Below are 144179 nucleotides of genomic sequence, written 5' to 3' on the forward strand. Positions count from 1 at the left end.
AAAAGCTTCACATCACAAAAATTTCTGGTGCATTCATTTATTTACCACTTCTGGATACATATACTAACATTGAAACCAGATATAATACATGGCCGTGGGCAAAAGATTACTACAGAGGGGAAAAGCTGACGAAACGAAACCTCTTCTATTTTCTAATATAAATATGGAATTTTTTCGTTGCCATTTTATTTGCAAAAGTAAGTCGTCTTCCAAAGTTGGAACTTGGAACTAGCAATTTCATAATACAGCAATAATAATCATGTAAAAAAGTTGCTGACAGTAATAATATTTTAATGAATGTCCCATTTTGTTACATGTATCGTAAAAATGTGACGGCAACGAAGCTAAATTAACTTTCTTTTCTTGCCACGTTCCTACATGAACACTAGATTTTTGTGGAGGGAAAGGAAAAGGAAAAACAAGGAGAGATTAATGATAGAAAAGGAAAGCAAAGTAAAGAACTTATTACAAAATTTGTTTAGATAGGAAGGAAGAAATTCAAAGAATTTACCGGAATGGCCATGACACCATTGTTTTGATGCAAAATAAAAAAAAAAACCATTTATTCGGCTATAAAGGTAGTTGCTGACTTTTTGCATCCGCTATTCCACTTCATATATATATATATATATATATATGTCTCTTGGGAGCCAAAGCTCTGCTCCTCCCCTACCGACCAACCAGCTGGAACCCTCCTAGGAACAGTACTGTCTGCTTTTCTCTTCACTGTTGATCACTAAGCACCATTCAATGCGCACAATTGATCAGATGTGAACTATCAAATACAAACTGAATGGTTGTAAATAAGCTGAGCATTTTACCTGTTCTTGGTTCAGAATTATGTTGTCGGATGACTAAAATTTAAAAAATTGTCATTTAAAGCAGTCACTAAATTTGTATTACCATAATTTATAGTGCAGCAACAATTTATAATGGTTTTAATGGTAATTTATGGACTTTTTAGCATTGGATTTTTAGACGACAACTATTTAGCACCGGAAGCAGTGGCTTTTCCAACATTATCTCTTTCAGTGCATCTACATCGAAGCAGTTTATTTAGCCCATTATTGAGTGAGTGGCAGGGAAACATGGAAGCCGGCCTCCCATATGCAAGGACAAATGCACTGTTTAATGACCACCAAAGAAATTTGAAACCATGGGTTCCATCGTCTCCACATCCTCTTATCTGTGGCAAACTGTTTAATGTAAAATCCATTCAGTTCTCTTTGTCCAAGGTGGTAAGCATTATGACCACCAAAGAAATTTGAAACCATGGGTTCCATCGTCTCCACATCCTCTTATCTGTGGCAAACTGTTTAATGTAAAATCCATTCAGTTCTCTTTGTCCAAGGTGGTAAGCTCGACACTGTTTGCTTAGACCAAATGTTCAGGAAATGAAAAACTGGATACTGTAATTGAAAATTTTGGCTGTCATGAATTTTAATGTTTGGGTGAAAATTTTTAAAATGAAAACTATGTAAAAAAAAAGGAGAAAGACAGAAAAAGAAAGGCGTGTAAAGTTTTTTCAGAAATTGGACAAAAAGATGGATTTGAAAAAGCTAAAAACCGAAGGGGAGGGTGCTAGGATCTCATTTTGCTCTCTAATGTGTCTTGCTCTAGTCTCTCTCTTCGTTTTAGCTCTTTGTCTGGGATCCCAACTATGTCACATGGGTTGTGATATGGCCAAATACCTTTATCGGACTGTGACAACACAGGTAAGTGTGTAAGGTTGGGTATGACTGCATTTTAAAATATAAACCACCGAACCGGTACCGCACCAATACTCCCACCCATGTGACATAAGCCGCCAATATGACTCTATCCACTTGTGGAAGATGACAACCAATTGACCAAAGAACACGTGGAATCCAAACTCCTTAGGATCATTCAAACAGATGAAAAACAAAACCGGACTTTTGAGAAGTTAGAAGTTAAAAACTAGAATTTTTAGTGACTCTGCAACTAACGGCACCAGTCATCGAGGTACTACCCCCAGGGGCAGAGATAGGTGGGGTTTTCATCATACTCTTTGAAACCTTAATTTAATGTTGAAATTTGGGTGAACTTGGGTATATAGGGAAGCTCTACTAAATCCAGGTCACTGCTCTGTAGTCAATTGAAAATTTGTTAATCATATATTTATATTTAGTGTCTTATAACAAAAAAAAAAAATCTGTCTCAGACCTAATCTCTCCCTCTTTTTCTATGAATCTGAAACCCTGAAAATCCCTTGCTCAAGGGTTTGTAAACTAAAATCTTCAACCGAGCGTTTCAGTTAAAGAATTTTGTTGTTTTTAAGTTATTTCTAAAATGAGATTCTTCATCCTCCCCACATTCTGCTTCTTGCCTCCACTACCATCTTCTCCATAGCAGCCTACTGCCTCGACAGCCATCTTCCTCCATAGCAGCAGTAGAAGCATCTGAAACACCAAAATGATCTAAACAAGTCGAGCTCAAACACCGACAAGGTTGATAGAGTTGAACTCAAGCTAATATTGTAAAACTTGACTTGAACCAAGTTGATCAGAATAAGAGTCGAGCCAAGTTCGAATTGGCTGAACCTAGGCTCCAGTCAGCTCGTGTACAGTCTTACATGAGAATCGTGATATTCATCTCCATGGCCTTCAAAACCATTTTCTTAGGAAAAATATGACCCTCTCATATGATCCTGGTGGTTGCCTATATTCTGTTGTTCGAAGTGAAAAGCTTGCTTGGGGTTAGGCCCCCTACCTTTATTCTAACAAAGTGGATATATACAAGGGAAGGCCAAAACAGACCTTAACACTAGACAAAAACAAAGGATTGGCCCAACCCTTCACCAAAAAAATTTAAAATGATACATAGCATACTAGCTATGCCTATATAGTGTGTCCAGCAAAGTATTCATAAGTATTATGAGCATGCTCCATGATCAACTGACCTAACTGTAGCTTCTCCTTGTTTCACAAAAATCCTATTCTGGAACTTACCAAGGAACCCAGTCCAGCCTGCATTTGTCTTTCTTCCTTCAAGTGCCTGTCTAGCTTTCTTCATTCAATCTTTAGTTGGGGAGACTATAAAGTAGTCTCTACCATATTCTTATGAAATCTAAAGTTGTGTTCTAAAACATCTATTTCTCCCTCATGGATCCTACCCCTATCCTTAATAATCACAACACAGCCCATAAGACCATTATCTGCATATTTTCGGTCCGAGTCTGTTATGAGCGCTCACAATATTAATTAATATACCACTTCTATTCGAAGCAATAGTGTCAACATTGTAGAGCCCAATTTCCAGCCAAATTCTCAATTTTAGTTCTGCCTCAAGCGACCATTTAATAGAGGAAAAGCTATTTATGCAATTCCTCCAAACTTCTCTTTTGAACCTACTGATCTCGAGTTGGATACTGTCATCAAAACGTGTTTTTGAGGTGCCACAAATTCCAGTAGACAATTAAGAATGTCATCCTCCAGCACCGGCGCCTCCACTTACCCAAAATTCCAACTTGTAGCCATCTTTTGAATTCACCTGCATTCTCTCCTTGAGGAAACTTCACTGTACCGAACTTTGCAGCAACATATCTCCAAACGTCCTTGACTCTTTTACATTGAATTAAGACATGATCATTTGTCTCCTTAGCACAAAGGCACAGGGAACAACGATTGGCAAGTTGGATGTCAGCCTTTTGGAGTAGATCTAGTGTGGGTAACCTGCCTTCACAAGCTATGTAAGTATGCCAGCAACTCTTAGCTAGGGCAGAGCTATTCCAAATCTTTTTGCACCACCATTCTTTAACACCTTGCGTCCAACACTTCTTCGTAATGTCACCAGCTCTGAAATTCTCCTTACCATCATCACTCCAAACTAAGCTGACCTCAGCATCGCTAAGCCCTATGTTATCCTTATAAACACCAAGACGTGTAGCAATATCCAGAGTCAGACTATCATGACTCACACTAATAAACTCCCAGACACTGATATTGGGCTCCATCCAGTGCAACCCAAACCCACTTCCATCAGCTCTAGTGAGGAGTACTTGCCTCACCTAGCGATCAGTCCAAAAGCTGATGCATTCTCTATTCCCAAGTCTCCACTCAACTTTGTCTTGAATCCAGCTTCACCCCCATCGCAGTCCTTTCCAACCCCAGCTCTGGTTAGTAGCTCTTTTGAAGGTCCAAAGACTGTGATATTTCAAATACCTCTCTTTAAAAAGGTAGGCCCAAGGGTCCCCACTGATCAAAAGCTGGCAGCATCGACTGGCTAGCATCGCTCTATTCACATCCTCCAGTCTTCTAATACCAACTCCTCCCTCCTTAACAGGCAGGCACATCTGATCCCAGCTAACAAGATGCATGTGTCTAGCGCCTTCTTCGTCATTCCACAAAAATTTGATACATGTTTGCTGTATTTTTTTTAAAACAACTTCAGGCAATCTAAAAACTATCATCCAATAGTAAGGCAAAGTCATCAAAACATACCTGATGAGAGAAAGCTGACCCACATAAGACAATAACCGAGCCTTCCAACCAGCCAACCTCTTCTCCACCTTAGTGAGGAGTGGCAGGCAAAGTGCTTCTGTAAGTCTACCCAAAAACAAAGAGAGCCCAAGGTACTCCGAAGGGAGGTCCCATTGGTCCATTGTAAGATCCGTTGAATTTCACTACTCTGACAGTCCACCACCATGGTTTTAGCAAAAATCTCAGGCTTTTGCTTGATCACCTTCATTCCAGCAAGACGTTCAAAATCCTCCAAAACAACTTTGGTAGTAGTAATGGTTTCCTTAGTGGCCTTAACCAACATATTCAAAATCCTCCAAAAAAACTTTGATAGTGGTAATGGTTTCCTTAGTGGCCTTAACCAACATAACCACATCATCTGCAAACATCATAGCACAACCCTTCAGCCTCACACAACGGATTTTGAGAAGAAGAATGTTTTGGCTAATCGTTTCCTTGGTTCTATTAAACATCTCCATGACAATGAAGAAGAGGTAGGGGGTAAAGGATCACCTTGTCTCAGCCCGCGCCTCCCATGGAATTTCTCACACATCCTTCCGTTCACTAAGACTCTATAGGACACCGAGGTAATGCATTGCATGATAATAGCAATCCATCTAGGATGGAAGCCCAAAAACTTCATACTATTTTTTAATAAATTCCATGAAACTCTATCATAAGCTTTCATTAGGTCCAGCTTTAAACAACAGCCTCCTTTATCCCAAAAGTCTTTATAGTTAATGGTCTCATTCACCCACAATATGTTATCATGGATGTGTCTCCCTTTCAAAAAGACTACTTGGTTAACGTTGATAATACGTTCAAGGATGGTCTGCATTCTATTGACAATAACCTTTGTGATGATTTTGTATATAGTGTTACAAAGAGAGATGCGTCTGTAATCATCTACTTTCTTAGAGTTATTTTTTTTAGGAATGAGACAAATCATAGTCCCATTGATGTTCTTCGCTATTTTTCCAGAAGAGAAGAAATCTTTCACCGCCTTCACCACATCAATGCTAATCATCGCCCAACACTTCTGAAAGAAGTAGTTAGGGAAACCATTAGGACCAGCAGCACTATCCTTATCTAAACTCTACATTGTTGCATACACGTCCTCCTCCAAGATAGGCTTTAAGAGCTGATCATTTTCAGAATCTATTATCTTAGGTATGCTGTCAATACCTGCAAACAACATTCCTTTTGCTTCGTCCATAGCTAATACCTTGTGAAAATAATCAGTGCACACTTCAAGAATCTGCCCACTCTATACATATTCAGTGCCATCACATTCCAGACTTTTGATCTTCCATTTAGCTTGCCTGGATTTAGCCATCGCATGAAAAAAGGAGGTGTTTTTATCTCCCTCTGCAAGCCAATGAATACATGATCTTTGCTTCCACATTACCTCCTCCATGAGAAGAGCCTGAGTTAGTTGCTTCCTCACCCTGTGTTCCTCATCAATTGCACCCTCAATACCTTGTGCACCCCTCTAGCCTGCTTTGAAGGATGGCGATGTTATCATTAAGATTACCAAAAGAATGCGTGTTCCAATCTAAGAGAGCCATTCGCAAGCGATTAAGCTTAACTAGGAGACGCATCATTGAGCACCCCCGGACCTCCCCTCTTCAAGATTCTTGCATCACTTCCGTTACTTTCATATCCAACAACCAAGGATTGAAGAGCCTAAACGGCTTCTGGCCTCATGAATCATCAATTGTGTCCTTGGTCTGATACAAAAGCACACTATGATCAGAAGTGGTGGAAGTCTGAACCTTAAGTTTGCCATCTCCACCAAAAGCATTTTGCTACTCATTGTTAACCATGCACCAATCCAATTTACAATGCATTGAGTCATGCCCTTGTCTATGATTCGACCACGTAAACCTCTTATTACTGTCTTCAACCTCCTTTAAGCATAAACAAAATGGCTGAAGGATATGCAGGAAGTAGCTAAAGGTACAGAACCCGACTTGTGACGACTATTCAACATGACATTAAAATCGCCAATTAACATAACCGATCATTCAACTCTCGCAACAAGGGCCTCAAGTTTATACAGGCTTTGCAGCCTTTGCCCAAACCTAGGTGGCAGGTACACACCAAACGCTACAAAGACTTTGTCATCATCTAACCTACGAAAAGAGACACCAACCCAATTATGATCAACCACCAAAGAAGTAGCTTCCAGCTCCTCCTCTTTCCATACACATAAGACTCTAACAACACCATCAGTACCCTCAGCATTAGATACAAAACTATTGTTAAAGTATCTTTCTATAATAACCTTCATCCTATGTCTGGAAATCATCGTATCAAGAACAAACCCAATGGAAGGGTTAAACTTATTGAAAATCAAACTCAATTCTTGCTGCACCGGCCTCTTAGCAAGGTCTCTAATATTCCAACTGAATACTTTCATGAATAAAAGTACAGGGCAAGGCCTCTATATTCTGTTGTTTACAACTTGAAATTGAAGAAGGTTTTACAAACTCTCTTTTTTCTCTCCTTCTAACAAAAGAATAGCCTGTCAGATCACAGCCTGGTATAACTCGAAATAAAGAAATGAATCAAACCTTCCCATAGCCCAACTATAGCTGAAGTAGGAATATCAAAAAAATCTTTTTTTTTTTGTAAAAAAAAGGAAGAAATCTCAGTTCAGATCTCTGGATACAAATAGTTTATCTGATAATATAATGAATTAATCGCATGACACTCAAGGGAATTTTAAACCACAAAGTGCAATCTAATATGATGAATCTGAATAACATAAATATTGACTACCCAAACTTAACAACTTAAGTTGACATACGTACAGCATGAATACTCATAATAGCTCTCACAAGTCTCAATCTGCTTATGGCACAACACATACACATTCAGCTAAGCACTTGCACTAGTGTTTGATGAAACATGCAAACATTGTTGTGCATATGCACATACACACACCTTGATAATGGAAGCAAAACTATTGACACCACAACAAAGAATCATGTCTTTTTCGCTTTTGGGTAGCATCTTCTTACTTAGAGATGCAACATTGAAGTGATGAGAACATCCTGGACGAAATCTATTTAAAGGCTTACAATGAGTGCAGCTTGAGGAGTAACTTGGTTCAACTAAGCAACCAAAGAAGCCATTCAAGACAACCAACACCACGAATAAATAATTCACCCAGCTGTAATGCCATCAATATTTGGCATACTCATCCGTATGCAATCATCAAATAATGATTCTGAGATTGTTTTACTCCTGCCAACCAAAATTGCATGAGAATTTGAGATAGCTTGAACAAAGTCTATGTACAGAACAATTTGAACAAAGTTGAGAGATTATTAGTTGCTTGTATCAAAATGCATGGTTCAAAACAACAACATTTTGATAGAGAGAGTGCAGCTTGAGGAGTAACTTGGTTCAACTAAGCAACCGAAGCCATTCAGGACAACCAAAGCTTCAAGAATAGACAATTTCATCTCATTCATCCAGCTGTAATGCCATTCAGGCATACAGTTCATTCGTATGTCATCATCAAATAATGATTCTGAGATTGTTTTACTCCTGACAAAAGTTGCATGATAATCTGAGACAGCTTCAAACAAAGTCATTTGTACAGAACAGTTTGAATAAAATTGAGAGTACTGTTAGTTGCTTTTGTCAAAATGGTTCAAAAAGTTTTTAGACTGTGCGTTTTGAGAGCTCCTGATGTAGAACGAAGGAATGTTTGTTCCGATAGTTTCTTCTTGACAACCATATTCACAAAGAAACTTCAACAGTCAAACCTGCATGTCAAAATCGATGGTTCAAAAAGTTTTTAGAGAGGGCGCTTTTAGAGATGACAAATCGCATGGGACGATGGAAAGCTCCTGATATAGGACGAAGGAATGTTCCTTCCGATAGTTTCTTCGTCGCAACCATCTTCACAAAAAAAATAGAACAGTCAAACCTGTTTGGCATGGTTTCACTGTGTGGAGCCTAGCAGAGGGAGACAGCAGTGACTTACGAGAGCTTTTAGACTCCGCTTACTGTTGAAAATGGGTGGATCTATGAGGGCAGCGGTTGAAACAAATGCCCACACTTAGGTCCATTGTCATCCCAAAACAATCTGGATAGTTTATCAACGGTGTGCGTGAGAGGCATCTGTGCTTATGTATTCTGTGCTTATGTATCCAGTAGAAGCAATGTATCTTCCCTAGTCCACTTGAAGTCGGTCCCTATTTTTTTAAGAACAAAGTTATGCGAAACTAGGTAACATTTCATTGATACGAAGGGTCCACTTTAAAAATGCACTTGTTGAGCCCCATACTGGAGAAAATTGTTCATATGAGTGAGCGTAAAATCCTGGAATTAGGTGCCCAACGGCAGTTCGAGTATTTTTGCGTATGTGTATGATTGCACCTTATATACATAAAAAGCACACAAAAAAGAAGGCAGGAATCGAGTCTCATCTAAATCCTTCTTGATATCTTGTTGGCTCGATGTAAGCAGATCAATATGAGATGGATTCATTGCTTCCCTTCAGTTAAAAATCGTCACTGGTACCACCATAATTCGATTGGCGGAAATGATATTCAGGAAATTGTTGAAAGGAAGCCGCCTTCGAAACATGGATTATCAAAAATATTCGAGTCCATTGGGCAACGCCCTTTTGGAAAGGTACTCGAATTAGAAGGGTAGTCGCCTCTTCTTCTTCTGGATATACGTCTTCAACAATGTCTTTTGGAAGGGCTCGACTGAGAGCGACATGCGGGAAGAGTTTTCCATACAGAGGAGATGCGAAAGAATGGGTAGGAGTCTGTAAAGGGGAAATATACCAATTCGTGCATCTTTTCTTTCCAAGGAAAATTTCTCGGCGTCTTCCGTTTTCAGTGGGGTCGTCCAGAAAGGCATATATTCGTTTCTTTCTTGCCAACATCTTGTTTCTCCTGTTGCTTTCTTTCGCTGCCTTCCAAATTATTTGCTGCTCTCTCTTTTTGATCGTATGCCTGACCAACAGGCCCACGGTAACTGAGATACCTCTGACTCCTTTCCTTATTCCTTGTTCACATACCAGTCCAAAACATGTTGGTCATTGTCAATTCTGTCTCTTGTCTCCCTTTTAAGCCCACCGAAACTCTTCCATTGGTCTTATTTTGCAATCTGCATCCGTTCCTCGTCGTTTCACCAACGTGAAAACAATGGCAACTTCAACCTTCGAGTATACACCAACATGGGTGGTGGCTGTCGCTTGCTTGGTCATCATTGTCTTATCTTCAATTATGGAGCGAGGCATCCATTACTTGGGGAAGGTAGCTTCCTTCCTTTATGTTCCTCATATTGGGTGGTTTTGGTGGTCACGCGTTTATCTTTTCATGTTTCATGGAGGGCCACTGTATTTTGGTTTTGGACACTATGTTGAATTCACGTTCTTTGTTTTATTCTTTATTCTTAATTTGTTTAGTCATTGAAGAAACAGAAACAGAATGCACTATTTGAGGCCCTTCAGAAGCTTCCGTGCAAGCTGAAATACACAAGCGAAGCTAGCCACGACCACATCAAGAAAATGAAACCTTAAGTTGTAATATCAAAAAAAAAAAAAAAAAAAAACTTACCTACCTGCCGCCAGCTGCTGCCAGACACCACTGGACGTCATCGTGGGTTGCCGGACGTCGTCTCGCTGCTGGCCATAGTTGTGGTAAAGCTCTGTAGAAGAAAACGCCAGTGAGGCTGAGACGTAGACTTCAGTTTTATATAAAATCGAACATTTTTTTTTTTTTTGTTCGGATTGGGTTTGACCCAAACCTGATCCAACCCGTACCCAACCGTTTGCCCTACCCGGGTGCAACGGTGTACCGGAGCAGGTACGTGGGTTGAATACACGTACCCGTGTGTCACGTACGTATAGGGTCTTCATGACTCCAGCTTTTTTAGCCATTTTGAGTCCATGTACAAGGTTAGATTTATCAAAAGGAAGGTTTGGAAGTACTAGAGAAAAGCTCTAGTTCTTTCGGAGCCACACTAACAGTCTCTTCAACAGATTCAACTTCTCGAACCACAGAATTTTATTCATGACAAGAAGCATCAATTGCCTGCTCACCGTCGTTGAATTCTTCTCCTGGTGCATTAGAAGAATCTAATGCATGCTGAACTTGAATCTCAATGATCACTGCAGAAGAAGCATAATAAATACAGAACTGGGTAACAAGAAACCATGCTACAAAAGATCCATGCAAGAGGTACCTTTTTCTGGTGTTAAGGGAGCTTCAGGAGAAGCTTCACTAACACCATTAGGGTGAGCTGGACTATCTGTTTCATCCAATAGTCTGAACACATCCTTCAGAACATAGTAACCCTTCTCTTGCGGGGCTAAGAAAAATGACTGAGTGAATTTCCTACTTGATTTTCATTGTCCTAAAAGGGATCCAGTCACTAAAACAACTATGCCACCATTGAAAGAATTCTGTTAATCAACAGTCTTAATTTCTGACTTCAAGTTATGGTAATCTTATGACATTATCTTCTCGTTGATATCAAGAACCAAAAATAGCAATATCAAAAGTGGTATACAATAATCTTTTAATCATCTAGGTTCCTGTATCCAGATGCCACGATTCATGATAAATTCTTATTTCCAAGATGGTGCAATCCAGCCATATATAAACATGAATGAACATGAACTAAGGAGGAAAAGAAAACAAAAAATCAAAAGATATTCAAATACGAGAGACCAGGTTATAAGAGTAATTTCAACAAGGTAACCCAAAAGATAACCTGAACCGCATTATAATATGTTCAAAACCGGCATGCAAAGTATATAGATATTGGTGTAGGACATTTACTTAAATCTAAATCCAAGTCAAATTATTTAAAATTGAATATGAATATGGACCCCATCAAATAACACTTATGAAATTCTAACAGGTCCAATTTCTTGGTGGATGTCAACCTTTTTATATCCCATTTTTTTTAAGCAGTACAGTCATATATCCAATCCAAATCTAATATGTTGAATCTTTAGAAGGAAAAGATCCAAATAATATTCTAATTAAATAATAATAATAATAATAATTTTTTGAACTATGTGTTCTTGTAAAATTCAGAAACATTCGAAACCCACGTCTACAGAAGCATTATATATATATAGGGTAGAGCAAGATAAGGAGGAGCATGATGATGGGTCCAATGTTAAGCTTGGGCATCGGTCGACCCAGCCCGATAAGGAGTCGGCTCGGGTTGGCCCGAGACCCAAAACCTGGGCCCAGCCCGACCTCAGCCAGATTATTAAATTGTCAAATTTTTTAAAAAATCTAAAATCAAAACAAAAATCTCAAAGTTTAATGTACGATCTTCATCAAGGAAGGTGTGTTGAGAAAAAAACATTTAAACTTGGTGGCAAATATATGTAGTTTTCTTTGAGAGATATTGCTTTTATATTGGGTATAAGAGTCGTGGATGCTGGAGGCACAAGTCTTGCGCAGAAAAGCAAAAAATATGACATTCTTGGGGATCATTAAACAGCTTGATGTTGAAGGTGCAGTCAGGAAATACCATGGTAATGGTCATTTAGAGGAACACACTAGGTTAGCTTTAGTTTATATTAGGATGGCATTGTTGGGTTGGGTCCAGCCTCAAGTGAGGACCCGACCCGACCAATCACTTAAGTGACGGGCTGAGGAAAAGGGGAGGGCACCCGATGGTGCCCCCAATCACCCTCACGTCCCTCTCTCTTGTGGGTTTTCTTTTGGGGAAAAGAAAAGAGGGCTTCCCTCTTGTGGCCGCTCACAGCAAGAGAAGATGAAGGCAAGGAAGAGAAGAAGGAGAAATCGCTGCAAGCTTGCGTGGGTTGATCGGCACACTAAGAAGAGAGAGGAAAGACAAAGAAGAGAGAGGAAATGAAGGAAGTCTTCATTGGGAGATCTCTTTCTTATTTCTTTGGGGCTCTTTATTTCATTCATACAAAAGAGTGTTATTGTTCTCTTGAGTTCACTATTTTTCTTAAAACAGTAAGGATATTATTGCTGGTGTATTTGGCTCCCTTTCTTGATGTATAGAAAGTCTCTCTTGCCCGTAGTTTTATCCCATTATTTGGGGGTTTTCCACGTAAATTAGTGCCTCTTGTTTCCTGCATTATTTAGCATATATTTTGATATATGTTGCTGCAACATTGGTGTTGGAAACTCGATCTTATGCTCGCAGTCTTATGATTTTGATTTTGAGCAGTTTTGCACATCTCCGACTGTCAAACTAGTTGGTTTGGGCTGTTTTATTGTTGTTGAAAACTGCCATTAGCTGCGTAATTATTGGACAAATATATTGTTGAAGTTTGGGAGTGTTTGTGTTAGCTTTGAGAGTTGTTTTTGGCTGGTTATTGTCTTCTTAAACATTCTTTTGAGGGAATACATCTATAACAAAGTGGTATCAGAGCCATGTTGGTTGTGTTCATTCTTATTGAAGGTTGGAGTCGACCTCCACTATGATGGTCTCTCTAAATGGAACAATTGGACTATATGAAAAGCAAAAATGAAGGATTTGTTGTACTGTAAAGATTTATATGCACCTATTGAGAACAACAGGCCAGCGACAAATGAAAAATGAAAATTATTAGGTAGGAAAACCATTGGCACCATCAGACAATGGTTAGATGATTGTGTGTTTCATTTGGTATCCACAAAGACGAGTGCGAAGTCGTTATGGCAGAAATTGAATGATCTTTACGAGAGGAAACCAGCTGGAAACAAGACTTTATTGATTAGGAAATTGGTAAATCTGAAACTTAGAGAGGAAAAACATGTGTCAGAACATTTGAATGAAGTGTAGAGCATAATCCATCAATTGTCAGCCATGAAAATATATTGGATAATGAGTTACAAATACTCTTATTGCTTAGTTCTCTTCCGACATTTAGGAGACTTTAGTTGTTTCTTTGAGCAACTCTGCTCCAAATTGTGTGCTAACGATGAAGCATGTAACCAGCATCATTCTAAATAAAGAGACAAGGAGAAAGTCTCTTGGCACTACTAACTCACAAGTGCTAGTGATGGGAGACAGGGACAAACAAAAGAATCGTAACAAATGGCATGACAGGTCAAAATCTAGGTCCAAATCAAGACCCAAGATGACAGGTAAATGCTTTTACTGTGGTATTCTAGGTCACAAAAATATTGATTACAAGAAATGAAAAGAAGAAAAGGAACAAAAAAAGAAGAGTCAAGAGAATGTGAAGCCAAAATAGTACATTGCAGTTGCTTCAGATAATGAGGTAGTATTATTTTTATTTGAAGAAAATGATTGTCTTACAGTTCAGAATGGTGATTCTACATGGATTTTAGATACTGGAGCATCATATCATGTCACACCATGTAGAGGGTTGTTCTTATTCTATAGAGCATGTGATCTTGGAGTAGTTCACATGGACAATAGTGACACTTCGAACATTGTTAGGATAGGAGATGTTTGTATTGAGACGAACACAGGATGCAAGTTGACTTTGAGAGATGTAAGATATGTTCCAGATCTTATAATGAATCTGATTTCTGCAATAAAACTAAGTAAAGATGAATATTGTACTTCATTTAGTGAGACTGGTTGGAAAATGATAAAGGGGATACTAGTTTTGGCTAGAGGAAGCAGATTTGGCTCTTTGTATGGGATGAAAACTCGAATCAGTAGTGTGGAGATAAATGCAGTTACTGGTGGTACTTCGTCAAATTTGTGACATAAGAGGTTAGGTCACATGAATCAAAGTGGAATTGATTTGCTCACCAAGAAGAATTTGTTACCAAAGGCAAATGGTGCACAGTTATTTCTTTGTGATCATTGCTTGGTTGGTAAGTTGCACAAAATTTCTTTTCAGAAAAAATGGTCTTGAAAAACTAAAGATGTATTAGATTTAGTTTATTCAAAAATGTGTGCGGACCCATAAATGTAACATCTAAAGGTGGAGCATCATATTTTGTTACATTTATTGATGATGCATTTAGGAAGGTGTGGGCCTTTACAATGAAAAGCAAAAGTGAAGTAAGTAGTATCTTTATGACATTTCATGTAGTGGTTGAGCGTACGACTGGTAAGAAGATGAAGAAACTGCGTACAAGTAATAGTGGTGAGTACGTAGCTTCTTCTTTACGAGATTATTGTCTAAAACATGGTATTAAACATAAAAAGACAGTTTCATATACTCAACAACATAATGGAATTGCAGAAATGATGAATAGAACTATAATTGAGAGAGTCAGAAGTTTGTTATCTAGCTCTACGTTACCTAAGTATGTTTGGGCAGAGGCAATGCATACTATAGTTTATTTGATAAATAGATCTCATTTAATGCCTTTAGATGGAGATATTCCACAGAGAGTTTGCTCAGATGAAGAGGTTAAGTATGACCACCTTAGAGTTTTTGGTTGCAAAGCATTCATGCATGTACCTAAAGAACATAGAACCAAACTAGATGATAAAACTATTCCTCTAATATTTCTTGGTTATGTGTTCATGAGCCAATCTGTGCAGGACCTGAAGAATTTTTATCTGAGCATGGTGAAACTGATGAAAATGTAGAGAAAGAAGAAATAGAGACAGATGAGCAGTATAAAGATGAAAGCCCTATGGAGACTCAAATTGATCATGAGCATGAGTTGGACGGAGAGCTTCCTTCTCATTCAAAACAAATTGAGGAGCAATTGGGAAGAGGTAAAAGAACACGTATGCCATCTACTAGATATTCTACTGATGAATATATTATGTTTATAGATAGTAGAGAGCTAGAATTCTATGCAGAGGTGTTAGATGATGCGCATAAAGATGAATGAATTAAAGCTATGGAAGAAGAGATGAATTCTTTGTATAAGAATCACACTTTTGATTTGGTAGAGCTACCAAAAGGTAAGAAACTGTAGCAGAATAAGTGGGTATACAAACTTAAAAATGAAGATCAAGACAAGTTAAGATACAAAGCTTGATTAGTAGTGAAATGTTTCAAGCAAGAAAGAGGTATTCACTTTCATGAAATTTTTTCTTCTATTGTTAAAATGTCATCTATTAGGGTAATACTTGGTTTGGTGGCATATCTAGACTTGGAGTTGGAGCAGTTAGATATAAAAATTACTTTTTTTCATGGAGATCTAAAGGAAGGAATCTATATGACACAGCCAGCAGGTTTTGTGGTTGACAGGAAGACACATGGTATGTAAGTTAAAGAAGAGCTTGTATAAACTTAAACAAGCACCTAGACAGTGGTACAAGAAATTTGATGCTTTTATGATAAATCAAAAGTATTAAAGGTCGCTTGTAGATCATTGTGTTTATATCAGAGAGTTCTCATCAGGTATCTTCAGTATTTTGTTGTTATATGTAGATGACCTGCTTATTGTTAGATGAGATTGTCAATTGATTAATCAATTGAAGAAGGACACCAGCAAATTCTTTGATATGAAAGACTTGGGGCTAGCACAACAGTTGTTAGGCATGAGGATTGTTCGTGATAGAAAGACCAAGAAGTTGTGATTATCACAAGAGAAATACATTGAGAAGGTGCTTAGTAAGTTCAATATAAAAGATGTCAAAACAGTAAGTACACCTTTAACAGTACATTTTAAATTGAGAAATGAGCAATGTCAATCCTCAATAGGTTAGAAAGAAAGAATGGAGAAGGTACCATATGCCTCCGCAGTAGGAGTCTCATGTATGCTATGGTTTGCACATGCCCAGACTTGGCTTATGCAGTTGGTGAAGTTAGCAGGTTCTTGTCAAATCCAGACCAGAAGCATTGGGCAGCAGTGAAGTAGATCATAAGGTATCTTAAAAATACTTCCAATTATTGTTTATGTTTTTGTGAATCTAACCAAGAGATGCAAGGTTTTGTTGATGCAGACATGGCAGGTTACTTGAACTCTATGAAGTCTCTTTCTGGTTATGTCTTTACTTTTGTAGTGGGTTGTATCATAGCAGAATAGGTTGCAGAAGTGTGTTACTCTTTCCACAACAGAGGCGGAATATATTGCAGCAACTGAAGCTTGTAAAGAGTTGTTGTGGATGAAGAGTCTTCTTCATGATATAGGTCTTAGTCAGAAGACGTATGTGTTGCATTGTGATAGCCAAAGTGTTATACATTTGGCAAAGAATTTAGCGTTTCACTCAAGAACCAAGCACATTGATGTCAGATATCATTGGATTTATGATGCACTTGAGCAAAAACTAATTCAGTTAGAGAAGATATATACAGAGAAGAATCCTACAGATATGATGATGAAGTCTCTACCTAAAGAGAAGCATGACAAATATAGAGACCTAGCTGGGATGACTGCCTTTAAGGCAATGTAATAATTTTTGTTCATTTTGTAAGTATGATCCCTCTCTTGAGGCTGGAGGGAGAGTTTGTTGGGTCGAATCCAGACTCAAGTGAGGACCCGACCCGACCCATCACTTAAATGACGGGCAGAGGAAAAGGGGAGGGCACCCGATGGTGCCCCCAATCACCCTCACGTCCCTCTCTCTCGTGAGTTTTTTTTTTTGGAAAAGAAAAGAGGGCTTCCCTCTTGTGGCTGCTCACAGCAAGAGAAGAAGGAGAAGAGGAAGGTAAGGAAGAGAAGAAGGAGAAATCGCAGCAAGGTTGCGTGGGTTGATCGGCACGCCAAGAAGAGAGAGGAAAGACAAAGAAGAAAGAGGAAATGAAGGGAGTCTTCATTGGGTGATCTCTTTCTTGTTTCTTTGGGGCTCTTTCTTTCATTTGTATAAGAGAGTGTTATTATTTTCCTGAGTTCACTATTTTTATTAAAACAGTAGGGATATTGCTAGTGGTGTATTTGGCTCCCTTTCTTGATATATAAAAAGTTCCTCTTGCCTGTGGTTTTTTACCTCATTATTGGAGATTTTTCCACGTAAATTGGTGTCTCTTGTTTTCTGCATTATTTAGCATATATTTTGATATTTATTGCTGCAACATTGGTGTTAGAAACTTGATCTTATGCTCGCAGCCCTGTGATTTCGATTTTCAGCAGTTTTGTGCTTGTCCGACTATGAAACTAGTTGGTTTAAGCTGTTTTATTGTTGTTGAAAGCTGCCATTAGCTGCGTAATTATTGGACACATATATTGTTGAAGTTTGGGATAGTTTGTGTTAGCTTTGAGAGTTGTTTTTAGCTGGTTATTGTCTTTTTAAACATTCTTTTTGGGGAATACATCTATAACAGGCATTGTCATTCCCTAATGGCAGCATAAGTATAAAATCAAGTTATGTATGAAAAATTGTGCATGAAAAATTGGTTGAGTCACTTTGCCAAGCTTCTGTGCAACTGAAAAGGGACTGTAGAGTTGAGGAGTCCTTTGGAGTACTTTGTGGAAGGAGTTCAAGTGGAACTGACCGACAAAAATCGGTCATTTTTCAAGGGTGTATGGTTGCAATCCAGGTATGTTACTTTGAACCAGACCACCATTTTTTATAGGACTGTTTAGTGCATTGTTCTAGGGTTTCTCAATATTAGTAATTAGTGATGCATCCTTCCAGATCTGGGCCTTTGAACACATTCTATCACTACAGCCTCAATCATCACTTACAAGCTTCCCTCGCATCCTGAGATATAGTAGGGTAGCCCATTCTTATAAAAATAAAGATGGTGGTGCTCTCACATTGAAGACCTTGGAATTGGATGATGTAAGTAAATTATGAGGATCAGACATACATGAAACTTGTAAAACACTTACATTGTCTAGATGTGCATTAAGACATTATGTGATCACCAGAGAAATCTTTTGTCAATTTTATTCTACTTGCTATTTGGTAAGTTATAAAGGTTCTGCATCCAACCCCCATTGAGTTGAACAAGCCTGTAATTAGGGAGGTCCTTGACATGAAAAATGGATCTAGTTCAGTATCTTGTCTGGTAACGTCTTCTTACTAGTCTGTTTCTATGCCTATATCGATTGCTTGAAAATAATTTTTTTTCTGGGTGATTTTGTCTCTCTTCAATGTTTATTTGAATTATTTTAAAGAAACATCGTTGAGGAAAATCGATGCTCTGTCCTTGTTTGGTTTAATCTTTGCACTTACAGCTAAGTTGTGCTTTTATATGCTTAGGGTAGCTTAAGCTGTTTGATTTTATATATTACTGCATGTCGTGTTACAAAGAAGGGGAAGGGTATTTTGGCTCTAGCTTTTTTATATATAAGCAGCGCCTAGGTGCGTCTAAGTGGGCCTAGGCAAAAAGGCCAACAATTTTTATTTCAATTTTTTTCTTTAGTTATATTAATATGTCAAAATTTTTAATGTCTTCACTTCCATGGCTGCCTCTTCTTCTTCCTAGGTGTTCCATCCCTATTCCTTCTTATTGCTTTCGTCCCCGTTCTCTCTCTCGACCTCTCTCCCAATCTATGTTCATGATAGGTTTCACTCATTGTCACAAAAAACGGGGACGGGTATTAAACGGCGAGGAAAAAAAACAGGTATAATACGGCAAAGTTTTATATATCGAGAATAAAACGAGAAAAGTTCAGCAAATTTTTAAAAAAAAATTAAACATTTAATACATCTTAAAAATTATAAAAATAGTAATTAATAAAAAAGGGAAAAAAATGGGAAAATAACGGCAAAAAACGGGAAAATAACGTATAATACGGGTATTAAATGGGTATTATACGCGTTTTTTGTTTTTTGACGTTTTTTTAAAAAAAAACGGGAATAGTACAGGTATTATACGGCAAAACTGTTTTTGGTATTAAATACGCGTTTTTTTTTAAAAAACGGCGTTTTTTGTGACAATGGTCTGAACGTCTAAACAACTTAGAACCATAACCGAGGAGTACAATTACACTTACACGAGAGTATTTAAACCAGGGGAGAGTGTTACCTACAAAAAATACATCATAACAGCCTTTGGCCTTCCCCCTTCCCTGTTGTGAAAAAACATCAATTTAACAGGGAGGCAGGAGGTATCTGTTCCTTTACATGAACGGAGTCCTACCCAGTAAGGAAGCGACCAAGATGAGTAACATGAACCTATCACCATATGCTTATCTTCTATTTTTCACAGAGAAAAGATGGCAGAGGATAAACATTTGGCAAGATAAAATTGTTATATAAAGTGATGTGTAAGCAACCTAGTCAGTCTGCATTAAAAGGGGGATTTGAAATGAAAAAAGAACTTATCTATGAAGATCAGCTCATAGAATTTATTGAAGGTGATGTCTTCATGTATCACAGTTCCAACCATTATTTGCAAGTAATCTTTGAAGAAAATGGCAGAGATTAGCATGTGCACATTAGCAGCAACAAAACAAAAGGAAGGAACTTATCACCTAGTTTTGCTCATCATCCAAAAGTCTTAAAGGGATATCTTGTGCCAATAACTAAAACAGTTTCATGTACAGAGAGAGGTTGTAGAATACTTCAATAAAAAGGAGACTTGTTAATATAAACAGTTGCTACATAAAGCCACCATAACCGAGCCATTTGATGCCAAAAGAGTTCCTTTAAACCCTTCCTCTGCCTGCTCAAATTCCATCTTGCTTCCCGAAAGTTCATCTGCATTCAAATTACCAACATAAAGGTCGAACAAGCAGCAAGATATGCTATAAAAGTGGCAGCGGGAAAGTAAACAACCTGCAATATCACTGCAATGCAAAGCAACGTAAAACAGTCCATTAATGGAATTTTGTGAATTAATTATGCTAGCACAGGAATAAAGAACTAGTTCCGGTTTTCAGTCCTATTAAGATTGTCAAAGAACATCCAGCTAGAAGAAGTATTAATACTAGTACCTCCCTGTCTGTGTGTGCAAAACACTTTATTGTATTAATACTATGAAAAAAGAGCCTTCCTCATGCCTTCAATTAAGAAAAGGCCATAAATAAATTAAAGTATCTTATAATGCAAAAGCAACTTGACAGAAGTTAAAACACCTTAACACGAAGGAAAATTTATGTTGCCTTCTCTCCATTTGATTTAGGCCATTAGGTTGCCTACAAAAGCCAAATATCTCACCATTCCGGCTAAATTATCTCCGAAATTCAAATAATTGTTTGCCATTTATTTGAAATTTAACAGGAAAAAAAAGATATTTAAAATGCAAAGAGTGAACTAATATCTTGGTTGTGTCGCACAAATACTTCATTTGGGCACTGCAACCCCATCATGGTCATGTCACATAGGGGTCAAATGCAAGTGAGTGTGTGTATATATATATATATATAATTTTTTAGAAACAATAAAATTAACAACTAAGAAGCTATGATTTTATCCATGATTAAAATATTCAGTGACAACAAAAAGGCAGAGTGGCAGTAAACCTTCAAGAAATACTGGGTAAAGAATAGTGATGCTGGCACCTAAGAAGTCTTAATCGAAATGGAGAAAATAAAGAGGAAGAAAAAGAAAAACAAGGGTCAAAGTGGAGCTTTTAAGCAAACACCAGCTCAATATTTTAGAAGATATAACAGACAAGGAAAATAAATTTTGGGTTAAGAGTTTGAGTATTTCTTGTTTGGACTGTTTAGGTGTCATCCTATGTGTTTAGGCTGCCGCTAAGTGCTTAGACATATATGCCTTTAACTGAAAAGTTATGTCACATAGGTGTGGTGTGTGGGTTTATATACTATGCCGATTCTGCAATGTTTGAAAAACTTTAGGTGCCGGTGCAGCAAGGTATATATATATATATATAGTTATTTATTTATTTTTAATAGTTTTATCTATCTATATTTACTTTTTAACCATTTTATATTAGAGCTAGTTTAGTTACGTGCACATCTAACACCCCACACCAGAGACATGTGTTATGTCGGAGCTGCACCAGCACCCACCCATGTTGTGTGGATACGGGTGCAGCAGCTGTTTAGGCACACCTGTGTCACGTAACTGAAAAGACCCCGAACACAACAAACGGTTCATAAACATCACCAAGCTAGTGTTGCACATTTAACACACTTTAGGAACATTCATATATTACCTTTTGTGATCTTGATTGTTTATTTTCTACCAGTTAGTAATTTTCTTCCAAGGTATTGTTGTCAACTACATTATTATTGTTGTTTTCTATATAAAATTTTCAATTGCAATGATTTTACAACTCTCGTCCAAGAGTTAGAACTTGAGATTGCAATAAATAAATAAATAAATAACATATATATTATAGAATCTTTTTACACAATCTGATAGAATATATAGGTTCTGCATTAGTTTTCGTTAAAAATCATGTTTAATACATATTTTTAAGAAATAAAATCAGGATATCTAGTTTCAATGCATTGTGAGGCACTGATTTATACGCAATTAATTTTCCTTTCTTCACCAAAACTTAGTATGTATTAAATAAAATAAGCAAATCTAATCTATCAATTTATTTTGATTCATTCATATGATCAAGTAGTGGCTTCATGGTGGGGAATACTGGTAATATATATATATATATATATATATATATATATATATATATATATATATATATATGCCAAAAAATCATGCGATATTTTTTATACCACAATACTAACGACGAAATGATAAAAACGAAAAAAAAACCTGAAAAAACTGCCCTTTTGAAAAAAACGTGAAGAGATATTTTATTTTGTTTTTACCGCATTTTTTACCTGTCCTTTTCCTTTTTTTTCTCTCTCTTTTTTAAGGTTAATGAAATCAGGAATTATCCTTTCAACCGAATTATTCATTTCATTATTAGCATCACTAAGCCATTCTTTATTGCATTCTTATTAATTTCTCATTTGTTTGGTTTTTACCGAAATTATTGTTTTTTTTTTTTGTGCCCCAAAAGTTTAATGAGATTTTCCCGAAATTTCCCAAGCAAAACGACATTGCCGAGAAATACAAGATCATTCATGATGGTCGTCTAATCTATTATGATGGACGGTTATATTAATATGTCAAAATTTTTTTTATTAACTATTACTAATATTTGAAATGTGGAGAGTAGTAATATAACAAGCATAATCAACTTAAACAATCAAAATTAATTGTTTAAGTAGGCTTTAAGAAGGACTATAAATCCTCGAGAATGCTTTAATCAACTTAAATTAATCTCCGTAAGAAGGAATATAAATCCTCAAGAACGGTTTAATCCATCTGAACACAAACAATTCATAGTATGATAAAAAAGAGTAACAGTACATAATAGTATACATACATGTACATAACAGTAACAATACATATAAGTACATAAACCATACTAAGACATACAAACATGCTAATAGTATATGCATGTAACATTGATGCAATACTAAATAACAGGTATAGCAGGCTGTACATAACAGTATCTATATATATTAGGCATTACAATACATATAACGGGAATACCAAGTTAGGCGCTCCCTAAAAGGAAGGAAGGATGTGGCTGGGCAGAAAAAGGAAGGTGGGGCGACATTCTTGGAGGGGAAGGTGCAGTCAAATGGAAGGTGGCGGTTACCAAAGAGGCCGGACGTGGCTGCGCAGAAGAAGGAAGCTGGGGCGACAAGAAATTCCTGGAGTACTTACTTAGCGCCCCAAAAGGTGACCTCCTCCCTCCCGCCGGGAAGTTAAAAAGAAAGCAAGGTGGCCCCGACTTAGGAGGGGGCAGTGCGTCGGAGATTGTGGCAATATTCTCGAAGGGGATAACGTCCCAGCATCCAGCATCTAGCCACCAGCCCTACACCCGTCGCTCACCCCACCTCGCTCCGGTTCACGCAGCAGCGCTGAGGGGAGAAGCAGCCGGCACCAGCCGAGTAGAGAAACTTGCTGCAAAAGCGGAGCGTCCAACCGGCAATGAGGTACCCTCCTCTTCTCTCTCTCTCTCTCTCTCTCATCCGCCGGTGGGATGGCTACCGGCAGTCACCTATCTTTCCGTTTCTTCCTGCCCTTCGCGCCCCCTTCTGTTGGGCTGTATGTGGAGAATGGAGAACTTTTCAGTTGTGAGCTGCTGCCTCCAGCAGTGGCGAGGCTAGGTTAGGGATGGATATAAATGAATACAAATCCGCAGAGCTCGAGTAGTTGGGTTTTTCAATGGACAGATCTTGATGTTGGTCTGTCCTTTTTCTCTGTCTCCATCCGTACCAAGCTGACTTAACTTGCTTGTGCCTTTCATGATCGTAATTCTCTCTGTCAATGTATATGTTGTTGGCTTGAGGGGTTTCAATGGCAAGCATTTGGAGACAACTTTTTTGGTCTTTTTCACTTTCCTTCATTTTCTCGTTTAATTTGCCAGTTTTCTGTGCCGATGAAAGAAAGATTCGAAGAGTTTTCGTTTATTTTTTTGAATGTTCTATATAGTAGTTCCTCGTTTCTTTATCTTTCATTCTTTCACCTATTTTCCTCTTTAAAATAGTGGATTTAAGAAAAAAGAATAACAGTTTCGTCGAGAAAAAAAAAAAAGAAAGAGAAAACAACTGCAACAGTGAGAAGTTTAGGAAACCAATATGATTAGTTGAACTGACTATTACATTTATTAACTGAACGTACGAGGAATCTTAGTGACACATTTGAACTGTAGGAGACGGAATTCTAAGTTGATTGAAGAGCACACTTTAAGGGTTGGAAAATGCATAGTAACTGAAGGCAACTCTTCTTCGTCGTGTCACTTTGCTGAAATGTTGGTGAAATTAAACTGATTATGCTACAAAATACTTCTATTCTTTTATCTTTTGAACTTTAAACCCATGCTTATTCTGGTGTGTGAGCATGGCTAAGTGAAACGTGAGTAGGTTGTTGTGTTCACAATTTTTAGAACCTTGCTCACAATTTTCTTTTGTAAATGCTCGTAGTTGCATTAAAAATCATCTGTATTAGGATTATACCAGAACGGAAGAAAATGTCACACCCCTCTCTTAGCGTGTGCGGTGATTATCTATTTATATTGAAGTGTGTGACTACACGTTACAAGTTACCGTTGCATACTAGAGACATTATAGCAGTGAAGGTACACTTGCCATATAAAAAATAAAAGCAATAAATCAAATATTTTTAGGTAACTGCAGAGGAAGGATCCCTGTGATTGCGCATGGTGCAGGCTGATGCTTAGGGAGCCAGGAAAACGGGGGAAGGGAGAGTGATGCTTAGGGAGGAGAATGTAATGCTTCGAGAGGCAGCCATGAAAACACGGGAAGTGAGCGTGATGGTTATGGAGGAAAACATGAAGCTTCGGAAGGAGAACATGGAGGCTGCTGCTCTGCGGGACGAAAACGTAAGGCTTCGGGACGCAAACGCCGATCTCAGCCGGAGGGTCAGCATGTTCAGTCAAGGCGAACGAGTTTTTATTTTCATTGAAGGCTTACAGTGAAACCATGTGTGCAAGTATATCCAAAAGGAATACTATAAAAACAGCGACCACAAAGCTGGTTAATCATGTTGCAATTCTTCCAAAAACTTCACAACAAAAAGATACAATCCTGTAGTCAGAACCATTTGTATAGTCGGATTTATGAAAGCAACTTGAGTGAGAAAGAAAGAAAGAAAGGGAAAGAGATAAAAGGATTTAGGCTCATGGTCCTAACTGGGGGCCCGAAAGCTCGCTCAATGCCCACCTTTAAGTAATCTCCGCTAAGCTTGGGCAATCGGTTGGGTCGTCGGTGGGTACTTGGTATTTGGTTAGAGGCTGAAAAAAAAAGGCATGGGGCTACCAAATCAATTATAGGGTTGGCTTCAGTAGTGAGGCAGGCTGATAATTTTTTTAAGTGTTTGATTGGGCCCCGATCCGAACTCAAATTTTGAGTGTCGGGCTGACCTGAGTCCGACTTTTAATCGGATTGAAGGCTTAATTCCACAATCCATTTACTTGATTGACCGGTGCCAAACCTTTATATACTATTCTTGAAATTCAATTTATGTATTACATTTTCTCATGTTTTATTTTATTTTTTAATCTCTAAACATGTAAAAAATGTCCACATGCTTCAATTTGTTTGAAACAAATTTCAGATGTACCTTTTGATATTTTAAATATTTTACGATAAATGATACACTAGTTTAAAATAAGCAATAAAGGGAGCATAAAAAATAAAAACATATGTTTAAATTGAATTTTGCCAGCTGATAAATTTATGATATATTAATTTTAATTTCCTACCCATAGCGAGCGTCTCTTCCGCATGAGAGGACCTTTCCGCCTTCTTCCCAAATATTCCGAACTGTCCATCTTCAGAAACCCTAACAAAGTCTCGCTGTATCACAGTGCCGTGCACTTCTTTTCTCTGGTTCGGGAACTCTTTTTGCCCCTTTTTCATATTTGCCTCTTCTTCTTCCTACGTGTTTCCATCCCTATTCCTTCTCCATGCTTTCGTCCCCGTTCTCCCTCTCTCTCTCTCTCGACCTCTCTCCCTATCTGTGTTCATGATAGGTTTCACTTCGCGTCCAATTTTTGTTTGTTTGCAGACTGATTTTTTGCTGCGCTGACCATCAAGCAAGATGGGCTCTCGTTTCTGGACACAGGTGAGTTTCTTTTCTCAAAGCCTTCTGGTTTACCAGGTCTTGACGTTTCAGTTTCATAGATGATTACAATTTTTGTAATGATTTCTAAGCAGGAGCTGCGGCCGGAGCATCAAAGGAACAAGCCCGAGGTATGGATTAAGAAAACATTCTTGTTACTACTTACTAGGCCAACTGAATCAAACCAATGTAGCAGAAAAATCAGTGATCTCAACCTTCTTTTCAAAATGAAATTAGTGATATCTTCAAGGAATTGATTCATGTCTTTTGCATTTGGGCAGGTCAGCAGACCTAGGGTGAGCGATCAAGGATTAAGCACACCTCGGGAAGTGGCGCCAAGCGAAGAGGAAAAGAAGATAATGCCTCACACGGAGGAATTTGAGGCGATGGTGGACGCTGTTATCAATCACAATGCTGATGTGGCCAGCAACAAGCGGAGACTACCCATCTTTGTGGCTCTAACTGATCCCACTCAAAGGGAGTTTTGGCTTAAAGGAGCATCCGAGCCTTCTCGGGAGCATTAGCTTGATCAACATTGCCTTACCATTCTTTCTAAGTATATGTGTTCGCTTGCATGATACAAAGAATTTTCCATTGTGAGAAGTTGTGATGCGTTTGGAGGATGACTACTTAAGACATACGTTAAAACTTTTACCTGGCAAAATCTTATCGATTCTCTTATTCGGTGGCACCTCTCATAATATATATATATATATATATATATATATATATATATATATAATTTTTAGGAAGGATTTCTTGCATATTTAATTTAGAAGTTGCTCTAGCCAAACAATGTGTTTTTAATCCAACAAACACAGGGTACTACTTATCAATAACACAGAACACAGAAAATGCCAGAGTTTGGAGTCATTGGATACAATCCAAGAAACAATGTGTTTCTAATATCACAAGTGATTCTTTCAAAGCAACATCAGAAAAATGTGTTTCGCTTTTTCTATTCCATAGAAGCCGGGAGAGGTCTTTACATCCCAGCACTCCACTTTGTGCTTCACTGGGATTTCGCTAAACTTTTAAATAATGTATCGTCTATTATGTATAGAGAACTACTACCAGTCCTAAGAAACCAAGAAATGAAAGTGTAGATTATGTAATGCAAGCTGCACGTATAGCCATTGAGTTGGTAACTGTTTTTTAACATAAAAGTTGCTGTCCAGACAGAAAACTAGAATTTTTCTTTGCGGTTTGTCCACATTTTAGTACCAGGTAACACAACAGAGCTGTACACTTCCATTACAAAATCAAGTGGAGAGGTGGGCAGCGCCGACTGTGCTACTTTATAAAGTAAAATCTTAAGAAAATTCAGGACAATCTCGTGAAATAATAAATTATTAATAATTAAATAAATTTCACTAATTGATATGTTGATTAAAAACAAAGACGTAAAGAAAGGGAAGTAAAGAACCTATTACAAAATTAGTTTAGATAGGAAGGAAGAAAAAGGAAAGCAATTCAAAGAATTTGCACGAATGGCCATGACGCCATTGTTTTGACGCAAAAAAAAAGAAGAAAAAATCCATTTATTCGGCTATAAAGGTAGTTGGCTGATTTTTTGCATCCACTATATATATATAGCAGATGCCAACAAGATGGTTTGAGCAATAGAGGTTGTTTGAATAACACGGCTTCAAAAATCAAATTTTATAACAAGCAATATTGCAAAAATACTAGCTAATGCATCGATAAACATGTGAATTAAAATATTGTCGGGAAGAATTTTTCAATAATCGAAGAAAAGCGAAAAGATCACTATAGAAGAGTTACAAATGTTCGACAGTCCTGCAAGTTTAAAATCATTTTTTATTGGGCTTTAGTAGCAAAAGTGAAAGAAGACTGTTCTTAAACCAAGGAATCTAGGGCTCGTGTCCCTGCTGGGGCTCCCTCAACTTGGTTGTGGGGGATTGTAAATTGTAATTATGCAGGAATATTAATGTTTTAGGGAGACGCCTTTTCATACATGCAACACTATGAAAAAGACTTCAGTAATATTTTCTTCATTTTGAATTAAATTCTTAATTGTTCCTGTATTTTATCTGTCTTGAATACACCCTTAAGTGACAAAGGTAGAAATTTGATCTAACAGAGTTTGCTGTTAAGTAAAAGAAAAGGGTTTTAGCCTTTAAGTGACCGATAATTAAAGTAAAAAAATTTTAATATTATATATCAAATACAGATGTAGTCATAGGACCGAACTTCACATAATCTAATAGTCTTGAAATTTTATTATATATGTTTTTAGTATTTTCTTACTTTTTAACTTTTTTATGCTAAAAATATATGACGTTCAATTTTTTCAAAAAATTATACAAAAAAGTATTTTCTTTATCACGAGTATAACAAATACAAAGAATGAAGAAATAAAACAAAAAAAAATGTATATCAATAATTCTACCATCTTGCCATAAAATTCCTGCTCCTAACAATTCTTCATTACGAAATTGGCTATGCGACCCAATTGGCCAACCATCACAGGGCTTTAGATTTCTGGAAGGTGGATGAAACAGAGTGTGGATCCAGATTGCAAATCTGGATATGAAATCGATCTGAAATAAATCAAAAAACCCCTTTTCCGTAAATAAAGTGAAATATTGAAAATAACTTCTATTTGATCTTGAGGTGCCAACGTAAACATGTATATAATCCCATTTGCTCCTTCATCCTGCAAGTGCCTCCATGAATATGATACCACCAGTAAGTCATGACAGGATGTCGTGGTCAATTCAAACATGAGAGACACATTGTTTCAAGAACAATTTTGATGCAGGAAACAATTTCGCCCATCAAAAATATCCTTGCAGGAAAAAATTTTGCCCATCAAAAATATCCTTACAGGAAAAAATTTTGAATTGGCAACAAATAAAAATCGAAAAATCAATTTGGCGAGGGAAAAAATCTTATAAATAAATTAAATTTATCCAACTTTATTACGGCGGCGGATGCCAGAAAGCACAGGCATGGTTAATTTAGGAAGAGGGTAGACGTCGTTGTTGTCGGCGATACTTTCGATCGAAAAGAAGCAAAACTGAAGCTGAAACAAAGCGAGGACCCACTAGTATAAAGCCCCGAAAAAGATAACACTGGACCAGAAGAGGTATGGGCAAATTTGTCTTTTCCAGTAAAAGGCCACAGCACGCTAACACATCTAATTCGGGCACAGTGACTTAGACCATAGAAAAGGTCATTTCTGCCCCTGTATGAAATTGTTTTGACGTAGAAGAGGCGGAGCTTCGTTTTCCAAAAATGAAGACAATGAACCATCCTGTTTCCGTACAAAAGCAAACATAAATTTTCTATTTTTTATATATAAATTAAACTAAAAATTTATAAAGAATTTATTGAATTTTTTAAAATATGAAGAGGGCCCATGACCCCTGCTAGCTCCACCCTCCCAAGAACTTCCAATAGAATAGCTATTCGTTTACCTGCATCGACAAAATCAATGAAATTATGGCTTTGATTTTTTTATTTAAACTGATTTGGATCAGCAAATGAATCTTCATGAACTCATAGACAGGGCGAAGCTTGTTCGGAATAATTTCTTCCAAATATGTTGCTGTCTACTTTCTGGTCATGCATGATCATCCTGGAAATTCATTTGAATCTGATTATTCTCCTTTTTGGCCCTTTAATGTCAGCTATGGAATTAATTGTTCTTTAATATAAAAATATATATAAACTCATCCTGCTTAAATTTGATTGATTTCAGATCTTAGAAGGTACAACGCTATGTATTAATAATAAATATCTATGAAGTTTGTGCGCACTACTAAGAGGTGTACAGTTTAATGATCTATGAAATTACTAACTAATATTTATGACCAGTCTGTTTCCGAAATTTCAAGACTGTTTCTCATGAAGTCACAAGGGCCCATAAAACTCAAAATCTTATTTTGCATTATATAACAATAACTGTTCTGCGGCGTCCGACTCGGATGATAATTCTTCTTATTAGCGATGTACTCTTGCCCTGTACATCTGGACGTAATTTTTTTCATTAAAATAATACACCATTTGAACTTATTTTTATTCACGGCAGATGTGGTAAGCCAAATTAATATTAGGGATGTACAATGAGTGGACTCGAACTCACTTGTGTAAGTTCAACTCGAGTTTGAGGCTGAGTTAAAACTCGACGTATATACGAGTTACACGAGCTCGACTTATTTAAACTGGAATCAACTTGTTGCTTCCCTTGGTTGTTAATCTTCAGGGGCATGTCAATAATTTTATTTTTTTGTGAATTTTAACATCCCTTTAGTGGTTGTTGCTTTCATTTAAAGAACAAAAAAATATATGATTAAACAATTTGGGCTCTCTCTCTCTCTCTCTCTCTATCTATCTATCTCTATCTATCTTATATATATACTAGTTGAAACTTTGTCATTTTAAATTACTTAAAAGTATGCTGGTACCTCCCTAGCCTTTCAGGCATTCATCAGTACCTAACGTTGTCTTTGAAGAGTTTAGTTTAGCCAAATCCAGAGAATAATGCGTCAAATGATTATTTAAACTAATTATTTCATAGAAATTGACTCCCGCTCTCACAAGCAAACATTCACAGAAAACAAACGAAACATGCCGCCAAAATTATGTGCATCCCAAGTATGTCTCTTAGTGTTTGAGTTTCTTTTACTTTCATAAATGTAAAAAAATATAATATATGAAAATTATATATGACGCCTAAATATTATATTTTGTGAGCCGAGAAAGTTAAGATTCTTATTTAATTTCAAAAACCTTATAGAATACCGCTTACGTACGTATCTGATTTTCATGTTCTTTTACATCAGCTTTGATATTGTGAATCCATTTATTTTTTACTGTTACATTTGTGGCTTTTAGTTAATGTTCCAGAACTAGAAGGCACAAGAGAGATGTGTTTCTTTTTTATTAGGTTTTCTTTTCTTTTTTCTAGCATCCATGCAATAAGTGAATGATCTAAGCACCTAATGACACTCATAGGCTCGTACTTCCCGTGACAAAAGTGTTTAGTTTTTCTAATTCAGCCAAAATCGGTATTTTCTTTTTCTGATGTTACTTTACGTCTTTAACAATGCCAGGGTATATGAATTCTTCTAAGTTTATAATATGATTAAACAACATATCTTAGATTCGATGGAGCTTTCAGAGTTTTGACTTCCGATGTTCGATCAAGTGAAAACAAGCATTCCTAAATACAAACATATGAATGGACAAGTGTTTGTGTGAGCATGAATGTAACGTGATTGATAGGCCAAACAATTAATTCATGCATATGAGACGGATTCACATGCCTTAGAACATATACTTTGGCATGAATATATCTTAACGTCAATAAATATATATAGAGTTTGAATAAGTTTTAACAAAGAATGATATTTGATTTTGACCACAAAGTATTGGTGCTATATAATTTTTGATATTTTTCACTTGCCTAAAAACATATAATTACCATCAAAACTATGTTTCATTTTATCAAGTTAAATTGGTGTTGTGTTACCATGGATCTCAGATCTACGATGATCTCAGATAACTGAGTATCTAAGATCGTCCACCTAACATCCGATTTATGAGATCCGTGGTGGTCAAGTCCTACTCCTCTCCACCCCCCCTCCCATCTCAACTTCGATCTCAGATCCATGCTTTTTACATTAAAGTGTGCACTTGAAATCCACATTAGAAGTAGATGCTGAAATATAGCAGTGCTACGAATTGCAGGTATCATGGATTTGAGATTCTTTCAAATCTGACAACCATGAGGAATCAAATGCAAAATGATCATGCCACGGAATCGTCGTAGGCATAAGAAATGCACGAAACACCCCCCTAGTAAATGAAAAAAAGTGCTGACTGGGCCTGATTAAGGCCGACCCAATTAAGCCACATATCTGTTAAATAGTGGATCCAAAATTGAACATCATTCCATTCCCTACTCTTTGTTTCCACTCGTCAAATTGATCCTTCCATTCTTGCAACCATCGGACCCGATTCGAGTCTATTCATTTTAGAAGTCACTACGAGAATCGTGCTTCGGTCATTCAAAGACCTTTTCCGTCAAATCTGGGTTGGAAAACTTGTGAAGTAAAAGTTGAACGCAGGGATTTGGGCAGTCTTGGCACGGAGTCCTCGACATCTTGATCTTTGGCATTTCATGGTGATGAATGTTCATTCGCTCGACTTCCGTGTGGTCATCCTGGCTTTGATGGGGAACGAGCAGCCAATTTAGCACGTCAGACGTTCCGAGGACCCCACCCTCATTCAAGCTAGACATCTTGCTTTTTGGCATTTCGTGCTAATGAAGGTTCACTCGCTCAACTTCTGCGTGGTCATCCTGGCTTTGATGGGGAGTGCGCAGCCAATTTGGCATGTCAGACGTTCTGAGGACCTCACCCTCATTCCAGCTAGACATCTTCATTTTTTGCATTTCGTGCTGACGAAGGTTCACTTGCTCAACGTCTGCGTGGTCATTATGGCTTTGATGGGGAGTGTGCAACCAATTTGGCATGTTGGACACTCCAAGGGCCCCACCCTCATTCTAACGAGACATCTTGATTGTTGGCATTTCATGCTCACGAATGTTCATTAGTTCGACTTCTGCATGGTCATTATAGTTTTGATGGGGAGCACACAGCAAATTTGGCACGGCGGACGCTCAAGGGGCTCCACCCTCATTCCAACCTGCTGCTGCATGTCCCAATTCATATAGACACTGAGATCGTCATTTAAGATTTGTCAGGCGCTCATGCACCAGCCTCTTCTCACAAGTATTTCTCTCCCCACCCTCATTCCAGCGAGAGATCTTGATCTTTAGCATTTCGTACTAACGAAGGTTAACTCGCTCGACTTCTGCATTGTCATTATGGCTTTCATGGGGAGCACGCAGCCAATTTGCACGTCGGATGCTCCGAGGGCCCCACCCTAATTCCAGCGAGACATCCAGATCTTTGGCATTTCGTGCTGACGAAAGTTCACTCGCTCTACTTCTACGGGGTCATTATAGTTTGATGGGGAGCGCACAGCCAATTTGGCATGTTGGACGTTATGAGGGCCCCACCCTCATTCCAACAAGACATCTTGATCTTTGGCATTTCGTGCTGATGAAGGTTCACTCGCTCGACTTCTACGTGATCATTATGACTTTGATGGGGAGCGCATAGCAAATTTGGCACGTCGGACGCTACGAGTGCCCCACCCTCATTCCAACTCGTTGCAACACATCCCGCTTCATATAAACACAGCGATCGTCATTTCAAATTTGTCTATCACTCATGCACCAGCCTCTTCTTACAAGTATCTCTCTCCCCACCCTCATTCCAATGAGAAATCTTGATCTTGGGCATTTCGTGCTGACAAAGGTTCACTTGCTCAACTTCTACGTGGTCATTGTGGCTTTCATGGGAGCGTGCAGCCAATTTGCACGTCGGATGCTCTGAGGGCCCCACCTAATTCCAACGAGACATCTAGATCTTTGGCATTTCGTGCTGACAAAAGTTCCCTCACTCCAATTCTATGTGGTCATTATAGTTTGATGGGGAGCGCACAGCTAATTTGGCACGTCAGACATTCCAAGGGTCCCACTCTCATTCGAGCGAGACATCTTGATCTTTGGCATTTTGTGCTGATGAAGGTTCACTTGCTTGACTTCTACGTGGTCATTATGGCTTTGATGGGGAGCACAGAACAAATTTTGCACGTCGGACGCTCTGAGGGCCCCACCCTCATTCCAGCGAGACATCTTGATTGTTGGCATTTCGTGCTGATGAAGGTTCACTCGCTCGACTTCTGTGTGATCATTATGGCTTTGACAAGGTGCGCACAGGCAATTTGGCATGTCAAACGCTCTTAGGACCCCACCCTCATTCCAGCGAGACCTCTTGATCTTAGTCATTATGTGCTGATGAAGGCTCACCCACTCCACTTCTATGTGGCCATTATAGCTTTCATGGGGAGCGCGCAGCCAATTTGGTACGTTGGACACTCTGAGGGCTCCACCCTAATTCCAATGAGACATCTTGATTTTTGCAATTTCGAGCTGACGAAAGTTCACTCTCTCGATCTCTATGAGGTCATCATGGCCTTGATGGGGGAGCATAAAGCCAACTTGGCACGTCGGATGCTCCGGGGGCCCTACCCTCATTCCAGTGAGACATCTTGATAATTGGCTTTCATGCCAACGAAGCTTTACTCGCTCAACTTCTGCATGGTCATTATGGCTTTGATGGGGAGCACGTAGCCAATTTGCCATGTCACACGCTCTAAGGGCCCCGCCCCCATTCCAGCAAGACATCTTGATCGTTGGCATTTCGCACTGACGAAGGTTCACTTGCTCGACTCATGCATTATCATTATAGCTTTGACAAGGTGCACACAGCCAATTTGGCACATCGAACGCTCCTAGGACCCCACCCTTATTCCAGCGAGACATCTTGATCTTTGTCATTTCGTGCTGACAAAGGCTCACTCACACGACTTTTTCATGGCCATTATGGCTTTGATGGGGGGGCCTGCAGCCAATTTGGCATATCTGATGCTCTTGGGGCTCCACCCTCATTTCAGCGAGACATCATGATTGTTGGCATTTCATGCTGACGAAGGTTAACTCACTCAACTTTTGTGTGGTCATCATGGCTTGTATGGGGAGGTGCAAGCAATTTGGCACGTCGGGTGCTCGAAGGGCCCCACCCTCATTCCAACTTGTTGTAGCACGTCCCGCTTTATATAAACACAGAGATCGCCATTTCATATTTGTCTCGCGTTTAGGCACCTACCTCTTCTTACAAGTATCTCTCTCCCCACCTTCATTCCAGTGAGACATATTGATCTATGGCATTTCATGCTGACGAAGGTTCACTCGCTCAACTTTTGCGTGTTCATTATGGCTTACATGGGGAGCATGCAGCCAATTTGGCACGTCAGACGCATTGAGGGCCCCACCGTCATTCCAGCAAGACATGTTGATCTTTGGCATTTCATGCGGATGAATGTTTACTCGCTCGACTTCTACATGGTCATTATGGCTTTATTGGGGAACGCACAACTAATTTGGCACATCAAACACTCAGAGGGCACCACCCTCATTCCTGCGAGACATCTTGATCATGGATTTTTGTGCTGACGAAGGTTCACTCGCTCGACTTCTACGTAGTCATTATGGTTTTGATGGGGAGCAAATAGCCAATTTGGCATGTCAGATGCTCCATGGGCCCCACTCTCATTCCAGTGAGACATCTTGATCTTTGGCATTTCGTGCTAACGAATGTTCACTCACTCGACTTCTGCGTGATCTTTACAGCTTTGACGAGGAGCACAAAGCCAATTTGGCACGTCGGATACTAAGAGGGTCCCACCCTCATTCCGGTGAGACATCTTGATTTTAGACAATTTGTGCTGGTAAATGTACACTCGCATGACTTATGCGTGGTTATCATGGCTTTGATGGGAAGTGGCCCAGGGGCGGAGGAAGGGGGGCCGCCTAGGCCATGGCCCCACCCCGGCCAATGAAAAAAAAATACATTGAAAAAAATAAAATTTTTAATTGCGCTATGTACTTTTTGGATTTGATTTAACTTTGGCCCTGCCCGGATCGAGAGGTTGAACTGTCGGCCTGCCCCTGAAGAAAATTTTGGCTCTGCCCCTGGGGAGCGCACAACCAAATTGGCACGTCGGATGCTCCGAGGGCCCCATGCTCATTCCAGTGAGACATCTTGATCTTCGGCTTTTCATGCTGACGAAGATTCACTCGTTCGACTTCTGCGGTCATTATGGCTTTGATGGGGATCGCGCAGCCAATTTTGCACGTTGGACGCTCTGAGGGCCCCACCGTCATTCCAGCAAGATATTTTGATCTTTGGCATTTCATGCTGAGAAAGGTTCACTCGCTTAAATTTTACATGGTCATTATGGCTTTGACGGAGAGCACACAGCCAATTTGGAACGTTGGATGCTTCGAGGGTCATTCCAACGAGGCATCTTGATCATTATATTTCATGCTGACAAAGGTCTACTCGCTCGATTTCTGTGTGGTCATTTAGCACATTGGATGCTCTAAGGGCCCCACCCTCATTCTTACGAGACATCATGATCTTTGGCATTTTGTGCTGACGAAGATTCACTCGCTCGACTTCTACGTGGTCATTATGGCTTTGATGGGGAGCGTGCATCCAATTTGGCACGTCGGACACTACGATACCCCACCCTCAATCCAGTGAGACATCTTAATCTTTGGCATCTTGTGCAGATAAAAGCTCACTCGCTGGACTTCTACATGGTCATTATGCCTTTGATGGGAAGCACGCAGCCAATTTGGTACGTCGGACGCTCTGAGGGCCCCGCCCTCATTCCAACGAAACATCTTGATCTTTGGCATTTCGTGGTGACGAAGGTTCACTCACTCGACTTCTGCGTGGTCATTATGGCTTTGATGGGGAGTGCGCTGTAAATTTGACATGTCAGATGTTTCGAGGGCTCCACCCTCATTCCAGAGGGACATCTTGATCTTCGGCATTTCATGCTGACGATGATTCACTCATTCGACTTATGTGTGGTCATTATGGCTTTGATGGGCATCGCGTAGCCAATTTGGCATGTTGGATGCTTCGAAGGCCCCATCATCATTCCAGCGAGACATCTTGATCTTAGACATTTCATGTTGACGAAGGTTCACTCGCTCGGCTTCTACGTGGTAATTATGGTTTTGATCGAGAGCACACAACTAGTTTGGCACATTGGACGCTTCGAGGGTCATTCCAACGAGACATTTTGATCTTTGTGTTTCGTTCTAACGACGGTTTACTCGCTCGATTTCTGCATGGTCATTTGGCACATCGGACGCTCCAAGGGCCCCATCCTCATTGCAGCAAGACATATTGATCTTTGGCATTTCGTGCCGACGAAGATTCAATCGCTCAACTTATGTGTCGTCATTATGGCTTTGATGGGGGAGTGTGTAGCCAATTTGGCACGTCGGACGCTACGAGGGCCCCACCTTCAATGCAGCATGACATCTTGACCTTTGGTATTTGGTGCTGACAAAGGTTCACTCACTCGACTTCTACATGGTTATTATGGCTTTGATGGGGAGCGCACAACCAATTTGGCATGTATAACGCTCTGAGGGACCCACCCTCGTTCCAGCGAGACATCCTGTTTGTATGCATTTCGTGTTGATGAAGGTTCACTCACTCGACTTCTGCATGATCATTATGGCTTTGACGAGGTGCGCAGAGCCAATTTGAAACCTCGAACGCTCCGAGGACCCCACCCTCATTCCAACGAGACATCTTGATCTTTGTCATTTCATGCTGACGAAATCTTACTCACTCGACTTTTGCATGGTCGTTATGGCTTTGATGGGGACCCTGCAGCCAATTTGGCATGTCCGATGCACTTGGGCTCCACCCTCATTCCAGCGAGACATCTTGATCATTGGCATTTCATGCTGATGAAGGTCCGCTTCTTTGACTTCTGCATGGTCATTATGACATTTTATGGGTATGTGAAGCCAATTTGGCAGGTGAGGCGCTCAAAGGGCACCACCCTCATTCCAACTCATTGCAGCATGTCCCGCTTCATATAAACACAGAGATCATCATTTCATTTTTGTCTCTCGCTCAGGTACCTTCCTCTTCTTACAAGTATATTTCTCCCCACCCTCATTCCAGCGAGACATATTGATCTATGGCATTTTGTGTTGATGAAGGTTCACTCGCACTACTTTTACGTGGCCATTATGGCTTCGATGAGGAGCGTACAGCCAATTTGGCACGTCAGACGCTTCGAGGGCCCTACCCTCATTCCAGCAAGACATCTTGATCTTTGGCATTTTGTGATGATGAAGGTTCACTCGCTTGACTTCTACATGGTCATTATGGTTTTATTGGGGAGCGCACAACTAATTTGGCACGTCAGAAGCTCTGAGGCCGCCACCCTCATTCCTGTGAGACATCTTGAACTTTGGCTTTTCGTGCTGACGAAGGTTCACACGCTCGACTTCTACGTGGTCATTATGGCTTTGATGGGGAGCAAGCAGCCAATTTGGCATGTCAGATGCTCCAAGGGACTCACCCTCATTCCGGCAAGACATCTTGATCTTTGGCATTTCGTGCTAACGAATGTTCACTCACTCGACTTCTACATGATCTTTATAGTTTTGATGAGGAGCATAAAGCCAATTTGGCACGTCGAACACTCTGAGGGTCCCACCCTCATTCTGGCGAGACATCTTGATCATTAGCATTTCATGTTGACGAGCGAGACATCTTGATTTTAGTCATTTTATGCTGGTAAATGTTCACTCACATGACTTATGTGTGGTTATCATGGCTTTCATGGGGAGCGCACAACCATTTTTGCACGCTGGCCGCTCTGAGGGCCCCACCATGATTCCAGCATGATATTTTGATCTTTGGCATTTCATGCTGATGAAGGTTCACTCGCTCAACTTCTACGTGGTCCTTATGGCTTTGATGGAGAGCACGCAGCCAGTTTGGCACGTCGGACGCTCTGAGGGCCATTCCAACGAGGCATCTAGATCTTTGTATTTCGTGGTGACGAAGGTCTACTTGCTCGATTTCTATGTGGTCATTTAGCACATTGGAAGCTCTGATGGACCCACCCTCATTCCTATGAGACATCATGATCTTTTGGCATTTCATGCTGATGAAGATTCACTCACTCGACTTCTACGTGGTCATTACGGATTTGATGGAAGCGTGCATCCTATTTGGCACGTAGAATGCTACAAGGGCCTCACCCTCAATCCAGTGAGACATATTAATCTTTGGCACTTCGTACTGATAAAGGTTCACTCGCTCGACTTCTACATGGTCATTATGGCTTTGATGGGAAGCACGAAGCCAATTTGGCACGTCGGACGCTCCAAGGGCCTCGCCCCCTCTTTCCAACGAAACATCTTGATCTTTAGCATTTCGTGGTGATGAAGGTTCACTCACTCGACTTCTGCGTTTTAAACCAAAGTCGCATGCTCCAACGAGTCGACAACCGATTAAAATAAAATCAGATTTTGAGCGAGTTCGGAGCCGCTCAAAATGGAGTAGACCGCCCTTTTTTTTAAAACAAAGAACTTTTCTTTTACATATTTTAAATAAAAAATGAACGTTCAAACAATATTTTCATTTTATATATATTTTATTAGATTTTATTAAATTTTATTTGATTAAAAAAAAGGAGGAAGTATTCCGCGCTGCACGACACATAGTCGTGCGACGCGCAGTTGCACGATCGCGCTTCACACAGCGCGTGCACGATCACGTTATAGGATCACGCAACGCGGTCATGCGGTCGTTCAAGACGACCACTTTACGCAGTTGCCTGCGGCGGCCGTTGCAATGCACGGCAGCACGTTGCGCGCAGCACACCTTTTACCTGGGCGTTGCTGCGCCTGGCGCGCAATGGCGTCCGGGCAGAAGCCTATAGCAAAGCAGACCCCCCCCCCCCCTCCTTTTCTTGCAAAAAACCGCCCCCTAAGGGGCGGTTTTGGCTTTCTAGGATGGGCATTTGTCTTGCCCACACCCCAAAAGGGTGTTTACAGGGCTAATGGCCAATCCCACTTAGTCAAAACCTATTTTCTTTTAAAAAAATAAAAATAATTCAAAATTACGTGAAATTCGGATGAAAATATTGTGAAATTCAAAAAAATTCAAATTTTGAGTTTTGGTTCCAAAACTCTCTATAAAAATGTCTATAATCCTCCCTCTTGAGTATGAGCTAACCTTTAGAGAAACTCTAGTGGATTCTCACTTGAAAACTTAAAGTTTTTCTTGAGCTCTCTTTTTTTCATTTCCCTCTCCTTCTTTCATTTGCATTCTTCTTCTTCTTCTCTGATTTGGAGTAAGCTACAACTCTTCAAGGAAGCACCAAAGATTTCTTGGAGGTCTCCTCTTCATCATCTTGGAGATTCATTCAAGGTGAGTCTAAGATCATTTCAAGCATGGTTGTTCATTTTCCTTAAGTTATTCCTCATTAGAGGTATGTATTCATCATCCCTCTCATTTCTCTCTTATTTGTTTTCCTTTGTTCATCACTTCCATATGGCCATATGAGATAGCTCTCACTCTCTATTTTAGAGTCCAGAAGCTATGCTCGAGTGCTCTGGGGGTATGAAAAGATGAGATGATCTTTCATTTCATTATTGAATCATGTTCTTTCTTTTATTGAATGTAGCATTGTTTTGGTTTTTCTTATTTCTTCTCTTCCTCATTTTCCTATGGCCATATGAGATAGCTCTCATTCTCTATTTTAAAGTCAATAGGCTATGCTCGAGTGCACCGAGAGTTTGAGATGAGATGTTATTTTATTTTATAATTGCATCATGTTCTATCTTTTCTTGAATGTAGTCTTGTTGTGATGTTTTTCTTTCATCTCATTTTAATCTCCCTATGGTCATATGAGATAGCTCTCAATCTCTATTTTAGAATCAAGAAGCTATGCTCGAGTGCACCAGGAGCATGAGAAGATGAGATGATATTTCACTTTATGATTGAATCATGCTCTCTCTCTCCTTCCTTGAATATTGTTTTTTTTAGGATATTATCCATGCATAGTTATTCGATTTTTCCTATCTATATATGAATGCACGGTGAAAATGAGAGTGTGGTTTGGGACTCTTTATTTTTATGCTAGTTTTTTAGGTTGGGGCTTGTCTAACCCGGAAAAAACCCTCAGGAATATATAAATGTTAACATGCATTTGCATGTCATTTTGCGTTAATTTCTTTTTAAACATTTCTTTAAGAACCCTAATAAGCATCTTATCGTATGGTTTGCTCTTCTTCCATACCCAATGATGGAAGAAGCATATTCCCTTGTAACAAACTAAGTAACTATGTTTTATGTTCATATACAAAAATATTTGTAATCATGTTTTCCAAAATATTTTTGAAAGAACCCTTTCTATTGTGGCTTTGGAGACCTAGCTTAGGCTCTTGCATGAGTCCAAGCTTCAATCCGGCCTACATCAAACTTGAAGTCGGTTATTTTTTTATTTCTTGATTTCTAATCTCATGAGAACATACATGTATATACATGTTATATACATATATATGCACATGATTATTCCATTTATCATTCTCTCTTTATATTTACATACTCTATTTTACAAATTTTCGTATCAATATGAAAGCATATATATATGAATGTCATACTTTCTCTCTCTAGAATCTTCTATTTCTCTTTTCAAATCAAATGTCTACATCTACAAATTTCTTATATATATATATATATTTATATATATATATATATATATATATATATATATATATGTATATATATATATATATATCCATTTCTCTTCTTTTAAAATCTCTCTTTCTATTCAAATCAATGTCATTTTTACAAACTTTCATATATGTGTATATGTGATGGTATATACACAAGTATGTGCATCTCCTTCTATCTCCCTTTCTTTCTCTCTTTCTTTTAAAAGATTCATTTTTCCCCTCCACTTAAATTAAGACCTCATTATCAAAAGCTTATATTATTACATATACACATATAAAGAATATGTATCTTCTCATCTTTCAAAAGTCTTTTATCTAATGATCGTTGACATCTCTCTCTCTCTCTCTCTCTCTCTCTCTCTCTCTCTCTCTTTCTTTTTATGAGAGCATTTCATCTTTTCCATTCTTTTAAACATTTTTCTCATAATCTTTTATTTACCGACTTCTTCATGACCAAAACTCAAGTAATGACCCAATATTTGATTCATGTTTGATGGTCTACAACCCCAATCCAATTTCAAAAACTTTTCCTTCTTGGTAAGAATATTTTTGTTAACTATAAAACAAAAATGTTAGATGTATGTTATGGTCGGAATGTCTTAGATGAATGTTGTAGTATGAATATTTTATTTTCTTTCAATCATGTAGGATAAATGCATTCATGTATTCACAATCACTTAATATCACATATAATCACAAGCACCTCTCCAAAAGAATTTAAGCAAGATGAAATGGAGTTCTAACTAAGTAGTAACTGAATTAGAGTAAAATCTCAAACCTACTTAAAATCTTAAGAGAATACTAAAGAGAATTCAAAATGATTTCTCAAGCTTTTCGAATGATCTTTACAAAAATTTCTCAATTCTAATTTTCCCTAAAACATTTCACATTCACAAATGATTCTTCAAAAACTTTTTCAAAAGTTTGAAACATCAAAACTTTCAATATTTACTTATACCACATATAGAATAAAAAAGATTTTTAAGTTAAAATGAAATGCATCAATAATAGACATAGCCTTTGAATTGATGACCCTTTGTAAAGGCACCGAGAACGGTTAATTCTCGTACCGACGGGTGAGTCCATTTTTCTCTAATTTTCAAAACAAAACTATTTTTTTGGAGCACTCCAAAAATTTTGGGGATGCGAACAGTCATCATTATGGCTTTGATGGGGAGCATGCAGCCAATTTGGCACATCGGATGCTACGAGGGCCTCACCCTCATTCCAGCAAGACATCTCGATCTTTGGCATTTCGTGGTGACAAAGGTTCACTCACTCGACTTCTACGTAGTCATTAAAGCTTTGATGGGAGTGCACAACCAATTTGCCACATCGGACGCACCATGGGCCCCACCCTCATTCCAGCAAGACATCTTGTTCGTTGGCATTTCGTTTTGATGAAGGTTCACTCGCTCGACTTTTGCGTGATCATTATGGCTTTGACGAGGTGAGCACAGCCAATTTGGCATGTCTAGCGCTCCGAGGACCCCACCCTCATTCCAGCGAGACATCTTGATCTTTTTCATTTCGTGTTGACGAAGGCTCACTTACTCGACTTTTGCATGGTCATTATGGCTTTGATTGGAAGCGTGCAGCCAATTTGGCTTGTTGGATGCTCTTGGGGCTCCACCCTCATTCCAGCGAGACATCTTGATTGTTGGCATTTCACGCTGATGAAGGTTAACTTGCTCAACTTCTGCATGGTCATTATTGCTTTTATGGGGAGGCGCAGCCAATTTGGCAAGTCTGGAACTCGAATGGCCCCACCCTCATTCCAACTCGCTGCAGCACGTCCCACTTCATATAAACACAGAGATCGTCATTTTATATCTGTCTCGCACTAAGGCACCTACCTCTTCTTACAAGTATCTCTCTCCCCACCCTCATTCTAGCAAGACATATTGATCAACGGAATTTCATGTTGACGAAGGTTAACTCGCTCAACTTTTGGTTGTTCATTATGGCTTAGATGGGGAGCGTGAAGCCAATTTCGCACGTCGAACACGTCGAGAGCCCCACCCTCATTCCAACAAGACATCTTCATCTTTGGCATTTCGTGCAGACGAATGTTTACTCGCTCGACTTCTACGTGGTCATTATGGATTTATTGGGGAGCGTGCAGCTAATTTGGAACATCAAACACTTTGAGGGCACCACCCTCATTCCTGTAAGACATCTTGATCTTTGGCTTTTCGTGTTGATGAAGGTTTACTCGCTCGAATTCTACGTGGTCATTATGGCTTTGATGGAGAGCGAGCAGCCGATTTGGCACATCTGATGCTCCGAGGGCCCCACCCTCATTCCAGCGAGACATCTTGATCTTTGGCATTTCGTGCTGACGAATGTTCACTCACTCGACTTCTGTGTGATCATTACAGGTTTGAAGAGGAGCACAAAGCCAATTTGGCACGTCGGACACTCTGAGGGTTCCACCCTCATTCCGGGGAGACATCTTGATCTTTGGCATCTTGTGCTGACGAGCAAGACATCTTGATTTTAGTCATTGTGTGCTCGTAAATGTTCACTCGGATCACTTATGTGTGGTTATCATGGCTTTGTTGAGGAGCGCACAACCAATTTGGCACGTCGGACGCTCCAAGAGCCCCACCCTCATTCTAGTGAGATATCGTGATCTACGGCTTTTTATGCTGATGAACATTCACTCGTTTGACTTCTGCGGTTATTATAGCTTTGAAGGGGATCGTGCAACCAATTTGGCACGTCAGACGCTCTGAGGGCCCCACCGTCATTCTAGTAAGATATTTTGATCTTTGGCATTTCATGCTGATGAAGGTTCACTCGCTCAATTTCTACATGGTCATTATGTCTTTGATGGAGAGCACACAGCCAATTTGGCACGTCGGATGCTCCGAGGGTCATTCCAACGAGGCATCTTGCTCTTTGTATTTTGTGCTGACAAAGGTCTACTGGGTCGATTTCTGTGTGGTCATCTAGCACATTGGACTCTCTGAGGGCCCCACCCACATTCTTGCGAGACATCATGATCTTTGGCAGTTCGTGCTGACGAAGATTCATTTGCTTGACTTCTACGTGGTCATTATGGCTTTGATGGGGAGTGCACAGCGAATTTGGCACGTAGGACGTTTCGAGGGCCTCACCCTCATTCCAGCAGGACAGCTTGATCTTCGGCATTTCATGTTGATGATGATTCAATTGTTCGACTTCTGCGTGGTCATTATGGCTTTGATGGGAATCCCACTGCGAATTTGGCACGTCGGACGCTTCGAGGGCCCCATCATCATTCCAGTGAGGCATCTTGATCTTTGGCATTTCACGCTGAGGAAGGTTCACTCGCTCGGTTTTTATGTGGTCATTAGGGCTTTGATGGAGACCACACAACCAATTTGGCACATCGGACGCTCCGAGGGTCATTCCAACGAGACATCTTGATCTTTGTGTTTCGTTCTAATTATGGTTTACTCGCTCGATTTCTGCATGGAAAATTTGGCACATCGGATGCTCCAAGGGCCCTGCCCTCATTGCAGCGAGACAATTGATCTTTGGCATTTCGTGCTGACGAAGATTTAATCGCTCGACTTATGCGTCGTCATTATTGCTTTGATGGGGAGTGTGCAGCCAATTTGGCACGTCGAATGCTACAAGGGGCCCACCCTCAATCCAGCAAGACATCTTGATCTTTGGCTTTTTGTGCTACAAAGGTTCACTCGCTCAACTTCTATGTCGTCATTATGGCTTTGATGGGGAGCGCACAACCAATTTGGCAGTCGGACGCTCCGAGGGCCCCCCCTCATTCCAACAAAACATCTTGATCTTTGGCATTTCATGCTGACGAAAGTTCACTCACTCGACTTCTGCATGATCAATATGGCTTTAATGGGGAACGCACAGCCAATTTGGCACGTGAGAAGCTCCAAGGGCTCCACCCTCATTCCTGCGAGACATCTTGAATTTTGGCTCTTCGTGCTGACAAAGGTTCACTCGCTCGACTTCTGCATGGTCATTATGACTTTGATGGTGAGCACGTAGTCAATTTGGCACGTCGGACCCTCCGAGGTCCCTACCCTCATTCCAACTCGCTGCAGCGTGTCCCGTTTCATATAAACACTAAGATCGTCATTTCATATTTGTTTGATGCTCATGCACGTGCCTTTTCTTACAAGTATCTCTCTCCCCATCCTCATTCTAACGAGACGTCTTGATCATTGGCACTTCATGCTGAAGAAGGTTCACTTGCTCGACTTCTGCATGTTTATTGTGGCTTTGATAGGGAGTGCACAGCCAATTTGGTATGTTGGTCACTATGAGAGCCTCATCCTCACTCCAGCGATACATGTTGATGATTGGCATTTCGTGCAGACGAAGGTTGACTCACTCGATTTTTCTATAACAAATTGCTCTTCCTTACTTATACCTCATTTGCACTCTAATCAAGCAAATCTCCCTAAATGCATGAGATGTGGAGCCTCCGGTTTATCTTATTTGCCAATACAAGGCACTATAAGATCTTTATCGTCTTAGTGACTGCAAAAGTAGATTTGATGTAAAATCTACAGCAGGATATATCCAGTTCTTCCACGTCCATAATTTCTGCCTAAAGACGGAGACAAAGGACTAAGTCAAGGCACAAAATACAATTGTTTGGAAAACAATCAACGGTTTAATTCAGGTGGCATCAGCTTTTGTGTAATCCAAAGCAGGCCGACTCTTCCATCTCAAGATTTACGAATACAACTTATTAGTCAACCAAGAAGTGGAAAGATTCAAAACTACCAAATTGCGTGCTTGAAAATTTCTCAAAGTAAAACGAAAGAGTTTAACGATGAATAAAACATCAAAGTTTCCTGACGCTTGGCTGACAAAATTTTAAAAATTATTAAATACATGACTGCCAATCAATTATTCAAATTTTTTTAGAAAAAAAAGTTAGCATTTACCATCTAAGATTCTAAATTAACATGATAACTACCTAGGATTAATACAACATAGTTTAGATGTTAATGAAAATTTGACTCGCATATAATTAAACGTATATTGATATTATTGGACACAGTCAAAAAGGCAAATTGTTATTACATAAATATAAACTTTGTTTATTCGGAGAGACTTTAATCATTTTCTAGTATTAAGTAACTTAAAGTTAGGGAAAAATTAAGTTTAGGCAATAAGATTACTTTTTTATTAATAATTCAAAAACATTAGGTGCATTTATAAAGGTGACTTGTAAAATCAAGGTGCCTCCTTATTTATTGCCAAATCTTGACGTAGGTATTTGTTTTCTCTTTAATCAAATAGAAATTGTGGAAAAGTACTCCTTTAGCTTGTGAATGAGGCCACTTGGTAGGCATATGCCTCACGGGCCAGCTCAACCGTGTTCATCAGCTGAAACCCTTCCACTAAAACGATACGCATCGTATCAATCACAAACCGAAATGGTTCTTGTTAAGAGACATGGAGTGGGAAAGAAGCAAAAAGAATAAGAGATACTCAATATTACGTGGTTCGGCTTTACTGCCTGCATCCATGAGGAAAGAGGGACAAGCTTCATTTTACTTCTCTACTTTGTGTTACATGTTGTTGAATCACATTCACGTCTTTATAAAGACAGGGGAAGGACAGGGGATAAGGATAGATGTGAGCTATCAAGAGATTCTTGAGATGGCATCTCATCCTAACAAGATAATCAATATGAGATGGCATCTTTATTGAAAGAAACTCGTGATGACGTTGATCTCTCCAATTTTCTTTTAACTGTAAAAGATTTACGGAGGGTTTCCCCTCTTTCCATAACAATCTCCCCCTCAAGTTGGTGCATAGATATCTATATGGCCCAACTTTTGAATTATAGTTTGTTGTTTTCCCTTTGCCAAACTTTTGGTAAATATGTCGGCCAATTGCTTGTCGCCTTTGACATGAAGTGTTTGAATGGTGTTATCTTGGATCTTCTCCCTTATGAAATGGCAATCGACTTCTATATGCTTGGTACGTTCGTGAAACACCGCATTAGCTCCAATGTAGATAGCGGCCATGTTGTCGCACATCAAGTTCATGGGTCCATTAGTTTCAATATTCAAATCCTTTAGTAAGGCTTTAATCCATATCAGTTCACATGTGCATGCTGCCATGGCTCTGTATTCGGCTTTTGTGCTAGACCTGGCAACTATGGATTGTTTTTTACTCTTCCATGTGACGAGATTACCTCCAACGAGGATGCAATATCCAGAAGTTGATCTCCTATCATTTGGGTCGCCTGCCCAATCACCAACACAATATCCAGACATCTAATGTCTGACATCGCTTCATTAAAACTCCTTTCCCGGGAGTGCCTTTAAGATACCGAAGGATTCTATGAGCAGCATCAACGTGTGAAGACCTAGGCTTGTGCATGAATTGGATTATAAGATTGACAGGATACATGATATCTGGTCTGGTGACAGTAAGATAAATGAGTTTTTCAACAAGTTTTTGAAAACTTTGGACATTCTCGACATACTGGAGCACCAATTTCTTGAAAGCGCCTTTTGTCAAAGAGTTGGCATGTACCTCAAGGTTCCCATACCCACGGTTGGCAGAATCAAGGCTTTGATACCAACACGTCTCTTTTGGAACAGCCCCTTTCCCAACCAATTCAACACAACAACTAATAAGACAGCCAAATCAACTGAGTAGAAAACCAACAGACCCTTGTTGGCAGTTTGCCACAAAAAAATGAGATAGATTCGATCAAATGTCCAATGCAAGCTCTGCAGCAAGAAGTGTACTCAAGCAAGAACAATCTCAAATGAGAAAGAAACTTGGCATGTTTGGCTGGAAAGAACATCGTCCTATGCCTGAATTCTACAGAATTGGCTAAAGAGCTTTCTCGAAGATCCCTTTCACTAATGAAGAAGGCAAGAGAAGAGAAAGAAATAAGGCATTCAAGTTCGAGCGGCTTTATTTGAGATTAGGATTGGCCATAGTAAAAAAAGGAATTGTTGATCGGTGGGAGTGGATCTAGTTGATGCAACAGAGGAGCCTAGCCTAGAGAGGGCAGGGCTTTCGTACGGAGGATTTTGATGACAGTGGTATTGGGGAATCTTTGCAGAGCGGTCCCTCTGCATCAGGCGCTACGAAAAAAAGAAGTTGAGTCTCCAGAAACAAGGTCACCCTCATTAGTTTTCAATTTGCAATTCATTTCAAGTGGTGTGTTGGCGTATCTGAGTGTGCAACTTCAATACCTAAGAAATATCACAAGACTCCTAGATCCTTGATCTCAAACTGCTTGTTAAGAAATGTCTTTACATGAAGCATAAAAAAATCATCATCACCTGTCAAAATAATGTCATCAACATATACCAGTAGGATAATAGTTTTAGATTCATGAATACGAGTAAACATGGTGTAATCTGCCGAACTTTGTTTAAAACCACATTGAACAAGAGCATTACTAAGGCGAGCAAACCATGCCCGAGGAGATTGCTTCAGACCATAAAGAGCTTTTTTCAGTTTGCATGCAAAGCCACTCTTACTGCTTACACTGGGAGGAATTTCCATGTACACTTCTTTAGTAAGTTCTCCATTGAGGAAGGCATTTTTTACATCTAGTTGCATCAAATTCTAGTTTTTATTTGCTGCAATTGACGACAAAGTTCTGACAGTATTGATTTTAGCAATTCGAGCAAATGCTTCCGAGTAGTCAATTCCTTCAGTTTGAGTGAACCCCTTTGCGACGAGTCGCACCTTGAACCGTTCAATAGTTCTATCACTTTTGTATTTGACTTTGTATATCCACTTGCAGCCAATTAATTTTTTTCTTTTTGGAAGAGGCACCAAATCCCAAGTCTGATTTTTCTCTAGAGCATTCAGTTCTTCTTTCATAGCTTCCTTCCATTGAACATGTTTGATAGCTTCTTCAAAGTTCTTTGGTTCGGTGTGGAGATAAGTATTGATGACATAGTTCCTATAGGTTGGTGAGAGATGTTCAAGGGTTAGGTATTGGTCAATGGAATGGATCCGGTCTGTAGAGAGGTAGGTGTAATAATCATTGAGTTTTGTAGGTGGTCTTGTAAGGCGGGATGATTGACGCACATGTTTGTCTTCTAAGGGTATGTCTTGGGGTAAAGTGATAGGTTCTTCGATTATGATAGGTTTAGTACTAGGTTGAGGAGTTTCAATAGGCGAGCTGGATGTACTGTTATGAGTTGTAGGTATTTTTGGTTCAAGGAAATGGGCTATGATGTGTCAAATAGGTTCAGTGGTAAAATTTGAGGAGTTCATGGAGCTATTATTGGTTCTCTCCTCCTAATTTGGTGACTCAAAGAATGGTTCCTGTTCAAAAAAATTAACATCACGGGACACAAAAAGTTTTCCAGTCGTAGGATCATAGCATTTATAGCCTCTCTTTTTGGTAGAATATCCCAAAAAAACGCACTTAACAGCACGTTTCTCAAATTTGTTTCAAAGATAGTCTTGAATATGATCATAACATTTGCAACCAAACACTTTTAGATATTGAACAGAGCACTTTCTATCAAGAAGCTGAATAGGGATTTCATAGTTTATACTAGAATTTGGAATACTGTTAGACAAGTAACACGCAGTGGCAATAGCATCAGTCCAGAAATAAGCAGGAACATTCTTATGCATCATAACCGCACTGGCAATATTAATTAATTGACGGTTTTTGCTTTCAGTGACACCATTTCGTTGAGGCGTACCTAAGCAGGTATACTGAGGTTCAATGCCTTTCTTTGCCAGGAACGACTTTAGAGTGTCAATAACATACTCCCCACCATTGTCTGGCCGAAGTTTTTAAATTTTCATGCCATACTGAGTTAAAATCATGCTATAGTATTCTTCAAAAACCTTAGGAACTTCACTTTTATTCTGAAGAAAGTAAATCCATGTCATTCTAGATTCATCATCAATGAAGAAAACACAATACTTGAATCCTAAATAGGAGACTTTAGGAGCAGGTCCCCAAACATCAGAGAAAACAAGATCAAAAAAATTAGAGCACTTTTCACTAGAAGTGTGGAATGGTAACCTTGTAAATTTTGCAAATTCACAAGCATCACAAGCCCAATTTTCAGTGACAAGGTTAGGAACATGTCGTTGCAAACTGCTATCTGATATGTGTCAAGCAGGGCATGCCACTTCTTGTAGTTTGACTCATTCAAATTTTTCCGGCTAGTGAAAATACTAACGTCGCATGAATCCATGACATAGAGACCACCATGTTCTCGACCTCTACCAATCACTTTCTTCGTGCCCTGTTCCTGAAAAACCACCTCCTTTGACGAGAAAATAACCAAGCAATCATGAGATTTGGTTAATTTGCTAACAGATATCAAGTTTGTAGTTATTTTTGGAACATATAAGACAATAAACTTGATTCCTTTGTCAAAGAAACTAGTTTTGCCAATGCCATCAACACTAATCAGACTCCCGTCAGCAGTAAAAATATGTTGTTTTTGCCCTTTGTCTATCTCATCTAAGTTTGTTGAGTCACCAATTACATGATCGGTGGCTCCAGAATCAATCACCCAAAGTGAACATTTAGAAATTGTCATTAAAGCATAGTTATTACCTTCATTCGAGTTCTCGACAGGTTGCGATGTAATGAGATTGGTTGTCTTTGCAAATTTCTGAAAAAAAACTCTCAAGATCGTCTTTAGTCACAAAGTTCGCAAGATCCAATGGCTTTGAAAATTTTTCTCTACTAGGACGTCCAACCAGCTCCCAGCAGCGTTCCCGGGTATGCCCAGTTTTCTTGCAGTGGGTGCATTTTAGACGTGATCGACTCCTTTGGCCACTAATGCTCTCAGCACCTGATTTGAAGTCGCTTTGTCTGTTGTCGCCTTTTGAATAACATACCATCCTGCCACTGTTGTTGTCAGCGATGTCGAGTTTTGGAGGGACATTCATGGCTTTCCTTCGAGTCACTTCACGCACACACTATTAAAAGATGGCAGAGGATTGGAATTAAGTACCTGGTTGCGTAGGGTCTCATATTCTCTCCTAAGACCTACCAAAAACTTAAAAATCTTGTCTTCATCAAATCTTTTTTTATATACTTCTGGATCAGTAGTGGCTGGGCGGTACTGAAGTAATTCATTGTATAGGCTGCACATTTGACCGAGGTAGAGGGTAATAGTTTTATCTCCCATAGTAAGTTGTGTGATCTCATTTTGAATTTCGTAAACGCGAGCGAGATTGTTCTGCTCACCAAACATTTCTTTCAAGTTGTCCCAAATGTCCTTTGATGTTTCCACATAGAGAAGAAGATGAGCAATAAATGAATCCATGGAATTAATGAGCCATGACATAACCATGTCATTTTCACTCTCCCACTCACGATATTTTGGATCATTCTTTTCTGGTGGCTTGATGTCACCATTGATGTATCTCATTTTTGAGACTGCTTAGAAACAACCTGGCTGCCTTAGCCCAACTTAGATAGTTTGGGCCGCTAAGAGGTTGAGAAGTAATTTTTAGAGTGTTATTACCTTGGTCAGATGATCCATTCTTTGAATTGCAGACACTTTCTTGGTGGTGTGTTGTTGCCATGGTTAAGGAATAGAAAAAAATCCAGAGTAGAGCAACTCAGCAGCAGTTTGATGTGAAGGTCAGTTTTTGGGAAATACCCAAATTTGATGGTATAAATGGCTCGACGACATCTGATGAAGAACAGAACAGGCAGGCGGCACTCGTTCTTGGTGTCATTGTCTCCAAATGTTCCCAATTCTGCTGAAAATTGGTGGACGAGTTTCTCAGATCTTTAGAAATCGGATGGACTCTTGCTCGACAGTTTGGGTTGCCGGATTTATCAACGTCGGCGTGATCTTCCGCCGTGAATGGGTGCCACTGCTTCCCTGCCGATCCTCTGTTTTTCTGGAGAAGAGGTTCCTCCGAGACTGTTGTCCTTGACGACGGATTGGCTGGTGCTGCCGACGAGCAGTTGCTCAAATCATGACGCCACAGAAGGAATTCAATCTTCCGAATGCCAATCTCCCTGTCAGCCGTTGGTCAAGTCAAGCATTGCATGGTTTGGAGAAGTAATGGCGGTAGAACTTGAGCTCTGATACCATGTTAAGAAACATGGAGTGGGAAAGAAGCAAAAAGAACAAGAGATACTCAATATTACGTGGTTCGGCTTTACTGTCTGCATCCACGAGGAAGGAGGGACAAGCTTCATTATACTTCTCTCCTCTATGTTACATGTTGTTGAATCACATTCACGTCTTTATAAAGACAAGGGAAGGACAGGGCATAAGGATAGATGTGAGCCATCGAGAGATTCTCGAGATGGCATCTCATCCTAACGTGAGAATCAATATGAGATGGCAACTTGATCTTTATCGAGAGAAACCCATGATGACGTTGATCTCTCCAATTTTCTTTCAACTGTAAAAGATTTACAGAGTGTTTCCCCTCTTTCCATAACAGTTTTGGCTGTTATTAATTGCAACATATTAACTATGTCTATTAAATAAATATTTGAAAACATTTCCTAATTATTTTTAATAAGAAAATTATGAAAAAATAGCTCCATACAAAGCCGATACTTATCAACCGATACGCGATTGTTGGCGGGGCTGCAATAAAACCAAGACCAACAAGAATTCTTGAAATAAACTCAGCGAAATCAGTTGCACTTGACTTTTCTTTTTACCAGATTTGATAAGGGATTCAAATCATTTGCATCTGACTAGCTAGCTGCCGCTGCATCCAGAATCTGAATTGCTGCAAAAGACTGAAGCATGTATAGGTGACGAACATCTGATAGTTACTATGGCATGGAAAATGCCTGGAAAACTATACGAACCAGATTGAAAATGTGTGGTAATACGAGTTCATCAGCATTGTCTTACATTTATCATCAAGACTCCAAAACAAAGTTGATGTCTGCTATGTGTGATTCTAATCTGGCCCAGCCTAACCCGGTTTGACATGAACCAGGACAACCTAGGCCAAGGTCCACCAAGTTCTCAGTGGCCGCCGCTTCATCGACGTTTCGACACCGCGGAGACCAAGTTTCTCAAGTAAGATGTGGTTGGTCCCGGATGACCATGCTCCTAGGACTGAACCGAAGCACGGCCAAGTCTTGCAGAGTCAAGTAGTTCAAGAGGTTGTTGCTCCTATGGTGGGTCATCATGTAGTAAGAAGGAATAGGATACAGGTTGGATCTCAGTACTGAATTTGACACATCAATTGAGATATTGTCACTAAAATGGATATCTATTGTGCTTTCCATACATTTTCCAGATTTAAGTTCGATCAAACTTAACCATTAGCAGATAACCGTTCTCGGTCTATTTTCTGGATCCGTAAGTATGATACTGATCAAAACATATTAAGATCGAATCTGTTTCATCTGATACTATCTTTAGCTCAGTTTTAATCTTGCATTAGTACTAACACTGCGGGTCTGGTGTCAAATAAACTGTTACATTTTCTATCCCATCACCAACGAATGCCCTGCTCCGCTCCGCCCGAAGGACTTATTGGGGTTGGAGGTTGTGAGACACGTTAATGGATCGAGTCCAGGTTCAGATTACCCACCAATCAACTGCGGTTCAATCCATCTCAGTTAGATGGGTAATCCGAAACTGCAGTTTGGAGCTTCCTCATTTGATTCGAAAAATATGCAGGTCCAACAAGTATCTGGATTCAGTAGGGCGCGTGCAGTGTGAAATCTAGTCTGGTCCTGTTGGATACTGGACCTGAAATGAAATCAAGTGAAGCGGTCCGGAAGTCAAAATTAGTGTTCTTGTTCTTCCACTAACCTATCGACCTACAGTGTTTTAACTAAATCATACTTCTAACGTAAGAGGAAAGAATTGTTGTTGTTTCATTTGAGTCATTTCCCATCTATCACTTTTTCAGATCATATTTTTCAATACAATACAATAATTGTAATGACTCAGCCCACTCTCACATGGACTGACTCACTAGTTAGAAAGATCATAACCTGCTGCTTAACAGCTTTAGTTTCAACTTAATAAAAACCAAGACAACCAACTACTTAACAACCCCTTTTTTTATAAATTTTCAAAAATTATTCCCAATCTTAAATGTAGTATTAAACTGATCCAACCCACTACCACATAGAGCTCGAGCGCTGGTCTGATGGATCTCAATTCGCCTCCTAACAATTTCAATTCTAACCAAAAAATGTTACAAATAAGGACAACCAATCAATTAACAATTTATAAGCTCTAAAATCTCTTCCAATTTTAAATATGACACTAAAATTCTCAAAATTGGGCATCTATAATCTTTTGTTTGAAAAAGATTACGGCAATTCGTTTTTCTAATACTTTTCTAGCAGCTTTATCAAGTCTCCTGTTGGCAGAAACCACCATGATGATCGATCCAACTGGCAAGTGCTCTCTATTCTCATGTGGTAGTGCACTTTGTGATGTTGTACTCATTCCTTGTCCATTTTGCAGTGATGTCACCCCTGAGAGACAATTGAAAATCAAGACATCCAGTGAATTGAAATGAAATTCTTAGGGACTGGAAGCAAGGGATTCTGAACACCCATCATCAAGAAGTTATTCTGGATCTGCTGGAAGCTCGCCTGATTCATCTCCTATGCCTCTAAGATGTAGATCTGCACGATTTACACATGCCTCAAGTGGAACTCTAGACCTGTACATCAATGGGGAGCAATACAACAGGGATATCAGGCCTAAACACGATTCTTTTGTACTTCTTGCGCTGGGGAAGCTGGTGTCTTGGTAGAGGATAGGCCTTTTAGGAATGTGGGACGTCCACCAAGATGCCAGGCTTCTTCAGGCGTAGATTCTTCAGGAAATAACAAAAAGGTTTCCAGGTCTCATGCCTTTAGGAATTTACGGATGTTGGTTTCCCATTTTCAAGCAGAGATGGAGTGGAAAGTCTTCCCAACAGTTCTCCTAATCGTGACCTAGTACAGAATGTTGATGGAAAGGCTATGGAATATGTTGCCTATGAAATCTAGACTAAAGCTACAGGAAGTTGATGCTGAAACATCCTCTACATTGGATGAAGATGGTGATAATTGCCTGAAAAAGCACTCTCTTGTAGGACCTTACCCTTATGTTTTGAGCACATGTCCTATCCTTCCAATGATTTTATTGGCCCTAAACAAGCATATCCTGTATACCAAGGACAGCAGGAGGAAGCTGAAGCAACAAAATTGGAGAATTTCCATGATAGAGATGAACAGTTGCTCGAAGAGTGTAAGGCAGCTGAGGACAGGCTTGCGCATGTCTCTCACATGAATTTGAGCAGCACGTTCAGAGTAGAGCACTGGGATCAGGTGAACTGATCCACATGGTAAATGTCCTGAACAGTGCAAGAAGAAAATTGGCTGCTGAAGTTGTTGAGCAAATGTAGAGGCGGATGATGGAGAGGGAATATATGAAGCATTCATTTGAAATGGCAAAAGTAAAGCATGAAGCACTGGTGAGGAAGATTGAGAAGGAGAAAAATGAAATTCAATCATGCTTGAAAAGGGAATTAGATAGGACTTTAGGTGACTGGTCGTCTAAGTATGAAAAATTTAAGCAAGAAGAGAAGGGACTTCGGTAGCGTGTAAGTAGGGGCAGAGAGATGGGGTGGCCCACATGGGCCCTGTCCCCACCTCAAAATTTCTTTTTTAATTTACATGTAAATTTTAAAAAATTTTGTTTGTCCTATATAAAAATTTTGAAAAATGATATCTCAGCCCGTATCAAAATTTAGAAACTTTAATTCTGCCTCCCTCATAAAAAATTTCTGGCTCCACCCCTGCGTGTAAGCGATTTGGCTGATTTAGTTGCAAGACTGTATGGAATATAAGCTACTGATTTAGGGCCTATTCAGATATGAATCCCAACCATGTCCATGTCAAGCGAGTCAAGGACGCAAGTTCCCGTATTTTGTACATAGCTTGTCCACAGGGAAATTGATAGTAGATGAGCTCAATTGCTCATTTTTGCTTTCATCAACTATGTATAAGGGCTTTTAAGTTGATGGGAGTGACTTTTTCCCTTTAACTTTGTTATATTGTTTTCCTTGGTTATTTAGGTAAATGCATGCTTTGACCTAGAAGTGGAAGTTCTAGTGGCCAGAGAGAGAAGTTAGGAGATCGAGTTAGAACATCTTCAAACAGAGCTTGCTACATCAGTGAGACTTCATGACATACTGAAGTCAGAGATTCAGAGAACTCAGGATTCCTTGCCCTACCTAACCCACAAAGTACAGGACCTTGAACTTGAGGCACATGTTTCATCTTTACCATTAAACTTATCCAGATTTATTTGGATGGATGCTCATTTGTTTTCAGTAGCTGAAGGGAAATGTGTCACCATTTTTGCGTCACATGAAGTGTAATATTGGTGTGTCATAATCCTTTTGTGACCATTGTCTTTACTCCTTTCTTTCTCAAATTATGTATTCATGTTACATCCAGAAAAATGTCATTGTTTCATTTCTAAATGCTTTCTTCATTTCTGAGCGACAAATCACGGGCAGGCTGGCAGGACGAATGAAACAGTAAACAAGCTTGAAATAGAATCACAAAACTGCCGGAAAGAGCTTGCAGTGTTGAAGGGAATACTGAGTCAGGTTGTCAGAAAAAAGCGATCTAATGTGGGAACAAGTGAAAGAATACAGTGAAAAGAATATGTTAGAAAATTATGAGTTGGATACTTTGCGCAAAAAGATTGAAGCGCATGTTGAAGAAATATTACTCAAGGAGGGCCAGATTACAATAGTAAAGGATAGCCTTAATGGTAGACCGTTTCGGATACTCTACAGTCCAAAGTCAAGCTAAGATTTCTCAGTAGGCGAATTATCGGGATTATGATCTTGTAGTGATCAACCCCAAGTAGCCTTCTTCTGTGCAGATTTGTCATATGCTCATCTTTTTTTTAGTATTGGAGTGTTCTTGTCCTGGTTTGCTTTTCTCTTTTGGAATCTCTGGAATTGTTCTTGAAAGGGACTATGTAAATACTTGTGATTTTTTTCTTACTAAGTCAGTCAGATGAATTTAGGAAGTCATATATGTCGTATATTTGTATATTGTTTCCAGAGTAGATAAAGTTGTATTCTCCTTCATTCACTCGAGTGGATTAAATCTAGCTGAATTTGAATGTTTACAGCCATTGTATTGCTTTTTGCATATTCGTGGCAGTCCTGTAACCTTTTTTGGCATCAATATGGTGCTGCTACCAATTTTATTAGATGTTACCTTATCTCATATTTCTTTCTTTGCTTGACTGTGACATGGTTTTTTGTGTGTGGCAAAGGCTAGTTCGTCCTGATATATTCAGGGTACTTACTTTTTTTGTTTAAGAAATAAAACAGCGCTACAGTGTTGCAAAGGCAATCCAAGTCTAGGATCCTGTTCCTGTGCAAGGATGACCATCTTGATGTAGAGACCAACAAATTACGCGTAGGCTTGAAGGTCCTTGACAATCAGGTTCCTAGTGAGACACGTCCCCAAATAGCAATCGTAGAGACCAACAAATTAGGTGTAGGGTTGAAGGTCCTTGACAAGCAGGTTGCTAGTGAGATACGTCCCCAAATAGCAATCGTTACGTCCGAATTATGCTGTGTTTAATTAATAAACACATTGTCCGTTTTTTTTTTCTATTTTCCTAAAAGGTGTTTCTTTCAATTTTTGTTTTCCATTTTCGTTTGATTTGAAACTAAAACAATATTTTAATTTATGTGCTTTATCAATGATGTTTAACTCTGTATTTCCTATGCAGTTCACCAATTAACTCTTTCTGGACTGATTCAAAAGACCGATTTTGATCAACATTGGATCGTGCAAGCGCCCACCTCAGAAGAAAGTCAACAGCATGCGCTTTTAAATTTCAACTCAAATATTAAATAAGAAAAAGTAGGAATTTTCTCTCCCCAAGTGAATTGGATACCATTAGCTGGAACTCCCATCGCAGGTGAAATAAAAAAAATAACTCATGCTTTTCGCCGTCTGCCTACATGCGCTTCGGCGACTTCATTAGCAAAAGTTAAAAGCTTCTCATCACCAAAATTTCGGGTGCATTCATTTATTTACCCCTTCTGGAAACATATACTAACATTGAAACCAGATATAATACATGGCCGTGGGCAAGAGAGAGAGAGAGAGAGATTTATATGCCTGAAGTAATAGAGGCCAACATAGCCAACACCTTTACAAAATTGATACAATTTTCTGGGAAGCCGACGTCACAGGATGGCCACAATCATACGTTTATGATGACGCCTCATAGGTGAAGCAACCGTCAGCGTGCCACCAAAAAACTGCAAAGCATTAATGCAGAAAAAACAAAATTTAACAGTTAGAAATGCAGGCTTACGCAAGCTGTTCCAAGAAAGAAGAGGGTGCTTGGTTGCCCCTAATCTAAAACCTTAAGGATTTGAGAACCGAGGATTTGATAAGACCCTCTTCCAACAGTAAATCCAACCTCATTCTCAATGCAAAAGAAACAACATAAGGATTTTATACGTAGATCTTCGGTCTGAGCTAAGATCTTTAGTTTGATGAACCATGAATTTTACTGTAGATCTTTTACCACATCAGCAAAAACAAGCCACATCAACCCACATCAGATCGATATCAAAACCATGGGTTTTATTAAATATCAAATAATCAAATGCCGCCTAATAGGAAATCTATTGGCCATTACTAGAAAAAAAATTCAAAAGAACAATCAATTGCTGATATGGTTAATCAAGGACTTCCAACAACTGAAATTGAAGTATACCATCAAAAGTTCCCTGTAAATTATAAAGAGTTCTGATGCCTCACCACTGACCAATCATGAACAACTAATTTCTACCAGAGAGATGAACTACGAACAAAGAAACTGAACCAGCTCTAAATTTTATAAAAAACATCTCTCTTTCTCTCTCTATCTCTCACCCCTAAGCTTCCTAAATTTTGTTGAGATGCTAAGTAAATAGAGACAGCTCAAACTAACTTGGAAGAACCCCAAATTCCTGATGAGACTGATCTAAGGGCCATCAATAACTCAGGAAAACTCCTGCATAAGGGCTATCAACAACTGAAAGCAACAAACGCTATGGACTACTCTGAACACGGTAAACTATAATATATTTGAGGTCTCAACCATTGACAAAACACGCACAACCATGTTGTACCAGAAGGACCTATAAATAAAGCTAAACCTCTCATGAATTTTACCTGTTTCTCTCCCTCTCTCCATTTCATATTTCCCACATGCCTGAGTTTCATGATCACATACCTAACTTTCCTAAAGTTCATTAAGATGAAAAGAAAAGAGAGACATCCCAACATAAATTCCAACCTGATATGAGGAAAAGCTTTATTATATAAACAGGAGAGTATTTAAACAAGGGAGAGTGTTACCTACAAAAATACATCATAGCAGCCTTCGGCCTTCCCCCTTCCCTATAGTGAAAAACATCAATGGCTACGGCTCATTAACAGCGAGGCAGGAGGTATCTGTTGCTTTACATGAACGGAGTCCTACCAAGTAAGAAAGCGACCAAGCTGAGTAACATGAACCTATCACCATATGCTTATCTTCTATTTTTCACAGAGAAATAAGGGCAGAGGATAAAGGTTTCGCAAGATAAAATTGTTATATAAAATGAGGTGTAAGCTACCTAACCAGTCTGCATTAAAAGGAGGATTTGAAATGAAAAAAAAAAATTATCTATGAAGACCAACTCAAAGATTTTATTAAAGGTGATGTCTTCATGTATCACAGTTCCAATCAATATTCGCAGTTATCTTTGAAGAAAATAGCAGAGATTAGCATGTGCACATTAGCAGCAACAAAACAAAAAAGGAAGGAACTTATCACCTAGTTTTCTCATCTTCCAAAAGTCTTACGCGATATCCTGTGCCAATAACTAAAACAGTTTCATGTACAGAGAGAGGTTGTAGAATACTTCAATAAAAAGGAGACTTGTTAATATAAACAGTTGCTACATAAAGCCACCTTAACCGAGCCATTTGATGCCAAAAGAGTTCCTTTAAACCCTTCCTCTGCCTGCTCAAATTCCATCTTGCTTCCCAAAAGTTCATCTGCATTCAAATTACCAACATAAAGGTAGAACAAGCAGCAAGATAGGCTATAAAAGTGGCAGTGAGAAAGTAAATAACCTGCAATATCACGATTCTCATATACTTCTGTGTCAGTAACCCAAAGAACATCTCCAGGCAGTATGTTCATATCAGCCAACGTGGCAGAATCATCTTCAATTTCAACTGAACCTTTATGTAATTTCTGGTTCTCCTTCACAATCTGAAAATGTGATCCCAGTCATTGCAATGCAAAGCAACGTAAAACATTCCATTAATGGAATTTTGTGAATTAATTACGCCAGCACAAGAATAAAGAACTAGGTCTGGTTTTCAGTTCCATTAAGATTGTCAAAGAACATTCAGCTAGAAAAAGCACCAGATACCTTGTACCTGTCTGTGTGTGCAAAACAACTATAAATAGAAACCGCAGCAGTCAGAAGGAAACAAATTTTCATTGCTGCCAACACTTTATTGTATTAATACTTTGAAAAAATTGCCTTCCTCATGCCTTCAACTAAAAGAAGGCCATAGATATATTAAAGTATCTTACAATGCAAAAGCAACTTGACTGAAGTTAAAACACCTTACACGAAGAAAAAATTATGTACCCTTCCCTCCACTTGTTTTAAGCCATTAGGTTGCCTACAAAAGCCAAATATCTCACCATCCCGGCATCTAAATTATCTCCGAAATTCAAATCATTATTTTGCCATTTATTCAAAATTTAACAGGATAAAAAAGATATTTTAAATGCAAAGACTGAACTCATATCTTGGTTGTGTGGCACAAATACTTCATTTGGCACTGGAACTCCATCATGGTCATGTCACATAGGTGTCAGATGCATGTGTGTGTGTGTATGTATGTGTGTGTGTGTGTGTGTGTGTATATATATATATATATATATAATAAAAACTGTTTAGAAACAATAAAATTAACAACTAACAAGCTATGATTCTATCCATGATTAAAATATTCAATGAGAAAACAAAAAAAAAAAGCAAAATGGCATTTGCACATCTGTACCAAGTCTAATTTGAAGAGTCCTTAAAAAGCACTACGTGGTCCTAGACAGTAAACCCTAAAGAAATACTGGGTATAGAATAGTGATCTGGCACCTAAGAAGCCCTACTCAATAGAAATTGGGAAAATAAAGAGGAAGAAAAAGAAAAACGAGGGTCAAAGTAGAGCTTTTAAGAAAACACCACCTGAATATTCTAGAAGATATAACAGACAAGAAAAATAATTTTTTGGGTTAAGGCTTTGTTTCTTGTTTGGACTGTTTAGGTGTCAGCCTATATGTTTAGGCTGCTGCCAAGTACTTAGGCACAATGTTGTAAAAAGCGTATTGTAAGCCGTATCGGTCTGGCTTTAAGATACGCTGTGTCTTAAAATATCGTAACGTATCATAACCGTATCATTTAAAAAAATATATAAAAAATTCTCAAAAAATAATAAAAAATCAATAAAATTACTGTATCATACCTGTATCGTTGCCGTATCATACGATACGGTGCCCGTATCGTAAATGTCGTATCATACGATACGGTGCCCGTATCGTAAATGTACGATACGGTGCTCGTATCGTAAATGTACGATACGGTGCTCGTATCGTATCGTATTTTACATTTGATACGATACGCACAACACTGCTTAGGCATATGTATTTAACTAAAAAAGCTATGTCACATAGGTGTGGGTGTGTGGGTTTATATACTGGTGCCGATTCAGCAATGTTTGAAAAGCTTTAGGTGCTGGTGGAGCAAGATATATATATATATATATATATATATATATATATATATATATATATATATATATAGTTATTTATTTATTTTTAATAGTCTTATCTATCTATATTTACATTTTAACCATTTTATAATAGGGCAAGTTTAGTTGGGTGTGCATCTAACACCCTACACCAGAGACATGTAAACTGCATTATGTGTTGTGTCGGAGCTGCACCAGCACCCATGTTGTCGGAGCTGTATCATACGGGCAGTTGTTTAGGCACACCCAAGTCACATAACTGAAAAGACCCCGAACACAACAAACAGTTCATAGACATCACCAAACTAGTATTGCACACGCAATACACTTTAGCAACATTCATCTATTACCTTTTGCGATCTTGATTGCTTATTTCCTACCAGTTGGTAACTTTCTTCCAAGGTATTATTGTCAACTACATTATTCTTCTAACTTTTCTACATAAAATTTTCAATTACAATGATTTTACAACTCTCGTCCAAGAGTTAGAACTTGAGATTGCAACATATATATATATATAATCTGATAGAATAGATAGGTTCTGCATTAGTTTTCATTAAAAATCATGTTTAATTCATATTTTTAAGAAATAAAAGCAGGATATCTAGTTTTGATGCATTGTGAGGCACTGATTTTATACGCAATTAATTTTCCTTTCTTCACCAAAACTTAGTATTTATTAAATAAAATAAGTAAATCTGATCCATCAATTTATTTTGTTTCATTCATATGATCAAGTGGCTTCAAGGTGGGGAATACTGGTGCCATATATATATATATATATATATATATATATATATATATATATATATATATATATATATATAAAATGGAAAAAAAATCGTGCGAGATTTTTTATACCACAATACTAACAAGAAAAATAACAAAAACGAAAAAAACGTGCCCTTTTGAAAAAAACTTGAAAAAAATATTTATTTTGTTTTTACCGCTTTTTTTCCTGTCTTTTTTTTTTCTCTTGTTTAAGGTTAGTGACATCAGGGACTCACCTTTCAACCGAATTATTCATTTCATTTTTAGCATCACTAAGCTATTCTTTAATGTATTCTTATTAGTTTCTCATCTGTTTGGTTTTTAGCTAATTTATAGTTTTCATTTTTGTGCCCCAAAAGTCTAATGAGATTTTCCCAAAATTTCCCAAGCAAAACAACATTGCCGAGAAATACAAGATCATTCATGATGGTCGTCCAATATGATGGCTGGTTTAAAGAAAAGTAAGAAGAAAAAGATGATGGGCATTTTCACCATCCAGTATTAGTTCACACCTTTGCTAGACTCACTATATATATAAGGAGCTCCACTGACCACCCAAACCCACTTATAAAAAGATCGTTTTCATGGATAATGTGCTCCTTCATTGATACCATTGTCAGAAATATCATTGCTGCTTCTTCATTGGCAAGGTTTTCCTCAGATATAAAAAATATATATATTTTTCTTCAGAAAATATCAATGCAAATTTATAGTAGTCATTAAAACATGAAAAGAACAAAAAAGTTTAAAGTAGGTTCTAAAATGAGTTTCTCAAAAAGAATCTCACGAGAATCTTTTGGCGATGTATTGAAATAACCCATTTTCTAATTTTAAAAGGTTTTAGGAGTTTTTATCATTATGTTTTGAAAATATTGCCAATATTTGTCATCGTAGATTACCAACCTGACAGAAATATTTTTTTTTTTTTGGTAAGACAAGTTTCATATCATGTTATTCTAGCAAAAAATATGGGTATCCTAATATCTTGAAAATCCAGTGGCCAACAATGTGCCAATTTTGAGGACTTAAAATTTACGTTATATGTCCAAACAACATAATCTAAAAGACTAAAACGTCATTCAGGTCCCAGTGTAACAAATGCAGTCTCTAGCTATGTTTTCACAAGTGTGGGTATTGCAAGAACACCACATATCTATATATTTGAGGGACTGTGTGCCTCAAGTTTTATGTGCTCAGCTGTTCTTTGCCATAGAACCATCTGAATACAATTGGATGATCAAAAAAATTTGATGGAAGTTATCTATATAGTTTATTCAACAAAGAACAAGTTTTCTATGTCACACAGATACAAGTGAAAAGCCTAGGTATCATGTCAGTAAATGGGTACGCTGACACAGGTACATGGATACCTACAGGTACAGCCTATATTTTAAGACTTAAAACCTTATGCATCGAATATAAAAAGAGACGGCATGCCTGTGTTTTCCTTCCGCTTTAACTTTAACTTTGATTTTCCACTTCCCTGATGTATTGTCCTTTCATTTTTGCTTGAATTTTGACCTTCTGTGGATCATTATATTATACTATATATATAATATATCCTTCTGTGGATTATTATATATATACACACGATACCCACACCCATGTGACAAAGCAACTTTTAATGCATAAGGAAAATCAAGGGCATCAAAGATGAACAGCTTAAAATGGATCAAAAACTTGAAGGGTTAGACATCATGATTTTCTATTTTAAAATATGACCCAAAGTATGGTTTTTAAGACAAACGTTGAATCTATCCATATTATTAGATTATGCAAAAGTGTTGGTATTATAAGTAACTAGATCGATACAAATACATCCACCGCTTTAGAATGTACTTAGCAAGAACATTGGGAAACATAGAAAACAGAAAAAAAATGAACAGGACACGATATTTCATAAATATTGCTACAAGTAATTTAGTGTGATCCTATCACTATATTATAACTCTTTTCTCCATCATGAAACAAAGTACCAAGAGGGACTTGTTTAGTATTTGCAAAACTGTTTTGAGCCGTCTAAAACTCATGTTTCTAAAATATTTTGAAACGCAAGTTGGTAAAAACAGCAGTGGACAAGGGTAAGATTGCCTGAAAAAACTCTTTTAATAGTAAGAAAGACACAGGATTGGGGGATTCTCACATCAGTTTCTCGAAGACCACTAAGTATTGCAAGAGTAAGATGATTGTGCCTGCAGCAACTTGAGAAAGGAAGGTAAGAGAAGAGGAACAAAATGGAATGGAGAAAGAAGATGAAGATAACTGGTGTATTTTTTCTTTCATGTTCATTTTTTTATTGTTCTTTGTCTTTTATTTCCCGAAATGTTCCCCTATTCCAGGCGGAGGAATGAGAAAAACCAGTCTCACTTTAGAAATCAGTATTTCAGGTCCCTTCACTTCTCTATTATCCACCAATCTTAGGATGGGAGGATAGTTGTAAAAAGGAAAAAGGAAGGACAGAAAATGAGTTGGTGAGACAGAAAAGGGGGTGAGAACCAGTCCCAAAATTGTCGCAAATGTTACTATTGGATTTTGATCTTTGAGGTTTTTCTCAAGGATGGGTTCAACCAGTTCCATTTTGGGCTCCACCTTAGGATTAATGAAGCTTAGAGAGAAAATCAAACTTGAAAATGCAGCCCCACTTTGCAACTAGTTTTCCTCATCTCTCTCTCTCTCTCTCTCTCTCTCTCTCTCTCTCTATTTTATATATATATATATATATATATTACACACACACATATGATCCTTGGATTTTTCCATCCAGGTTTAGATGGAGAAATACTTCAGCCTCTCACAGCACATCGGGCAATGTGTTTAATCACATCTGCCCGATGCCTTGCATTGGGCAGCCATGATTAGACAAAGGGTGGGATAGCCGAAGGATTTCACATCCTATATATATATATATATATATATATATATATACTGTGTATTTTCCTTCTCGCTTTGTCTGTGTGTGTGTACACTCTGTGCCTCACCTGAAAATATACCACATGCACAGTGCACACCCTTGTTGCACTTTTTTCAAAAATCAATGCACCCACACCCATGGGAAGTAAGTAGGTTATTTTGAATTTGATAGAAACGAGTGAAGGAAACATAGATCCCTTAATTAACCATTTCAGTATCTTAGTGGGTGAATCCGTGGAATTATGTGATACAAATGACTTTTTTCCTTGATTTTGTCGAAAGGAAATAATGATTTAAGTGTTACCATGAATTATGATGACATCAACTTTGAGACTTCAAGTATGTAATTAAGGCTTCAAAAACCCAAAACACATTTTCAACATATAAAATAAAAAATCTAGGTAGGCCGTTTCAATCTTTTAAATCCTATTATCAGATTATGTTACGATGTTTTATGAATAGTGTATGAAAATCAACCAATCATTCATTATCCATATCTGATATTACACAGCTTCGAGTAAATGATAAATCACATATTATGCTGTTCAAGGCTTCATGCTTCATCACAGTGGCTTAAATATGCAATGCCCTAATCATTGTAAGTTGTATATTGTACTATATAGAAACAGGTGTCACTTAATTATAGTTATTTGTTAATTAATAGTTACTTAATTGTAGTTAGTTGTTACTCTGCAATTTGTTTTTAAATTTTCACTCCTGGTAAAAAAAACACCATCAAAACTTATGACCGCACCCAAACAAGCTGCCAATCCAACTACTTACCCACAAGTCAGAGGTCAACTGATCTGAGTCTGATCGATAGGTCTGCCAAATATGTTTCGTATGTGTTCTTGGATGAAACAAGTGTCAATTCGGATTTTTGGATTTCCAAATTGAACAACAAAAGAATAATCAGCATACCAAAGCTTCATGAACGGACCTACTAAAAATTACTGAAAATAAGGAAAAGAACATACCCCAAAAGACTCCCATATCATCAATTTCAACTGGTAGATGGATGTGAATCCCGAGACTTTAAAATTCATTGACCCACCATTTGAGGCCCTCCGAGAGCGTTTCGAGGTACGTCGATCACGTTCAAAGATGGCACCTGATGCTGCCAAAATTGATTTTGGAGGTTCTTTGCCACGAACAAAATGAACACAGATGTCCTCGTTGCAATAATTAAGCTTCTGCATCAACTCACAGCTTTCTCTTTCACCAATACAATCTTCACATACCTGAGATGCCAAGTCAAACAGTAAGTAAATAGAAAAAGAATATTAGTATCAATAAGTACTCATTCACCATTCCTTAATCTTGTCTGCACAGGTCCTGGTAAAGCCCCTTACCTCAGGTACTGTCCTAATAATGGGTTTTAGTGGTTCAACTTCAGAACTGGGTTGCTCGTTTGAAGCATCCATCTGCACACCAAATGCATTCGTCTGACTAGAGCCAACAACCAAATCCACCTCCGCAATGATACCTCTATCTTCTGGAACTAGCCACTCTTCACACAGCAGACGCCAATCACTTTCGGCAATCGCCACCAAACCATCTGTCTGAAGTAAAAGGAAAGAACAGGTTTACTAACCAAGTTGAGACCTTGGATGACTTACATAAGAAGTAAAGCAAAATAAATCCATTTTATGTAAACCATAAGAATAGCTCGCAAACACATCTATGCAGTTGCAATTTGCAAACCATTGCAGATGATGTTCTGCAGAATAATAGATGCACAGGATGTTTCAGTCTATCAAAGTCATAAAAGACAGTCAAAATATAATGGAGATAATTTGATATCTTCCAATTTGACCCTTTTACAAATTCAGATGTAAATCTCAACACAGATGCTTTAGTAATTATTCTCCATGCCTAAGGCTGCATTATCCTCTAATCAGACAATATCATTTTTTGCATAAGCATTTCGTGCAACCTTCAGATCGAGAAAAAGATGAGGAATTACGAGAAAATCTGATTGGCAGTCCCTAACAATCTTTTTATATGGAGCATCCACACATAAGGTTCTTTCACATTTACGTACAAACTGCTAAATGTTCTTCAAATGTGGAAAAGTGTCGTAAAAGACTCCTGCAAATTTGCATAGAACTGCCAAGGAACCAATCCCATGTTTGTAGATCCAAAGGAGCCCAATTTGAGTGATATACTAGCTTGACAAAGTTGAATTGGCTTATACAGAATGCAAAATGTTTATACACGTAGACAGAAAGCTTAGGTAACATAGACTCATTAAGAAGGTCAAGGCACCCAAGTCACACCTGCACCAGACAGTGGGTGAGCACAGGTGTGTTCCAACTTCCAACTCACTCACAGTCAATCTCACCTATATGAATGAGTCCAAGACTCCAAATCAGGGAGATATCTGGGCTCAAATTTAAGTCAAAGATGCAGCCAAATGAATCAATAAGCATGCCCATTAGCTCATTCGCATAATAGTTCCATATGCTGACAGAGTTGTAAATTTTGCTTCATTCAGATTAGAAACTTTGATAGCATAGTTCTCTAATTTGGGTTTTTCTATTAATTGATTGTTCTATGTCGGTTAATTGCATCATCACAAATGTTATTCTCCGAATTTTATTAATGAAATTCTGAATTTTTTATCAAAGAAATATCAAAAAACTTAAAACTATATAAAATAAATAAAATATATATATATAAAATAAATAATAGAAATGTTATATGAATTCTTTGTTACTTTTCTTACAAAAAAACAATAAAGATTCAAAACAATTACTTAAATGTTAAAAGAAACACAAATTTTATTTTTAAAAACTTATTCTGCACACAAGCATTTTTCTTTTCCTGTTTCCTGCTTTCAGGGAATGACTCGACCAGGGATAAAAGTATCTTCTTCAGAGTCTGCCTAAATGGTCAAACATTGTGCCTACAGCTGGGTGGCATCCTTTTCAACAAGACTAACAGTACCTAAGCAGATTAACATATGGTAGTTTACTTAGACACCAATGAAAGCACCTTCAATTCTCCCCAATCTCCTTCGGTTTCTGCTATTATTTTTTCTTTCTTCTATATATATTATATACTATTATTAATTATAGCTATTATTATACATCATGTTTCTGTTATAACAGTCGTCGACTATATGTATATTTTTTTTATTTATTTATTTATCCACGGATTTCTTAGCCCATATTTATCCACCGTCCGTGGCCATTTGCCAATTTCGTCATTTCCTGGCCAAGTTTTTGGAATGTGTACTGATGGGTATGAGGCATTCAAATCTATATGCATCAAACAAAATCGTTGTACAACAGATGGTTTATATTGAAACTTTTGAAATTTTGTACTGATGCATATTAGGTATTCAAATGTATATGATCAAACAAAATGGTTTATATTGATTCAAAAATGAGGGTCCATTAAATTACATCCACGCATGAGATGTTGAAACATTTATTTTCAGGCATATACATTTGGGTAATTCAACATTTTTTATGATGTCAGATTTTTAAAAATGGCCAGCACTAGCAGTGCACAATGGACAACCCTCCATGTGTGTGTGTGTGTGTGAATCTCACTTCTTTCCTTACCAAATTCAATGAGAAAAAAAAAACAGAAAGCTATAATTGGTGTCAGTCAGGACTCAATGTCCCTACTTATATATATATATATATATATATATCAGAAAATTGAATGATTGAATGGTGACTGGATTTTCAGAGTTATCCAGGCATCTAATAAGATCATTCAATCCAACGTGATGGATGGTTAACAGAAAAATAAGGGGAAAAAGGTGATCGGTATTATGATCATCGAGTATTAGTTCACACATGTTCTCCTTGTTTTTCTCTCAACCATCTATTTGATGAACAGCCCTGATTAGATGACTGTGTGGGAGGTACCCACATCGACGTGCCTGGACATGAATACGAACATGGGTGCAGGCCTGGACACGACATTGGCACTCCAAACACCAAATTCAGCAATTTAGGGACTCAAGTCAATTTAACCTTATGTCACATAGGTACGGGTACTAATACGGGTACGGGGAAGAAGGTATGCAAACGGCGTTTTCGTCAATCTTGGTACTGCGGTACGGCGATAATTATATATTTCTAATTCTAAAAAACAAAATTGATATCATCACATCATTAAGACAATGTTTCTTTCATGGTTCCTACATATAATCTCATAAAAAAACATAAACAGACCAAGACAATGTTTTCTTTGTGGTTTGGATCGGTTCCGACCAGAACCGATCCAATCATACCCAGTCCCGGAACGGGCACGCCGGTACGGGTATGTGGGCACCCCCACGTACCACTGTGACTTAGATTTAACCATGTTCAAATTGTCCAGTTTTTCGAATTTTTATAATTTGTCTACATACACAGGGGAAGACAGGGACACCTCCATGCTTATCTGCATTCTGTCTTCTTGTACTTATGTATTTTTTGTTCCTTCTTGTTGTATGTACATTATTCACGTAGTCTGACTTTCTCAAAGTGATATATACATATCCATGAAACTGTTTTGTCCTGTATAAGCCTCTTTTAAGGGCCATCACCTAAACCTTGTTCAATGCTTTTGACTACACAGCATTCCGCACAATCCCAGACCTGCACATCTAGCAGAACCATATGGACTTCCGATGCAAACTGCAAGGAGCATTGGCCTCCCTTGACCATTTCATTAATCAAAAGACTGGAGCTGTACACAAAATTACAGAATCAGCTGAGGCAAAATTACACTCCAAATAAACAAAATGGGTGTACAAGACACTATACAGCAGAAAACCATCAAATGTAAGCTCCAGCAGGGGAAACAAGCAACAGCTCCTTGCATCGGAAGAATAATCTTTTCCAAAATCTGGGGAGGAATGTTATCATCATCTATTTTGAGTCTCCAAGCCCTCTTCAAAATGTTAGGGAAGGATCTGAGGACCATAGTCCTTCCTTCAAGGGATCTTCAGTAAAGGGATTTCCATTTCGCATTGTCAGAGAAATCCCTCTATGAATATAGGAACCATCTATATTGGAAAAACATTGGGAGAGGGCAACCATCTCTGGAAGAGGAGGTCCTCCCCATTCAACAAGTGAGGGATATGAAATCTATCATGCTTCTGAACACTCCCTCTTCCATGACATCTATCATGCTTCTCCCATTTCTTTCAATGAGATTCATAACTCAAGCAAAAGGAAGACAAAGTTGATCTTTTTAGAGTTTGACCAAGCCTGGATAGTCAAAATTGCATCTAGGCAGCCTCCTTTTATACTAGGCTATCGTACCTAGGTGGCATAGGTAGGCCTAGTATATATATATATATATATATATATATATGTGTGTGTGTGTGTGTGTGTGTGTGTGTGCACATCACACGCATATATATACAAGATTGATATATATCATAGATACATCCATTTAGTATGTTTTGACTCTTCAATCTTAATTATTGTGCTCAACACATGTCTAATTTTATCTGATTATGTGAATCACCATCTTGACACCACTTTATTCATTTTTTTTATCGGCCTACACATGCCACCACACAGTCCCTTTTCAAAATCCATTTCCTATTTTACTAGATAGGACCATGCTCCCTATAACAAGACCCCCAAAGCTTCATACTAAAGGAAGCCAATGTCATGACTTTTCACTCTTAGATCAGTCTTCAGACAGTATTTTTGGTTAGCCTTTTTTAGTATTTTGTTATCCATCTTTGTGTATTTTCTTTTATTTGTATTCGTTTATTTTTTATTTCTTTTTCAGCTGGAAGCTCAGCTGTTTGAGCTGTTGGGATACCAAACAGCTAGTTTTGTAGCTGTTGGGACCCCAAAAGTAGTTCTTGTTTCTATTAATAAGAGATATCTGTGGAGCTAATAGTAAAAGATCTCTCTCTCTCTCTCTCTCTCTCTCTCTCTCTCTCTCTCTCTCTCTAACATACAGACAAATATGATCTACATATAGGTAGAACTCCAAATTCTTCAACACATGCCAAAAGAAACAACAGGAAAAAGCATTAGACCTATTATCTTTTTTTTATTATCTCCAAAGATTTCCAAGCAATTGAAAATGGGATAAAGATTTTGTCATCACTACCAAAGCCCATGAAAAGAACTGATCAAGTGCGTAGATAACTTTTATAGGGTTCTCGAACTTGCACATGTTTCAGACTAACGACTTAGTATATCATGACAATCAAGTGTGCAGAATAGATGCTATATGATCGTATTTTCCTTTTCAGACACAAATAAGTGTTCAATGCAGCATAAGGACATCTGCTAGTCGAGCACTAACAACAGTCAAGTTACAAGGAAAGGTTCAAGTCTGGGTAAAGGTCACACTGACCATTACATCCAAAGCTAATCCCAAGAAAATATAGAAATATAAGAACAATAACTAAAAAGATTGTTCCACATAAAATTTCATTCCACTTTCCATATGCACCTCAGCCCCATATCCTAATATTGTAATATTTCATTTTGTGATGGCCTCACTTCTCATCATAAGTTATAGAACAAAATTAAGGACTTTACCGAATTTGATTTAAGAACGAAACACGATATAAACAAGCAAATTTCAGCAAGATGTACATTGGATGCATATGAGAAAAAGGAAAACCACATGATCAGGTATAATTAAAAGTATACATACATCAACACATGAAAAATTTGCATGTTACCCACTATGACTAAAAGGATAACCTACACTTGAGATCTTCTGGACTAGCTCACCCCGTCTTTGAATCAGATCAAAAGGCCTCAGGAGCAATCGCGAGTGCTGAACATTTGAAGAGAAAAAGTAAGAACTTTCAGCCATACCATGATGATGACAAATTGCAGATTCAGTTGCACCACGGAGTAAAAAAAAAAAAAAAAGCGAAAATGAGCATGTACAATAGTTTTTGTTCCTCTAGCTCTTGGTTCACTACAATTCACTTTGTTATGACTTCTTTTTGACAACTGGGCCTAGGCAAAAAAGTCCACCAAAATTTTCTTTTTTTAATTTTTTTCTATAGTTATATTAATATGTCAAAATTCTTTTATTAACTATTACTAATATTTGGAATGTGGAGAGTAGCAATATAACAAGCATAATCAACTTAGACAATCAAAAATTAATTGTTGACTTCATAGAAAATAGAAAACCATTAGGAGAAGTTTAACATTACTCATTAAATGTAATCTATTACAAGAAACAAAAAAACAAACTAAATCTAATCTCCATAAGAAGGAATATAAATCCTCAAGAATGCTTTAATCCATCTGTACTTAACGAATTCACAATATGATGAAAAAGACTAACAGTACATAATAGTATACATACAAGTACATAACAGTAACAATACATATAAGTACATAACTATACAAACATATATATATATATATAAGGCATCACAATACTACATATTGTATAACATGCTAACAGCATATGCATGTAACAGGTGGATGCAATACTAAATAACAGGCATAAGTATAACAGACTGTACATAACAGTATATACATATATTAGGTATTACAATACATATAACATGAATACCAAATTGTAGTACAATACATATAATAGGTATAACAGCATGTATTATATATAACAAAACAGAATAACAGTACATAACAGGTATAACAGCAGGTATTACAACAGCATTATAAGAAATTAACAAGACATATAACAGGTATTACAATACATGTAACAAGTATAACAGCCGGTAATATAACAAAACAGACTATCAGTCCATAATAGTATATACTATAAGTTTATAGATATAAGTTCATAACAGGTATAACAAACTAACAACACATATATGATATAACTATATGATATAAGTACGTAACATAACAATACTAATGTATACATATATATAACAGGTATGAGGTATCACAATAATATATAACAGACTAAGCGACTAATAGTATACACAAATAACAGTATATATATAACAGCATAATCAACATAACAATACACAAAAAAACGTAATCAATACAAAATAAAGTTCATAACAGTATATACTCAATTAAGAAATTTTAATTGAAAGGAGAAGTGACTTTTCACTTTCCCATGGACTAGGCATGCTGGCACCTAGGCTAGCATATATATATATATATATATATATATATATATATATATAGGGAGAGAGAAAGGAATCCAGTTCCTCACAGGTGATCCGGGCCCTCATGCAATGCATCAGGGCACCTGTGTGATAACAAGCATTGGGCTGTTGTTAGTGAAGAGAATCCACACTGCTCGTGGGCATCCACCTTCATTATATATACATACATATATAGAGAAAGAGAAAGAGAGGAGCTGAAACACACACACACACACACACATATATATATATATAACAGACATGGAGACCAACATTTCTCACGGATGTTGTGTGCGCCGTCCGATTTCAATTTATCGCCTGTCATTTCCTGCACCAGCAGAGTAGCATCCCTCTAACTGGTCAACTAGTAAGTTCTTTGATCGTCACTCCACATCTCAATCTCTCTCTCTTGGTTTTGACCTAGGTCAGTGATGGTTGAGGGGGCTGTGGTGGAGCAGTCCCATTGCAAGTAGTTGATGCCCGAAGAGATTTGGTGGAGGATATGTTTTTATCTGCGCATGTTGGATAATTTTGGGTTTAATGCTTTTTTCATGCTGAAGGGGCAAGTCGTTGATGGCTGAGGGGGCTGCGGTGGAGCATCTCCAATGCTTGTGGCCCCAAATTCAGAAGGGAGCAGATTTACCGAGATTGATGATTTAACGTTTTCAGTCGAATTTGGGGCTTGCAAAGAGTTGCTTCCAGTTTTGCACTTCTAGTTGCTTCTTTCTTTGATGTTCTTACCATTGTCACAAAAGACGTGGACGGGTATAATACGGCGAAGCCGAAAATCTCCGGAATAAAACGGGAAAAAGACAGCAAATTTTTAAAAAATAAATAAATAATCCTGATAATTATATAAAAAGAAAGTAAATGAGAAATTAAAAGAAACATTGAAAAATGACTAGATAAGCAACACATTAAAATTAGATAATGAAATGACAAATACATAACTAACAAAAGTTTTTTGCCTTCATGGCTTTACAACACAAATGAAGTCATTTCAGTTGGAAAGTGAAAAAAACGTTTGAAGGAAGAAGTTCTCACCTCACTCGAAGAAGAAGACTAAGCCCTGCCCTGTTACACCTCTCTGTCTCGAAGACTCGAACGTTCGAAGCCTCAAGGCCCTCAACAAGTTTTCGATTTGAAGTTAACCCTAAGCCCTCTTTTCTTATGTTAAAATACTTTTTTGCCACTAAAAGGTCGAACAAGTTTAAAAAAAGCCAACATCTTAAAAAATATTACAAGCTATGCCATTTTGCACTCGCACGTTAAAAGAAAATGCAAAACATCGTTTTATGTGCGTTTTATACGCGTTTTATACGCGTTTTTTAAATTTTGCCATTTTTTTCAAAAAAACGCGTCTTTTTGCCGTTTTTCTCGTCTGGAACTTTTTTGACGTTAAATACGCGTTTTTTTTAATATAACGCCGTTTTTTGTGACAATGGATTAAAGGCACTTCTTACACCACAATTTGTTTCTTATTGGTAACTAGTAGCATTAATTATGTAAATTAGTTTTTCCACTTGCAAAAAAGCTCCTGCTTGCCTAATTCCTGCTTTTGTACGGAGAGAATATGGCTGCCGTTTCAGTTGCTTTCCATGTCCATGAGTGGAGACCGACGTTTTCTATATATATATATAATTCGTTAAATTTTGAAATTCAAACAAAAACATCATATAATATAGTCTAAAGCTTATGTTTAACTGTTTGAGGGTGGTGAAGAAAATTACTTATTTCAGATGTGTATGAAATTGAATACGAGTGAGTATTAGTCAGTATATGAAATATATGTATGTGAAATCCAGTGAATACGTTTGCAAAGAATACCTGTAATATGGGCAGAACTTGAGCAGGTTTTTATAATTTTTGCAATACTTTGCACACAATTAAAGACATAACAGCAAAAACATAAAATAGAAAACCACAGACATATAAAGGGAAACATAAACTGTAAAATGAACTAAAATGCTCTGGCTCTCGCCATTCTCTGCCCTGGCAGTCAGCCCCATCCCCTTGCTGATCCCTTGCAGCAGCACAGGCCTACCCACTGACCCACTCTCTCCTTGCTATTGCCACTGCTGCGCTATGGTCCTGATGTGCTACCTCAGATTTCTTGGCTTTTTTTTGCACCTGAGGCCCTGATCAACCAACATTCATACAGATGGAGTCGCGAATGCGATTATGATACCAGCAATGCCACTCCTGTTGCAAGTTGCAGCTGTTAACCTCCCCCATGATACCAGCGATGCCACACCCATCGCAGGTTGCAGCTGTTAACATCTCTTTCTCTCTCTCTCTGAGTGTGTGTGTGAAAAGAGAACAAAGAGCCTGTTGGAAATGAGAGCTCACATCCCTCCTTAGGCGAAGGGGAAAAAGGGCTCCTACTTTTGTTTGCAGAAAGAACGTGTCTGATTCTTCTAGTTGCTGGCCAGCCAGAAATGAGAATTCAAAAGAATTGATTCCCTCTCTTGTAGGTTGTTGCTGGCTAAATCACACAGACTCTTTTATTTTACTGCCGCAACCGAGTCGTGTCGAGCCGGGTGCGCACCAGACATGGGTGCGGCTCCGACTCGTACCCGAGCCCAGTCAACGCAAGTCAGATGCGGTCAGCCGCACCAGACTATATTTGTTCATTTCTGACACGCAACCAACTCGGGTCAAACTCGAGTCGCGTGCGGTCAACCCCGTCCAGTCTAAATGTGTCCCATTTTTTGGTATTACATTTTAGGATTCTATTTTAGATGCTTGTTCAGTTGTTCTTAAATCTACTACAAAAATTTCAAAGTTCAACTAACAAATATATATTGTCAGTTGTGTACATATGCAGCCGTGCATATATACTTTGCAACTGATATAGTGATATATTGTCATGTTATAAACTTATAATATATAATTTAAGCTTTTCTATATATGCATTATGCAGCCAACCAGCTGTGGTTAGTGTTGATCTTTTGAAGTTTTAATTTCAAATTTTCAATTTCTGCTTCTATGATTCTATCAATTTTTTATGTTCTATGTTAGACTGTTATTATGTCATATTACTAAATTACTATATATAGTATATTACATATAATATATGTTGTTTTGATATTTTCCTATCTATACAATTATGCAAGTATGTTATATACATTAATAACTAAATTGTACTAATAATATGTACATGCTTATTTTGTTATATATATAATCTATGTCACCCGGACTCTTTTATTTTACTGCCGCACTCGAGTCGCATCGAGTCGGGTGCGCACCGGACATGGGTGTGGCTCCGACTCACACCCGAGCCTACTTAGAATGTCATATTACTAAACTACTTATATAATATATGTTGTTCCGATATTTTCCTATGCAATACAATTATTCAAGTATGTTATAATTATATACATTAATAACCATATTGTAATAATAACATATACATGCTTATTATGTTATATATATAATAAATTAATAATAATAATAATAATAAAGTACCCTCACTGCACCGTCGCACCTAAATTTTTTGGGATGTGCCGCACACCGTCGCACCTAAATTTTTTGGGATGTGCCGCTCCGGCACCCGCACTACTTAGGTGACATAGTATATAATAAATTAATAATAATAATAATAACAATAAAATGCCCTCGGCGCACCGTCACACCTAAATTTTTTTGGGATGTGCCAATCTGGCACCCACACCCTGCACTCATGTGACATAGGCTGCTGGTCATACTCATACCTCTTAGCCCCCTCCCTACCCTTTTCCTCCCCACAGTAAGATTTGCACTCCTCCTATCAATTGGATTCCTTTGTCTCTAACAAGATCATGCCATCATTGACATTTTGAATTTTCAGATAGAAAGTTCCTTTTCTAGATCAGGTCTGACTTGGACCAATCCGGCAATTACTGTGGCACACCCGTGTCTACAAAATAGCAAAGCGACAAGGGCATAAGAGCCTATATCTCTTTTTTAAAGTTACGCTCTTATCAACTTAAGGGCAAGGAAGTCAATGATTCTCTAACTTATTCTGCACAACCATCATAACTTCACAATGATGTCGGAACGTTGTGCTAGGAATTTCCCGGCAAGTTTTTCTTGGAAATCTTTTCTTAATTTTGTCTTCTTGGGAAAATCAGAGACAATTAAAAATAGACCACAGGAAATTCTTTATGAAAAGTTGAAAACATAATAAACATTCATAATTTATTTAAATTCGAAACGAAATGTAACACAAAAAGTATACACTTGAACTATATTATTATTTAGAAAACTGAATGATCATGATTTTATTGCAACACTACTTCCCGACAATACTTTGAAAATACTGCAATCTTTTGCCAATATTACTGGCAAGCTTCAAAATGTCAATCAATTATTTCACATTCTCAAATATCGGTAACATGTGTGACTATGCAACGTAGGGGATACCATAGCGAGGTGTATCATTAACAGTTTAACTATATTTGTTCACAAAGAATAAGTAAACAACACAATAATAAATTACAAGGCTTGGCAGGGCCATTGAGTTGCATTCTTGCAAACAACTATTCTTGAAATATCAAGACTGTTACTAAGCCCAGTTTTAAAATGCATCCAAGTTAAAGCATTAAAACAATAATAACTAAAAGCAATATGACAAGGTTAGCAACCCAGATATGCAAAGTATGCTCTTTCTTTAAAAGAAAACAAAAATTGTATTAAATATTGACAAAAAAATTGTCAATATGCATCAGAAGAACAATGTGTAGACCTTTTGGCACTTGAGTGAATCCATGATGATCTCCAAGCTGCCAGGTTCTGGAGAAGATGAAGCGGTCTTTCCACTTACTGCCAGGTAGGATCTCCATTTGCTCAGCCATGAAGAAGGAAGCATGTAATATTTGCAGCCAGGAGAAACTGTAACACCTTTTCCCAGGTATAACTGTTCATGATTTTGCCGCTGCTTCATTTTGGCCTCCCTGCAGTACCCATAGAAAATGTATAAGCCTTACCATTGAATCCTCATAATGACTGGCCAGCACCTAGATGGGCAAGAAACAGCAAAAAGAGGAAGACAAGGAAGAAAAGAAAGGGAAAAAGGAAAAATATAAGAATGAAGAAGTAGAGAAAGAAGAAAAAAGGAGTCAAAGGAAAAAACCTTGCTAAGACATTTTTAATTCGGACACTTACTACAGCCTAAACGAAAGTTGTGCCTATGTCCTAGGTAGCCACCTAGGCATGCTGTTGACTACATAGATCATCAAGCTGCTTAATTATTCAAAATAATATCACTACCTAAGCTGGTTTTCAGAGAGCGCCACTTCGCTCTGCTTCAAACTGCACACAGCACAGATTTCTGAACCGAGAGAAAAGGCAACATATCCTGAAGTGTCATCAGCTTTCACCCTCTGCGCATTTTCAAGGATGAAAAGCCAAAGACACTCAGGAACTAAGACACGCTTTGCTCCAGGAACTTGCTCAGGCAACAGTCTCCCATGGGGACATACAAGTTGCGCTGTAGGATCAGCATCAGCAGCACAAGGGGTATCTGCATTTTTTCTTCGCAGCCACTGTACCAACCTATCGAAAGAAAGGAAGGAGAAACGTGAAAGGCAGAATGCAGCAAAGAAAACAAAAGATTCACTAAGACTAAAGCCAAAGCCAAGACCAAAAAATATGCAAGGAGGGATAAGTTTCAGATATCAAACAGGAAAATTTTACCAGTTCCGAGATACAAAAAATAGATCCCCTTCAACAAATTGACCATTTAGTGCTTCCGCTGCTAACTTCTGCATTCCTGCTCTTTGTTCCTTGTAACCCTCTGTTGAAACCACAGTCTTTGCCAGTTCTTTGAGGCAATCAATGCAGCAGTCACTACCAGTCAATGTCGGACCTCCTCCATACTGGACACAGAATTTAGCAACAAAAAAAAGTGATCCTCAGCAACTGGACAACATAAAAGGATCTGTGGATTGACCTCTAAAATTGAGCGCATATTACACATAGTTTGTTGAACACATGATTGATAGAGAAAATAACATATGCACTTTAGATGTTTCCATGAAACTCATTCATCAGAACTCCCCATCACTAGATGTGATGAGAACCGATACAAAGACAAGTCATGAATCAAATAAATACTGTACAACTTAACTGTTCAGTTGTGATATAAAACTTTTAGGGTGTGTTTGATATCCTCGCATCTCAGATCCAAGGCTGATCTAAAATTCTTTTTAAGTGGGAACCACGGAATAAACAAGAACCAGACAGCATGAAACATTTTTAATGGGAAAAATCTATAATATTTTCAAAATATTACCAAAAATGTCTATTTCAATATTATCAGATTATTTTCACGATATTTTCCTTTCTCATTAAGAGGATTTATTAGTGTTAGCCTACGTAAACATTTTTTGTTTCTTTAAAAATTTTACAATTGTTTTGAACTTTTATCAATATGTTTGCAAAAAAATTGGTGGAAACCTTCGTTCATATTTCTTTTATTATTTTTAGATATTTACTAAAATAGGTGTCTCCTTAGAATGGCCAAATAAAATAAGGACAGCTATTGTCACAGGCTGACTTCTTGCAATCCCATAACTGCATAAGGGCGCCTCAAACTGAAAAAGTATTTAAAAGAAAGTTTAAAAAAAAAAAAAACCTGCAACCAACTCTTTCATCACAATAAAAATTACAGGAGACCTATGGCACTCCCAAGACAAAATCTGGTGCGCCGATCACAAAGGTATATCAACTTGGCCTATGTTTGGTGGACTACAATAAGACCAAAGGAAGTATAACAGTATACTAGATCTCACAAAATCAGACACAACTATACAAAGTAAGCATAGTGGAACATGCTTCCCCTTCAAATTATGTGTTTTTCTCAATGCCAATTCTTTCGTGGTAGGTGTTGACTGCTTTCAAGTATTGTTGCTTGATGCAAAAGGCATAGACTGATGTATGTTGTAAAAACGTTAGGTGTCACCTAGGCATCGAGAAGCACCTGGAGCCTATGCATGCCTAAGTGGGACTGGATGCTTTAAGAAGTACCAAGAAAAAAATGTAACTATCAAATCATAACACTAGATGTTACAGTCAACAATGAAATTGGTGAACATATTATTCTTGGTGCACTCAGAACATGAAACAGAACTGATTCGACGAGAAAGGGGAGAGAGAGAGAGTGTAATCTTCTCATTAACTTTACCGTAAACTCAAAGCTAAAAGAGATTAGGGCTGCCGGTAACAAAAATTACAATATCAGTCGAAATAAAATAAGATAAACTTTAAAAAACACACACCTTCCTAATATTGCAGAAAGACAGTAAACGACAGTTAAAGATATTTAACAAGAACAATAAAGAATTATTACGTAATGCACAACACAAGGAGTCCAATGCAAGTGGCTTTTGATTTTGTGTTCCATTAACAAAAATCAGAATTGCACCATACCTTTTGCAGGTGTCCTTTAACTTCTTTGGAAGACAAAAAGAGTAAGTCCAGATGTTTCACTTAATTTGATACACCTACAGGCTTGAACACATGATATCTAATGGGCAATAAACAAAAAAAGTATTACCAATGTTCTTTTTCTTGTGTTGATCCACCAATCTGACATTATAAAACATCGATTTTTACTAAAATGTTCTTTATATACTACCAAAAATTCATTAGTTCTAGCCACTTCTAATACATATTTATATTCTGTTTGTATTATTTATATATATATTCTGTAACTTTGTTTACATAAATTTTTTTATTAAGTTAATTCTGTTTATTAAGTTTATATTTATATTATAGACTGTTCAATGTTTAGATAATTTTTTCATTAAGCTAATTCTGTTTTATATTGTAATTTGGTATCACTATATTCTACTATATTCTGTAACTCGGTTTCATTGTATTATGTAATAGAGTCTGTTGCACTAGAATACTACATAATATACATATAATATGTATATACTATTAGTCTATTATACATGCATATTCTCTCTTTCTCTGTCATATAATATAAGTTACATCGTTGTTAATATGTTACAAAGTTATAGACTCGAGCTTGAACCAAGCTTAGACGAGTTATCTTTTAGTGGAGTTCGAGTAGCTCAATTCATTGTGCAGTCCTATAGAGATAAACCAGACTTGCTTATAATTGGGTCGAACTAAGACTTCGTTTTATCACGTACAGGCACCCTTTGTTGACCCAACTAGACCCACTTTGCCATTTGGGGAGGAGATGCTCATCAGAAGACCCAAGCAGTGCATCCGCCACCACAGCATCATCAGAAAATGATAGTGACCTTCGAATGGCATCTCCAATGCTAAGTGAATCAATTGGGCATCTTACGTAAAACACCATCACCTATGTCACATAGGTACAGGTACAGATGCCGGTGTGAGTACCGGTGCGGGTACGAGTATAGACCATTTTCAACAGCCATATATATATATATATATATATATATATATATATAAACAAGAAGAAATTCTGAGAAAATATATACCAAAGTAAAAAATATATATCAACATAAACAAATAAACAACATAGGAGATATATGTCAATGGCTCTTGCAGCAATGTGTTTAAAAAACCTATGAAAAACTTGAAACATATGGACAATCGAGTAGCCCCCTATACAGTCAAATATGAACATCATCAAGTTTTCACATCCAAAACACGGCTCAACATTGTGGAACTAGAATCTAAGCGCTAAATGCTGAACTGAAATGGCTAAGTTACAGAAAACGGCTCAGCATTGTGGAGCACGGTTGCATATAAATGTAAAAGAGAAAGGGCACACAATACTATTTTCAAAGAAGAAAAAGAAGATTAAAATTGACAAAACAGTAAAGGAAGAAAACAAAAATACTACTAAGAACAACAATAAAAAGAAAAATAGTCGATGCAGGAAGGTTGCCAAAGGTCGTTGGAGGCTGCCGGACGTCGCTGGAGGTCCATGGAAGAAATATCACCCAAATCAGCCAACGATGGCCCAACTCGTTTTTGTCTGAGGTCACAGCAGGTTACCGGAGGTGGCTGGAGTTCTTCCTTAGGAAACAGCGGTAGAGAAGTGCAAACCAGAACCCTCACTGGAGTTTTTGTCGAGGCTCTGTGTTTTTGAAAGGAAATACAAAAACAAAAAAGCCCTAATTTTTGGACGAAAATGAAATCGGTCAACATTGACAGTTTATTTTTGGACAAATACGGACCCGAGTACGTTGACCGTACCCAGCCTGTGTCTGACAACATAACCATACCCGTACTGGCGCCGCACCCAACTGGTACGAGTACTCCACCAAAATTAACGTCCCCATGTTACATAGACCATCACTAAAAAGGTTGAGAACATATAGATTAAAGAGGGTAAATTTGGTCATTACGGTAATTTCGCTTCTAACAAGGAAGCCTAAGAAGATGCAGAAATTTTCTCCTTATCAAGGGTAACTACCAAGAAACTGCAGTTTGAGATCCCCAAAATCTGATGCAGATGAAGAGTAAGCAGTCATCCAGGACATCTCATGGACTCATGGGTGTGATGGAGAGAGAGACTGATTGGCATAAAGGCATTTGATTTATAAATCCATCTCATGGCTATGTGAAGAGAAAAAGAGAGACTGATCACTAGGAGAGTGTTTGCTTCAGAAGCTTAACTCCAAGTGTGATGGAGTCATCGAAGTGATAAAGTTGTCAAGCTAAGGAAGTAAGCCTAGGTTTCCTAACTACCGAAACGGCATCCAGGTTCAAAAAAATGGTCCATCATACCCGATATACTTTAACTAGGTTGGGCATAGACCCGGTTCTTTTTGTTAGAACATCAAACCCAAACCAAGATTGAACAGAAAATGCATCTCTCAAAGTGAAATCTTCATTAGTCTTCAAGCTGCTCTATTGCAGCAGCAGCAGCAGCCAACTAAACACGGTCAAAATAAGAACCATGCAGTTCCTAAGCGCTGAAACCCTAACTTCAGATACAGAAAAAAAGATAAAGTACCTAACTGCCCTCACTTACAAGGAGTAAGACAGTAAAGCAGGTTAAAACATATTACAATAAAGTAGATAAGAATAAACTTTGACCAACAAGAAGCAGTTTGACTCAAGAATTTTAACACTCCCCCTCAAACTTGGCATGTTGAGTGACACAATACCAAGTTTGCTAACAAATTTTCTAAACTTCAATGGTGGCAAACTCTTTGTAAACATGTTAGCAACCTGGTCCTCAGTTCTTGTGTGCTCAAAAAAAATCAATCTTCTTCATATGCTCTTTGTATTATTTTGTAAAGCGGCAATCAATCTCAATGTGCTTAATTCTTTCATGAAAACTGAATTTTTAGCAAATATAAATTGCACTCATGTTGTCACAAATCAGTTTAGTCTTGACCATGAGAATTCCAACCTCATTTCGCAACTACTTTATCCATATTATTTCAACTATAGTTTGGGCCACAGCCCTACATTCAGCCTCAATCGTCCATAAAGCTACTCTTTGTTGTTTCTTGCTCTTCCAAGACATCATAGACTTGCCAAAGAAGATGCAAAATCCTGTTGTAGATAGATGATTCTTATTGATCCACCAAAATCAGCATCACAAAAGACTACAAGTTCTTCATAATTTGAAGGAAAAAAACATTCCATAATCCATTGTACCTCTCACATACCTTATAATTCTTAGTACACCAGCAAAATGAATTGATGGAGGAGCACTCATGAACTGACTTACTACATAGACTGCAAGTGTTATATCAGGTCTAGAAATGGTTAGATAAATCAAGCTTCCACAAGTTGTCTAAGACTCTATACATTGTAGGATCTTCTAATTTCTTTCCTTTGAGTGGTCTTAGCTTGACATTTGCTTCCATATGAGTTTCCACTCTTTTATTATCATCATGTAGTCTAGCTTTGGCAACAAGATTTGCTGCATATTTGTGTTGGGATAGAAACAGTCTCCTTCTTGAGTAAGCAACTTCTAAACCCAAGAAATACTTTAAAAAGCAAGACCTTTCATTTCAAATGTTTGAGCAACTCTTTTCTTTGTTTCATCAATAATTCTATGATCATCTCCAATGATAACCATATCATCAACATACAAAAGCAATAAACATTTACATTTTTTTGCAGAAGATACAAACAACGCAAGGTCATGAGGGTTTTGCTTAAACTCAATTTCTTTTACAGTTGTGCTAAACTTTTCAAACCATGCTCTTCGGGCCTGTTTTAGCCCATAAAGGGCCCTCTTTAATTTGCATACTCTGCCTTCTAAATCTTCAAAACCTGGTGGAAGCTGCATATAAACTTTTTCTTCTATATCTCCATTCAAAAATGCATTTTTCACATCTACTTGCCACAAATTCCAATGTTTCGCTGATGCAAGTGCTACAAGAGCTTTAATGCTAGTCATATGTACCACTGGTGAAAATGCCTCTAAGTAGTCTATTCCAAATTGCTGATTGTAACCTTTTGCAACTAATCTTGCCTTTCAACGCTCAATTGATCCATCTGCTTTATTCTTGATTTTGAACACGCACTTGCAACCCACAACATTCTTCCCTGGAGGAAGTTTCACCAAATCTCATGCCTTCATTCATTCTAAAGCATTCAACTCTTCTGCCATAGCTAGTTGCCATTCCTCCTTGGACAAAATGTCCCCAATTTGTCAAAATGTCCTCATTTGATGTCATATGACATGCTGCACTTGCATCGAAAGTCCAATTAGAATTCATACAAGATATACCTGGAAAGGGATCACCTGAGGGGACATAGAGTAAGTAGAGGCAGCTGACCTACTATGAGCAAAAAGTTGTTGGATACTCTCAAGAATGTTGGCATGTGACATGTGATTCTTATCTGCGGTAGAAGATGTTTCCTTTTGTTGTAACCCTGACATATTTTTCCCATCATTCTTCTTGTCATCAACAAATGAACTAGCAACATAAGCTTCTTTCTTCTTCTTCAAAACTGAGCAGTTGAAATTCCTAGGCCCCAATTCTTTACAATAGTTACAGCATACGGTACTTGTATTCTTCTATTAAGAAACCTCCCACTATCTTCTTTTCCACCATAGGTTTTAGTCAGAACAAGAACTGATTCCTCTATATTTTTTCCTCCTAGAGACTTATTCTTTGTTTCTTCAGCCTTCATGTATTCAGCCCAATATATATAGTTTGACCCATCAAATTTTACAACAGTCACTTGCACAAGCTCCTTTTTGTCCATATTTATAAGATTCAGTAATCTATAGATTATGTACCAAGTTTATATCAAAAATCAGCACATAGTCAATGCAAAGACTGATATGGACAGTGTGTAAGATAAATAAACTGACTGTAATATCAGTAAATGCCAACTGTGGGTATGATATTTCCCACAATAATACTGTCCTTCAACTTCACAACATCAAAACAGTGCTCCCAACTTCGCGTTTCTTCACAGCGAACCGCAGGAGCAGAACCAACAGCACTGACAAACCCTTAAACAGCTTGACAGCAACTAATACCCGACCCAAGATTGACCCAAAACAGATCTGAGTTCATTGCAGCTTCAGACTCTGCAACATCAAGCTGGAATACAAACAGTCACTTCCAAAAATGAAGCAAAAAGTCAAGCATACCTTGGTCAGATCGTATGCTGAAGCTCTGATACCATATTAGAATATCAAACCCAAACCAACATTAAACAAAAAAATGCATCTCTCAAAGTGAAATCTTCATTAGTCTACAAGCTGCTCTATTGCAGCAGCAGCAACCAACTAAACACAGTCAAAATAAGAACTGTGCAGTTCCTAAGGGCTGAAACCCTAACATAAAATACAGAAAAAAATATAAAGTATCTAACTGCCTCACTTACAAGGGGTAAAACAGTAAAACAGGTTAAAAGTTAAAACACATTACAATAAAAGTAGACAAGAATAGGCTTTCACTAAGAAGAAGCAGTTTGACTCAAGAATTTTAACACTTTTGAAGTCTTCTATCATTTTGAGACCCATATCAACACATAGCAGATCGGAATCATCGAATACCTGCAAACCTGATGGCTGCCCTACCTTTTGTCTGGGTCAGATAGAAAACAGAGAGAGGACCTTTTCTCACTTAGAATAGGCCACATATGCAGCTATAATTGAATGTCTATAGACCTGTTAGATGTAAGCAACAGAGTTCTTGTAGTAATTTCATCATTGATCCTTTTTACTTGGATGTGAAAGCATGCTCTTCTGACTAATAGATTTCTGGAACATTATGAATTATGTTCACAGTTAACACATACAATATGGCAGCAGTTCTGGAGGTGGACTATTTTCTTAAAGTTGCAAATATGATTTCTACCAGAGCCAAGATAAACAATATATGACACAGTCCACAAGCCGTATCACCAATGTATCAAAAAAACCATAGTGAAGCTAGAAGATTCTTAACCCATGGAGCATATTAAACAGCAACTAAAAACAAAGGGATAATTACATAAGTTGCTAAAGAGGAGAGGGGGTGAAGGGGGGAACAAGGGAATACACCTTTAAGAATAGTTTTTCCCAGGCCCGATCTGAGATCCGCTTCATCACTCCAAGTTTTGAGAGGGGTACTCTTTGATGGGAGCATTGAAGCATAATGTTGTTTATTTGACTGCAATAAGATAAACAAAATTAAACATGACATTTAGTGGATAAAATATCTGGAAAACTAAATTACACATTATAATGCCTTTATAAGTTATATATTTTTTCATATATTCTATTTATCTGCAACTAAGATATTTGACTTACGTAGGTTTCAAACTTTCAGCCCACTGTCGAAGCCAATCAGTTGAAATCCAGAAGTACAGATCCTTAGTAGAATTGACAGGTGCCAGGGAAAGAATAGTCCTCACTTCATTTTGACGTTCTTTCACTTCCATCAGGTGAGTCTGCTTCTTCAATTGATAATCCTTGCAAGCATTTTCATGCAACTGATTTAGTTTATTAATTTCCTCAAAAAGATACGTTGGAAGAAGCTCCTTGTATACTCCACCATTCAATTCCCCTTTCAAGTGCCACCCCAAGTTATCAGAAGCATTTCTTCTATGGTACATCAACATGTATGCATCTGGTGATGAATATGCTTCTAGGTTATCAGCCGTGGAGCTATCAGGTGGGAGAATTTGAGAGGCATCTCCTGAAGGCCCATTGCCATCTGAATCTGCTCCAGCACAAGAGCTTGAGGATCCTTCTCCAAAAGGATGAATTCCTAACATTGAAACATGTTCATCATCGAATTTCCACCATAAACCACTTAACTCATCTTTGATATGTGCCACATAATGGCCACTGTTAACAGCTGTTCCCTTGTGAATAAGAATAGCAGAAAGATCATACATCAGAACATCTGCTTGACTAGAACATAACCGTTGTCCCATCTCCAACAGTTTTGGAAAGCTAAAGTTTGACACAACCTTCTTCTTTGTTGTCGTCTGAAAAACGCACACAAAGTTAAGCAATTCAAACATGGCATGCTACCAATACAGTGGATCCTGGTGAGACACCAGATTAATAGAAAAGAAACCCCTCCACCAAAAAAAAAAAAAAAAAGATGTTATATGTTTCAAGGAATGAATACCATAAATTTTTAGGCACTAGAAAAGAACATACCTTCGGAAGAAATACATAGCGCTTAAGCTGGAAATTTAGAACAACTGGAAGTGTCTGTAACTTGATGCAGCGAGTAGCATCAACTCGGCATCCACATGACTCACAAAAATACTGATTTTCACCACTTAATTCTTCTGTACTCAGATAATCATCCAAGCTCTCATTTAAATTTTTGAAATCTTTAATATTTAACTCAAGTTCATAAAAGTCTTCGATCTTTGATGAAGCTGCCGAATCCTTCCCACATGTGGAACAGCTGAATAACAACCATTAGTACATCATTTAGACATATCAGCAGATAAGATAAAAAATCTAAAGGAAACTAAAGCACTCAGTAGTCAGTAATGCTAATTAATGTTCCGCCAACTTAAAATAGCTTTCAGAAGAAATACAGATCGAAAATACATAAATTTTTCCCTTGAGAAATATGCACATGCATAAACACATAGATGTGCATAGACAGCATAGTGCTGCAAAATGAAATTAGTTCTGATTAATTTACCAATTTGACTAAACTAAATTGCTAGTAAATTTGAATTCAATGGAAGAATTTTGGACAATTGCTTTAAAGGGATATCCACTTGAAAAAACTGATATAACCATTCTTTGAATATTCATCGCACTTTGCTGATTGTGCATTTACTTCAACAGTTTTCCAATAGTGGCCTTGCAAAGGTATTTCCTTTCTGATAATCGCCACCTCCTGCTTCAACACTTCCACATATCCACAACTCAGCAGAACTCATCATTTAGCACTGCCAAAGTGATCAGTGAAGTCAATTATTACAAAGACATTTATTGCTCCTATCCATGTTGGAGGCTTTTCACTCCTTTCCAATTCGTTCAAGTTCTCTTTCGACCAGTGAACACGTCAAAATTATAGCATTGTAAAAATTCAAAACAAGTTGAAGTTTTTCTTATGGTGGCATACGTTTCCAAGGTTATAAATTGCATTTTACTTCCTATTTTAGCTGATAATTTTTGTTTTGGTTATCTAAAAAGAAATTTGTTTGATCTGTAATATACAGTTGTGCTAAATTTATGTCACCATAACTCCATAACTCACGAAAGATCATAAAATGATGGGTTGAGAGCTGAGAAAGAAACACATGAACAAGTATTAAGAGATTCAAAAACTTGCGATGTTGCCACTGTCCCTGACCAGCCATGATCACAGGACAGGCCTGCAGGGCCAGGTGAACCAGTCTATCAAATTCATAGGAAAATCCACCTCACCTTTTATCGTCCAAGAACTAACCAATTGCAAAAGAACATAGCTAATAAGCATTTCTCATGAAAAACGTAGATTTGGAATGAAAATTCTTAAGCATCAATTGAACATTTATTCATCTGAAAAAAAATCTTAGGACAAAGTATCCTGTAAAGCTCAAGAAAGACAAACAACCTGATAAAACATAAAATTTGTAATAACTCGATAAAGGTCTTCAAATGCCTGATATCTGAAATACATATTTTAATGGCAGATCTTTTAAGCACCAAAACACACCTAAACAGGAAAAAATCATCTACAGTATTGTTGTAATTGCATACTTGAAAAGGCTGAGAGAAATTTTTAACCGTGAAAACATAAGTACCTTGTAAGACCAACTTCACGAAAGCACTGAATAAGTTAAATATAGGCACACCACTGAGGGAGTAAATATGCAAAGGCATTGATGCAACATATCTATTAAAAATTGTTCCACTCATTCTAATAACTAATATATCTCAGTAGGTGAATTATTTTCATAAAGAAAAAAACGTGATTCTGTAAGTTTCTCACCATGTAACATGAGATAAACTGCCACGAAACAAATCCTGTACCAGAGTTCGAGCTTTTGGAATATTTGAGGAAAGAAGACACCGTTCCAATAGGGAAAGCAGTAAGGTAAGGAACTCGTGACTATCTTGCTGCACCTCGTTGTCAAGATCCAATGTCTTAATGAATGGAGCTGAATCTATGAAAGCCTTGTTTCTGAAAAACAATTGGGAAAATAAGCGAGAAAGCTGGTCCAAGACAGGATATTGCTTTAAAATATCTGGCTCCAAAGAGAAAAGTCCATTTCTGAAGGTTGTGTTCATATAGAGGCACTGAAGTATGCTATTTGCATAGCAGGTAGCACCTAAATTTGTCAAACCCGCAGGTGAATCGTTCGGACAACGAAATTCATCTGCTGGATCTGGACCAAGTATAGTAACTATTTCAGAAGTTTTCTGCCATAAACCCGATTTTCTATGTCCATTCACAGGAGGTACAAGTCCACAAAAGCAATTTGGTGAGTCTTTCAAATTGATACGACATCCCTGACATACAGGTTTCCAGATCATGTACAGCTGATCAATGTCATCTTCTGTCACTTCACCAGTTAAATGTATTTTCCTACACAATAGAAAAAAAAAGGGACTTTAACCAAGTCTGATTGTTAGACGAGCCTTATATAATATTTGCAAGACAGGATGCCATACCTCAATATTGCAGAAGAGTTGTCACTAACATCACCATGCCTTGGTTTCTTATTTTTGCTCCGTGTTGTAGCTCCACTCATTGTCTTCGCCAATGTCTAAGGCTCATCTAACAGCACTACGAGTTTCAGGCAAACGCATTATTCCTCGAAGAAGATGGAGTTTCTTCTTCACAAAAGATGCTATATTCTAAATAAAATGACTTTTCCCCAGTTTGATATTGTTTTAAATCCCATTACTGGCACAACGTTGAAGGAGGAAAAACCAAACAAACAAACGAATGTGCATGATGCACCAACGGTAAGGACAACTTAATAATGTTCAATGACAAAAGGAAACCACAGATGGCATCTTAAATTACAATAACTGGAACTACCAGATTGAGTCAGGTAATCCAGAAATGCAAAATACACCCGATAAAGTTTAGGAAAACCATCTCTTGCTCTGGGAAACCATCTCTTGCTCTGGGAATTTTATCACAGCCCTTCAACTTTGTCCGTCCAAGCAACTGCAAGAGAGAAAGATGGAAGAAGAAATGAAACACGAATTATGCAAGCTAAATTTGAAATCTAAATGAAGAATTGCCATCATGATATATATCTAGAATATGTGGACAACATCAGTTCATATGATATTAAACTAATGATTATTATGAATTCAATGCAGTTTGATTTGTGATGGTATTAAGATCAGACACAAAGCTCGATCAAACAAACAAAAGAAACAAAAGGAGGAGAAAGTATGGAATGCAAATAAGTGCATGGAACTGTAGATGTTTTGCAGAGAAAGAAGTGTATGCATCGGCCGGTGATCATAAACATAAGGAGACCGGGTCACAGCATCAGCGGAGTGAAACACTAAATAAATGTCAACGCATGAACACATAAACTGTTTTACTCACAATCCAATGGAATGTGAGGAAGGATCCACCTGAAAATCAATTGTGGCCATTTCAGCCAATATTAAGAAAGAAACGCCACAGTTTGCTCAACAGAACTCTATAAGACAAGACGAGACATTTCACTCAGCTACAGACAAAATAACCACAGCATCTGCCCGCCTGAAGTATATGGCCGAAGAAGTGCAGCGGCGTAAGCGAAATGGCAATGCCACGTCTAAAAATTAAGAAGAACAGTACTCTATAAGACAAGACGAGACATTTCACTCAGCTACAGATAAAATGACCACAGCATCTGCCCACCTGAAGTAAATGGCCGAAGAAGTGCAGCGGCGTAAGCGAAATGGCAATGTCACGTCTAAAAATTAAGAGGAACTGACACGAATTAAAAAAAAAAAATCTGTTTATGCAGAAAAACCACATAATTAAACCCAAAAATAGCACAAAAGATAGCCCCCATGAAAACATCAGCAAGAGGAGGCGGTATTAACCTCATCTGCGATTTGAAAATCCGCCTCCAAAAGCAAAATCAGCTATAATGCAAGGAAGCAATAAGAAAAGAAGCCCAGAAATCCTAATGGAAACTTTGCAACAGAAAAGCTCTGACTTTCATCGTACGAACGCCCTAAGTTGGCAGCACCATCTAAAGAATTCCCACAAGCCACTCCTCTTAACCTGCCCTTCTTCCCTTTTCAGTTCCAGTAGCTACTCTACCGAACCTAGAGAAATTGCTTCTTTCTGCAACAAATGAGAATAACAAACGAAAAGAAGTACAAAAGCAAGGACAAACAATCGATGCAAGTGCAGCTTGAAATCAAGGAAAATTAACAGATAAAGATCACAATCTCTAGGGCAGAGTACAAACAGGTGAAAAGAGAAAGGGCAGAAAGGCGAAAAGACGATGGAATCAACAACTTCCATTTTTCGTCTTCGCGTAGAGAGAAAAATAGAGAGATAGAGAGATGCTTCACTTGATCTTAGCCAAAAAGGCGGAGCAGGAGAGAGAGAGATACCTCACTAGTCCGCGGTCAGAAGGCGGAAGGGAGAGGAAAGGGGAATGCTCCGCGTCTGGGGGGATGTTTCTGTTCGACCACTACGCGTCCGTCTGTCTTCTCCGTCCTCTCGAGTCTCGTGTCTGAGCGAGAGCGGGCTTTAATGAGAGAAACGAGAGGAGGGTCGGAGGAGAAGGACGGCGAACTCGGGTGAGCACTTGGGTCGGCGTTCGCGACGCACGATGTTCACCCGCCTGACAACAAAGGCTTTTCGTTGGGGTGGCCAACCGGGCTCCGACCTGCCACGTTTTCTCGCACGATGCATTTTCATCATAGTTGGCGTACTCGCTTGTCTGAGTCGCCGTCGTCCCGTTGCATCATGAGTCAAAAGAACTGTAGATTTAACACCAATTACATATTATTTTTTATTGTGCAACATAATTTACGAAATATCAAACACTTCATTAAATATATACAAATATTCATATTATATGTTATTCAGCCTTAGTTGGGACTTCGTATCTACTTATAAAAAAAATTACTATGAAAATTTATGACTTAACTGGCTGAGTTACTACTCGGTTAACTAATATGAGTTCGAGTCACCAGTTTGGTAGTTGTGTTTTTATATGTACATGTACATGTTCAAATATCATCTGCTGTCAATTAAGGCCGACTCGTTTGTTTAGAATATGCAAAAACCAGACCTTTTGTATCTTCTTCTCTCTAAAACAGTAGTTTTCTTTTGCTTACTTCCTCCTTTCATTTGCATGAGCTTTGTGATGGAGAAATTATTAACCTTACGTTTATCTTGCGGTAGTTGTGGTTTAAGAAATTAATATAACTATCTCTGTAATCGCTCGTGCTGCAAATACTTTTTATGAGTTGTTTATTCCAAAATGTTCTTAATAGGTGATTTAGTTTATATTTTATATATTTTACAGTTTTCTGCACGAAATTGTTGCTCAAGTAAACTTGATTTTTTATAGGTTTGATTACTTTGATGTTATCAAGTGTAAACTCATCGCATGCTAGTATCTCAGTTATGTTGGATGCTACACAGATTGCTATAGTTTATATACGTTTAAATTTTCGTTGCATGCGTTTGTTGGTTATTGTGAACCGCTACCATCAAGTGCATCGTTCTAGAGATTGATTCGCTTCAAACCGTTGTCACTTTGTCACGTATGATTTTAGAGTTTGTGTAAACCATTGCCATAAACCTGATTCTGAGATGTTTTATCAATTTAATGTTATGAATTATGAAACCATATCTCGCACAGTCATCTGCATCTCTTGCTTGCTATAATAAATCATTGTTGGCTGCAAGTCATGTTAGTGGAGATTGGTGCTGTTATGTATTTCATTTGTAGTAAAATACCCAATCGAATTCATAATGTCTTTATATATCAAGGTCTTAGTGTAAGTCACAATGATAATATTGATTATTGTAAGGGTTCAATTGCTTCAATATGAACAGTTAAATTGCAGATACAAGGATAGTTTTAATTTGAAGACAATATAAGTAAGCATATCATCTTCTAGTTAAATATACATATACGCGGTTGGAAATATGAAAAGATTGTAGTAATTATGCAATAAAACATTGTATAATGTACAGTTGCAATTGTAAATCAATGTATGCATTTGTTAAATATCATCTACATGGCTAGTTCTTGTGGACAATTTAAGTATTGCTATCATTTTTGTACTTAATTATCTTGCATGTATTGTGAATAACTTTTTGTGAGATATTAGCCATATAGTATTGCATGATAATATGGCTTCAATGACATTGTTGTACACTTGTGTACATAAATCGGTGTTATTAAGCAATAAATCAGGTAACGTAAGTCTGTTTACAAATCGTTGGTGTATAGACACCTTGTATAGGAAAAATGTTTTACGAATTTATATGCTTTCAAGTAAATCATTGTATAAATGCCAGTAAATTGTTAGCATGCACGCTTTTTTATCATTGCTTGTACGCATGAGTAAATTGTTGAGTGATATATACTACTTTCAGTTTAATGTCTTATGGTTGCATGGGTAAATAACTAATTGTGCAAATCACGGATAGGTAATGTTTATCATAAAGTATGTTACCGTGTGTGTGTGTGTGTGTGTAATATATATATATATATGCACACACAAGACGATATTTTACTTTATGGTAAACATTACACACACACCAGACATGTTCAACATCGGTTTTGATTTTTTTTCATGTAATTATCATGTGTGCATGCATTTAATGAAATGAAACAACCTGACCCACTCTCGCACCATACTCAAGCCTTTGGTTTGATGGATCAAAACACATTTCTTAGAATTTTTGGTTTAAGCTTAAAAAATTGTTAAGAACCGATACAACCAACTAATACTTAACAACCCTTTTACAAGTCACGCAAAATTTCTCACAATTTCAAATACAGAACCAAACTTTAAAAGTTGGGTCTTACATTTAGTGAGCTGAACGCCCTGTAAAAGTTTACCAAAAGCAATAGAAAATTGGTAGAGAAAATTGTCGTTGTGCGTAAATTGTTTGAAAGCAATTTATTAATCCATAGAATGCTTTTTATTATACATAATCAACAATCAATCGACACAAGTGGATCTTTTTGTCAATTAATACTTACAATTACTTTTTCACAAGCCATATCTATGTTTTTCACATTTTCAAAGGAATTTTTCAAACTATGATGGGTAAAAAAGTGTTTTATTCAACATTACATTTCTAAAACAATTAATGATAAAGTGTTGGTAAATTTAGTTCTGTATCTCAAAGAAGGCCAGGGTGGAAGGTTGTAGGAGAAAGCGAAAAAGGTCTAGTTCGTGATATGATACTCGAACCGACACTGAACCGTGATCAACAAGATCAAATGCCAGAGGCAAGATCGGCTTAAGAACGACCGACTGTAGGCAATTTAGAATCGGCTCTAGTATCCAATAGAAAGGGGGCCCGACCAATTTTAACATCAGATGTGTCGTGTGTGTGTCGAGAACGGCATTGCGGACTTGTCTATGTGCACTTGTTGATATTAACATTTCTTTTAGATGTAGTCTTACTCGGCACGCAGCACGGGTGCCATGGACTACATGCCCTCCCGCACGCCGCACACAAACACACAAACAATTGACTACATGTGTGCATGTACACACACATATACATATATATATATATATATATATATATATATATATATATATATATATATATAAAGACCCAACAAAATGGAATTTGAGAACAAAATTCTAGTGACAAGGCATCACCAATCAATGAAGGAAATGAAAAAAAAAAAGATATAAGAGAAAATTAAGCAATCAAAACATGAACAAAAAACAAAAATAAAAGTAACCATAACAATAACAAATGCAAGAGAAAGATGAGGATTAGAGAAAGAGCTAATCAGAAGTAGAAGTCACCGTACAGCCAATGCCAAGGGCATGATAGACATCTGTTTTTACAATGCATCTTGCAAAAGTAACACTTCCTGAACATTCAATTGCTGCGCTTTTTTCAAACCCTCTACCAACAACAAATGAACCAAGACTGTCAGCTAAATTGCCAATCGCTACTAACGAATGTGAGAGTGTGGAAAAGTGAAGGTCAGACTGCTGATGGGTACTCAATATCCATCTTGACTCGAACCCAAGCCCAAATACTGTGCATCATCTTATCGGGCCGGGTCTGGCCCCATAGTCTAATGGGTTGGGCTGGAGCTCTATACTCTACCCGTCGGGACCCCGGTAGGGCCGAAAGGGTTTTTTTTTTTAATTTACTTTTTATTTGAATTAGAATTTAGGGCTTGTTCTATTTCGATATTTTGAAGAATCAAAGTTTCGAAACGAAGCTCCTCGTCATTGGTCTCTGCCAAACTGCCTCGCCACCTCGCCGTCACACCCGCCTCCTTGTCGTTGCTGTCTTGCCATTGTCGTCGCGGCGTCGTCAGACTGCCCGCTGCCCAAGGCCGCATGCCTACAGCCTAAAAAGCAGCAAATGTCTGCTTGCTGCCCAACGCCACGCCACCTCTTCATCACGGGATCATTGGTAGCCAGACCCCGACCATCGGTAGGTCTGCTTCTTCTTCATCTACTTCAGGCGGACCGCTGGTAGTGGAGAAAGATTTCAAACTTCCAGTTTCTCAATGTCTCTTACATTTCTCCCCATTTTGTGCAGTATTGTGAATCCATTCACGTTTCTTTGAATCTCTAGTCCCTGCCTCGTGTCACCCTCGCCTCCTTCTTGTCCCTACTTCGCTGTCACCTTCTTTCTCCTTGCCGTCGTTGCATCGCTGTCATGTTTCGACCCCGTTCTATGCCGGGCCAGTCTGAAGCCGAATATTCCATCGGCCTGGCTAATTGGGCCGGCCGACCCACCCATCCTGAAGCCCAACCTTAAAGCGAGGCCATGAAAAGTAAATAATAAAAGAAAGAGCAAACTACAAGAGAAAACAATGTCCTGATTCTACAAAAGATACAAAGAAGACACTTAGTCAAGTGGATCTAAAGCGCGAAAATTGTTTAAATTGTTTATATGACAAGGAAAAAAAGGAAAAAAGAAGCTAAGCAAAAACCATGACAGGAGAAGAAGGGCAGAGAACCAAATGATGAAAAAGAGACTGATTCTAACTGCAAGGAAAGAAAGACGACTTCAACCAGCGAGCCTTGTAGGTGGGTAAACATCTATTGTTTAGCTGTTTAGAAGGAGGATGGAGAAGGGGAATAATGCTAACCCTAGATAGTCAAATGGCAGAGAAGAGGTTTTACAACCAAAAAGCAGGCTTTCGCAAAAGAAAGCGGTCATGGGATCAACCCGAAGGAGTGATACTTGGCACTTGCTGAGGTAGATGGAAAGCCAACAGGCAAACTAAAAAATCCAAAGCAAGAGGCCAAACTCTGGCAGTTTGCTGCCTAGAGGCAGTGCCAAAGACAAGGAAAGCATCTGCATACTAGATGACCGAAAAAACAGGCAGGGTAGGGAGTGGTAAAACATCGTGAATGGTAGAATCTGATGCAGACCGATAAGAAGGCACTGAAAGCTTCAACAGCGAAGTTGAAGTTGAAGAGAAGCCGAGAAAAGGGACAACGATGACAGAGACCACGACGCAAAGAAAAGAACTAACCAACACATCCAACTACGAAAATTTTTGGCCAAAACCAAAACTGTGGAGCACGAGAGAGAGAGAGAGAGAGAGAGAGAGAGAGAGAGAGAGAGAGAGATTATGAAAACTAAATGAAATAATACCTAACACAGAGACTATATGAGGGTGCTTGACAACTTCGGCTATGAGATCCGAGGTATTTGAAATTACTCTGAATCTCATATCTATGGATTAAGATCAAACCCTCTCCCATCCGACCTCAAATGTGAGGTTTTGGCCATAAACGAATGACTAATCTTTTTTTTTTTCGTACTCGTAAAATCCGGTCTTTGTTTACATACTGGGTTCCACATTAAAGGGATATTAAATCAGTCTCAGTTCTAGTAGGAACAGGCCAGGGGGCCGACAGGAGCCCTGCACCCCCACCGTCCCCCGCCCCCTTCAATTTTTTTAATAAAATTTACCCATAAATTAAAAAATTCATTTATTCTATATAAAAATTTTGAAAAATTATATTCCCACACCTGTTAAAATTTGAAACTATAATTTAGCCTCCACATAAAAGCTTTCTAGCTCTGACCTTGGATCCTCCATCACACTCTAGATGTGGCATATTATGCCTTCTTACCATTAGCCATATCTTTATAAATTACCTCAATTTTCCAAATATTTTTTGGGCAAAATATCAAAATCACACAACAAATTGACAATGCTTAAATTAAGATGCCCTAAATGAAAAGCAGACTAACACTGTTCATGGTTAAGTAAGATCCATTAAGTTTGTCTACGTCAACCGTAAAGTTTTCTTGCTTTACTTTCTAGCAATGATAAAAAAAAATATCACCTAACTAATAATTTTATTTGTTGAGAATAACTAATTTTGATATAGTTAAACCTGAACTAAGAATATTGTTTGGTATATATTATTAAAGAGACGACACAAACTAATCAGCATTATTTTTTTTGGACATGGGCATTTTCATAATGTTAGCTCATTAAGCAACTTAAGTTAGATAACTTTTCAGCTTAATTGACAAAAGGTTCTTCTATAGTATCAATGCAAAAGCTTAGGAGCATTTTCAATACTATGAAACAGTTATTTCTGCTTTTCATTTATGTCAAATAGTTATTTATAACTTCGAAAATTCGCATTTGTTTTTCAAAAGAAAGAGATTCGAATCCTTCACATCAGGGAAAACCCAACGCAGTCATCATTAATGACGCATTTTAGTTTAGCGTCAGTGACAGGTTGAGATTTTGTCTTACTGGACTCCCGATTAGGTTTGGCCATATCTGGATGTACCACTTAAAAAAACTACAGGAATGTTCTGTATATCTTTCTCGGAAAATTGTCAAAATTACAAAGAAAATAAGCACACTTCATGACCCCCTAACTTTCATATATTGTTAAAAATAGATCCAATTTTGTACATGGTTAATAAGAATATCATATGCTTGTTTATGTCAGTGACAAAGTTATCGATGTTCAATCATGCGTCTGTACAATTAGCCCATCAACCACGCCTCGCACTGGGTTGATAAAGATTACTACCAACGCATAAGTGAATGCCGGTCAAAATTTTACGGATGTTTCTGCAAATTTTGGTAAAACTAAGACCGACCATCGGGCTGATCATCGATCATAACCCTTACCAACGTTCATAGAACATCCGTATGGATTATCATCGACGTGTACAAAACATCGCTAATAATAGTATCGACGTTCGAAGACTACAACAATGTGCTCTTTAACTACATTCAGCACACGTAGGTGAACATTGCCTATTACGATGCATGGAGAGGAAATGTCGCTGATAATTTTCACCGACACAGTGTTAATCAACATCCAATGGAAACGTTACGTCGACCGTCACTGACAATTTTCACTGACGTCTCATGACCCAATCACGTAAAAAATCTTGGCTTGTGTGTATTCGTTCTTTTCTTTTTCCCTCTCTCTTATTTTCTGGTTTTTGCTCTTGCATTTTTGTTTCTCCCACAAGTGGAAACCCAATGAAATAAAGGATATGCGGGTACTTTTGTGATGAGCTATAAAATAAGATCAGAGAAGTCCCAATATGGCAATCGTCGATGATACGATATAGATTTGCATTTGTAGAGGATCAATGAGCCTCTATGACCTTCAGCGGTGGTGGGAAAGAAACATTAGCGAAAACTCAACAGAATCGACCATCCGTGCACACTATGATTGTGTGTCAATGGAGACCCGAGCTGGTCTAGCTCTATCTGGATCTGCCAATGAAAATTATTGTATTTTGCCGTATATTTCTTATGGGAACACCTATTTTTCATATAATGTGAAGAACAGACGTAATTTTTTTCATGGTTAATAAGAACATCCTTAACTTCGTATATGTCAAATCAAGTGTTAAGTTTACTTGTAGCATTGATAAAAAAAAAAAAAAAATTGCCCGAGTCATTTCCATACTAAAATAAAATAGCTAATGCGGATATAATTAAGCATGAACTAACAATATTATTTGGTATAGTTAAAGAGGCTACACAAACCAATAAACAGGAAATTTGTTTTCCATATGGGTACTTTAATCAATTTAGGTCGTAACCCAACTTAAGTTGAATCCTTGGCGCTTAATGGAATAAAGAAGGCTTTTTTTTTTGTTTTCATTTTAAAGTAATAATGCAAAGCTTATGGGTGTTTTTAACGATATTAAAAAGTTAAGTGTGCTTTTGATAATTGTCAAATACTTATTTAGAACTTTGAAATCTGCCTCTTTTTCAAAAGAAAAGATTCAACTCTTTTGTTATCCTACTTTAGTCTACCATGTTTATGGTCACTTCGCCTCTCACAATGTGCAACTCCAGAGTAAAGGTTTTCTTTAAGTATGAAGTCTTACCTAGGCAAGCATCACGGGGCTCTACTCTAAAAGTGGCCTGCAATTGGAGAACTGATGATCAATTGCTTGTTTGTTAAGGCCTTCATTGAATTTCTTAAACTGTCCTGTCAAATCTTACCTAAAAGGAAGCTGCCATGAGAAATCAGTACACAAATGGAATCAAAATATTATTAGTATTCCATTTATTTCCACTATGGATATTGAAGATGAACAATGAATTCAACATATGGTGAATTAACCAAATTAATGTATGAAAAGCAATAAAACAACATAAATGATGATTGAGTGTTTTGCATCCTTAATTGATTCGTGTGGTGCAACTTTGTTACCAATTTTTGCACTATAAATTGGATAGCCTAATCCTTCTCTACACAACAAAGCTGCCTGCTTTTGGCTTGATGGTATGTCGATGCTATTAACTATGTGATTCTAGAAGGCTAGTGAGGCATTGCTACTTGTTCCTTTCTTTCTTCTTATTTGCTTTCAATAGTATTCATGGTATTTAAAATCATGAATTGATCAATGCTACTCTAATATATTTTTTCCAAGTGAAAAGTTCAATCCAGAACCCTTTCATGTCTGTGCCGTTATACTATGAATTCAAATTGTGCAATGTTTGCAAGTTAAAAAGTGATATGGCATGAATATTTTCATTCCTCAAGACCCATCATCTTAATTTATTACATTGTCATCTTTTTACTAAAGAACATCATTGAGTTAAAAAGACAAACTACTTTTTATTATCTAAGTTGTAGCTTTTCATATTGAAAATTTTTCCATATTCAATCATATAAAGTTGAGTTTTACAACTGGTGTGTTACAACAGACAAAATTATCAAAATATAGATAAAAATAGTATATCGAGAACTCAAATGAAGAACTCTTTTAACTAACAATATAAGAAGCGGAATAGGTAATAATCCAATTTCTCTTTCTAAAACAGTGCATGAAAATTAAAACATGTAATTGCGCCTACACGATCTTCTACAAGGTGCTTTCTGTTATAGCTTTGTTAAAACTTCTTGCGTTGATGAAATTTGAGAGAGAAAACAGAAATTATGATTTACCAGCTATGTCACATGTGCAAGGTGTGGGTGCTAATGCTGGTTCAGATACATGTGCGGATGTGGCAATTTTGGATGATATCTATATGTATGTATATATAGGTAAATATTAGACCACTTTGGTAAGAGAAAAAAAATTAGACCCACCAAAATAATTATTAGTGCTTTTTTTTTTGTAATTTAACCTTATAAATTTGATCTTCAGATGTGAAAATGTATTAAGTTTTAGTTATTTTTGACATTAATAATGTTTACTAATAAAAAATACACAGCTTTTATAGCATCAGAATTGTCATAGTAGAAAAATCATTTTTTTACAAAATAACTTGAATTAAAACATAATTTATCTTAAAATAGTGTTTATGAACACAATAGGATGTTTGCATTTTGTTTAACATAACTTTCAAAACAAATTTAAGTGGCATGGTTTTAGTCTCTTATTCAAGTCATCTGGCATCTGCTAATTACTTGCTCTCTCTCTCTCTCTCGCGCACGCGTGCACACACACACACACATCTATTGTTTAATAGCCTTATTTATCTATATTTAAATTTTACCTCTTGTAAATTTGTGTATTAAGACTAGTTTATTTAGCTGGCCAGGCATCTAAAATGGTCAGGTTTGGCCCCTGCCCCCCACCAAACACACATAGGCTACATCCGATGCTGTGTTGAAACTGCACCAGCACCAGCACAACTGTTGCATCGACGTGGGTGCAACAGTAGTTTAGGTGCAACTATGTGACATAGTTTACCAGAATACATGGATCAAAGTAAATAAGACATGCCTGACTGGTTATTTTATTGTCAAGAAGAACAAACCTGACTGGTTACTATTTTGAAGTGTTATGCCTTGGCCAGTTGGTCCCTTCCACCTCTCTTTAATGTTTCTCCTAACTTTTTCTTTGTCATGTCCTCCATGTTGGCCTTGGCTTTTCTCTAATGAATGATAGATGATCGTAATGTCTATCTCTCTCTTTCTCTCTCTCTCTTATATATATATATATATATGCTGCCCCCTTGGAAATCTTTCCCGTTTAAAGAGGAGATGCATGTAAGTTTGACATGACACTACTGTTCTCATAAATACTATAATAAAGAGAACTAATTATCATACGTACATCATTTGTCAAAGAATGTAGTTCAGTTTATTTGAGCATTGTGTTTTAATAATGAAGTTGTAGGAGATGTAGCTCGACTCCCGTGAACCATAGAATCCTGTGAAACCTTTGTGCATCTTCTCTTTAAATGATAAAAGTTTTCACCAGGGCAGCATCTCATTGCGAAAAAGGAACTAGTAGCTAATATATATATATATATATATATATATATATATATATGTGTGTGTGTGTGTGTATATATATATATATATGTGTGTGTGTGTGCGTGTACATGAAGTGGCGCTACAATAATCTGTTATTAGAAAAAGGCCAAGGCCAACATGGAGGACAAGACAAAGAAAAAATTAGGAGAAACATTAAGGAGAGGCAGAAGGGGCGTCAAGCCATAACAAATGGTTGAGTAGTAATGATGATGGAGATATTAGCTACAAAAATAAGGAAGGTTCCCATTTTTAATAACGAAGAAGGTGTAAAAAATAACCATGGATGCATACAATTACATAGCACAGACATAATGAGACGGAAGGATCCCCCTAAAAGAAAAAACTGAAAAAAATAGCAAGTTGGACGGATGAAAAGGATAAACAAAGAGTAGAATGTAGGCGTTTATGCTGTTTCCAAGGTTGTATGGCCATGTATATGGCTATAATATATATTAGGCATTGGTAGGTCTGACTTTTGATCCTTCAAGTGTTGGCTTAAGGTTTTTTTTTTTTCTTTTTCCATTTTCAATAATTTTGCTTCTTTAGTTGAAGTTTGTAAATGACAGGCCCTTTACATAGATTGACGTTATTATTTTTATATATAGGTCTAGCAAGACATCAAAAGGAAGGGGACTGAAGCAAAATGGGGAGAGATTCTCTGGTCAGTAAAGAACCTCCCCAAGGCATGCTGGTTTGCTCATATAGCCAATTTCAACATACTGCCCACAAACAATAGACCTTGAATATTTGACATCTTATTAGCTTATAGATGTGTTTGCATTAGAATATGCATGAGGATCAGCGTCATACTCTACTGATTACTTGAACTTCTTCAATTAATTAACATCTGGAATTTTGATTAGTTGGATTACTTTATAAAGAATTCATACACAGGATTTCTGCACTGAATTTCAATGGTGGATTTGGTATGATTTATACATAATGAATTCCATCTCTCTTGTTGTTATGTTCTAATGCTATCTTTTGGGAAGTTTAGTGCCACCGTAACATGGTTGTTCATAAGGTGATGTTCAAGTCCTTCACAGATCCAAGGAGGTCTGTCAGACCTGTTCTGAAGTATTCCTTAAGCTGAACTAAAAGGACCAGGTTCTGCTTGCTATTAAACTCTGGATTAGTACAAAAATTCTTAGTCCCTGCTGAGTGATTCAGATTCAACAATGGCCAATGGTTCATTCAGATTCTTAGTCCCAAACTCTGGATATCTTGTTTAAGCCTGCATATGCAACAGTTATTTTTTCTTCCATGTGCATGACTATGCTTACTTCAATGTATTGACTCATGTAGAAGTTCTCTCTCTCTCTCTCGCAAGAAGGGGAGACCATTTGAGAACAAAAGCGTTTGATCTTCGTCATGGGCTGTAATGAGCTTATCTTATAAATGTAGAATGATCTTGTACTAAAATTTGATGCCAAAGCTATCATAAGGAAAACGGAGGCCTTCTTGATAAAACTCATGCTCTTACCAAGGCAGCTCAAATGAGAAAGAAAGAGAATGCAAGTTAAACAGTAACATTAACTCAGATGAAACTAATGGAATCATACAAAGAAACAAGCCCAATTTTTCCTTTTATCCCAAGAATTTTACAAATCAATGAGAAAAGAAAAGAAAAAAAGAGATTACAAGTTAAACAATTAATGCATACATATTGTTACAAGGAAAGGCCTTCAATAGAACTGAATAGCTCTATAATCTGCAACATTTTTTATTACTCTACAAACATAGTTACATATGAAAAGTGTCTAATCTCTACATGCATATGTTTGTTTTTATGCATGTAGAGAACGAAAGAACTCAAATAGTTTGAAATTACACTCATTCCCACCGTTCATAACCATTTAGCTGAACCCGCTGAATAAGTTTCTTGTTGCATAAGTCCCATTCTTCCCAACCTTGTCCTCCCTGTTGTCCGCAAGCCTCTTGTTTCATTCATTCTCCATCATCTGTCAAAATCTGAGAAATGGAATAGAAATAGACACATGGCCGAGGCACACACACACAAAGAGAGAGAGGGAGTGAGTGAGATTTACATGTTTTGAGTAAGTTAATCAGATATAATAATGACGTTGTCTTCTTTTGTTCTTCACTCTAGCTTCAAGGAAAGACGGTTGTTGTTGTGCGCGATGTCTGCTACCGCAAGCATTGACATCATTCAGCAAGGGATTTGTGGATAGAGTTTAACAAAAACTGAGTATGAAAAGTTGAAGGTGAGTGAAAAAAGAGCCTCTTCCTTTTTCATTCATTTGATGAATGGATATTTATACATTGCTGAGAAATAATGAATGGAAAATAAAATTCTTTATATTTCGATACAGAAAATTACAATAAGATTCCAAGAGCAACCAAATAGTTCTGGAATGTTCCACAATCTGCCACATCATCAATTCTGTTAAGATATTTTGAGCCAGCCTTACAAGACGGCAGGTCTTCTAACAGATATTCCAGCATGGCGGCTGAGTCATATTAGCATCATTTGTAAAATTCATGGTGAATAATCTTCAACACTTTCCTTCAAACTGGAGTATGCAAATCCAGCACACCTAGCTTGGATTTTTAAAACTGAAACTGCTCCTTTGCTAGAGCTTTTGTAAACAAATCGGCAGGCTGAAGCTTTGATGATATATGTTCTGCTTGACTTATATGATTTTTAACTAAATCCGTCACATAGTGATAGTTAGTTTCCACATGCTTTGTGCGCTTGTGGAATATTGGATTTTCAGATATATGTAGTGCTGCTTTACTATCACAATACAATTCTGCTGGAACATTATGAATGACCTTAAATCAAGAAGAAGCACTTTTAACCACACTACCTCACAACCCGTATTATACATAGCTCGATATTCAGCTTCAGCTGAAGATCGAGATACTGATTGTTGCATTTTTGTCTTCTATGAAATCAAACTTTTTCTTAAATAAATGCAGTAACCACTAACTGATCTTCTAGTTTCTTTACATGCCGCCCAGTCCACATCACAATAAGTAACCAGCTGCAACTTAGTATTAGCATATAACATGATTCCTTGACCAGGATTAGCCTTCAAGTATCCCACAGTTCTCAAAGCTGCATTTAGATGAACCTGTCTAGGATTGTGCATATATCTACTAAGCACATGAACTGCAAAAACTATATCTGGCCTAGTGATGGTCAAATATATAAGTCTTCCTACAGGCCTTTTGTACACAGATGGTTCCTTAAGAACTTCACCTATTTCATCACAAAAAATTTGTTTTTGTTCTAAAGGACATCAACTGCTTTGGCATTTAAAAGGCCGACTTCATCCAGGATATGACATGCATATTTACGTTGTGATAGAAAAATTCCATGCTTTGTTCTTGTTAATTCAATGCCTAAAAAAATACTTAAGTGGATCAAGGTGCTTCATATGAAGCTTGCTGCTTAAGTGTTTTTTAAATAATCTAATCAGATTTTCATCATTTCCTGCTACTATCAAGTCATCTACATAGACAATGACAGCCATATAGCAATTTTTGTCGAGTAGTGTGAAGAAAGAATAATCTGCTTTTGATTGACTAAAACCATAGTCTACAAGTGCTGTGAAAAACTTTGAAAACCAGTTTCTTGGCGCTTGTTTAAGCCCATGTAATGATTTTTTAAGCTTGCATATTCTAGTCTCACCTTCACTATCATAGCCGAGAGGCAATGTCATATATACATCTTCATCCAAATCACCATCTAAGAATGCATTATGGACATCCATTTGATGCAGCACCCAATTGTTTTGGGTTGCAACAGCAAGCAAAGTGCTCACCGTGACAAGCTTCGGCACCGGAGCATAAGTGTCATGATAGTTAAGGCCTTCAACTTGGCCATAACCTTTGGACACAAGCCTTGCTTTGAATAAAATTATATTTAATTTCGTAAACCCACTTACACCCTATGGGTTTTACGCCTTTTGGAGCATGCACCAGATCCCATGTTTCATTCTTTTCTAGTGTTTTAAGTTCAACAGCCATGGCATCATGCCAACATTGATGCTTAACCGTTTGACTGAAGGAGCATGGTTCAAAATCTTTAGTGATGGCCACTAGAAAAGGTTTATGAGGTGTAGAGAAACTCTTAAAGGACATGTAGTTAGATTAAAAAAAAAAATACTACTGTGTTTTGACTCACATGGTGATGGAGCAGGTGAGTTACAATCAACAACTCCAATTCCACAATAAAAGTCTTTGAGTAGGATTGATGGTATGTGTTCTCTTTGAGAGCGACCCAAGATCAAATCTGATGAAATTTCATGGGCATTCTCACTTAGTTCAGGCTGAGTTTGCAAAGATTCAAAAGGGACAATGTTGAACTTATGTTTGTTGCATCAACTATGTTATCCAGCTCTTGATCAGGAATAGAAAGAGGTAACAAAACAATAGGCTTTTCATCATTATGATCTTTGAATGGAAAGACAAATTCATAGAATTTTACATCACGACTTGACATAATGTTATGAGACTCAAGATCATATACTCTATATGCTTTTTTGGCCATATAGATACCTCAAGAAAATGCACTTTCGAGCTCTTTGATCAAATTTGTATTTTGGCATTACATTGGTGACATAACAGAGACACCCAAATACACAGAGATGAGAATTCGAGGGTTTTGCACCAAATAATATCTCATATGGAGTCTCTCCTTGAAGCACAGGTGTGGGTGTTCTATTAACAAGATACACAGTTGTAAGCATACATTGATCCCAAAATTTCAAAGGCAGCGTGATTTCTTAAACATCTAACAACATCTAATCGATGTCTATGTTTACGTTCAACCACCCCATTTTGTTGAGGTGTTGACGCAATTGTGATCATGCAAGGTACCTTCAACAAGTAAAAAATTTTGCATTTCATTTGAAAAGAATTCAGCTCCATTATCTATCCTAATCCTTTTAATAGATATATGAAACTAATTTTCAACTATTTTAAAGAAACATTGAAGAAAGTATTTTGTTTCATCCTTGTGCTTCATGAGATAGTCCCATGTGGCTCTTGAATGATCGTCAACAATTGTGGGAAAATATTGAGCACCTGAAATAGACACTTGACTATAAGGACCTCAAATGTCACAGTGAAATAGATCAAACAAGCACTCAGATTTAGTATTACTAATCGGAAAAAGCAAGTGAGCTTGCTTAGACAAGCGACAAACTTCACAACTAGTTTTTGACATTTCTATGGAAGGATCAAGAGCTGAAAACATTCTATTTTTGCAAACTGAAGGGTGACTAAGCGTTAAATGCCAGAGTTCAATTTGTGTGCTGGTAAGAGACAAAGCTACAAGTTTGCTCACAGTTGGTTTAAGGAAGTAGAGTTCATTTTGCATTTCACCTACCCCATTCATCATTTTGGAGTTTTGGTCCTGAATGTAACATTTGTCACAAGCAAAGCAAACATAGCAGTTAGATGACTTGGTCAATTGACTAATGGACATCAGATTATATCTAAATTGCGGTATGTAGATAATATGTTTAAGAACTAGTTGATCAGAAAATTTTAGTTTACCCTTATGTGTGGTATGAACAAGATTGTTATCTGGTAAATGAATGGGATAAGGAGAGTTAAGTTCAGCAACATTGGTCATGAAATTCAAAGAGGAGGACATATGGTCATTGGCACCACTATCCAATATCCAAACGTTTGGATCAGAAATAGACATACCAGCAAAGTTAAGTTGAGATGAAGAAGAAATCAAGACAAATTTCTCCTTAAGAAGTTGTTTGAACTGATGGCACTCCTCTAAAGTCAAGATACGCGCTGCATCTTTGATGACCTCCTTTCCATGGCTTACTGTTCCTGCAGCACTATGAGCAGTCCTTGCAACAAAATCATTCATACCAGAAGCAATGTTAGTCTGGTTGAGTGGTTTATCCTGTTTGTATTTGTTTCCTTTGAAGTTAGGTGGAAAGCCATTTAACTTATTAACACCTATCTCTAGTATGCCCTATTGCTTGACAAAAAGAACAAGTGGGTTGTGGCCCTTTCTTATTTCTATTTCTGTTCACTCTAAAATGTGAATTAGCAGCCAGACTAACATGATCAGTTGGAAACTGAACTCTCGCTTCTCTTTGTTTTTCCCCTTGCGACATTAGATTATATACTTTTCCAATTGTAAGCAACTGTTCAATCAAGAAAACTTGTCCGTGAATCACATTATATGTCTCATTCAAGCCCATCAAAAACTGTATTACCTTTTCTTCTTATTGTCTACCTGATACTTCTTTCAACGCACCTGATGTGCATGGTGGCAAAGGTTCATACGATCCCAACTCATCCCACAATGCCTTCAATTTGGCGAAATAAGCAGCAATAGAAAGCATACCTTGAGAGAGACGATTGATTTCAGACTTCAACTGCTACTATTGGGGAGCTATACTTTGTGTAAAACGTTCTTGCAGATCCAGCCAGACCTCCCTTGCAGTGGTGGCATAAATAATACTACTCTCCAAATGCTTTGATAATGAGTTAATGATCAATGAGAGAACCAAGTCATTGCATCGCACCCACGACTGATACTCTGGTGCTAAGGCAAGAGGTTGAGGAATACTACCATTGACAAATCCCAACTTGTTTTTAACAAAGAGCGCCATTGTCATGGACCTACTCCATGTGGGATAGTTATCTCCCGTGAGCGGCTGGGACACAAGCACAACACCAGGGTTGTTCGAATGGTGTAACTAAAAGAGATTTGAAATATCAATGGCATTTGATTCATCGGTTGGAATCAAGGGTGTGTTTTGAGCCATAATGGAAATAGTGTAGAGCAACAACAAAAGAAAAAGAACCAATGCAATAGAGTGCCAAAGATAGAAATAGCAAGCAATCTGCAAATATTAAATGTACCACAGATTGGAAGGAAGGATGCAAGTCAGAAAAGGAGCCTGCAAAAATTCAAGCGCAACTGATTTTGCACAAAAACAACACTTGCTCTAATACCATGTAGACAGAGTTTAACAAAAACAGAGTATGAAAAGTTGAAGGCGAGTGAAAACAGAGCCTCTTGTTTTTTCATTCATTTGATGAATGAATATTTATACAATGCTGAGAAATAATGAATGGAAAATAAAATTCTTTATATTTTGATACAAGAAATTACAATAGGATTCCAAGAGAAACCGAATAGTTGTGGAACGTTCCATAATCTGCAAGTCATCAATTCTGTTAGGATATTTTGAGCCAGTCTCACAAGATGGCAGGTCTTCTAACACGTATTCCAGCATGGAGGCTGAGTCATATAAGCATAATTTGTAAAATTCATGGTGAATAATATTCAACAGGATTGTCTTCATAATTTCTTGATTGTGAGATAATTCTGTGAAGGAGTGAAGCCATGAGCAGTGGTGGCTTGTAAGGGAGGAGATTCACAACAAGGAGGTGGGTGGTGGTGGGCAATGGTGATTAGGGATTTGCAAAGTTCGTATTTGGTTGGTAACATGTCCATAACCTTTCTACAACACGGATGAAGTGCTCGTTGATATCCGACATAGCTCTAACGGAGGGGTTTTCGAGTGCATTATACTTCACAAATTCACATAGTTGTTATTCAAATATTTTCTAACTACCAGTTTACTCTGCCGTTTGAACATCAGTTCCTTGGCTTAATTGGCAATGTCAGACACATGATTTGGGCAATTAGTTAGGGGTGCAAAGCTTTTTCAAAATGATTCGTGAGTAGGTCTTTCTATGTATGCATTTTACCACGTGGTATCGGTATTAGTGAGTTCTAAGATCTATAGCAAAAAAACAATTCAGTTTTACAAACTGAAGATGGTTATATGCAGACTCAACTTTTTCTCGTTACAAATGGGTCAGCAAACCAGGTTATTGAACTGAAAAAGACAAGCAGTAAATATCTACCCACAAACAAAAAATGGAGAAGCTCTCTCTCTCTCTCTCTTTCTCTTATTCTTTTGAAAGCTTGGTGTGGCCGGTGCCGCTTGTCCCCGTCAACATCGCTGCCGCTACCAAGGCCACTGCATTATCGATCGCGGGAGGCACCCTGCTGTCCATCAATCGGGCAAGAAGCCCTTCTCCATCATTGATGGTGAGTCGCTGGAATGCAGCGACGAGAGAAAGGGCAGGATAAGCTGAGGTAGGGCCTTCTCCATCCTTGATGGTGAGTCGCTAGAATGCAGCGACATGAAAAGGATCTGGGGTAAGGGCGGCACTGCTAGGGCTAGCTCGGCCCGACCCATTTGAAATGGGTCAGGCCGTGCTGATGGAATATCGGGCCTCAAGTTTGAGTTTCCTGAGGCCCACCCCGGCTCAGAAAAGAAGAGGGAGAAGAAAAGGGGGGAAAAGAGGAGGGAGAAGAAAAAGGAGTGAAAGAACGCTCATTTGGAGAAGCGAAAGAAAAACTAAGGAAGAAAAGGAAAAACAGTGAGTTCTCTCTCTCCCTCTCGTGCTCTCTCTGCTCTCTCCCACCTACCTCTCCTTTTTGCCCACACTCCCTCACTCTCAATCTCTCTTTCTCTCATGGCTAGAACTTTCATCTCCCTCCCTCCCAATCGCTCCCTCATGAATCCTCTCTGCTCTCCCTATCGCAGCCCGCAGACAGACCCTCTGCCTCTCTTGGTTTCCTTCCAATTCTTTCTCAGCCAGTCCTTCCCCTCGCAGCTGCACCTCCTCCTTCCTTCCTTCTTCCTCTAGTATAGGGCCACCACCAACATGCCGATTGCCACCACAGCGACCACATCGCCTGCTGATATACCGATGACCACCACAGACACCAGTGACTTGGTGTCATTTTCCCTTCCTTGTTGCTGTTTTTGGGTTGCTCAGACGTCTCTATCACTTTTCCCATTGCTAAAGGGCAGGGAACGAGGTTGAGAAACAACCAAACATAAAACCCTAACCTAAGTTAACTATTTTTTTTAGTTATAGTCGGGCTTCACGTGCCCCTAACAGTCACGATTTCAACCCTAGGCCTGACCCATTTAGTACCGGGCTCGATAACATAAGCTGCTACCATGCCCGCCGCATTATAATGGCGGGAGGCACCCTTATGTCCGTCAATCGGGTAGGAAGACCTTCTCCATCATGGTTGATGAGTCATTGGAAAGCAACGATGAGAGAAAAGGGGGTTAAGCTGGGGTAGGGGCTTCTCCATCCTTGCTGGTGAGTCGCTGGAATGCAGCGATGAGAGAAAGGGCGGGATAAGCTGGGGTAGGGGCTTCTCCATGCTTGATGGTGAGTCGCTAAAATGCAAGAGAGAAAGGGTGGGATAAGTTGGGGTAGGGGTTTCCCCATCCTTGATGGTGAGTCACTGGAATGCAGCGACAAGAAAAGGATTTAGGGCATGGGCGGCACCACTAGGGTTGGGCATCAGGCCAGGCAGGGTTGGCCAGCCCGAGGCCCAGCCCGTTTTTAAATGGGCCAGGCCGTGCTGATCAAATATTGGGCCTCGGGCTTGTGTTTATGCCTGAGGCCTGGCTGGGCCCAGAAAAGAAGAGGGAAAAGAAAAAGGGAGAAATGAGGAGGGAGAAGAAAAAGGAGTGGAAGAACGATCGTTTGGAGAAGCGAAGCGGAAGAAAAAGCTAAGGAAGAAGAGGAAAAATGGTGAGTTCTCTCTCTCCCTCTCGTGCTCTCCCCCACCTACCTCTCCTTTTCCCACAGTCCCTTGCTCTCAATCTCTCTCTTTCTCTCCCCGCTAGAACTTTCGTCTCTCTCCCTCCCAATCGCTCCCGCATGAATCCTCTCTGCTCTCCCTATCGCAGTTCAACGAAGATAATTGAACAACAAAAGGGAAGGTTTGAAACCGAGATAGACAGAGACATTCATTTTCTTTTGTTTCCGCGTGCAAATCAAACACTTGTCTGCAGGGGCGGAGGGAGACCCGGGCCCACCTGGGCCATGGCCCGGGTGAGTTTCTGAGAAAAAAAAAATCATATTAAAAAAATTAGTTTTTTTTACTCTGGCCCAACCCGCAGATGGACTTGGCTCGACCCGAGATGGTCTTGGCCCGACCCGTCTTTCATCCCTTTCTCTCTCGCTCACTCCCTCTGTGCCCTGCCCTGTCCTTTCGCCCCTCTCTCTCCCGTTTGGATGGTCCCCTCCTCTCTGGCCCCTCTTTCTCCCGCTTGCTCGGATGGTCCCCTCCTCTCTGGCCCACAACTGTAGAAGATAGCAGGGCCCTTTCTCTCACAGTCTCACGCCCTCTCTCTTGCTGGCTCCTCTTTCCCTGCCCTGGCCCACAATCACACACGCTCGCTCCTCTTTCTCTGCCCTAGCCCACAATCACACAAGTCGCTAGATGCTAGCTCCTCCTTCCTGCCTCACTGGCTGCCCTGGCCCACACCACAAATCCACAATCACAGCTCTCACTAGTCGTTGCCTGCTGGCTCCCTCTCTCCTTGCCCTGGCCTGGCCGGCTGGCCCACAATCTGTTGCTTGATTTTGGAGACTGATGAAGCAGGGTTTGGGAATTTCTTCTTGGTTGTTTTGATCCAAATAGCACATTTGAGGACAGAAATCAGATAAGGCAGCGCAGGAGGTACTCTAGTTTTCTGTGGCTAATTAGTATTTTCCCTATGTTTCTTATCTACACTACAGTAATTTCTTGAAGAAGTTTAGAGGATATTTCTTCAAGTGAAGTGTTGCAAACATTAGACAAGTAGAATTCTTCGTGTGGAATGTCATTTTGGCATTCTGACTCTATGAGGTTACCATTAGAATGCCAAGAAAGGGTGCTCCACATTTGGAATGCCACAGATGACAGAACAGATACTCCATGTAATTTGTGAAGCATCCGTTCTATTTGATGCAAGCGCAGCCCCTCTTGGGGCTTTGCTCATTCCCATCATGTTTCTGCCATTCCAGGAACAGAAAATCAAATGTTCTTCACAGTTAGGTTTGACTACCTAGAGATTAGTAAGAGATTCAAAACTGCCTCTGCATTACTTTTTTCCTTAAGCTACGCTGCTACAGTTCCGGCTCATGGGAAAGATGGCTCCCAAAAAGTATCCTCCACAAGGTCATGGTTAATGAAGATTGCAAATGGCTGGAACTGGTATACGGATTTTGCCATTTTGGCGGTACCAAATTTAGCTTCATTAAACCATATTCTAATTTACCTGTCCAATTAAGATCCAACCATGAACCATGGGCAACCCGCATCTGTTTATGACAGGCGATGAAATCCATGCCTTAGTGCAGTCCGCTAGAGGCAGATGTCAATCTTACCTATTTCCTTAGTTCCATTGGTTTAAACACGGTGGCTTTTGTAGAAGTGCAGTTCCTTTTTTATCAGACTTTGTCCATTAATGACCAAGTCGCAGAGCTATCATCTTCTTACGAACAATGGATGCTTTCAAGTTTCAGAGGATCATAAATACTAGAAGTCAACAAATTTACTGCATAATTTTAGTACTTGAGGAAATTTACAAATGCTCTCTTCTCTTGACGTAGTTTGTGATGTGTGGAACGTGTAGTATGCAACCCAATTTGATTTCCTAATTATTACTTTCTTCTAGTGCTTGGCCTGCTCTCGTTGTGTATAAAGGTGTGGGAGCCCAAACCAGAGAGGTGGACAAACAGTAGTTCATCTGCACAATGGTAATTTGTTCATTAACTTGCATTGTTCAATGCATAAAGATGGGAATTATTTGCAATAGTTATCTTGCGATAAACCCTCTGGTAATGCAAACCTTGCCACCACCATCAACACAGTGGAGATCAAATCACCAGCTACTACTTAACAAAGTGACATGAGGGTATGACCATTCATTACTTGCAAGTTGAAAGTGTACAATCAACAATACATTGACCAGGCCGATAGGCTAAAATGTCCAGTTCATACTGCTTAATCTAAGAGTTCACGGCTAGAAATTTTCAGATCAGAAGTTGGGAGCATTTTGTACCGCAACCTTTTGATTTTTGAAGAGAGTAGATGCACGACATAGACTTCATGACAAGCCAACAAGGGAAAGGTAGTTTCCATTTTCAGTTTTCTTCTCCTTTCTATTTTTCTAATTTTTTGCTGCATTGACTTTTTTCTTTTACTTCTCAAAGCTGTGCATTGTGCAGGTGAAGCAAGCTACATCATTAAGCTACATCATTAAATAGAAGCACAAGCATCCCTCAACTGGATGAAAGAGATTCATTTTTAGAACAAATTTGAGCCAAGGTCCTTAAAGCTGTGTATTGATTTATAATGTTTGTACAGTTATAAACTTATAATATTAGATATATAACAGTTATATTCTACTTAACATCCGATATTTGTTTATAGTTAGGACGGATGCCATACATAAATTCGTAATGCTTGCATCTTAAATTCGTAATGCTTACATCACAGATTCGTAGTGCTTGCATCTTAAATGTTGTCAATAAAGTCGGAACCCCTTTGAGATCCTTGGACTTGAGGCATTTTGAGGATCTTAAATCCATACTTTTGAAATCTATACATGTTCGGTTCCCTTGGATCCTTATTGGAGATGGTGGCTTCTCAAAAATGAAATACCATGTTTGAGAAGCCCCTGCTAGACTAATCCTTATTAGGTTTGCATTAATATGTTCTTCAATTTTGTATGTTCACATTTTTTTTTATTGTTTGGCATCATGAGATCTTCATATGTTGTTTGCATTGTGTTATGTTTATTGGGTTTGTATATATCTAAAGTGTTTAAATGTTATTGTATATTTTAAATTTCAGGTTTTTCATGCTAGTTTATTGAGAAGAAGATGAAAAATATTCAAGATTATTTCAAGAAAAAACAAGTTATTGATCAAGAGAGAAAACCAAGAGGAAATAAACCAAAGGGGAGAAAACAAAGAGGGAGAAAACCAAAATGTTGGTTGTTCTAGTCCGAAAGCTCTTGATCTTGTTCTTTGTGACTCAGATTCTCCACCTTTTAAGTATTCAAAAATTGAAACTGCAGAAAGCATCGTGCGTTATCCAGGGTTGCGGCGTCCTATATGGGAGATATCAGTAAATGAGAGAGATGAAGTTAGGTGAGCATATATTAATTATGGGCCATATCAACACAAACTTCATAGATATCCAGTGTCAGGTCCTTCAAGTCATCCACGTAAATTTCAAGCTTCATGGTTTCAAAAATTTCCATGGTTAGAATATTCTCCCAAGACAGACAGTGCATATTGTTTGTCGTGTTATCTCTTCAGTACTCCATATTCAAATGACAGTCCATTTATTACTGAAGGATTCAGAGTTTGGAAGAGGGTGGGTGGTAGTGAGAAACAATGTGCATTTCGTATTCATGAAGAGACAAGTCAAAATTCACCTCATAATATGAATGTGAGTGCATTTAATGACTTAAGTCGTCAAAGCAAACACATAGATAAAATGATTGGAAAGCAAAGTTCAGAGCTTGTTCACAACAGCCGCTTGAGATTGAAGGCATCTGTAGACGCAATTCGTTGGTTAGCATTTCAAGCTTGTGCTTTTAGAGGCCATGATGAAAGTTCAAGTTCAATGAATCAAGGTAACTTTATTGAGTTCATTAAAACTTTAGCTAGTTATAATGACAAAGTTGTACAAGTTGTCTTGGATAATGCTCCAAAGAATGCTAAATATACATCACCAACAGTTCAGAAAGAAATTTTACATATTTTTGCAAGTAAAGTGAGAGCTAAAATTATAGAAGAAATTGGTGATGCTAAATATTGTATTATTATCGATGAAGCTCGAGATGAGTCCAAGAGAGAGTAAATGGCTGTTGTTCTTAGATTTGTTAACAAGCAAGGTCAAGTTCAAGAGCGATTTTTAAGTGTTGTGCATGTAAGGGATACTACAACAATTACTTTGAAGAATGTAATTTCTACTTTGTTGTCTCAACATAATCTTAGCATTCAAGATGTACGGGGTCAAGGATATGATGGTGCTAGTAATATGCAAGGTGAATTGAATGTATTGCAAGCATTAATTTTGAATGAATGTCCTTATGCATATTATGTTCATTGTTTTGCTCATAAATTACAACTTGCACTTGTTGCAGCTTCAAAAGAAGCTTCAAAAGAAGTTGGTCATGTTCATAAATTTTTTGAACAGTTAACATATGTAATTAATGCTGTTAGTGCAAGCAGTAAACGTAATGATGAATTGCATGAAGCTCAAGCAAATGAATTTGCATTTAGAATTGCTATAGATGAACTTGAAACTGAAAGAGAACTTAATCAAATTGGATCACTACAACGGCCTGGTGATACTAGATGGGGATCTCATTTTGTGTCTGTGTGCAGTTTATTAAAAATGTTCAATGCAACATGTGTAGTATTGGAAAATTTAAGAGACAATGGATCAACATCTCAAATACAGGGTGAAGGTCTTTCAGCTTATGACATGATAACATCCTTTGACTTTGTATTTATTTTACACTTGGTACAACAAATTTTGGGACAGAGTGATACTCTTTGTCAGTCATTGCAAAGGCAAAGACAAGACATTTTAAATGCAATGACTATGGTAGTTAATTAAAAAAAGTTCCTACAAGAACTCATGGAGAATGGTTGGGATTCATTTATAGAGACTGTGGGAGCATTTAGTATGACACATGATATCCCTATTCCAGATATGGATGCTCAATATTTTGTCAGAGGATCACGTTCTCGTCGTGAATGCAATTTTATTATAGTGAGACATCATTATCATGTCGATATTTTTATTGCTGCTATTGATTCTCAACTGGTAGAGTTGAATAGTAGATTTAATGAAAATTCTATGGAAATACTACGTTTGATGTTGACATTCGACCCTAGAGAACAATATGAGTCATTTAATGCACAAGATGCATACACTCTTGCAGAGAAGTTTTATCCTGAAGATTTTCTAGACTCAGATCTTATGAGTTTAAATTATCAGTTGATGCATTATAAGAATGATATTTGTCATCATCCAAGTTTTCAAAATTTGGGTACACTATCAGATGTATGTCAAGCAATGATACATAGTAAGAAAAGTGAAGGATATCCTTATGTATACAGGTTGCTTAGTCTCATTCTAACACTTCCTGTCTCCACAACAACCACAGATAGGACTTTCTCTGCTATGAAGCTTATTAAAACAAGGTTGCGTAACAAAATGGAGGATGAATTCTTTGCTGATTGTTTGCTTTTGTATATTGAGAAAGAAATTGCCCAAATGTTTGATTCCAATGATATTATTGATGCCTTTTACAAGATGAAAAGCCGTAGAGCACAATTGCAATAGGTAAAATATTTTGTTGCATCATTTTTATGTTAATGTTTATTTGAGTCATTATTTAGTTTCAATAATAAATGATGTAGTTTTTGTCTATATTTTATTGTGCAGGTGAATGAATGATGATATGTAACTATTTTCAATAAAAACAGAAGAAAAAACTGATTGTGTTACATAGAAAGAATACAAAACGGCTTGTTTTAGGTAAGTAACATGTTTTGATTTTGGGGTTTATAGATGTATTTGTTTGCTATATTTTGAGTTGTGATATTTGTATGTCCACCTTATGCTCACTGTTTACACTTACGCCACTGTAATAGAAATAGAACACCTTATCTACTGAGGACAGGTCGCGCTTTGTGTTAATGACACAAGCAATTATTAAATGTACCGTAGGACAGGTCGCGCTTCACGTTCATGACGTGGGCAATTGTATACGACATATGTTCAGTTTTACTATCCTGTGGTTTGCAAATATGATCTAAAGTGTATAATAATAATAATAATAATAATAATAATAATAATAATAATAATAATAATAATAATATAATAATATAATATATTATATTATATTATAGTTCATTGGATTGTTTGGCCCGCCCCTGAGAAAAATCCTGCCTCCGCCCATGCTTGTCTGTCAAACAATCTCTATTGCACTTCTTATCATTATGACACGGGGCTGGAAAAACCACATAGATCCTGAACTTAGTCGTGCTTCTAGATCATGATATGAAGTGAGATTTTGCAATAACGATTGACTGCCTAAGCCTAAGTTGTTTCAGGACACCCCTTGGTACAACGATCCCAAATTAGGGAAGTCAATGATTTGGCTTCAAACTCTTATTAATTTAGATGAAAAAAAAAGCTTATAATATGATTCAAAGGAACATTTATATCGAAGGAAAATGACAAATCTGTTTACTTGAACCAACGAAGGGCAGATTTGACTGCAGAAACCCATTAACTTCCAAGCCAAACTTTAATATGTGGGGGAAACTTTTATGAAAAATGCATAAAACCGCACTCTGTTCCCAGTCTTTCCAATGCCATGGTCAGATAAACAATTATTTTTGGAAGATTATTTATTTCTTGAATTTTGGTTGTTTCTACTTTATACAAGGAAGGATGCCCATGAAATTGTGGCTACTCATATGTTAGGCACCTAATGCAATAAGTGACATGTTAGGCCCTAAGATAGAACTATGTGTTATGTGTTAGAGATAGAAATGATTGAAATACAAAAGCTATGTTTTTTAAAAAAGCTATTTTTTTTTAAGAAACTAAAGCATCGTCAGAAAAACCAATCAAATTGGAAGGAATCAATTTTTTTTTTCAAAAAATTTGGATACAATTGTGAACAATTACTGAAGTTTTCTCAAAGAATGCGAGATCTTTGTTGAGATTATGATAAAAAAAAAGCTGGCTTAAAAGTAGAAGTTATTGAAATACAAAAGGCCACCTATTTTAAAAAATGCTAAATTTATCTTTTTCAAAGCCAGAAAAATCACTCAAATTGAAGAAATGAAGATTTTTTTTTCCAAACAATTTGGATACATTTTTTAACAATGACAAAGTTTAAGTTTTGGAGAATGTGAGGCCTTTTCGGAAATTAAGATAAAAAGAGCGGGCCTAGGACGCAAATTCGGTCCCAATATCTGCCCTTTTAGCAAAACAAGTCCTGCCGCTCCTGCGTGACAAGAGGGAGGGACTGCTACTCGGACAGATTGGTACCGCCCCTCACTTATCCGGTTCGATCACTGAACCAGAAAATTGAATCGGGCACGCTCTGAGATACACCAAATCACAACATTTGCATGACCGGAGAGGAGTCCCCTCACATTACATTCTCTAACTAAGCCTCATCAATTCCTGCCTTAAAAAGAAAAATAAAAATAAAATACATAAAAAGTTAAATAATTTTTAATATGAGGCAGCTTACGAGTAGAGAAAGTGAGAAAATCGGGATCTCTCTTTCTTTCCCTTTTTCTTAGAAAAAGGAGAACTTATATAGGTAAAAGTGTATCTCTCTCTTACCCTCTCTTCCTTCCTCTCTATTCACACCTTTCTTCTCATTGTGCATTGTATTGTATATTTCGTCTTTTACTTTTGTTTTTGCGGATTGCTTTTTGTATCTAGGGGACGTCTTGTCCCCAAATTTTGTTATATATTTCCCATTTTATCGGCTCTCTCTTACTCTCTCTCTCTCTCTCTCTACTTTGAAATATGGAGTTTGTTTGAATCTCCCTCCCTCTCCTTTGAAAAGTGGAGCTCATTATAACAACATTTAATGGTGTTTTAGTAGAAAGTTTTTACAAGTACTTTTAGAACCAACAAAAAAAAAGTTTTTAAATTTCATTTTTAGTAAATGTTGAGAAGATGTTTAGAATTTTTCTTCTTTAAAAACTGCTAAAATAAGAAGCCTAACTCAAACCATTGACTCGGTGACTGAGCTCCAACTATGCTTCCCACAACAAAAAAACTCTCTCTTATCCTAATATTCACTAAACAACCAGAAAGAATGGAAGAAAATCCCAAATGGAATCATTCTCTTTCTCAATCTCTCTTTGTCTCTCTTTTAAATCTCCCTAATGACTTTGAAATAAGGTGAAAAACAAGAACTCTTTCCCTCTCTCACATATTAAAAAACACTCACAAAAGAAGAAACCCCAAAGCACACGATGCACAAAAAAACTCAGGCTCCCTTTTTCTTTAAGCCGTTACTTGAAAATTTTCAGATTTAGTTTACCAAATTCCTTGAAATTGGTCATGTTCAATTCTTCAAGGGTGAACCTTTTTTCCCTTTTCCATTTTAGCTTGGATTGAATCCAGGGGATCCAACCCAACCGTAGCCTGTTTGGGCATAATAATCTGAAATATGACCTTATCATAACCTGGGATATAGTGTCAAGGATACTTTTGACATAAGTTTTGATTATGATGGGAAGAATCTCTATCATTCATAGACAAGAAGACAGGTCATCCATGTTTCTCCTCATTTTCACCCAATTTCATCGTCATATGAAAAAGTAAGACATTTGTCCTCCACATTTTGTTACTTGTTTGAGCGAATAATCTTCTTCTGTTTTAGAATTATCTGGGATACGAAAGAAAAGTTGTCACACAACTCAGTACTTACCCAATGCCGTAGGATCCGGACCTTCAATCAAATGTGATTTAACCCGAACTTGATTTGTCTAGTACTATTTGTAGTCCAAATTTCTAATTTTCCATTCTCTTAAGTTTTAACATTTCGATCCTACTTTTTTTTTTTTAATTCAAATAGATTAGGATCCAGATCTAAATTTGCTGTGAAATGGAAGCTTTGGTAGTTTTAATTAAATTTGGATTCTAGACACAAATCAATATAAGTATTATTTTAATTGTTGTAAATTGATTTTCAAGAATGGGTCCTATTGTTTTAAAAATATATATCTATATATTTAGTCACTGTCTATGGATTTCAACTTTGGGTTCAGTTTGTTCAAAAGTTTATATATTGAAGTTGTGTTATCTGGATTCAGATTTAACTTGTTTTAAAATAGATATCTTGGGCCTTGCAAATGGATTTCGATACAGATTTCACTTGTTTAGAACTTATTCATATTTGGGTTTGGAACTAAATTTGATTTGTTTGGAGAATGCATGCATTTGAATATGTTCGTTACCATAAACATATTCGATTCAAATGTGGATCCTAATTTAGCTTGACCCAGTTGTTTAAACATACATAAGTCCAAACATAGTTTTTTAAATTTTATTGTATAGTTTAAATACATAATGAAAGATAATTTATGCATCTACAATGATGCTTGAAATACATCAACATATATGAATATGGGTCTCATGTGTTTTCATGGCAACCAAGCAATCTAGGTCTGAACTGCTTTAGATATATACCTGTTTGCATGATTATTGTTGCAGATGCATTTGACTTGCACTACCTATTAGCATTTTTGTTGCTTGGTTGTTGTGAATATGGGTCTAGTTTGAGATATATATGTGCACCGAATGCATAGTGTATTCTTGCGTAAACACACGTTTTTTGATCCAGACTTTTGTGACATGTGACTTATAAATTGATTTTGTTGGTTATGAATCTCTACTACGTGATTCATTCTAAGCATGTTATATTTGATATTTATATATGCCGAGCCCATGTTGTGATGCATCATATGAACAAAATATTATATGCAGGAAAGGATGTTAATTCGTATGAATGAAATATGAATGGTCATAAGGTTTAATGTATAATTTGGCCTAACAACACATGATCCCATCTGCTCACAGAGCAGGGGGTTGCCTCGAGCGGGCCAGTGCTACGCCATCCATGTCTTTTTTTTTTTTTTGCAGCAAGTTTGCATGTGTTTTGAGCACGTTCACTATGGCGTCATTAGAGATGACGTCATTAGAGATGTCAATATATTCTATTTGAATTGGATATCCGACCGAACCGGTCCAAAAAAATCGGATATGAAAAAAAAAAAATATCCAATTAAGAAATCAAATCACATTCAGATTTAATAAATGACATCTGATCGGATTTGGACTCGGATATACATAAATATCCGATCGAATTCAGATGTGGATTCAAATGGATTCATTTTTAGACAAATATCATGTATCTAATGCTATTAAATTTTGAAAATTGGGGAAACTCGGTTCAAAATTATTCAGATAAAAATATAAAAATTGTATTCAGATTGTAAAATTGGATTTTGAATTCAGATTCAGATATGACTTTTCTTTATTTAAATTTGAATTCAAATCTGAATATGTAAATATATGAAAAAGTTGATATGATTAGACACAATTCGGATCCGAATTCGATCCGTTGACATTCCTAGGCGTGACGCATTCCCTGTTACTACCAGATTTAGGGAATAGCCTTCCAAGGGGTCGGTTAAATGGAGGATGACAGAGGCTGATCTATAAGTCTAAGTGCTAGAACGTGTTGAGGTTTATACTTTCTTCTTGTTATTGGTTATTCTCTTGGGCATTGTAATAAAAAGATTATGTGAAAATATCAATGCCGGCTGAAACACCACTCAGTAGTATATGCACACAGGAGAAACTTAATTATGTTTACAAGCATGCCAACAAATAATAATTATTTCATGCATGTGTACCTATTAAATTCGTTACACTGCTATTCTAGACACTTGAACATCTTATCCATGTGTATATTAAAAGTGGAACCATGCATTGTTTCCAGCAGAGCATTAAAATATTACCGCCTTTAATTCTTTCCATTTTCAACAGCCTCTAAAGCTCCAAAATCCAGCATTGGACATCATGACATAAGCAATAATCTTTTGCATTCCAAGGATAAGAATATATACGAACAAGGTGACTTGAAGTTTGAAAGCATGACCAATTATCTACTAGTTGGGCTCCAAACACCCCCCAAGGCTTTCATACTAGCATTGGACAAGATAATTGACACACCAAGAATAATTTTCTGCATTACATGGATAAGAATATGCTCTCTCCACATGTAAACACAATAACTAACATGTAAAAAAGAAGAGGAAAAGAATTTCTCTCTCCATAAACTAGTATGACCTGTAAAAACTATGTTGCTCTTTCATGTCAAAATAGAATGCTAGAGAAGGAATGTAAAATGGAAGCAACATGCAAAATTGGCGGCCAATTTCAACTTGGAACAGAAACCGCTCTACTTGTGCGTTCAGAATTAATCTAGAGAAAAAAAAAAAAAGGCCTTAGACAATTTGATGAAGCAGCTTATCTGGAGAGTGGGACGGGGAAGAGAGACTTGAACTTAGTTCAAACTCGAGTCGAGTTCGATTTCATTAGCTCGATCTCAACTCGGCTCGAGTTCTTAAAACTCGAACTCGGCTCAATTCGAGCTCGATTACGCTCGAGCAGAAGATTGGCTTGAACCAAGCCAAGCATTTTATTAAAAAAATAATTTTCAAAGGAAGGAGCAATGTATAGGTTTGAATATGAAACCTCCGATTTAAACATGGAACCTCCCACATACCAATCACTTGAGCAATTTACTTCTTTTGATAATTTTATGAGACGTATTTTATATAATTTCTTTCTCGAGCTTAACTGAGTTTAACCAAGTCGAACCCACTTAACTTGAGCTCGACTCATTTACATTGTCAAGTTCATTTCTTTAACTTGACCTCATTTTATTTAATAAATGAGTCGAGTTCGAATCAAGTTTGTTGAACAAGTTCGATCGAGCTCAAGTTAGCTCGACTCATTGAACAGCCCTATAACTGAGGTTTTAAGATATGATTATCTGTTCTCCAAATTAGTCAATATTAGTACTACAATTAGGAGATTAACCATCTTTATATTTCAACTAAGCATGATGCATGTAAATATAGATCTAAGTAATTAAAGACTAAATAAAATTAAAAACTAGTTTCAAGAGAGAGGGGCACACTGCATCCCTTTAACGCCTAATCAACAAGGAAACTAAAGCTAAGTACGCTTATTTGACATTTTAAAAAAATGATTGTTCATTCCCTTAATCCAAGTTTAGTACCATGATTTAAGGGATTAAACATTCTTAAATCTCAATTAAGAACGTTTAAGCAAACTAACATAAAAATAAGCACTAGGTCTAAGGAGGGGGAGAGAGCGGGACATACCAAAGTGCTTCGATGCTTAATTTACAAAGAACTTACATTCAAATTTAATCAACATGAAAATCAAACTAACCATAGAATGAAATAAAATAAAGAGTAGAAGGGAGGGGAAAAGGTTTTTAAAAAAGTCTTCCTTAGAGGTCAAAAAGGGATAGGGAGAGAGAAACTCAAAGGAAGAAGAAGAAAGTGAGAAGAGAGAGAGAGAGAAAAAGAAAGTGAAGGAGAGAAGCGAGGACTTGATGCTCAGATAGGAAAAGTTGAAAGGATTTATATTGGTGGATCTCTCCTTCCCAATTTTCAAAAATAATAAAAAGGTCATAATTATCTACAAGTATATAATTACCCCATCATGGGCATATATAATCATTAGGCCAAGTAAAATGGTCATTCATGAGCTAGAAATTTTTTGTGAAGGGGGAGAGGGGCGAATTATGATTTCAAAATTTCTATAGAAACTGAAATATTACTTTTTAAAATTTTTATATAAGATAAATAACATTTTTTAAATTGTATATGTAAATTTTTAAGAAAAATGTTTTTGAAGAGGGGCTAGGGCCCTATCAGCCCCCTTGTTGGCTGCCATGCACAGGCCAAGGCCTGCATGGCCACGGAGGGATGCGCGTATGGCTGAACAAGAACGATGCTTGCCCGGGCAGGGCCAGTCATGTGCCTAGGCAACCTAAGCCACATGGCCCTAGCCTTGTGGGGTATGATTTTTTTCAATTTCTTATTTTTTATTTGTTGAAAAACACTTGTATTTCTGGAAAAATAAAAGAAAATTAGGAGTATTTCAGTAAATTGAAGTTATTTTAAGCATTTTGAAGTAAAATTCAAAGGTGTTTTGAGGAATCATGTGGATTTTACAAATCAAAGGTATTTTGGGTATTTTTAAAGTCAAAATGAAGGCTATTTTGGGCATGTGCATGATGTATCGGGTTTTCTGCCTTTAGTAGTCAGAAAAAGAATTTCTGATCAGGATTATGCGTTTCTTTTTTGAATTTTGGACTTTGGATTACGATGTGCTTATTTGGATGTAGAATGGATCAAAAAGTATTATTTGGATCTGAAATGGATCTCAAAGTAAGATTTAGATCTACATTGGTTCTTGAACTGAGGTTTGTATTCAAGGGCGATAGTTTGGATCTGGATGGATCTGAGTGTAATTGTTTGGATCTGAATAAATTTGATAGCTTTAATTTGGATCCAGAAGGATCCATGGGTGACTTTGGATCAGAAGGGATCTGAAAGTTATAGTATGGATCCAAATGGATGGAACAGCGATAGTTTGGACCTAAATGGTTCCGAAAGTGGTACTTGGATCTAAATGTTTTGAAAGTGATAGTTTGGATCCAGGTGGATCCAACAGTGATAGTTTGGATCCAGGTGGATCCAACAGTGATAGTTTGGATCTGAATGCATCTGAAAGTGATATTTTGATCTAAATTTCATAGCTTGGATTTGAAATGGATCCAAATTTTGATTTTTTGGATTTGGATTGGGCTTCAAGATACAGATTTGGTCTAAGTTCGGTCTGGTCCTAAGATCTAGACCAAAATTTGGATTGGGATCGGTATTTTGAGTTCGAGGCTTGAATCGAATGTATTATTTGGTTGTGTGGCAAAATAGTAGCACTTGGTTTGGGTTGTGAATAGAAATGAAAAATTAGTATTTTCACATCTCCCAAAGCTTTTCTCTTTCTATTTTAGATAAGGTAGTGTAGCTTTTGTCTATTTTCTAGTGTGTGTGGTGCCAGCCATCAGTTGTCCCAATGGATAGATCGATCTCAAGTTGGCTGACTTGCCGAGTTGGTAAGGGGATCGCTCAAGTCAGTGGGGATCGTTAGAAAACCTGACCACGAGTCCAGGTTAGTTTGGCTTCCCCTTGACTCGTCCTGACTAGTTCCATTTAGATTGTTTTAAAACTTAAGCAAGTCCAACCTACCAAACCCACGAGTTTACTAGTGGACCCGGTCCTCTACCGATTCAATTCTGAATAATGGGTTTGCCAACTATGATCTAATCTTTTCCATCCTCAGGATTGCTACAGAAACACATGCCCAACTTGGATTTTACAGGTGTTGCTTTTCTGAGAGGCATAATCTGAATATCATACACAATTCATAAATTTAACCATACAGTTCGATGCAGAATATTTAAAAATTAAATAATTAGTAATTATTGAGGAGAAAGTTAATAAACTTAAGAGTGTGGGTTATTACGATTGTAGAAGTCAAAATTCAATATCTCTCTCTCTCTCTCTCTCATAGTCCATATCACTTGTTTCAAATGATCAAAGTTAAGCCACTTGACATGCATCACAATACATAATTTCAACATGTTAATGTGTTACTACATATCCTCAACTCAAATTAGTTAATTTCATAACCTTAATTTTTTTCATACACACTCAAACATAAAAGTTCATTGACAAACCGTATGTGTTTCTCATTAAGTTATTTTCAGCATGTGACAGTAGAAATCAAAGCAAACTACACGTGCTGGATGCGGTCTGCTTTTGGTCCATAATGGCCCACGATATATGTCTATATCCTTACTCTTTAATGAATATCTAACAAGCAGGGTTTGGGTAATCACCAGAATGTAGTATGGGAGTTCTATGCTGTCATGTTCTTTGCTTGGATAGTTAAAAATTGAAAATCTATCATTATAAAACAACTATAAGGTTGCAATTTAAATGTCTCACTAAAATCCAAACATGCACGGCCATTTAGAGCATGCTAAAATCCAAACTAATACTCTTGTTTTAGATCTTGAGTTTAATTTCTTTAAAAATTTGGGTTCGTGGATGATAAAAATTACTTCCAAATACCAATATAAAAATATGTATTTTTTATGAGTTTGTGTGTGCAATTGCCTACACAGTTCCAATATGTATCTTTTTAGTATTATAACTCTTGTCCGTTTTCATTAACCTTCCGGTCTAACATTGAGAGCTCATGACAAGACTTGATTGATTACTTTATGTATCTTTTTAGTATTATAAGTCTTGTCCGTTTTCATAAACCTTCCGGTCTAACATTGAGAGCTCATGACAAGACTTGATTGATTACTTCCCCATGGATGAGATGATTTTGGGTAAGCCGTATAATCATATGAAATTCGATCCCAAGACAAATTGGGTAAGACTGTTTGATAGCAACGACAAAATATGCATTTAGAAATGGTTGAGATATCAACTTTAGTTTTAATACGATTTTTTTTAACCACAACATCTGACATAGAGCAGACTTAAGAAGAAGAAGGGGGAGAGAGAGAGAGGGAGGGAGAAGTCAAGTGAGAGGGTGAGGTATTCTATATCTACTCCGTGAAATGTTCAATACATGCAACACGGTACAAAATTGACAACATGGTACAGGAAGGTTTCTTGGCATAAATGGTAAAAGAACACTAGTTGGATGATCGTCAGTCCAAGAGCTGTGAATCCATCGTCCCATCTTGGAGTTCATGTGTTCAGCTGCTACCATGATAAGACCATTGCAGCGCTTGAGAGGCAAATGTGGCAGGAGGCAGGGGTGAAGCAAGGTAAGAAGGCTGAACTATAGTTTCAAAATTTTAGCAAGGGTCATAACATAGTTTTTCTTTAATTTTTATATATCAATAAATGAAAATTTTTACTTCAAGTAATTTTTTTCTTTTTGAAAATTTTGAGGAGGGCCAAGGCCCCGGCTCTGCTCCTGGCAGCTGGTCCGGATGAAATCGCTTGCCTACAGCAAGTTAACCAAGAACGAATCTATCAGGTCCATGAGTCTGGAGTTGGACGGAGGCGAGGAGCACTCAAGGCACCAACAAAAGTTCAACTGATTGATCAATGAATTCCATAGTTCAACTGATTTTAGCTGTATCCATCTGACAACCTTGAAACAATCAGCTAATCTCTTGCAACCAACATGCATATCAATCAAGCCAGGGCACAGAATTTCGGAATCTAAACCTTTTCTGACGATGAAACCATGAACCGATTTCCCTTCACGTAAGCTTCCTACCTGAGAAGATGATTGGAGAACAGCCACCGTGGTCACAGAATGTGGACTTAGTAAAAGCTTTTGTTGCATTTGGACGAAAAGCTCGAGAGCATCACGAGGACATAAGCAATGATTGAAAAACGAGATCATCATCGTCCACGCATAAACTTCTTTCGTTGACATCTTATCGAACAACTTACGAGTGCAATCTAAATCACTGCATTTTCCATACATATCAAGAAGAGAGTTCTCCAAAGGCCCAGTGATCACAATTGCTCTTCGAACTATATACCCATGAACAGACCTTCCCTGCTTCAAACAACCAAGCCAGCACAAGCTTGGGCTATAGATACCAACCATTGTCACAGACTCAACGTCGACAGCTGCCGCATTCATCTGAACAAAGACTTCCCAGTTCGACAACTCGATCGAGGATAAAGGGAAGCATTGGAGAGAGCTTGGGATTCACTCAAGACAGAGGTGGTTTGAACTTGGTCGGGAGAGAGACGATAAAACTCAGGTGTACAGCTCGGAAATGGTGTCCCTCTGAGATAAGCGAGGACGAGAAGGTGATCGTGAAGTTGACGAAGAGTTTTGTTGGTGGTGCAGAGTCAGTCATAGAGCATTTGTTGGCTCGCAAGTCCTCGAGTGTTTCTGATTGAGGAATCAGGAAGGCCGCCTCCACCTTGTGTCTCGCGTCAGCCTTGAGCTGAAGGGAAGCCGCCTCTCTTAAGGAAAATGGTAAGAGCGGCAAATCTGTTGGAGAAGATAATGACAAATTGACAATCGAAAACGGGTGAGAGCTGGTAGATTATGATCAGTTCAAAAAGGGAGAAAGATTAAGATAAGGAAACGCGACAAAGGCAAGAAAGATATTGCATTTGCATAAAACGTGGACTTTTTCTTGTTCTCTTTCATTTTCTTTAGCCTCGACTCTGTTCTTATTATAAAAAATAACAAAATTTTCATTTGCCACGTCTCTATTGCTGTGTTGCCTCTAAATCCTTCTCTCCCCTCTCCCTCCCGATCATCGACGTACGCTCACCAGAGTCACCACCAGTACCACCAAGACATCCAAAACATTGTCAAAGATATAAGGAAATTTTTAAACATGTTCCAAACCCAAATTTTAGATTAACTCCCAAATCCAATTTTAAATCAAAATTTTTAGATATATAAATTTACATAATAAGTTCAAAAAATTCAACTCCTACTTAAACTTAACCATGAAATCCACAAGCTTAGTTATTCAAAAAATTGTCAATGATAAGAAACATCAATTTCAAATGTTTTTTTTTATATACGTGGTACTAGTAAAACCTATACTAGTAAAACCTATTGAAGTACATAAATACAATACAAATCCCTCATCCTTTTGCATCCTGGCTTGGGGCCAACATTGACGGAGTTGAAAATTGTATTCTAACATTTAATCTACTATGTACTATTATTTTAAAGAAATGAAAATATTAATGAAATTAATAAAGGGTTGATAATAACAATCATCATGAGTACAATAGATAAGATTAAATAACAATAAAAAAAAGAAGTTTTCGCAAAATTTTGGAGCATACTTTCATCATATTTGCACCACATCAAGGATAACAGACACTATGATTAAACCAACCTGCATTGTGTAAAAAATAAAATAGACTTAAAGTAAACATATTGGACACACGTAGACATACAAAAATAATATACCTCAAGCTTAGCCATCAGCTTCAATGTACATAGATGAAATTGGTGCAACCTCTTCAGGCAAAGGTGTAGCAAATCAGAATTATCTAATAGAACATGTAAATAAGCATTAAAAAAATTATGTTTAATAATTTCAAAATATAAATATAGTTTATTACCTTCAGTTTCATAACACAACCAATCTTGTATGCATATCAAAGCTTCCATTGTCTTTATACCAAATTGATTTTGATGCAATGGTTGATACAAGAATAGCTAAAATATCACATCTTATTTTAAATAATAGAGGGTATTTAGGTGCATTGACTTTCCACCATGTTAAAATATCAATTGGATTATACTTTAGATAAATAGGTTCTTCCAAATATAACTCTAAATTACATTTTGTGTGTTGACCTTGTAAAGATTCTTCAAGAAAATCACCTAATGCATTGGTTTTGGACTTCTTATGAGAAGAAAACTCGACTGATGGAGTGAAATCATACACATCATTATTCATTACCAACATTAACAATATAACTAGTAGAAAGCGTCTTTGATGCATAAACAATCTTCTACTCATCATAAAAATCGCAAATATAATTTTTAATTACAGAAATATAATCATATGCTTCATTGTTGTAAAATTGTTTATAATAAAATTCAATTATCTTTATCCTATAACGAGGATTAAAAACCACTACAACTACTAAAATTAAGTTGCACATATCCCAATGTTTGTCGACCTTTTCTTTCAACCTCTTTGCAATGCTTGAAAAACAAACATATGAAGTTGAGCACTTTCTATCAATTTTCATTTTTATTTCACAAAACTTAATAAAAAAGAAGTTAGAAGTTAGATTCTTTACTATAGAAATGTCATTTGTAGCATCATAAAATATTTTTAAGCTGCTATGAATAATAATAGTCTTCCTTCATTCATCTTTATTTGGTGCCAAATAATAATGATTATTAAGCTCTTGAAAACTACTAAACACATCTTTACATTTCAATCATACATCAAGCATAAGAAATGTTGAATTCCATTTAGTTGAGACATCAAGCAGAAGAAATGTTGAATTCCATTTAGTTGAGACATCAAGACATGACTTTTTTTTTCATAAGCAACTTTCACATGATCTATTACTCGGTCAAAAATTTAACAACGAGCTAGAGATGCATTAATATACTTAATACTCTCTCTGATCTTGTCAATAACGTCATTTATTTCTTTCATGTCATCTTGTACACCTAAGTTAAGAATATGAGCAGCACATCTAGCTAACTTGAAAAAAACCTCCCATTATAATAAGTGCGTCTTTTTGAAGAAGCCAGTTCATTAATTTCATAACTATTAAAAAGGGGAAAAAAAAGTGGGCAGGTCAGCCGAATGTAGTGATGACTATGATGGTGCTACTGTCTTTAATATCTTGCATCATTGCCCTTTTTGTTGCAAAATGAAGCCAGCCGATTGGTTGGGAATTGGGATACACCATGATGGGCACCTGGGTCAAATTTGCAATGGGTCATTATGTTTATCATTCTATTTCTACATTGCTTGAACATGATTTGCCTCAAATCTTGTAGCATCTCCACTGTCGTAATCTTTAAATTGTAGTGTATCCTAATTTTTCTTGCTTATGAATTATGATAGTAACATGTTTTTGATATTTTGCAAAATGACTTGGCTTTTTTTGTTGTACACTGCAGCATGCATATCTTATAAGAGTCACTTGAGACAGAATATTGCACACACACACGCACACACACACGCACACACACACACACATATACATTATATATATATATATATATATATATATATATATATATAGGTTTACAATGCCCTAATGGCTGTTGCTGGTATCATGTGCCTTCCTCAATCTTTTCCAAACAAAAGAAGAAAAAAAGGAAAGAACTTGAAGATTCTACACAAATGTCAAAAATATAAAGATATCTATAGAAAATAAAGTCATCATAAGAAATTTTTAACATTTCATTACATGAAAAATATCAGAAATTATCAATGTAGGAACACTTCAAAAATATTGTGACCTTCTCAAGACTACTCAATGTTGAAAATACAACAGCAGAGTTGCTAATGTTCAGAATATGGGGATTTCCTATTTGTTACCAGTTTTTCATGTCCCAGTCATTTAATTTTTCTTTTAAGCTATGAATAACTTGTTTATCCTACGATACAAGAACTTGAAAAATACAAGACGAGATGTTGTGACTCGAAAAACAAGCTAGCTTTTGATACCCTTTTGTCAATTATCTTTTCTAGTTCTTATTTTGTCTATGAAATACAGAATTAGCAAATATATATTCACAGAAGTTGTTAAACAAGCATATTAATGCCATTTTAGACTAGAATTGCTTCAGATACAATTAAATGACCTTTTTGAAATGCATCATTGAAAAAATTATGCTTTTCTGCATATATTCCACACATGAAAAGCAAAAGCATTGTCTGTTCAAGTAATAAAGGCCCCTTGTGCAGTTATTTTCTTCTTATAGCAGCCTATTTTTGGACCTTTTCTTTTCCAGAGTGAAAGTATTATTCATATTTTAATCATATTATTAAGCCTTTTTTTCAAAATCACTCATTTGTTATTTATGTATTAATCGTATAACATGAACGCAAAATTTCAATCAGAACCTTGGCAGTAGCACTATTTTCTCAACATTTATAAAAATATAGTCTTGACATCAATAAAACATGACACATGAGTAGAGAAAAAACTTTTCTTTGTGTAACTATGAGTGCTTGAAAGGGTTCTTCAATCTTTCTACAAGTCTACATGTTGCATGTTCTTTGAAATAGCAGAATGGCAAAAACTACTTCTTACGTCTAAGTCTGCAACTCTAGACAACAAAACTGCTGGACTGTTGGTATAGAGAGGAGGATGATGACAAGAGGGCGAGTGTGTGTGTGAGAGAGAGAGAGACGGGTGACCAATGAGTAAAATTTTCAAAAGGTTATGATGGTATAGAAAAACCCTAACCTATAGTTTTGGAAAGGGTGGAAAAGAAAAGAAGGCAAAAAGTTGAAAAGTCGTATACATTTTGCGAGATTCAATAAATTTTAATTTATTATTTCTTACATACCACCCACCCCCTCGCCCAAGACTAAAAGGTTATCACCCTCCACAACTTTATTTTTTACGGCCAAGGTTCCAACATTAAATGTTGACCTTTTCTTCAAAATTAAGAAATAAACATTTTTTTTTTCAATGAATAGCTCATTTCATATTTATATGTTAATCTTGCAGTTCCCATTGTAGTTGCTCAACTAGAATTGCAATGTCAACAGATGTCATTGTTGAAATCTAAAACAAATCCGGCCAATTTCTTAATTAGATATTCTATTTCGTTCATGGCTAACTTCTTTGAAATAGTTCCGTCATATATCCAATCCAAATACATCCTTAAACTACAAGATCAAGAGTTTGTCTGATTGGCCAACAGCCAAGCGAATACAAGATCATCTCAAAGGCGTGCAGTCCAAATTCTATCCAATGCCAAACACAAGTTACAAGTCATAATAAAAATCTTCTCATCACCTAAATATGTTTTTTAAAATGCTTGGGTCGGATATTTGGATTTTGAATGTAGGAAATTTGGAAATTTTGGACTCTAGATTGTTTGGTCCAGTGGTTGGTTCAATTCTCATCGTTATTGAGTACCTACCTTAGACCCGATAAAGCATTAAACATTATATTGTCGTTTACATTTACAATGTTCACACTCATACCTACTTCCATTGAAAGTGAACTTGGATTTATACTTGGGACTTGGCTGGGACATTAAGGTTGGTTCTAGAATTGAACATGGCTTTCCTACTCGGGATTGGATTAGAGCTCAAACTGAATTGAACCAATGAAGTGATCGAGATTGGATTAGAACTCAAACTGAATTGAACCAATGAAGTGAAATCGAACAAAGTTTCGGTTCATAACATTTGAATGGTTGAATACCATGGACTCACAACCCAGATTCATTTAAGGAATACCAATGTAGATCAAATAATAAATAGCAGATCAGATTTGGGTCTGCATCCATTTGGTATAGAGTCCAATAAATATATTGGATTATCACATGTAGTCATGTCGATCCATGTTTGTTTTGATCCAATTTTCTAGTTAATTCAATAAATAATTTTTTATTATTTTCAAAAAAATCATATTAGATGTATATATTCAATGTTAGTTTAAAAATACTTCAATAGAAAAAATTGATTAATTGATTGCATTACTTTATCTTTTATAGTTTATTTGATCAAATAATTGAATCAATTATTAAAGTATGCATGTCTGGTTTAATATAAAATTTTGTTTGGATAACAAACAAACAACTTATCTCAAGTATGCATTTTGAGTCTAGTTTACAAAAAGTACACGTTAAAGAAATTTAGAGTCTCAAATAGCAATCACGAATGACTATTTTTATACAACCAAGTTTGACTTCTTAATATAATTATGCTATATTAAGTTTGTTTTGAAAATACTAGCCGTTTATTTTCATTAATCTTTTTTCTATTATATTCATATGATATTATTTCTTCATTTTAAATAATTTAAAATTTACTTAACAATTATCTGAATTTTTATGGTTTGATGTACCTAGAATAAGATTCAAATTTATTATGGTTTAGGGTCCATGAGAAAGAGAATATGGTCATGTTAACCTCCATTTTCCAGCTATTGGGTGATTAAAAAAAAAAAAGACGTGGGTCAAAGAGGGTGTTTTATAAAAGAATAATGAATCTTTAAAAGCTTAACTCTTTGTATGAATTCTATGTTAATTCATTGTCAAGAATTTAATTTGGTTCCCTTGGCTACTGCTTCAGCATTTCAAAAGACAATAAGTTCAAGCGGCTTCAGATTTATAGTTTGGATTCGGATGCCAACGGATTAAGATGGGTGAATTCAGATTCGGATGGGCGACTTCGCATTCGGATATTCTCTCATGTTTCTAGATTTGGAGATCCAAATTCGGATTTGAATATCATGTTAAGAAATTTGTTATCCCAACAGATATTATTTAAAACCGAATTTGGACCTGAATTCCATCGGATTTCATTTCTTAAATCTATATCTAATCTGTTTATTATATCTATTTTTTTAAAACATTTCGAGTGAATAGTAGATTTGAATCCAATCTATTGACATCCCTCCTAGCTGGCCGGACCACCACCACCACCGCGGCCACCTACCATCCGATCTACCATCCAGCTGGCCGGACCGCCGCCACCACCACCACTGCGGCCGCCTACCATCCGATCTACCGTCCTCTTCCAGACCGCCCCAGGTTGGTTCCCATCTGTGATACTATTTATGCTTTTAAGTATTTCATTCGTTCAATGTGATGCTATTGATGCTTTTTTGAGTTTCCCGTTTTGTTCAATTCGACGCTATTAACCACAAGGATGGCGTTTTTTTAAATTGGATGTTCCAAACTTGACGGGTTCGGAAGAAAACCCCATCCAAACTTGACGGGTTCAGAAGAAAACCCCAATGTTTGTCATAGGAACTGAGTTTTACCTCTACTGAGTGTGGATTCTGTGCTTTGTACACATTTGGCAGTTCGATGAAATATTGCTGGCAAGAAAATGAGTAGATCTCGACATTCTTTATTTGAGTCAAACTCGAGCCGACCTCGTCAAGCTCAACTCAAGTTCCAGCCCAGCAAGATTTAAGTAGTGCCAAGTTTGAGCTGGAGCTCTACTAGGCTCCTGTTCATTCTGCCAGCGTGCACCCTTTTGCCGCTGACTGACTCAGCCCGGCTGTCCCTACGACCCGGTAATTCTTGAGCGTCACTCTCGATGTGTAACTTTCCAAACGCTAAGTTCTTCCTGTAAGATAAAAAGAAATAGCCTTTTCTTTTTCATTCTAATGCTGGACAATTCCCTAGTAATCCTCCCTCGTAATGTTGGAGTTGTCCTTTGTTGGACGTTGGATATCACATGGTATGTTATTTTTACTTTAACAAGAATGTTCCTAAGAGAAATGGGATATGAATAAGCATTCTGGTTATCAAAGTATTGCTGACTCTTGCAATGGAACCCTATGTGATTTCAGCAGCTAAACTTTCAGTACTTGGTACATGCTCTCTTGCCAACTTGGGTGCTTGCTCTCTCCTGCCAACAGAGAGCCAATGGTGGAGATAGGTGGGGACTTTGTGGGAGCATATGTTTCATGAAGCCCATTCTTTGAAAGCTTAAATTAGTGGTTGAGCTTAAGCGGCTCTGAGTTTAGTTATATAGAACAGCTCCATCCATGACCAATTGAAAAGTTGTTAACTATATGCTTAGTGACCATAAAAAAAAAATTCTCTAGCAATGAGTATGCATGATACCTGATGGTCTTTGATCATTTTTGAGGAAGAAAGGATAATCATCTAGATTCTGGAGTTGCATTTTCAGTTTTCAAAACTTTATTGGTATGTTGATGAAGTGTCCAAGGTCTTTGTATTTCTGATGGCAAAGACACTTGAAGTTTGCGCAAGGAGCAAAGGTTTTTAACGAAAATGTAGTTTATATAGTATGCATGAAAATATTCCGCATACTGGATGATCGTTGTCACATCTTTCGTTAGTGAACTTTTCTTGGCATGAACCTCAACTTTCTAGCAAGCGGTAGAAGGCCGAAGGGTGCCAAAAATCACTGTCCATTTACAGGTGAAACCCATATGGTTATCGCCCTTATGGTTGCAAGGTTTTCCCAGGTCCTCATTTTCCTCATGCAATTTTCTTAATGCAAACAAGGACATTGTTAGATGTCCGGTGTCCCTTTGCAGCTATCCATTGATATGCTGATCCAATTTGATGGCCTGTATGCGGTGCATTTGGTGCACTTTTTCGTAGCATTGTTGAAGTTCATTGATGGATGTTTGGAGGAACTCCAATTTGCAGGTTTAGAAAATCTGTCAAATGATGATTTGTTTAACTTTCATCTAGAACCAGAATAAATTGCAGTGTGGATGCTACTCCTCCCCTTTGTTCTTCTCCACGCTCTTAATGTTTCTATTCTGTTTTAGAATGTTGAGTTGGGCAAGTCAGTCAACTCCAAAATCCCATAAAATCCTGTTAGATTGGAGACAGATGTACCAGAACTATGAAGCAATAATTCTTGCATATAGTTATTTTCTGAATCCCATGAAAAAGAGCACTTATTGCGGGACTTGCACTATAGATGCATCGAGGAGATATGCGTACATATGCTACATGTGGCACACTCAGTATGCATCTTAGCATAGTGGAGTTGAACTCTGCTTCTGTTGGAACTGTGTACACGACGAACTTCCTACTTGTGTCTATGGTCTTTCTAGCGGTTGCTGGCCAATGTGCATGTGATAGCTCTTGCATATAGGCCGATGCGAGTCACAAGGTGGGGTGGCATTCCTATTCTTTTTTTTCGCAATCAGACACATCAAGTGATCGTGCGATGGCCAGGTGAAAGCAATGCTATCATTCTGCAAGTGGCGAATTCACTGGTGATGCCCCAACTACAAGAGATGGAGGTGAGCTTGCAGCTTCATGCTTTCCGGAAAAACATAGGAAAGAGAAGCAGATGGTCATGGCCCATGCCAATGGTCTTCACCGTTCCTGTAAAATTAGCTGCAAGTTTCTTTTTGCTTCTTTCTCGTACCTGTTATCTCTTTACTTCGTGCCATTTCAGAATCATATGCCGCCCTTGTCACACCGCGGCCGCGTCTTGCTGCAGTTCCTTCTCCCTGTCGTTAAGGGTATGGAGAACGGATTAAATCTCGTTCACCCATCATTCCATTCGATCGTTTGTGCTATGTAGTGACATGGATTCCCTGCGACAGTGTCACGCCTCTCTCATCACCTCTGGTCTAGACGAGAGTCTCCACCTTCAGACAAAATTGGTGGCCATGTATTCTCTGCTTAGAAGTTTTGACGATGGACTAATAGTATTTGATCACATTAAGAATCCAGATTCCTTCTCGTGGAAGGTGTTGATCCAAGGCTGTGCTAGAAATCAGTTGTGTTCAGACGTTCATTGGTTTTATGGGTGCATGAGACGATCATCTCAAGACCACGACAAGGTTGTCTTCTCAATGGCCTTGAAGGCATGTGTACAATTGCGATTTTTGGATGAAGGAAAGCAGACTGATTGTGATATTGATAAAGTTGGTGGTTTTGACGATGTTGTCGCCGTGGGACTAATCAACCTGTATTCCGAATGTGGGACATGTGCGACGCTCAGAAAATGTTTGTTGAAATGCCTGAAAGAAATGTGGTTGCATGGACCTCGACAATTGTTGGTTACATGCACAAAGGATTGTTAAGCGAAACTTTGAAACTCGTCAATCAAATGCTAAGGGAGGTGAAGCCCAATCAGTTCACTATGGCAAGTTTGCTCTCAGCATGTTGTCAGCTGGACTTCTTACAGCGAGGGAAATGGGTCCACTCTTATTTGATCAAGACAGGACTATATCTGAACTCTTTCGTTGCAACTGCACTTATGGATTTGTACACAAAATGTGGCAATATTTCTGATGCTGCCTTGATCTTTGAACAATTTCCTTATGCTGATGTTGTCTCATGGACATCCATGATTGTTGGTTATACATAGAGAGGCTTGGCTATTGAAGCATTGAAGATTTTCTTGAGGATGCGACGGACGGGACTACTCCCCAATGAGATAACAATGGCTAGCGTCCTTTCTGCTTCTGCTCAAAGAGGTTCTCCAGTGGAAGGGCAGTCAATCCATGCACTTGTGATTTTACTTGGCATGGATAGATTAAGTGAGGTGAATAATTCTCTTGTTGATATATATGCAAAATGCCACATGACTACGGATGCCTTTTGTGTATTTGAGAGAATTTTTCCTAAAGATTTAAATTCATGGAGCACAATGATCAATGGGTTTTCTCAAAACAGGCTTGGGATTGAAGCTTTGTGCCTCTTCCATCGAATGAGGTTGACACAAGTTTCACCAGATGCCTTCACATGTGTTGTTGTCCTCTCAGCTTGTTCTTCGTTAGGAGCCCCGGAAACAGGCACCTCATTGCATGGTTATGCAGTCAAGGCTGGTATCCTGTCAAATGTATATGTGGGTACTGCTCTCCTCAATCTGTATGCAAAGTGTGGGAGTGCATGTATGGCCAAGAAGGTATTTGATGAGATGGATGAGAAGAACATCACAACATGGAGTGCAATGGTGGGTGGTTATGGGATGCATGGTGATGCTAAAAATTCTCTTACTCTTCTCCAAGATATGTTGAAGAAGGGTGTGCAGCCCAATGATGTAACCTATACTAGCAATCTTTCTACATGTAGTCATGCAGGGATGGTAAGTGAAGGATGCATCTTGATGACATTTGCAATGGTAGTTATACCCTGCCATCTATGAGGCATTATGTGTGCACGATTGATATGTTAGGCCGAGCAGGAAGGCTTGATGAAGCAGTGGAGTTCATAAGGAAGATGCCTCTGGAGCCAGATGCTAGTATTTGGGGTGCACTTTTTCATGCTTGCAAAATTCATTCAACCATTGACCTTGGGGAGAAGGCAGCAAATATACTGTTGGATTTACAACTTGAGACGGGATACTACGTGTTGATGTCAAACATGTATGCGGAAGCCGGGAGGTGGGAAGATGCAGCTACCATACGAGCCTTAACGAAGGAAAGGAGGATGGAAAGATCACCAGGTTCCAGCATTTAAGATACAAGAAACTTTGTTGCTTCACTGAAAACATTGTGAATTCTGAAGGCCTTGTTAAGGCATTTTGTATGTAATTATTTTTTTTGGGGCTCTTGATCACAAATGTTTCACTTATCAAAGGCTAGTTTAGAGGGAGAGAGGATGTACATCACATACATATAGACGTGTTTTTTCCTTATGACTGCCAAGTTGGAGTTCGTTGGTTGTAAATTGTGCAACTCCACATCTTCATCCACATCTGTGCAAGTGGAAGGACCATGTGTTCTGAAGAGAAAACAATATTCATGGCATGAAACAATATCCATTGTACGTTTGGGCGATTTTTTAGTTTTGGTGTTTGGTATTAGTTCATAAAATATGCACCTACATGTTTCTATTAAGTTTGTTTGATTATTTATTATGGAATTAATTTATGCTTTTGTGATGATGCAATTAACCTTTCCGCAAAACTTCATTAATAAAATTCGAAGAATAACATTTGTGATGATGCAATTAACCGACATAGAACAATCAAGTAATTGAAAAACCCAAACTGTAGAGAACTCTGCTATCAAAGTTTCTAATCTGAAAAGTGAAGCAAAATTTTCAACTCTGTCAACATATGGAACTATTATGCGAATGAGCTAATGAACATGCTGTTTGATTCATTTGACTGCATCTTTGACATAAATCTGAGCCCAGATTTCTCCCTGATGTGGACACATTCATATAGGTGAGATTTCTCACCGTCACCGACTCATTTTAAGATTGGTGGATAATAGAGAAGTGCAGAGACCTGAAATACTGATTCCTAAAATGAGACTGGTTTTACTCATTCCTCCCCCTGGAATAGGGAACATTTCAGGAAATAAAAGACAAAGAACAGTTAAAAAATGAACATGAAAGAAAAAATGTACCAGTTATCTTCATCTTCTTTCTCCATTCCTTTTCGTTCCTCTTCTCTTACCTTCCTTCCTCAAGTTGCTGCAGTCGCAATCATCTTACTCTTGCAATACTTAGTGGTCATCAAGAAACTGATGTGATGTGAGAACTCCCCAATCCTGTGTCTTTCTTACTATTAAAAGAGGTTTTTGAAGCAGTCTTACCATTGTCCTTTGCTGTTTTTTACCAACCTGCATTTCAAAAATATTTTAGAAGCATGAGTTTTAGAAGGCTCAAAACAGTTTTGCAAATACTAAACAAGCCCCTATTGGTACTTTGTTTCGTGATGGAGAAAAGAGTAATAATATAGTGATAGGATCACACTAAATTTATGAAATATCGTGTCCTGTTCTTTTTTTTTTTTTTTCTGTTTTCTATGTTTCCCAATGTTCTGGCTAAGTACATTCTAAGCGGTGGATGTATTTGTAATCTAGTTACTTGTAATAGCAACACTTTTGCATAATCTGATAATATGGATAGATTCAACGATTGTCTTAAAAATCATGCTTTGGGACATATTTTAAAATAGAAAATCATGATGTCTAATCCTTCAAGTTTTTGATCCATTTTAAGCTGTTCATCTTTGATTTTGCATAATCTGATAATATGGATAGATTCAACGATTGTCTTAAAAATCATGCTTTGGGTCATATTTTAAAATAGAAAATCATGATGTCTAATCCTTCAAGTTTTTCATCCATTTTAAGCTGTTCATCTTTGACGCCCTTCATTTCCTTATGCATTAAAAGTTGCTATGTCACATGGGTGTGGGTATGTGTTATAGATTCAGACACACCATTTTTTAAAAATTGCGGGTACGAGGATATGACAGACACAGGCGTCGCACACACATACACACACATATATATATATATAATCCAGAAGGTCAAAAGTCAAGCAAAAATGGAAGGACAATACATAATGGAAGTGGGATACCAAAGTTAAAGTTAAAAAGGAAGGAAAACACAAGCATGCCGTCTCTTTTTATATTGGATGCATAAGGTTTTAAGTTTTAAAATATACATCGTGCCTTTAGATATCCATGTACCTGTGTCAGTGTACCCATTTACTGACACAATACCTGGGCCTTTCACTTGTATCCGTGTGACATATAAAGCTTGTTATTTGTTGAATAAACTATATAGATAACTTTCATCAAACTGTTTTGATCATCCAATTGTATTCAGATGGTTCTATGGCAAAGAACAGCTGAGCACATAAAAGTTGAGGTACACAGTCCCTCAAATATATAGATATGTGGTGTTCTTGCAATACCTACACTTGTGAAAACATAGCGAGAGACTGCATTTGTTACAGTGGGACCTGAATGATGTTTTACTCTTGTAGATTATGTTGTTTGGACATAAAACGTAAATTTTAAGTAACATGATATGGTTTTTCAAGATACTAGGATACCCATAATTTTTGCTAGAATAACATGATATGAAACTTCTCTTACCAAAAAATATATAAATTATTTCTGTGATGTTGGTAAACCACATTTACAAATATTGGCAATATTTTCAGAACATAGCCATAAAAACTCCTAAAACCATTTAAATTAGAAAATAGGTTATTTCAATATATCGCCAAAAGATTCTTGCGAGATTCTTTTTAAGAAACTAATTTAGAACCTACTTTAAACTTTTTTGTTGTTTTCATGTTTTAATGACTACTTTAAATTTGCATTGATATTTTTCTAGGAAATTTAGTAGAAGCTGAGTTTCATAATTTTTTCTATATTTTTTATTTTTGAACTCCGAAGATTTTTCGAAGAACAATAATTTTCTTTTTAATATATGAGGAAAACCTTGCCAATGAAGAGCCGGCAATTATATTTCTGACAATGGGGTCAATCAAGGAGCACATCATCCATGAAAATGAACTTTTCATAAGTGGGTTTGGGTGCTTGTTGGAACACCTTATATTTATAGTGAGTGAATAGTAAGTCTAGCAAAGGTGTGAACTATTAGTGAACTATTACTATATGGTGAAAATGGCCATCATCTTTTTCTTCTTATTTTCATTCAATCATCCACCATAATAGATTAGGACCCTCATGAATGATCTTGTATTTCTCAGCAATGTTGTTTTGCTTGGGATATTTTGGGAAAATCTCATTACACTTTTGGGGCACAAATATAAAAACTTTAAGTTAGGTAAAACCAAACAGATGAGAAACTAATAAGAATGCATTAAAGAATGGCTTATTGATGTTAAGAATGATAATTAATAATTCGGATGAAAGGTGAATCCCTGATGTCACTAACCTTAAAAAAGAGGAAAACAAAAAAAAGGAAAAAGACAAGTAAAAAATGCGATAAAAACAAAATAAATATTTCTTCACGCTTCTTTTCAAAAGGGCACGTTTTTTTCTTTTTTATTATTTTTCTCATTAGTATTGTGGTATCAAAAATATCGCATGATTTTTTGGCCGTTATATATATATATATATATATATATATATATATATATATATATATTGTATTGCAATCTCAAGTTCTAACTCTTGGACGAGAGTTGTAAAATCATTGTAATTGAAAATTTATATAGAAAAGCCACAATAATAATGTAGTTCCAATAATGGATTGCTGGGAGGTAGGCTCCCCACCTTTATTGCCAAAAAATTATATTTACAAGAAAAACACAAGGGATGCAAAGCATCAGCAGGAAAAAAACACAAGGAGCAAAAAAACCCTCACCCCTCATAAGCAAGACAGAGACAGTTGAGCAAAAAACTAGGATTAAGCAAGAAGAAACAATATTGCCCATCTGCTAGTAGGTAAACAAAACATGCAATAATTGCCTGCCATTGTCGCGTCCATCTTGTTGACCATAAATCAAGAGTTGCTGACCTACATCCACTGATGGAAAGTGATCATCTACACTGGTTCTTTCAAAACACTTTTTGAAAAAGATCCATCTTGCTGAGATGGTTCTACGCCCTTCCATCATGGATTGTATTCTTCGTTTCCAACCGTTGTTAGAGGATATGATCGTGAGGCATCTTGAGCTACCATTCTACTTGCCGACTGGTAAGCTCCAGCATCCCAGCCACCATCAGCCTTAAGTTAATTCTACTATATACAATTTGAAGAGTGTGATCGTCCTTATGTATTTCTTCTCTTTTACTACAAAAAATACCAATGGACCACCATAGTTGAATCAGTTGTCAGTCTTCCTCCTACGAAAAGAT

The 144179-nt window shown here is 37.5% G+C and overlaps 3 protein-coding genes across 12 annotated transcripts; 2 read left to right on the forward strand and 1 right to left on the reverse strand.

Annotated features, from left to right (window-relative positions):
• Positions 1–19382: 19382 nt before the first annotated feature.
• On the reverse strand, positions 19383–92809 carry LOC116257367 (ubiquitin carboxyl-terminal hydrolase 26). Of its 9 annotated transcripts, none has more exons than XR_007573827.1 (18): positions 92557–92807; positions 91022–91153; positions 90649–90763; positions 89966–90562; positions 88183–88438; positions 87322–88004; positions 87073–87181; positions 79293–79474; positions 78867–79151; positions 78343–78550; positions 72239–72310; positions 66901–67110; positions 66526–66789; positions 60176–60317; positions 60012–60097; positions 59874–59922; positions 59414–59533; positions 58064–58323 (listed from the first exon to the last, which is right to left on the reverse strand). XR_007573827.1 is itself a non-coding variant. In XM_050078694.1 (16 exons), exons 2-15 carry the CDS (start codon positions 90726–90728, stop codon positions 59899–59901), a joined length of 3186 nt encoding a protein of 1061 aa, XP_049934651.1. In that variant the 5' UTR covers positions 90729–91153; positions 92557–92807; the 3' UTR covers positions 19383–19400; positions 59874–59898. The 9 variants fall into 9 exon arrangements, 3 of the variants coding, with proteins under 3 accessions (XP_049934651.1, XP_049934650.1, XP_031489881.1); XR_007573826.1 differs by lacking the exon at positions 92557–92807 and adding exons at positions 91847–91901; positions 92035–92426 and having other exon boundaries at positions 90649–91153; XR_007573828.1 differs by having other exon boundaries at positions 59418–59533; positions 90649–91153.
• Positions 22972–26368, forward strand: LOC116257112 (uncharacterized). Its single transcript, XM_031633726.2, has 4 exons — positions 22972–23194; positions 25791–25847; positions 25940–25975; positions 26126–26368. The coding sequence occupies exons 2-4, from the start codon at positions 25824–25826 to the stop codon at positions 26366–26368; spliced, it is 303 nt and encodes a 100-aa protein (XP_031489586.1). The 5' UTR covers positions 22972–23194; positions 25791–25823.
• A 44702-nt stretch (positions 92810–137511) lies between the features above and the next one.
• On the forward strand, positions 137512–140371 carry LOC116257824 (pentatricopeptide repeat-containing protein At2g03380, mitochondrial-like). 2 transcript variants are annotated; one of them, XM_031634819.2, is made up of 2 exons: positions 137512–137889; positions 138048–140371. In XM_031634819.2, exon 2 carries the CDS (start codon positions 139008–139010, stop codon positions 139746–139748), a length of 741 nt encoding a protein of 246 aa, XP_031490679.1. In that variant the 5' UTR covers positions 137512–137889; positions 138048–139007; the 3' UTR covers positions 139749–140371. The 2 variants fall into 2 exon arrangements, with proteins under 2 accessions (XP_031490679.1, XP_049934799.1); XM_050078842.1 differs by having other exon boundaries at positions 137512–137756; positions 137822–140371.
• The last annotated feature ends 3808 nt before the right edge of the window (positions 140372–144179 follow it).

Source organism: Nymphaea colorata, chromosome 7 (genome assembly GCF_008831285.2).
Source record: "Nymphaea colorata isolate Beijing-Zhang1983 chromosome 7, ASM883128v2, whole genome shotgun sequence".
Lineage (NCBI taxonomy): Eukaryota > Viridiplantae > Streptophyta > Magnoliopsida > Nymphaeales > Nymphaeaceae > Nymphaea > Nymphaea colorata.

Coding starts and splice junctions, on each gene's coding strand:
- LOC116257824 (XM_031634819.2), top strand. CDS start 139,008: ATGCGACGGACGGGACTACTCCCCAATGAGATAACAATGGCTAGCGTC.
- LOC116257112 (XM_031633726.2), top strand. CDS start 25,824: ATGGGCTCTCGTTTCTGGACACAG. Junction 25,848..25,939: donor GCTCTCGTTTCTGGACACAG/GTGAGTTTCTTT, acceptor ATTTCTAAGCAG/GAGCTGCGGCCGGAGCATCA. Junction 25,976..26,125: donor ATCAAAGGAACAAGCCCGAG/GTATGGATTAAG, acceptor GCATTTGGGCAG/GTCAGCAGACCTAGGGTGAG.
- LOC116257367 (XM_050078693.1), bottom strand. CDS start 90,728: ATGAGTGGAGCTACAACACGGAGCAAAAATAAGAAACCAAGGCATGGT. Junction 72,311..78,342: donor ATTCACTCAAGTGCCAAAAG/GTCTACACATTG, acceptor TCAAATGTTCAG/CACTCGCGATTGCTCCTGAG. Junction 67,111..72,238: donor TAGTCCAGAAGATCTCAAGT/GTAGGTTATCCT, acceptor CTTTTACTTCAG/ACAGATGGTTTGGTGGCGAT.